The 118,521-nt window shown below is 42.8% G+C and overlaps 5 protein-coding genes, 5 non-coding genes and 2 pseudogenes across 11 annotated transcripts; 7 read left to right on the top strand and 5 right to left on the bottom strand.

Annotated features, from left to right (window-relative positions):
* The first annotated feature begins 27,182 nt into the window (after positions 1–27,182).
* On the top strand, positions 27,183–31,588 carry wu:fc46h12 (uncharacterized protein LOC568958 homolog). The gene is made up of 5 exons (XM_041896939.1): positions 27,183–27,351; positions 28,075–28,183; positions 29,150–29,269; positions 31,042–31,120; positions 31,393–31,588. The coding sequence occupies exons 1-5, from the start codon at positions 27,248–27,250 to the stop codon at positions 31,506–31,508; spliced, it is 528 nt and encodes a 175-aa protein (XP_041752873.1). The 5' UTR covers positions 27,183–27,247; the 3' UTR covers positions 31,509–31,588.
* Positions 31,589–35,876: 4,288 nt separating this feature from the next.
* Positions 35,877–51,599, bottom strand: ccdc39 (coiled-coil domain containing 39). Its single transcript, XM_041895689.2, has 20 exons — positions 50,980–51,599; positions 50,638–50,757; positions 50,242–50,388; positions 49,759–49,917; positions 49,462–49,554; positions 49,111–49,239; positions 48,489–48,680; positions 47,970–48,073; positions 47,654–47,786; positions 46,960–47,154; positions 46,228–46,392; positions 45,785–45,922; positions 45,400–45,608; positions 42,381–42,504; positions 42,029–42,188; positions 41,490–41,596; positions 40,718–40,858; positions 40,273–40,452; positions 39,627–39,715; positions 35,877–36,649 (listed from the first exon to the last, which is right to left on the bottom strand). Exons 1-20 carry the CDS (start codon positions 51,067–51,069, stop codon positions 36,457–36,459), a joined length of 2,868 nt encoding a protein of 955 aa, XP_041751623.2. The 5' UTR covers positions 51,070–51,599; the 3' UTR covers positions 35,877–36,456.
* An 85-nt stretch (positions 51,600–51,684) lies between these two features.
* LOC121580701 (DCN1-like protein 1) lies at positions 51,685–55,184 on the bottom strand. 2 transcript variants are annotated; one of them, XM_041895692.1, is made up of 7 exons: positions 55,111–55,184; positions 54,038–54,251; positions 53,418–53,586; positions 53,037–53,167; positions 52,863–52,945; positions 52,601–52,697; positions 51,685–52,341 (listed from the first exon to the last, which is right to left on the bottom strand). In XM_041895692.1, the coding sequence occupies exons 1-7, from the start codon at positions 55,111–55,113 to the stop codon at positions 52,265–52,267; spliced, it is 774 nt and encodes a 257-aa protein (XP_041751626.1). In that variant the 5' UTR covers positions 55,114–55,184; the 3' UTR covers positions 51,685–52,264. The 2 variants fall into 2 exon arrangements, with proteins under 2 accessions (XP_041751626.1, XP_041751625.1); XM_041895691.1 differs by having other exon boundaries at positions 51,685–52,697.
* Positions 55,185–57,264: 2,080 nt separating this feature from the next.
* Positions 57,265–63,378, top strand: LOC121580699 (annotated as a pseudogene).
* Positions 58,411–58,481, top strand: LOC121581741. Its single transcript, XR_006003274.1, has one exon. It is a non-coding gene; the product is annotated as a small nucleolar RNA SNORD2 (small nucleolar RNA).
* On the top strand, positions 59,441–59,518 carry LOC121581739. The gene has a single exon (XR_006003272.1). It is a non-coding gene; the product is annotated as a small nucleolar RNA SNORD2 (small nucleolar RNA).
* LOC121581740 lies at positions 59,995–60,065 on the top strand. The gene has a single exon (XR_006003273.1). It is a non-coding gene; the product is annotated as a small nucleolar RNA SNORD2 (small nucleolar RNA).
* On the top strand, positions 60,839–61,018 carry LOC121581736. Its single transcript, XR_006003270.1, has one exon. It is a non-coding gene; the product is annotated as a small nucleolar RNA SNORA81 (small nucleolar RNA).
* On the top strand, positions 61,452–61,625 carry LOC121581737. Its single transcript, XR_006003271.1, has one exon. It is a non-coding gene; the product is annotated as a small nucleolar RNA SNORA81 (small nucleolar RNA).
* Positions 63,379–88,392: 25,014 nt separating the features above from the next.
* LOC121581442 (lactosylceramide 1,3-N-acetyl-beta-D-glucosaminyltransferase A-like) lies at positions 88,393–90,332 on the bottom strand. Its single transcript, XM_045224881.1, is given in 2 exon segments — positions 88,393–89,916; positions 89,919–90,332. Coding segments are annotated over 2 exon segments (1,158 nt in total). The 5' UTR covers positions 90,321–90,332; the 3' UTR covers positions 88,393–89,160.
* Positions 90,333–94,702: 4,370 nt separating this feature from the next.
* Positions 94,703–97,031, bottom strand: LOC121581441 (annotated as a pseudogene).
* Positions 97,032–101,750: 4,719 nt separating this feature from the next.
* On the bottom strand, positions 101,751–114,930 carry LOC121581440 (lactosylceramide 1,3-N-acetyl-beta-D-glucosaminyltransferase A). Its single transcript, XM_041896937.2, has 2 exons — positions 114,680–114,930; positions 101,751–103,230 (listed from the first exon to the last, which is right to left on the bottom strand). Exon 2 carries the CDS (start codon positions 103,083–103,085, stop codon positions 101,808–101,810), a length of 1,278 nt encoding a protein of 425 aa, XP_041752871.2. The 5' UTR covers positions 103,086–103,230; positions 114,680–114,930; the 3' UTR covers positions 101,751–101,807.
* Positions 114,931–118,521: the final 3,591 nt, after the last annotated feature.

Genomic DNA, 118,521 nt, shown 5'->3' with positions numbered 1-118,521 from the left:
GTGTATTCTGGTTGTTACATCGGCTGTTGTTTGACGATGAAACTGTTTTCTTGAGACATATTGAATTGATAAATGAGAGAGATATGTTGACGGATTAAAAATAAAAATAATTAAATAAATAAATAAAATAAAAATGTTATTGAGCTATTTATGCGATTCCTGAGTTAATTCTTAGCGCAAATGTGACTGGAGGAATATTGAATGGTTGAAGTAACTCAGTGACTGCATAAACTACTAAATTCTTGTCTGTTTCTTTGTTCTTTTGTCATATGAGAGACGATGGGACGAGAGGAGAGAGAGAGAAAGAGAGGAGGTGCTGACGTGTACATCACGCGACAGGTGTGACGCGACAGAGGATCTCGTCAAATATCAGGCTAGTGCTGTTCTGTTTACAAAGTCTTCCCCTACAGGATATTTGATGTTATGACAATTTGACAAAGACTTGGCAAAAGACTGATCAATTGATTAAAATAAAAATTGCGTATTGGAGTTTTTGTGAATGAGTGGGTTTGATTAGAGTTGTGTTGGGAATCGAGTACTGACATTATTCTGTAAAATTAAGATAATTGGGTGCTTACTAAGCAATGGGGTTTATGAGTACTGTAGTGTTGCGGGATTATAGGTATTTTCTTTTTGGATTGCTCTGAAGTTGTCTACTTTCCTGTACTTATCCTGATTGAAGGGGGTAAGATAGCCACTAATTGATAAATTAGTAAAATAGGAAATAGAAATAAAGAATTATGTTTGATTATTCATATTTTTATTGATTAATTTTTGTTATTTAGAAGAAGAAAAAAAAATTAAAGGGAGGACACTATATTAAAAATTAAAGGGAGGACACTATAAGCTATATATTCTAAAATAATAATAAAATAATTCACAATAAAGGAATATAAAAGAGTTGTTACAATGGGGAAAAAGGATATCAGGACTATGAAGGTAATTACACCTGTTGATATAGTACAAAATAGCAATACCACTAACTAAAGTATTGCAAGGTTATCCGGCAAATGGAACAAACGTTGGCCTGACATTGAACAACCATGGCCAGTGGAAGGGACTCTTAACCCTGACGTAATCAACATAATGAAAGTGCTTCTGTCAATTCATAAAGCAGAAACGACCATAAAAAATGAATCCAAACTCCAGAAGTAAGAAAAACCGAGATGTCTGGAAACTAAGAGAAGAAGAAGAAGAAGAAGAAGAAGAAGAAGAAGAAGAAGAAGAAGAAGAAGAAGAAGAAGAAGAAGAAGAAGGAGAAGAAACAAGCTTTGGTTATGAAGAATCAGAGTGAATCAAATCAACAATCACTGCCACAGCTTCAACAGGACCAGTTCCAATCGCAATTGTATCAGCCACCAATAGCGGTTCCAGTTGTTCCATATCCACAGCCAGTTTCTGGACAGACACAGAATTGGAGAGGAAGAGGACGAGAAGGCTTAGAAGGAGGAGGAAGGTTTCAGCTACACTTCCAGCAACTTTCAGAAGCGTGTTATAATTGTGGACAGGTTGGTCACTTTACCTGTGAGTGCAATGCGCCAGGAGGAAACAACAGAGGGAATTTCAGAGGAAGATAAAGGAGCAAGTGAAGATCATCTGGAGGACAGCTGAACCCTTAAAGGAGCAAGGATTCTAGAGTGCCTAGAAGATCCGAAGGGGGGTGTCAGCTGATAGCACCGATTAGGGAGAAGAGGAAAAATATCCAACAATTGAAGTAAAAATAAAAAGGACTAGGAGAAGGAATAGAGGAAAAGCTTTTATCTGTGTTGAGCCTAAAAGAGGTTAAACATCTCACTATGTAAAATTAACTAATTAAGATAGGGATTTGAGGGAGTAAAACAGCTGATTACTCTTAAGGAACCAATTGAGATCTGCTATAAAAGTCAAAGAGAAATTAAAATACACATACTGGTATTAGAACATATACCTATTGCATTGTTGGGAAGAGATGCATTGTGTAAATTGAACTGTACAATAAGATGTACACTAGACGGCTGTCTGGTAGAAGATTTTAAAAGAGTAGGGTTTTTGGGAATCTATTAGACTGCCTATTAGACAATCTGTCTGAAAAATAAAGTTAAAAGGGGTGACTGTTATTCTTGGTTACATTCCTACACCAGGAGATTTCAAACTAGGCTAAAAGATGTTCGATCGTTTGCCAAGTCTGTGTGTAAAGAAGTCTAGACAGGGGATTACCCGATCACATATTCTAAAAATTGGTGGTAAAAGGATTTTGTGAATAAATCAGTGGGAAGAGGTTTTTTAAAAGTTAGGAGAAAAGATTAGATTAAAAAAGTTATGAGAACTAGGGTTGAAGGAACTCTAGGATTAATGTTAGTTAGTAGGAAGAGAGAGAGAACTAGTGGTGATGGATGGAAATACAAGTAAAGAGTTCAGACTCTTAGGGAGAATGGATGAAGTGACAACAAGGACATTAACACTTCAGCATATTAAAACAACAGTGAGAAGCAATTCAACTCTTTCAACATTGATAGTTAAAGCCATAAATATATCGCATTTGATTACAAGGGAGCAGATAGCTCCAGCACCAATTTTAGGGGAATTTCATAGTCTGGGAAGCCTATCATTGGAGGATAAGTCTAAGAGAGAAGTGGGGATTTTTCCATGGTATGGTGTAAAATTTGGGAAGATCATATTGATAATATTACCTATACTTTGATTCCAGATAGTTCAGATAATATCACTAGTGTTATAGATGCATTGAAGAATATAAGGGATGCATTTGGTAGATCTGAAGGAGCTGGATGGTCAGTGAAGTCTTGGTTGCAAGATCAGTTAGGCCCAGTGGGAGCAGTGATGGTTCAGATTTTAATAGCAGCTGTGATAGCGCTGTGTGTGATGTTTTGCTTTTGTACTTTGTTAGTGACCTTTGCGAAAGCTATGATATTGAGATGGGTTGGAGTAGTGATGCCTGGAGACAACACTCAGATGCCGTTGTTGACTGTTCCTGATCTGGATGAAGATGGACAAGTGGGACTGGATGGAGTATTGATGGATAAATATCCTTTTTGATTATTTGATCATTTTTCAAATGTTTTTCAATATTAGTGTGATTTTAGTATGTTGTTATGAATCAAAGGGGGGAAATAGGATAATGTGATTCATATATCATTTTATATCATTTTTTATATTCTTAGTTGATATTGATGTTTTAATTTGAAAGTGTTGTTTTGCAAAAGATACTGTTTGGTCTTTTCTTTTCTTCCAGAAGCATTTGGGGGAATATGTAGAGATTGAAATACTCAAACAAGGACAATATGAAGGGACAATATGAAAGGAGAATATGAAGGGACTGGAGGAGATGGAACAAGGAAGGTGTGGAAATGTTCCAATTCCATCATCGAAGATGCATTGGAAGTCGACACTGCTGAGGAGATGAAGTGTAGTGGACTACATTCCGGTGTCTGCAATGAAATATAGACATATTTGCATGTGTAATACATAATTTGTGTCATATTCTTAGGTATTAATTTTTGTAGAATGATATTTGATGTTATTGAATACATGTGGGGATCTTAGATGTTTTTGTTTATTTCGTGAATGCTTAGGGACATGAAGTCTAGGAAGGGATAGAGATCCACGGTAGGGTCCGATGGGTCGACCAGCCTTAGTGTGGACATTTTTTGGATGGTATTTTGTTTGCTGGAGCTTTCATGTGTATTTAATGGCATCATAGTTTCAAATGCATTGATAAAGATTTATGAATTGATCTGGAGTACCTAGGTGGTTGCCTGGGGCAGAGGGGCCGTGAGAGAATTTTACTGTCTTGATTGATGGATGGATATTTGGAAAGTTGGCTGCCAGACAGGTTTTTCACTCTCACACTTCATAAAGATTTGTTCATATTTCATAGTAATGTATTCACACTTCATAAAGATTTGTTCATATTTCATAGTAATGTATTCACACTTCATAAAGATTTGTTCATATTTCATAGAAAGGTATTTACACTCCAGAGAAAAGTGTTTTGGGTTTATTGTTAAAGATACTCAATAAGAGAAATTGTTACTTGTCATAATCCTATTCTGTTTGTTTTCGAGACTTTTAGTTAGTCTCGAAGGGGGGAATGTAGTATATGAAGAATTATGAGTTTGCTAATGTTTTCAAGTGGAACCTGAGAGGATGTTTATTTAGTGTCAGAGGGAATTGTTTTGTAGTGACACCCCTGTTCGTTGGAGACAGGTGATTGGACAGTAGAGGGAGCCACCCATATTTTTGTATATCTTATAAGTATAGGCTAGAGACAGAGAACGTTAGAGCAGACATTGCAAATTGGGAAACACTGCTCTCCGGATGATATATACATCTGTACACTTATGCTGAAATCTTGTGATATGAATAAAACTTATGATCAAAGTTCAGTATAAGCGGACTCCTTTGTTTAACAGCAATGATTAGCAATATTGACTCGACACTACATGTGCAAACCTGGTGGCCAACTACAAGAAACGTCTGACCTCTGTGATTGCCAACAAGGGTTTTGCCACCAAGTACTAAGTCATGTTTTGCAGAGGGGTCAAATACTTATTTCCCTCATTAAAATGCAAATCAATTTATAACATTTTTGACATGCGTTTTTCTGTATTTTTTGTTGTTGTTATTCTGTCTCTCACTGTTCAAATAAACCTACCATTAAAATTATAGACTGATAATTTATTTGTCAGTGGACAAACGTACACAATCAGCAGGGGATCAAATACTTATTTCCCTCACTGTATATACAGACAGTACCAGTCAATATTTTGGACACACCTACTCATTCCAGGGTTTTTCTTTATTTTTACTATTTTCTACATTCTAGAATAATAGTGAAGACATCAAAACTATGGAATAACACATATGGAATCATGTAGTAACCAAAAAAGTGTTAAATCAAAATAAATGCAGCAAAACAAGAAACGTCCTCTCATTGTCAACTGTGTTTATTTTCAGCAAACTTAACATGTGTAAATATTTGTATGAACATAACAAGATTCAACAACTGAGACATAAACTGAACAAGTTCCACAGACATGTGACTAACAGAAATTGAATAATGTGTCCCTGAACAAAGGGGGGGTCAAAAGTAACAGTCAGTATCTGGTGTGGCCACCAGCTGCATTAAGTACTGCAGTGCATCTCCTCCTCATGGACTGCACCAGATTAGCCAGTTCTTGTTGTGAGATGTTACCCCACTCTTCCACCAAAGCACCTGCAAGTTCCCGGACATTTCTGGGGGGAATGGCCCTAGCCCTCACCCTCCGATCCAACAGGTCCCAGACGTGCTCAATGGGATTGAGATCCGGGCTCTTTGCTGGCCATGGCAGAACACTGACATTCCTGTCTTGCAGGAAATCACGCACAGAACGAGCAGTATTGCTGGTGGCATTGTCATGCTGGAGGGTAATGTCAGGATGAGCCTGCAGGAAGGGTACCACATGAGGGAGGAGGATGTCTTCCCTGTAACGCACAGCGTTGAGATTGGCTGCAATGACAACAAGCTCAGTCCGATGATGCTGTGACACACCGCCCCAGACCATGACGGACCCTCTACCTCCAAATCGAACCCACTCCAGAGTACAGGCCTCGGTGTAACGCTCATTCCTTCGATGATAAATGCGAATCCGACCATCACCCCTGGTGAGACAAAACCGCGACTCGTCAGTGAAGAGCACTTTTTGCCAGTCCTGTCTGGTCCAGCGACAGTGGGTTTGTGCCCATAGGCGACGTTGTTGCCGGTGATGTCTGGTGAGGACCTGCCTTACAACAGGCCTACAAGCCCTTAGTCCAGCCTCTCTCAGCCTATTGCGGACAGTCTGAGCACTGATGGAGGGATTGTGCGTTCATGTTGTAACTCGGGCAGTTGTTGTTGCCATCCTGTACCTGTCCCGCAGGTGTGATGTTCGGATGTACCGATCCTGTGCAGGTGTTGTTACACGTGGTCTGCCACTGCGAGGGCGATCAGCTGTCCGTCCTGTCTCCCTGTAGCTCTGTCTTAGGCGTCTCACAGTACGGACATTGTAATTTATTGCCCTGGTCACATCTGCAGTCCTCATGCCTCCTTGCAGCATGCCTAAGGCACGTTCACGCAGATGAGCAGGGACCCTGGGCATCTTTCTTTTGATGTTTTTCAGTCAGTAGAAAGGCCTCTTTAGTGTCCTAAGTTTTCATAACTGTGACCTTAATTGCCTACCGTCTGTAATAATAATAATAATATGCCATTTAGCAGACGCTTTTATCCAAAGCGACTTACAGTCGTGCGTGCATACATTTTTGTGTATGGGTGGTCCCGGGGATCGAACCCACTACCTTGGCGTTACAAGCGCTGTGCTCTACCAGCTGAGCTACAGAGGACCACGTAAGCTGTTAGTGTCTTAACGACCGTTCCACAGGTGCATGTTCATTAATTGTTTATGGTTCATTGAACAAGCATGGAAAACAGTGTTTAAACCCTTTACAATGAAGATCTGTGAAGTTATTTGGATTTTTACAAATTATCTTTGAAAGACAGGGTCCTGAAAAAGGGACATTTCTTTTTTTGCCGAGTTTATATGTTTTATTGGAGATTCTTCAAAGTAGCCACCCTTTGCCTTGATGACAGCTTTGCAAACTCTTGGCATTATATCAACCAGCTTCATGAGGTAGTCACCTGGAATGCATTTCAATTAACAGGTGTGCCTTCTTAAAAGTTAATTTGTGGAATTTCTTTCCTTCTTAATGCGTTTGAGACAATCAGTTGTGTTGTGACAAGGTAAGGAGTGGTATACAGAAGATAGCCCTATTTGGTAAAAGACCAAGTCCATATTATGTCAAGAACAGCTCAAATAAGCAAAGAGAAACGACAGTCCATCATTACTTTAAGACATGAAGGTCAGTCAATCAGGAAAATGTCAAGAACTTTGAAAGTTTTTTCAAGTGCAGTCGCAAAAACCATCAAGCGCTATGATGAAACCCTTTGCTGTCATCAAACAACAAACTCAAGCGCCTACAGTTTGCCAAACGTTACTGGAACTTTCAATGGGACCGGGTTCTATGGTCAGATGAGACCAAAATAAAGCTTTTTGGAAACAAACACCACTGTGAAGTATGATGGTGGATCTTTGATGTTGTGGGGCTGTTTTTCTTCCAAAGGCCCTGGACAACTTGTTAGGATACATGGTACAAGTACCAGCAGATATAAAATCAAAACCTGACTGCCACTGCTAGGAACCTTAAACTGGGTCGTGGTTGGATCTTCCAGCAGGACAATGATCCAAAGCACACCTCAAAATGAACACAAAAATGGTTCACTGACTACAGAATCAAGGTTTTGCCATGGCCATCCCAGTCCCCTGACCTAAACCCCATAGAAAACCTGTGAGATGAGCTGAAGAGGAGAGTTTTCTTCAATTTTCTGCAATGTTGCAAACTAGCATATGGAACATCTCTCTGCAAAATGTGTCCTTCCCGGTCTGGAAACAGTGACGTAGCACTAAAGAGCACGTGGGGGAGGGTTCTTGAAATGTAACATCCAATCAAAATCTTCCAGCGGACCATACAAAACATTTTTGCACTACAAAATTCTCCAGACCTCCAAGGGAGGCATGACAGCAAAGTGATTTTGGTGGTATGGCAACACGGGATTTACAAACATATAGCCTATTAGGTATACAATTGTAAAAGACCCCTGAAAGGAGGGAAATATGAGAAATGATTCATACTGACGCATAGCATCAGTGACTGTTTAGTCAGTTGTAATGATGAATTGCATAAAATCAATTGTGTACCTTTATTTAACTAGGCAAGTCAGTTAAGAACAATTTCTTATTTACAATGACGGCCTACACCGGACGACGCTGTGCCAATTGTGCACCACCCTATGGGACTCCCAATCACGGCCGGTTGTGATACAGCCTGGAATCGTACCAGGGGGTCTGTAGTGACGCCTCAAGCACTGAGATACAGTGCCTTAGACCGCTGTGCCACTCGGGAGCCATAGATACATAGATATCTCTTTTCTCAATTACATAGCATTCACATTCCTAGGCATTACTAATCAAGCTCCGCACAAACAGACATAAATGGAGCACACAGATGATCGTATTATCACATTCACATGAAATATTATGATTCTGTATTAACATCAGTGATGTAGTGGTGATAAAAGGTGGGTAATGGATAAACAAACAACTACTGATATAAATGAAAACGTATACATTTTTATAACTGTATTGTTTGCATTTTGATTGCATATTAATGTAGGCCTATAGGGAAAATAGTAAATGTGGAGATGTTCATAATGAAACATATTGTCACGACTTCCGCCGAGGCTGCCCCCCCTCCTGGTTCGGGCAGGCTTCGGCGTTTGTCGTCACCGGAGTACTAGCTACTGCTGATCCCATGCTCATCACTCCACTTGTCATGTCTTGTCAATCACACACACCTGGTGCTCAATCCCCTAATTAGTATGTGTATAAGTGTTCCCTCTGTTCCCCTTGTCTTTGTGAGTGATTGTTTTGTCGTGAGAGCGGTTAGCTCGGTTGAGCTACATTTCACTGTGTTATTGCCAAGGTGGATGTTATCCCTTGTACAGTTTCGTTTGACGCTTGGGGCGTTTGATTTATGCAAACGGAATAAACTCTGGACTTCGGTATTTTACCTCCTGTGCCTGACTCCTTCTTTCACACCATGTCACACATATCTTATTTTTTAAGTTCCTAACTTGTTTGATAAGATTAGTACAGATTTTCTCAGGGGACCCCACATGGGGCCAAGAACCCAAGTTTGGTAACCACTGTACTAACATCTCTCTCTGCTTGCTTTGTTTTCTCTCTCTCTCTCTCCCTCTCTTTCTCTCTCCCCCTCTCTTTCTCTCTCCCCTGCTTCCTCTTGCATGCATTGCAGCCTGCCAGCCTCACCCCTGAGTGCCACATCACTGTCTAAGTAGCCTACTCTCTGTAAAGCAAAGTTATGAGAACTTGATTGTTTATTTCTTTGACAAGACAACCATAAGAACTGAGGACAATATACATGACAATACTCAAACAAACATACAGACACGATACATCACATTTGGACCAGACAGTTATCAGCAATGCCATGGTGTAGTCTTATACAAAAAATATTTTTTGCCGTCCATTCCATGGCATATGGAGCATTTTTCCCTTATAATAACATATATTTGCTTTAATTGATATTATTCAATAGAACTCTGGTCGACTTTGTCAAAGAAATATGCCTAAAGAGTTTCCCAACACTCCCCCTTGCTTAGCATCTCCCACTTTCTTTGATGCTGTTGAATTTTCTGCTTTCTAGTTCAATTGTACTTTCAAGGATGAATTGGTGTCCAACAAATTGTTTAAAAAGGTTGGGTGTTAGAGATGTAGAATTTTGTATTTTGAATATTAATATTTTACCTTGCAAAAGTATTGTGTTATTAATTGGAGGATTATGGACATTGAGGTCACCAAAGATGATAAGCTTTAGTGCTTCCTGTAGCACTAACTCCAAAAAGTTTTGGGACACTGTAAAGTCCATGGAGAATAAGAGCACTTCCTCCCAGCTGCCCACTGCACTGAGGCTAGGAAACACTATCACCACCGATAAATCTACAATAATCGAGAATTTCAACAAGCATTTTGCTACAGCTGGCCATGCTTTCCATCTGGCTACCACTAACCCGGCCACCAACTCTGCACCCTCTGCTGCAACTTGCCCATGCCCCCCCCCCGCTTCTCCTTCACACAAATTCAGACAGCTGATGTTTTGAAAGCGCTGCAAAATCTGGACCCCTACAAATCAGCTGGGCTAGACAATCTGGACCCTTTCTTTCTAAAACTAGCCGCGAAATTGTCGCAACCCCTATTACTAGTCTGTTCAACCTCTCTTTCATAACGTCTGAGATCCCCAGAGATTGGAAAGCTGCCGCGGTCATCCCCCCTCTTCAAAGGGGGTGACACTCTAGATCCAAACTGCTACAGACCTATATCCATCCTGCCCTGCCTTTCGAAAGTATTCGAAAGCCAAGTTAACAAACAGATCATCGACCATTTCGAATACCACCGTACCTTCTCCGCTATGCAATCCGGTTTCCGAGCTGGTCACGGGTGCACTTCAGCCACGCTCAAGGTCCTAAACGATATTATAACCGCGATTGATAATAGACAGTACTGTGCAGCCGTCTTCATCGACCTGGCCAAGGCTTTCGACTCTGTCAACCACCGCATTCTTATTGGCAGACTAAATAGCCTTGGTTTCTCAAATGACTGCCTCGCCTGGTTCACCAACTACTTCTCAGATAGAGTTCAGTGTGTCAAATCGGAGGGCCTGTTGTCTGGACCTATGGCAGTCTCTATGGGGGTGCCACAGGGTTCAATTCTTGGGCCGACACTTTTCTCCGTGTATATCAATGATGTCGCTCTTGCTGCTGGTGACTCTCAGATCCACCTCTACGCAGACGACACCATTTTGTATACATCTGGCCCTTCATTGGACACTGTGTTAACAAACCTCCAAACGAGCTTCAATGCCATACAACAATCCTTCAGTAGCCTTCAACTGCTCTTAAACACTAGTAAAACTAAATGCATGCTTTTCAATCGAACGCTGCTAGCACCCGCCCACCCGACTAGAATCACCACTCTCGACGGGTCTGACCTAGAGTATGTGGACAACTACAAATATCTAGGTGTCTGGTTAGACTGTAAACTCAACTTCCAGACTCACATAAATAATCTCCAATCCAAAGTTAAATCTAGAATCGGCTTCCTATTTCGCAACAAAGCCTCCTTCACTCATGCTGCCAAACATGCCCTCGTAAAACTGACTATCCTACCGATCCTTGACTTCGGCGATGTCATTTACAAAATAGCCTCCAACACTCTACTCAGCAAATTGGATGTAGTCTATCACAGTGCCATCCGTTTTGTCTCCAAAGCCCCATACACTACCCACCACTGTGACCTGTACGCTCTTGTTGGCTGGTCCTCACTACATGTTCGTCGTCAAACCCACTGGCTCCAGGCCATCTATAAATCACTGCTAGGCAAATCCCCGCCTTATCTTAGCTCATTGGTCACCATAGCAGCACCCACCCGTAGTCTGCGCTCCAGCAGGTATATCTCTCTGGTCATTCCCAAAGCCAACACCTCCTTTGGCCGCCATTCCTTCCAGTTCTCTGCTGCCAATGACTGGAACGAATTGCAAAATCTCTGAAGCTGGAGACTCTTATCTCCCTCAATAACTTTAAGCATCAGTTGTCAGAGCACCTTACCGATCACTGCACCTGTACACAGCCCATCTGAAATTAGCCCACCCAACTACCTCATCCCTATATTGTTATTTATTTTGCTCTTTTGCACCCCAGTATCTCTATTTGCACATAATCTCTTGCACATCTAGCATTCCAGTGTTAATACTATTGTAATTATTCTGCACTATAGCCTATTTATTGCCTTACCTCCATAACTTGCTACATTTGCACACACTGTATATATATTTTCTGTTGTATTTCTGACTTTATGTTTTTTTTTTTTTTTTTTTTACCCCATATGTAACTCTGTGTTGTTTTTATTGCACTACTTTGCTTTATCTTGGCCAGGTCGCAGTTGTAAATGAGAACCTGTTCTCAACTGGCTTACCTGGTTAAATAAAGGTGAAATAAAATAAAAATAAAAAAGCTGAGGGTTAATATGTACAGTGGGGGAAAAAAGTATTTAGTCAGCCACCAATTGTGCACGTTCTCCCACTTAAAAAGATGAGAGAGGCTTTGATTCCCCCCGTGGGAATCAAAGCCACAACCCTGGAGTTGCAAGTGCCATGCTCTACCAATTGAGCTACAGGGGACCCGTAGCTATAGGGGACATAGGTCCCGTGTAGCTCAGTTGGTAGAGCATGGCACTTGCAATGCCAGGGTTGTGGGTTCGATTCCCACGGGGGGCCAGTATGGAAAATGTATGCACTCACTAACTGTAAGTCGCTCTGGATAAGAGCGTCTGCTAATGTAATAAGAGTGTCTGCTAAATGACGTAAATGTTTCAAAATCAAACAATTTGCTGTCCTTGTCCACAATGTCATTTAGAAAATAAATGTGTCTTTCAATAAAAGATTACCAACAAAGAGGTTGTCCATCAATTTCAATATTTTTGTTGTACCAAATAAGTTGCTGAAGAATTTCCACTGGGTTTTTGGGTGGATGGAGGAATGGAGATGCATTGCTAAAAATACATTGTGTTGTTTTGGTAGAGAAATGTTGAAGAAAAGGGAATGAATGTCTAATTTAGTTAATTTAGCTGAAATCCAGTTTGGATTGGAATATAGTTTCTGTATCCAGGACAGCTTCAAGGTCACATCCAGGGCCTTTAAATTAGTCAATCTTAGCCCATCCACTTGAAATGAGTTATACATATATTTTCGTACAATTTTTCTCAGGTTTATTGTTCCATATACAGTGGGGAAAAAAAGTATTTAGTCAGCCACCAATTGTGCAAGTTCTCCCACTTAAAAAGATGAGAGAGGCCTGTAATTTTCATCATAGGTACACGTCAACTATGACAGACAAAATGAGAAAAGAAAATCCTGAAAATCACATTGTAGGATTTTTAATGAATTTATTTGCAAATTATGGTGGAAAATAAGTATTTGGTCACCTACAAACAAGCAAGATTTCTGGCTCTCACAGACCTGTAACTTCTTCTTTAAGAGGCTCCTCTGTCCTCCACTCGTTACCTGTATTAATGGCACCTGTTTGAACTGGTTATCAGTATAAAAGACACCTGTCCACAACCTCAAACAGTCACACTCCAAACTCCACTATGGCCAAGACCAAAGAGCTGTCAAAGGACACCAGAAACAAAATTGTAGACCTGCACCAGGCTGGGAAGACTGAATCTGCAATAGGTAAGCAGCTTGGTTTGAAGAAATCAACTGTGGGAGCAATTATTATTGGGAAATGGAAGACATACAAGACCACTGATAATCTCCCTTGATCTGGGGCTCCACGAAGATCTCACCCTGTGGGTCAAAATGATCACAAGAACGGTGAGCAAAATCCCAGAACCACAGGGGGACCTAGTGAATGACCTGGAGGAGAGCTGGGACCAAAGTAACAAAGCCTTACCATCAGTAACACACTACGCTGCCAGGGACTCAAATCCTGCAGTACCAGACGTATCCCCTGTTTAAGCCAGTACATGTCCAGGCCCGTCTGAAGAGTGCATTTGGATGATCCAGAAGAGGATTGGGGAGAATGTCATATGGTCAGATGAAACCAAAATAGAACTTTTTGGTAAAACTCAACTATCGTGTTTGGAGGACAAAGAATGCTGAGTTGCATCCAAAGAACACATACCTACTGTGAAGCATGGGGTGGGAAACATCATGCTTTGGGGCTGTTTTTTCTGCAAAGGGACCAGGGCCGACTGATCCGTGAAGGAAAGAATGAATGGGGCCAGTATCATGAGATTTTAGTGAAAACCTCCTTACATCAGCAAGGGCATTGAAGATGAAACGTGGCTGGGTCTTTCAGCATGACAATGATCCCTAACACACCGCCGGGCAACGAAGGAGTGGCCGTAAGAAGCAGCAGTCCTGGAGTGGCTAGCCAGTCTCCAGATCTCAACCCCATAGAAAATCTTTGGCGGGAGTTGAAAGTCCGTATTGCCCTGCGACAGCCCCAAAACATCACTGCTCTAGAGGAGATCTGCATGGAGGAATGGGCCAAAATACCAGCAACAGTGTGTGAAAACCTTGTGAAGACTTACAGAAAACGTTTGACCTGTGTCATTGCCAACAAAGGGTATATAACAAAGTATTGAGAAACTTTTGTTATTGACCAAATACTTATTTTCCACCATAATTTGCAAATAAATTCATTAAAAAAATCCACAATGTGATTTTCGGGATTTTTTTCCTCATTTCTCTGTCATAGTTGACGTGTACCTATGATGAAAATTACAGGCCTCTCTCATATTTTTAAGTGGGAGAACTTGCACAATTGGTGGCTGACTAAATACTTTTTTTCCCCACTGTAAATGTAAATATTTTCTGTTCATAACGTTTGAAAAAAGTATTATCTGGCAAAGAAAGAGATGTAAGAAGATAATTGAATTGAGAGACTGCTAAATAATTTATTAATGTGACTTTTCCCATGGATGGAAAGATGATTGCCTTTCCATGGTTGCAATATTTTGTCAATCTTTATACATTTTGCTTGAAAATGTAATTTAACGAGGTCGTTCATGTTTTCAGGTATATGTATTCCAAGAACATTTACTAGCCCGTCTGGCCACGTAATTGGTACACTACATTGTAATACAAAGTTGGGGTTTCTTAAAGAACCCAGTCTAAGTAGTGAGCACTTGTCATAATTTGGTTTCGGACCGGATAGATAGGCAAAATCATCTCAATCTTTGGTGAGGGCACTTATGGAGGCCGCTCGAGGACGGAGATGGAAGGTGCACTGGTAGACATCTTGCTCATAAAACCATACATGCCTAATCCTTCGATCTCTATATTATTTCTCACCTTTATAGCTAGTATTTCAATTCCAATTAAAAAAAGATATGGTGAGAGCGAGCAACCCTGTCTCACTGCACTCGATAGTTTTAAACTATCAGAGCTGTATCCATTATTTATGATTTTGCTTGCAGAGTCCTGGTATAATACCTTTACCTATTTTATGAGGGACTTGCCAAAGTTAAAGTATTTCAGACATTCATATAAGAAGTCCCATCTGATCTTATCAAATGCCTTTTCAAAATCTGCAATAAATATAAGGCCTGGTTTATTTGCCTCAATAATTTCAAGAAGCCTTCTGATACTGTCTCCTATGAATCTCCCTGCCAAGAAACTGGTTTGATCATGGTGGATTATATCTTTTGCGTTTTTTTCCAGGCATCACGCAAACACACTGTCAGCAGCCAGGCTGCATCTCTAATTTTGCCTAATTCACTAGTGAGCCGACTCCGAGCTAGGGTAGGTCTGTGCCTCAGGCAGAGTTAGCCGTTTGAGAGAGTGGTGAATGTGCTGCTAAAAAGGCAAATCAGGGAGGCAAATCCGGGGGACGCGGGTGAACATAACGAACAAACCACTGTTTATGATTCCACTGCTTCGCAAAGAGGCAGGCGTGATTAGACCTCAGTCAGATCAAGAATATATAAAGCGTTCTGAGCTTTAATCAACGCTGGGAGCAATATTTAGATGTTGACCCAGAATCGATTTTCTTTGTGTACAAAATACATATTTTTATTAATATTACAAGTCCGGACCTTGATGTCCTCATATGTACAGTGAGGGAAAAACGTATTTGATCCCCTGCTGATTTTGTACGTTTGCCCATGTAGTGTCTGAGGGTTTAGGATTGTGCTGACGTTTACAAAATTGTGTAACAGATGAACTTTGCTCTACTTTGTTGAAACATCTGGAAAGCATTACTAAATTCCTGGAAAAGAGGATATGTAATGGCCAGGGATTGGATGTTAGAATCACGCCATGCTCTGGCCATGTATGATATAAATGCCATGTCTTGAACAGAGAGGGAGAATAGCTAATCAGATTGGCTCGGCTGTTCTCTAGATATCTGCAGGTATCGGTAAATTGGACACTGTAAACTCTTTGTTATAATAAACCTTTATAATCAAAGTACAGTGTCGGCGGACTTCTTATCATCACAGCATGGATCAGCAAAGGTGTGTATTTTAGACACTACATAATGGCGACGAGTGGGGCGTCTACATCTTCTCTCGCGTTCCATTCATGGGCTACGAAGTGACTCCCGCTCAAGAGGCATGCAAATAAGGTGAGCTTCTCACAAACTTTGGGCGCTGGTCGGTTCGTGTGGCTGTGTGTGTGTGCCGCTGGGGGATGTACCGTCAAAGAACTTGTGTGTGCGTTTTGCTCTTTTTGCTGTGTGATAGGAATTCCGTTCTAAATTTTCTGATTAGTTTGCGTTGAGAACAACGCAAACAGTGGGGAGTGTCTATAGGGCACACCGATAGGACACACATATTTTGCCTTGGAAAAAGTGTGAGAGAGTGTCCAAGGAAAAGCATGATGGAATAAGGTCAGGAAATAAGTAAATGAGTATACTTTTAGGGGCGCCGTTAATTTAAGCAAGCCCTTGGATACCAAGGCATCAATATGATGGCCATAAATCCTAGGAGAGTTATTACATTGACTCTCGGGTCTGTTCTGGGAACAGTGAGTTTGTACGAGATATGTTAAATTGTATGTTACCTCTTGGAATATGGTTGACGAATTATATGTCCAAAGTGACCTCTCATTTAATGTCTGCAACTCAAGGTAGCAGAAATTTAGCAAAAGGAATACAAAAGAAAATAGGAACGGCGATAAATGGATCCTCTGTGTGTGTGTGAGAGAACGACAGCCAATTTCTCTCTGTGTGTGTGTGAAACAGAGAGGGGGGGGGGCTGCGTCTCTGATTACTTCCAGCTGTGTGTCGAATACAGGGCTTTACTCTTTTGTAAGGAAATATGTTAGTTAAGGTCAAACCTTATGATTCTCCATAGAAGGAGAATGTTCATTAACTATTAGAATAGCATGACCCTACAGGGAGGACTTTTTAAGAGTGTATAGAGATGTTTTGTAATTGATAACAGCATAACTATCAATCTGCAAACTAGGATAAGTGAAAGATAACATAACTTGGAAGTGGGATTTGTGTTCTGTGTGTTTCGTGTTTGTTTGTATGTTCTGCAGAGTCTTGTTATTGTCTGTGGGAGCGGAGAACGGAGCAACAGCGGGTCTGTTTATAGCTCCTTCCACTCTGAAATCACATTGGTGACTGAACTGCGCACGCGTAGGATTGTATGAGTTTAGCCACTCCCCTGCACTGAACTGATTGGGAGAGTCATTTTCAGTGCAGACAAAAAAAAGAAAAAGGGAGGGGAATTTTGCACACAAGTGAAATGTTCTCTTGAATTAACTATTGCTTGACTGTAAACCTGTTTGGTTGATAATCGGTTGAGTTGGTGAATGAGAGATATATTGACGGATAAAAAAAAATAATAATAAAATAAATGAATAAAATAAAATGTTATTGAGCTATTTATAATATTCCTGAGTTAAGCTGTTTGCTTATTTCTTAGCGTGAATGTGAAAAGAAAATATATATATATATATAAATAATGATGAACTAAATTCTTGCTTGTTCTTTTGTCCTTCTGTCATACGAGAGACGAGAAGGAGGAGACAGAGAGAGAGAGAGAGGAGGTGCTAACATCAGCTGGCATCGATGACAACCACCCAGCCAAATTAAGGCCAGTACTGTACTTATCCACAAAACCTACTTTCCCTTACAGGATTTAATTGATACATTGTGTCTACATAGAATTTTTCATGTTCTGACCATTTCGCAGGAACTTGGCAACAGACTGATGAATTGATGTAATTGATAATTGCACATTAGAGTTTTTGTCAATGACTTGTTTTGATTAGAGTTGTGTTGGAAATCCAGCATTGACATTATTCTGTAAAATTAAGGTAATTAATTGCTTATTAATCAATTGGGTAGTGCTGCTGGTACAGGTATTTTATTTTTTAATTGCTCTGGAGTTGACTACTTTCCTTTACTCTTCCTCATCGGATGTGATAAGATTGGCACTAATCAATAATTTGGTAAAATAAAATTCACAGAATAATTAGTAATTGATTGATGTGATTAGTTGATTGATTGATTAATTGATTGATTGATTAGTTGATTGGTTGATTTGATTGATTAGTTGATTGATTGGATTAGTTAATTGGTTGATTGATTTGATTGATTAGTTGATTGATTGGATTAGTTGATTGGTTGATTGATTTGATTGATTAGTTGATTGATTGATTATTTGATTGATTCATTTGATTAGTAATTGATTGATTGACTTGATTGGATTAGTTAATTGGTTGATTGATTTGATTGATTAGTTGATTTGTTGATTGATTTGATTGATTAGTTGATTGATTGGATTAGTTGATTGATTGATTTCATTAGTAATTGATTGATTGATTGATTAGTAATTCATTGATTGATTTGATTAATAATTGATTGATTGATTGATTGATTAGTAATTCATTGATTGATTTGATTAATAATTGATTGATTGATTGATTGATTTAGTTAGTTGATTGATTGGATTGATTGATTGGTTGATTCGATTGATTGATTTGATTGGTTGAATTTATTGATTGATTGAATTAGTTGATTGATATATTGATTTGAATTGGTTAATTGATTGATTGGATTAATTGATTAATTATTTTTAAAAAAAAAAAAAAAAAAAAGAGGGAAACAAGAGGGAAACACATAACATAGTCATTACAATGGGGAAAAAGGACATCAAAACTACAAAAGCAATTACTCCTCTTCATGTAGTACAGAATAGTAATCCACTAGTTAATGGTATAGCAAAATTATCTGAAAAAATGGAATAAACGTTGGCCTGACATTGAACAACCATGGCCATTGGAAGGCACTCTTAACCCAGACGTCATCAAGATAATGCAAGTGCTTGTATCCACGTATAAGGCAGATCAAAAAGAAGGGGAAGAAAGGAAAACTTCGTAAAGAAAAAAGACAAAGAGAGCTGGGTGTTCTTAAGCTTTTTTGAAAATGAAGGACAAAAACTGATAAAAGATACAAAAGATAAGAGAGACAGAGGTACAGAGAAAATGGCCAAAGAGGTGAAGGTGACAGAAAAACTAATGGCAGAAGTCAATACACCTTTCTCATATATGGATTCAGTAAAAACACCCCCACCTTATGAGAAAGAAGCCAAGTTTAAGGACGTTTATCCTCAGCTTCCAGTGATCATTCAGGAAGGTGATTATTGCATCAGAGATGAGGATGAACGAATAATAGAGAGAGGACAAGCAGAAACGACCATAAAGATGAATCCAACTCCAAAGGCAGGAAGACAACGAGATGTCTGGAGACTAAGGGTAGAGTGAGATCAAGGAGGATGGAACTTGACGATGATGATGATGATGATGATGATCAGAGTGATTCAGAAGAGATCATGGGTGGATATGACCCTGTCATCAGACAGAGGTTGGCCAGAGCGGAAAGAAGGGGTGATGGAAGTTGGAAGAAGAAGAATACAAGCGATTCGAGCTCTGATGAAAACGAAGATGGAGACAACGGTGAAGATTTGGAGACTAAAGGCGCTTCATATTCAAGAGGATTTTATCCTCCAATGACTAACACAGAAGAAATAGAAAGAGATATAGACCGATGCGTATCATTCCTGTATAAGGCCAATAATTTAGAAGAAGTAAAAGAACTGGAAGAACGACTCAAGAAGCTGAAGACGAAGGAAAAGAAGCTGCTGAGAAAAGAATCCCAAGAATCTGAGAAGAGATATACATTGAGGCCAAGGAAAGATGGCACTAGTAAGAAATTATGCCGGTAATCATTCGAGGACAAAACCTTGAATATAAGCCTTTGCAGAATACCGATATGTCAGATATACTTGAGAAGCTGCCTACTCTTCAAGATGGAGCATATCCTTGGATTTCAAAGTTGGAAGAAATTACGGTGGGAACACAGTCTGCCATAGGAGACATTAAGAGACTTTTGGCTAATCTCCTTGGGATTCCAGGCATGGAAGAAATTTTTTCAGAGAGCTGGACTTCATAGATATGTGGGAACTGCTGTGAATGATCCTGAATTGTTGGCTGCAAGCAGGAATCGGCTGTGGAGAGCACTGAAAGATACGTTTCCAACAAATGTGCATCCTGACAACATTCTGATTGACCCACTAGGACAACAAGAAAATCCGAGAGCCTACGTGTCAAGAGTTCATCAAGTGTGGAGAAATATTACCGGAAATGATCCAGATGTGAGTCAAATTGAGCAGTCAATCTTGAGAGCTAAACTACAGATGGGACTGCCCTTACCGGTAAGGAGCAAACTGGCAGAAGTGGTTGGACTTGGGAGCATGACAAAAGGTGTCTATACAGATCATATAGCCCATCAAGTGGATCTGTACCGGAAAAAGGAACACAACCAGAAAGAACAGGACCAAGAAACTCTCCGAAAACTCAATCAAATACAACTGGTTGAGAAGAAGAAGGAGAAGAGAAGCTTTGGTTATGCAGAATCAGTGTGAACCAAATCAACAATCACTGCTACAGTTTCAACTGAACAAGATCAAATGCAACTGTACCAGCCACAACTAGTGGTACAAGTTGTTTCATATCCATAGATAGTGTCTGGAAAGAAATAATTTCAGAGGAAGATACAGGAGCAAGTGAAGATCATCTGGAGGACAGGTGAATCCTTTAGAGGAAAGGAGCAAGAATTCTAGAGGTGCCCAGAAGATCCGAAAAGGAGGAGTTTCAACTGATAGCTCCGATTAGAGAAGAAGAGAAAAAGATCCAACAATTGAAGTGAAAATAAACAATGGACTATGGGAAGTGATGATGGATAGCAGAAAGGCGTTTATCTGTGTTCAGCCTGAAGAGGTTACACATCTCACTATGTCAAATCAATTAATTATGAGAAGAACTTGGAGTGAAGATCAGCGATTTCTGAAAATGATGATTTTGGCTCAAGGACAAGGAGAGTCATAAGCTGTACGGAAGACAAATGAATCTGTTTGAAGTGTGAAGATGAATTGAGAATCTATGGAAGAAGAGATGTTGAAAAAGGTTCAAGAATGTTTGAGATATTAAAGTAGGACTGATATTGGATTTGTGAAATCAGCTCAATTGAGGTGAAAGTTGAGGAGGCAGACCTCCTTGGAAGAATCAGTATCCATTGAAAGATGAAGCAATCCAAGGGATTGAACCAGAAATTTAAGGACTTTCGAAAGCAAGTGTTTTGAAGACAATAGAAAAATCGTTAGAGTAGCAATCAAATATTGTTTTGGAGAAACCATGATGATTTAGTAAGCTATGGGTTAGCTTATGTTGTAAATGGGAGATTAGGATAAAAATCACAAAGGAGTAGAGTTTTTGGGAACCATATTTTCTTGAATAGATTGACTATGTCATAGGCAGATGCACAATCTGTTTGAAAAATAATGTGTGACTGTTATTCTTGGTTACATTCATATACCAAGAGGTTCATAAGATGTTCAACTAAGCTAAAATATGCTCAGTCGGTTGCAAAGTTGTTGTGTAAAAAAGTCATAAGCAGGTGGGAATTTCCCGATTTAATATCCTCAGAAAATGGGAAAGAGTTTTGTGAATAAATCAGTGAAATGGGTTTTTGAAAAATTAGAGAAAAATCAAAATTTGAAAAAGTCAGACTAAAATGTTATGAAAACTAGGGTTGAAATAACTCTAGGAAATTTGGAATATCTGATTGTGGGACGATTATATTATTGTGATGAATCAAAGGGGGGAAATGGAATGTCATTCATTTTATATCTAATTTTATATATCATTTTTAGTTGACATTGATGTTTTAATTTGCATGTGTTGTTTTGCAAAAGATACTGTTTGGTATTTTCTTTTCTTCCAGAAGCATATGGGGGGAATATGTAGAGGGACTCAAATACTCAAACATGGACAATATGAATGGACTGGAGGAAGTGGAACAAGGAAGGAGTGGAAATGTTCCGATTCCATCATCGACGTCGCATTGAAAGTCGACACTGTGGAGGAGATGAAGTGTAGTGGACTACATTCCAGTGTTATATTCTTTCTGCATTAATTTTTGAACAATTATGTTTTCTGTTGTTGGGTACATGTGGGGACCTCAGATGTTTTTGTTTATTTCGTTGAAGTTTAGGGATATGGGGTCTAGGCAAGGACAGAGAGAATCCACAGGAGGGTCCGATGGGTCGACCAGCCTGAATGTGGACATTTTGATTGTATTTTGTTTGCTGGGGTTTTTATATGTATTCAATTGCATCATAGCTTAAAATGTATTGATAAAGATGTATAAATTGATCTGGAGTACTTAGGTGGTCGCCTAGGGCAGAGGGGCCGTGAGAGAATTTTCCTGTCTTGACTGACTGATGGATATTTGGAATGAAAGCTGCCAGACAGGTTTTTCGCTCTTACACTCCATGATAATTCAATTACACTCCATGACAATTCATTTACACTCCATGACAATTTATTTACACTCCATGACAATTTATTTACACTCCATAACAATTTATTTACACTACATAACAATGTACTTACACTCCATAATAATGTATTTACACTACATACAAAAATGTGTCTATATAAACATGTGTTTACTCTCCATAAATGTTGGCTTATTGTTAAAGTTACTCAAGAACAAAATTTGTTATTTGTCATAATTCTATTCTTTTTGTTTTCGAGACTTAATTAGTCTCGAAGGGGGGAAATATGTAGTGTCTGAGGGTTTAGGATTGTGCTGACGTTTACAAAATTGTGTAACAGATGAACTTTGCTCTACTTTGTTGAAACATCTGGAAAGCATTACTAAATTCCTGGAAAAGAGGATATGTAATGGCCAGGGATTGGATGTTAGAATCACGCCATGCTCTGGCCATGTATGATATAAATGCCATGTCTTGAACAGAGAGGGAGAATAGCTAATCAGATTGGCTCCGGCTGTTCTCTAGATATCTGCAGGTATCGGTAAATTGGACACTGTAAACTCTTTGTTATAATAAACCTTTATAATCAAAGTACAGTGTCGGCGGACTTCTTATCATCACAGCATGGATCAGCAAAGGTGTGTCTTTTAGACACTACACCCACTGACAAACAAATGATCAGTCTATAATTTTAATGGTAGGTTTATTTGAACAGTGAGAGACAGAATAACAACAACAAAAAATCCAGAAAAACCCATGTCAAAAATGTTATAAATTGATTTGCATTTTAATGAGGGAAATAAGTATTTGACCCCTCTCAATCAGGTGTCTTTTATACAGGTAACGAGCTGAGATTAGGAGCACACTCTTAAAGGGAGTGCTCCTAATCTCAGTTTGTTACCTGTATAAAAGACACCTGTCCACAGAAGCAATCAATCAATCAGATTCCAAACTCTCCACCATGGCCAAGACCAAAGAGCTCTCCAAGGATGTCAGGGACAAGATTGTAGACCTACACAAGGCTGGAATGGGCTACAAGACCATCGCCAAGCAGCTTGGTGAGAAGGTGACAACAGTTGGTGTGATTATTCGGAAATGGAAGAAACACAAAATAACTGTCAATCTCCCTCGGCCTGGGGCTCCATGCAAGATCTCACCTCGTGGAGTTGCAATGATCATGAGAACGGTGAGGAATCTGCCCAGAACTACACAGGAGGATCTTGTCAATGATCTCAAGGCAGCTGGGACCATAGTCACCAAGAAAACAATTGGTAACACACTACGCCGTGAAGGACTGAAATCCTGCAGCGCCCGCAAGGTCCCCCTGCTCAAGAAAGCACATATACAGGCCCGTCTGAAGTTTGCCAATGAACATCTGAATGATTCAGAGGAGAACTGGGTGAAAGTGTTGTGGTCAGATGAGACCAAAATCGAGCTCTTTGGCATCAACTCAACTCGCCGTGTTTGGAGGAGGAGGAATGCTGCCTATGACCCCAAGAACACCATCCCCACCGTCAAACATGGAGGTGGAAACATTATGCTTTGGGGGTGTTTTTCTGCTAAGGGGACAGGACAACTTCACCGCATCAAAGGGACGATGGACGGGGCCATGTACCGTCAAATCTTGGGTGAGAACCTCCTTCCCTCAGCCAGGGCATTGAACATGGGTCGTGGATGGGTATTCCAGCATGACAATGACCCAAAACACACGGCCAAGGCAACAAAGGAGTGGCTCAAGAAGAAGCACATTAAGGTCCTGGAGTGGCCTAGCCAGTCTCCAGACCTTTATCCCATACAAAATCCGTGGAGGGAGCTGAAGGTTCGAGTTGCCAAACGTCAGCCTCGAAACCTTAATGACTTGGAGAAGATCTGCAAAGAGGAGTGGGACAAAATCCCTCCTGAGATGTGTGCAAACCTGGTGGCCAACTACAAGAAACGTCCGACCTCTGTGATTGCCAACAAGGGTTTTGCCACCAAGTACTAAGTCATGTTTTGCAGAGGGGTCAAATACTTATTTCCCTCATTAAAATGCAAATCAATTTATAACATTTTTGACATGCGTTTTTCTGGATTTTTGTTGTTGTTATTCTGTCTCTCACTGTTCAAATAAACCTACCATTAAAATTATAGACTGATCATGTCTTTGTCAGTGGGCAAACGTACAAAATCAGCAGGGGATCAAATACTTTTTTCCCTCACTGTAGATTTTGTCATGACTCAGCCAATGCAAAAAAAATCTTTAGCTTAAACAGAAAGATTTTAATGGGGATTTTTATTTGAGTTATTATAACTTGAGCAAAGAAATTATTTGAATATTATTTTTTTTATATACATTTAGCAGACGCTCTTATCCAGAGCGACTTACAGGAGCAATTAGGGTTAAGTGCCTTGCTTAAGGGCACATCGACAGATTTTTCACCTAGTCGGCTCGGGGATTAGAACCAGCGACCTTTCGGTTACTGGCACAATGCTCTTACCCACTAAGCTACCGGCCGCCCAATATGTTTTTATATATATATACAGTGGGGAAAAAAAGTATTTAGTCAGCCACCAATTGTGCAAGTTCTCCCACTTAAAAAGATGAGAGAGGCCTGTAATTTTCATCATAGGTACACGTCAACTATGACAGACAAAAGGAGAATTTTTTTTCCAGAAAATCACATTTTAGGATTTTTTATGAATTTATTTGCAAATTATGGTGGAAAATAAGTATTTGGTCAATAACAAAAGTTTCTCAATACTTTGTTATATACCCTTTGTTGGCAATGACACAGGTCAAACGTTTTCTGTAAGTCTTCACAAGGTTTTCACACACTGTTGCTGGTATTTTGGCCCATTCCTCCATGCAGATCTCCTCTAGAGCAGTGATGTTTTGGGGCTGTCGCTGGGCAACACAGACTTTCAACTCCCTCCAAAGATTTTCTATGGGGTTGAGATCTGGAGACTGGCTAGGCCACTCCAGGACCTTGAAATGCTTCTTACGAAGCCACTCCTTCGTTGCCCGGGCGGTGTGTTTGGGATCATTGTCATGCTGAAAGACCCAGCCACGTTTCATCTTCAATGCTGATGGAAGGAGGTTTTCACTCAAAATCTCACGATACATGGCCCCATTCATTCTTTCCTTTACACAGATCAGTTGTCCTGGTCCCTTTGCTGAAAAACAGCCCCAAAGCATGATGTTTCCACCCCCATGCTTCACAGTAGGTATGGTGTTCTTTGGATGCAACTCAGCATTCTTTGTCCTCCAAACACGACGAGTTGAGTTTTTACCAAAAAGTTATATTTTGGTTTCATCTGACCATATGACATTCTCCCAATCCTCTTCTGGATCATCCAAATGCACTCTAGCAAACTTCAGACGGGCCTGGACATGTACTGGCTTAAGCAGGGGGGACACGTCTGGCACTGCAGGATTTGAGTCCATGGCGGCGTAGTGTGTTACTGATGGTAGGCTTTGTTACTTTGGTCCCAGCTCTCTGCAGGTCATTCACTAGGTCCCCCCGTGTGGTTCTGGGATTTTTGCTCACCGTTCTTGTGATCATTTTGACCCCACGGGGTGAGATCTTGCGTGGAGGCCCAGATCGAGGGAGATTATCAGTGGTCTTGTATGTCTTCCATTTCCTAATAATTGCTCCCACAGTTGATTTCTTCAAACCAAGCTGCTTACCTATTGCAGATTCAGTCTTCCCAGCCTGGTGCAGGTCTACAATTTTGTTTCTGGTGTCCTTTGACAGCTCTTTGGTCTTGGCCATAGTGGAGTTTGGAGTGTGACTGTTTGAGGTTGTGGACAGGTGTCTTTATACTGATAACAAGTTCAAACAGGTGCCATTAATACAGGTAACGAGTGGAGGACAGAGGAGCCTCTTAAAGAATAAGTTACAGGTCTGTGAGAGCCAGAAATCTTGCTTGTTTGTAGATGACCAAATACTTATTTTCCACCATAATTTGCAAATAAATTCATAAAAAATCCTACAATGTGATTTTCTGGATTTTTTTTTCTCAATTTGTCTGTCATAGTTGACGTGTACCTATGATGAAAATTACAGGCCTCTCTCATCTTTTTAAGTGGGAGAACTTGCACAATTGGTGGCTGACTAAATAGTTTTTTTCCCCACTGTATATATATATTTTTTTTATGTATGCCCAGCTCATTAGGCCCCTTGATGATGTGAGGCCTGAGGCAATTGCCTCTTCTGTCTGATGGTAAGTCTGCCAGCCCAGTGCATTAACCCAGCTCGTGAGGGGGCTTCAAGGGTATTATCCTTAATTGCTATCGCTCATGCTATGACAAAATCTCTAGTTACACGTTATGCTCAGGTCAATTGGCGTGTTGTTTGAGGTTGTTGTTCTGAACATGTGAGGGGACAGTGTAGCCGAGACCATTACAGAGCATCGTTATGGGAGATGGATGAAGCTAGGCCCAAAATCCATTACATGTTCTTTTAGACCCCTAGTCTTCTTTGTTGTGATTGTGAAACAACACATACACAGACAGAAAGGTAACATGTGGCTCAGTTGGTAGAGCTTGCAACGCCAGGGTTGTGGGTTTGATTCCCATGGGAGACCCGTATGAATTAATATGTATGCACTCACTACTGTAAATTGCTCTGGATAAGTCTCTGCAAAATGACTAGAATGTAACATTTGTTTGACAATTTTCACAATTGTGTTGTTAGCCTATTACTATAATTAGGCTACCATTGCACTCCAATGGAGAAATGTTTACCAGTGTGTAATGTGAATCATGTCTGAATGGTGTTTCCCACTGATTGAATAATGTCTTCGCGCTTATATGAAATGGCAAGTTGCCACGTTTTATTTACTAACACACTATGCCCTAAGGTGATCCAGTTTAGAATCTGCCTGGAGTGATTGGCTTTAGCTCAGAGGGCTAACAAAGGCAGTCATGAACCTGGTTATGACTTGTCAATGTTCAGTGTATGTATCACATAACATCTGAGGTAATAATCTAGATAAGAAGAGGACAACAGTAACAATGCCCTCAGTGACATCTCAAGAGGGAGTTCAACTCTCTCCATGTACTGTGCTTCTCACATGCTAATTGATATCCCACACTTATGCTTTTCAACAGCGCACATGACCTGTCTGTGGCAGGGTATTTGGCAGTGCGGCCCTTTAAAAAGCCCATGTAGCCTCCTAGAGGCATACAGTCAAAGGAGATCCACCCAGCCACCAGCAGGTCTCCTATAGCCTTCAGAGGACAGATCTACCTATCTATTTACACCATGCATATTAACACCCTGCTCATAGCGTCAGCTCTCCTTTTGGGGGTCACCGTTGTTGCCATTTGGCCTGCGGACCATCTCCACATGCAGTGCAAAGTAATATGGTATGGAACTCAAGTTTATTGATGTTGGAATTTATTTGTGATCATTTATTAGAAACAATGAGGGACAAGTTTGATATTGAAGACTGGTAGCATCTTAGTATTATTTTTAACTAGTTTGAGTTTGCCTCTTGGGTGTAGTTAGATAATTTAGTAACCTACAAGTATAATAGATTGTCATTATGTCAAAAAAGTTTATAATTTAGACTGCTGGATTTGTGATGTACTGTATGTTCTATTGAAATAATTTGATGTAAACAGCAAAGCATGTTTTTCATACACTCTTTTATACCATTTGGCAGCAGATGTGTTGAAGATGTTGGACTTCTACTTTTAAAACATGTTTGAAAATGTGTTTTAAATCCTTTAATGGCAATGCAGTGTGTTTTGATACAGTAGGCTACTAACTGACCTGGTTGGGTGATGCCTAACTCCTGGAACTGGCAGAGTTTGGGACTAGCTAGCTAGACAGAGATAACATTTCTGTGTGGTAATCAGACTATGTGAGAGATCCAATATAATCAGTGTGAAAGGGGGTGAAATTCACAATAGGCAAGGTCCATTTTTCTTACCTGTTATACATGTAAAGCATCTCTGCATTGGCACTGTCCAGTAGGGGGTGAATGGAGACAGAAGGGTTCAACTTGACTGTGAGATACATATTTCTTTAATGTTAATGTGTCACCGGCTGGGGTTCGAATCCCGGGGCTCTCCTTTGGTTTATAGGCTTATTGCTGCCCCGTGCGAAGATGTCTACATAGCTGTGGTGAACCAGATCAAGGCCTGGAGAGGAAGGGAAAGCTGTGAACATGGAGGAAAGAACTGTCTGTATGAGGTAGGAGCCCACTAACATTACATTCCCCATACAGAATAGTTCATTTTTCCCCACTAACACTACATTCCCCATATTGAATAGTACATTTTTCACACAAGTACTACATTCCCCATTCTGAACAGTCTCGGAAATTCCAGACCTAGTGTATGCTGGAACATTGGTTACATTGTGGGAGGCAACCCGTCTGTCTAGAGAGACTACGTACAGAATAGTACCTCTTTGTCCATCGTGAAATTAACATTTGTCTATTGCGGTCTTGTTTAAAATTCATAACCCCTTGAACACCAAACACATACACATCAGTGGAGGCTCCTCAGAGGAGGAAGATCCTCAGTGAATTTCATAAAATTATATTATCATTTTTAGATAAAACTATACTAAATATTATCACGTCACCAAATAATTGATTAAAACACACTGTTTTGCAAAGAAGGTCTACAGTAGCCTCAACAGCACTCTGTAGGGTAGCACCATGGTGTAGCCAGAGGACAGCTAGCTTCCGTCCTCCTCTGGGTACATTGACTTCAATACAAAACCAAGGAGGCTCATGGTTCTCACCCCCTTCCATAGACTTACACAGTAATTATGACAACTTCCGGAGTGACTGTCTGTCACCTCAAATTTGTCTCTCGACCTATGTGCACCTACGTTGTAAACTGTCATTCATAGGCTAAGTTGTAGCAACCTCATGATGGGTATAGGGAAAATTAGAAATAAGGCCATGCTCATGAAAAAAACTTGGTCCTCCCTCATCTTAAATGGCACTGACCGCCACTGAACACCAAACACATACACATGCCCTGACCACCAAACACATATCCATGCCTGCAGTATAGGAGTTTGATTACAGTATTTATTTCATTAAATTCCATGTCCTTTAACACTATCTGTATAAGGTTGTTCATTGTTTTGAGATCCGTTTGCTGGTTTTGTGTATTCAATGAAATCTGCACTTTGATTCCTCAGTTGGTTTCTGTGACCCCTTATGAGATCAAAGCCAAGAAAATGTATCCCAGCACCAGAAATGTGAACGACCTCACCTTCAACCTCTATCGAACCGAGGAGTCTTCCACATGCCGCATGTCGGTAAGCTAGAAAAAAGGTCCCCAAAGGTCACATCAAAGGTCACCAGGAGCACAGTTGGTCAAAGTGACATACAGTGCCTTCGGAAAGTATTCAGACCCCTTCACTTTTTCAAAGTTTTGTTACGCTACAGCCTTATTCTAAAATGCATTAAATTGTTTTTTTCCCCTCATCAATCAACACACAATACCCCATAATGACAAAGCAAATACAGGTTTTTAGAAATATGACATTTACATAAGTATTCAGACCTTTACTCAGTACTTTGTTGAAGCGCCTTCGGCAGCGATTACAGCATCGAGTCTTCTTGGGTATGACGCTACAAGCTTGGCACACCTGTATTTGGAGAGTTTCTCCCATTCTTCTCTGTAGATCCTCTCAAGCTCTGTCAGGTTGGATGGGGAGCGTTGTTGCGCAGCTATTTTCAGGTCTCTCCAGAGATGTTCGATCGGGTTCAAGTCCGGACTCTGGCTGGGCCCCTCAAGGACATTTAGAGACTTGTCCCGAAGCCACTCATGCGTTGTCTTGGCTGTGTGCATAGGGTCATTGTCCTGTTGGAAGGTGAACCTTCGCCCCAGTCTGAGGTCCTGCGCGCTCTGGAGCAGGTTTTCATCAAGGATCTCGCTGTACTTTGCTCCGTTCATCTTTCCCTCGATCCTGACTAGTCTCCCAGTCCCTGCCGCTGAAAAACATCCCCACAGCATGATGCTGCCACCACCATGCTTCACCGTAGGGATGGTGCCAGGTTTCCTCCAGATGTGACGCTTGGCATTCAGGCCAAAAAGTTCAATCTTGGTTTCATCAGACCAGAGAATCTTGTTTCTCATGGTCTGAAAGTCTTTAGGTGCCTTTTGGCAAACTCCAAGCGGGCTGTCATGTGCCTTTTACTGAGGAGTGGCTTCCGTCTGGCCACTACCATAAAGGCCTGATTGGTGGAGTGCTGAAGAGATGGTTGTCCTTCTGGAAGGTTCTCCCATCTCCACAGAGGAACTCTAGAGCTCTGTCAGAGTGACCATCAGGTTCTTGGTCACCTCCCTGACAATGGACCTTCTCCCCCGATTGGTCAGTTTGGCCGGGCGGCCAGCTCTAGGAAGAGTCTTGGTGGTTCCAAACTTCTTCCATTTAAGAATGATGGAGGCCACTGTGTTCTTGGGTACCTTCAATGCTGCAGAAATGTTTTGGTACCGTTCCCCAGATCTGTGCCTCGACACAATCCTGTCTCGGAGCTCTACGGACAATTCCTTCGACCTCATGGCTTGGTTTTTGCTCTGACATGCACTGTCAACTGTGGGACCTTATATAGACAGGTGTGTGCCTTTCCAAATCATGTCCAATTAATTGAATTTACCACAGGTGGACTCCAATCAAGGTGTAGAAACATCTCAAGTATGATCAATGGAAACAGGATGCACCTGAGCACAATTTCGAGTCTCATAGCAAAGGGTCTGAATACTTATGTATATAAGATATTTCTGTTTTTAATTTTTTATACATTTGCTAAAATAAAAAAATAAAAATGTTTTCGCTTTGTCATTATGGGGTAATGTGTGTAGATTGCTGAGGATTTTTTATTTATTTAATCTATTTTAGAATAAGGCTGTAACATAACACAATTTGGAAAAAGTCAAAGGGTCTGAATACTTTCCGAAGGCACTGTATGGTGAAGATTTAGGTCATTTTGTCTCCATCACAAAGCAATCCATCAATCATTCTTCCCTTCCACACAGACAGTGGCCTCTCGCGTGTTCTCAAGTGACACTTCTGTTATTTACCAGGGTGATGCTATCTCAGAGTCTTGGATAAGCCTGATGGATAATTGCGCCAACTACTGCAGCCTCAAAGACCTGCTAGTCGGTAAGAGTATATCCCTACGACTTTATCCAGTAACGTCCCCTATTCTACTGCCATTTACTTTACGTTCGTATTCTTATCTTTTACTATTTCTCATTATTGTTGCATTGTCAAGAAGGAACCTGCAAGGAAATATTTCGTTGGACGATATATACCATGCGTATCCCGTACATGTGACTAGTAAAACTTGAAACAAAGTCCCCACTAAACGACAATACAATGTCAACCATACTCAACAATCTGATTCTGGCCTTGCCTGTCTCATACCTTTGCAGGAAGTGGGCTCAGTAAGATTCAAGGATTCCAGGAGTACACCAACGACTGGATTTGCCATGCGTACGAATCAGCCAACTGTACAGTTAAGCGTTTCAGCAGAAGGATTGGGGAATGAATACAGATCATGTATAGCAGGGTTCTTCAATTCCGGTCCTGGAGGGCCGAAACACTTCTGTTTTTTATTTCTACCTGGTAGTTAATTGCACTCACCTGGTGTCCCAGGTCTGAATTAGCCCCTGATAAGAAGGAGAGGATGAAAAACAGAGGTGTTTCGGCCCTCCAGGACCGGAATAGGCTACACTCTCTGGAGCCCTCTGGTTCTGTATGTTCATAATAACATAGGATAATAACATAGGCCTACGTGACTTAGTTTCAAACGTAATTCTAAAATGTACAGGGTACATTTTTTACGTTGATATTTGTGTATACTCAATTAAAAACTCTTAACAATATTTGATTTATGTTTATGATGTAAATTCATACACCAATTGGTTTTCGCTTTGGAGTGAAACCCCTTGCTTGCACAAAAATGTGGCTAGTAGTTATCAAGGTTTAGCTTAATTTGTACACATAACATTGTTCATTATCTTTTTATTTTTTTATGAATGAAGAAAGTGTCAATTTACAATTTTGGGGTGGGTTAGATTGTTCTTTTCAGGGAAGAGTCACCTTATGTTTGCCAAATTTCATTAATCTCTGTTTGATATAATAAAGATTGGAGTCACTGGATCCGTAGAATTTACATCAGTGTGAGAACAGTTGCAGTATTTGTAACATGTTGATAGCCAAAAGAAGATTACAGTAGTCAGGACTATTCAGTCCAACATCAAAACCATCTGAAAACACGGGAAGCAGAAGATGACAAGATCGGGGTTTTCCATGCTAAGCCGCATTCTGCATACCAACAATGTGACACACCACACAACCCAACCACGGTATGGACACCTGCATATAGCCATTTATAATACATCATGTTCATTCTCACTTTAAGGAAATGTCATTTTGTTTAACAAGTTATGTAATGTCTCCTTAATCAAAATGATCACAATTTCTAAATATTGTATCTTTAGTCATATTGTGATCCATTTATAGGATATACATTTACATTTTAGTCATTTAGCAGACGCTCTTATCCAGAGCGACGTACAGTTAGTGCATACATGTTTTATTTTTTTCATACAGGCCCCCCGTGGGAATCGAACCCACAACCCTGGCGTTGCAAACGCCATGCTCTACCAACTGAGCTAAATCTTGAAAACAAAGAATGGATACAGAGATAAGTCTTAGCATACAATTCCATTATAGGAAGATAATGTATTTCATCCTATGGAGATATACTTGTGGGCTTTTCATACAGTAGGAAATCAGGTTAAAGAGATTCTATGAAAGTGGGTAGAGTTGTGACATAACTCTTGAATTACAAGTCCTCCTCCAGATGATATTTGGAATGTGCAGCAAGTCAATTATATTATACATTCAAATATATTATTAACATGAATAAAAATGACTGTCATGAAACATCATTTTAATGATTGAAAATACAGTATAGTATAATAGTTCACATCTGCATACTGTATAAGGTGCAGAACATGATGTACCATTAGAACTTAAACCTGCTATGTCTTTGATCATAATCAAACTTTCTGGACAGTTTTTACAGTCAGTCGAATGTTCAGATCAGGTTGCTGCGCCCGAATGATATGGTAGAGCTAGAAGAGAGAATATTTATCAATATTTACTTCAACTCAAGCTCATCTAATCCATATCTTATTTTCCAATATAAATAATTGTATAATAGATCAATCATATGCAGTGGAACTTTATATAAAATATATACATACATTGCTACCAGGGATATAGATTTTTTTTTTAAACAAGCAAACCACCATAATTGAATGAGGAAATGTTACCTGACTCAAGACTGGATCAACTGTGGTCTAAATGTTACCTGACTCAAGACTGGATCAACTGTGGTCTAAATGTTACCTGACTCAAGACTGGATCAACTGTGGTCTAAATGTTACCTGACTCAAGACTGGATCAACTGTGGTCTAAATGTCACCTGACTCAAGACTGGATCAACTTCAGTCTAAATGCTACCTGACTCAAGACTGGATCAACTGTGGTCTAAATGCTACCTGACTCAAGACTGGATCAACTGTGGTCTAAATGTTACCTGACTCAAGACTGGATCAACTGTGGTCTAAATGTCACCTGACTCAAGACTGGATCAACTTCAGTCTAAATGTTACCTGACTCAAGACTGGATCAACTGTAGTCTAAATGTTACCTGACTCAAGACTGGATCAACTTCAGTCTAAATGTTACCTGACTCAAGACTGGATCAACTGTGGTCTAAATGTTACCGGACTCAAGACTGGATTAACTGTAGTCTAAATGTCACCTGACTCAAGACTGGATCAACTGCAGTCTAAATGTTACCTGACTCAAGACTGAAACAACTGTAGGCTAAATGTTACCTGACTCAAGACTGAAACTGTAGGCTGAATGTTACTTGTCTCAAGACTGGATCAACTGTGGTCTAAATGTTACCTGACTCAAAACTGGATCAACTGTGGTCTAAATGTCACCTGACTCAAGACTGGATCAACTTCAGTCTAAATGCTACCTGACTCAAGACTGGATCAACTGTGGTCTAAATGCTACCTGACTCAAGACTGGATCAACTGTGGTCTAAATGTTACCTGACTCAAGACTGGATCAACTGTGGTCTAAATGTCACCTGACTCAAGACTGGATCAACTTCAGTCTAAATGTTACCTGACTCAAGACTGGATCAACTGTAGTCTAAATGTTACCTGACTCAAGACTGGATCAACTTCAGTCTAAATGTTACCTGACTCAAGACTGGATCAACTGTGGTCTAAATGTTACCGGACTCAAGACTGGATTAACTGTAGTCTAAATGTCACCTGACTCAAGACTGGATCAACTGCAGTCTAAATGTTACCTGACTCAAGACTGAAACTGTAGGCTGAATGTTACTTGTCTCAAGACTGGATCAACTGTGGTCTAAATGTTACCTGACTCAAAACTGGATCAACTGTGGTCTAAATGTTACCTGACTCAAGACTGGATCAACTGTAGTCTCATTTAGCTCCTGATAAGATTGGACAGCAGTCTGAAGAATTGCAAATCCTATATTTGGGCAAGAGTATTCCAATTATGTCAGTATATAAAGACAATTAGCAGAGTATCATAATTCAATGTATGTACTTTATGCTTAAATACCCACCACTTTTCGGTGCTTTAGTACCAAAAGGTGGGTCCACATATGGGGTAGTAAAAGTTGGAGGTGTTGTCACCTGTGTTGTGGTAGGCATTGGTTCCATTGAAGGTGTTGGAGCTGATGGGGGAAAATATTGACATGAAGCTATCTTTCATTAGCCTGAAATCCAGACCTGTTTTATGTTAATCATTCCACTCCCTGTACTCCGTCATATACAAAACATTACAAGGAGTGGAATGATAGCCCAAAGAGACTGGTACCCAGTCTAGTCACGACCAGCAATAAAAATACAAATAAAGTAGTTTTACATTTACATTTACGTCATTTAGCGACTTACAAATTGGTGCATTCAACTTAGGATAGCCAGTGGGACAACCACCCTTTTTATTTTTTTATTTTTATGGGGGAGGGGGGTAGAAGGATTACTGTCTTCACAGTAGTCATCACACTTCTCTACTTCCTACTATATTTGAAATATCACCCCCCCCCCAAGAAATTCCACATTCAATAATCTGATTTGTTCAATTGTATTGTTCTATTCTTTTCCACACATTCTTTTTATTTTTTTTACTTACTCATGCTCGCTACTCATAACTGGAAGACACACATTCATTCACTGATATCTGGGGTTGGTCATGTTTCAACAGTCATTGTTTTCTGGACTAAATCAGACATAATTGTATTTTTAAATCATGAACATTAAAAACATGTTAAATGGATAACTTACCAAAGGATTGCCCTGCAGACAAAGCAACACATCCAACACAAAATAATAGGAACAGCATGATGTTGTTTCAGAAGACAGAGCAAGAGCACCGACTGAGCTCTGATGTGGGAAGATTATGTTCAGTGAGTCCGTCTGACAATCTTTGTTCAGCATGAGGAAGTTGTCTCCTCTATTCATTGTGGTAGGGAGTTGCCTTTTGAATAATGCCCTGGTTTTCAAAGAATTCCTTTGAGGCACAAGTGATTTCAGAAAAAGGTCAGACGTCTCCTCTTGAACCCATTTTAATAGCTATTAGGAAGTTGTTCCATATGTCTCACAAGATTTTATGTCAAGACCTCAACCAGTATTTTTTAAAGGTCCAATGAAGCCGTTTTTATCTCAATATCAAATCGTTTCTGGGTAACAATTAAGCACCTTACTGTGGTTGCTTTCAATGAAAACAGTAAAAAAAGAAACAAAAATAGCTTCTTAACAAAGAGCAATTTCTCAAGCAAGACTTTTGTCACCAGGCAGGCCAAAACGCAATCCCACCAAAACAGGCTGAAATTTCAGGTGGTATTTTCAAACAGCTCTTATAATAAAAAGGGCATTAATATCCTTTTCATAATTTCATAGTACTATTCCAAACTCATAGTGTGGAAATATATATAAAACACAGGAAAATCACGTTTTTGTTTGCATTGGGCCTTTAAACAAATTAATTGTATTATCAACTAATTGATCATTCTGACAAGCAACCATATATTCTATTGGGATATATCCAGAAACACATTGCCAGGAGTAAAAAATTAATAAAAACATTACAGATTTTTTTAATGCACATTTACAATACAATTCTATAAAGGTTAGCTGACAAATGGAAAATATGTGCCTTTCAAAGAATAGGTCAATAATCTATTATTTAAGTGTATTTCTCATATCACTGCAAGTTGTTCCAGTTCATTCAAAAATAACATGCAAATCAATCAACTCACCAAACGGTTGTTCAGTACATTGAACAGTGACACACATTCTCTTTCCTAATGCCACTACAGTCTTATTAGCCATCTGGTGCTGTAAGTGAGGCTGCCCTACTGTGGGGTTTCTCTAGGGGCTCTGGCGCTTGCTGCGGCTGCTGCTGCTGCTGCTGCTGGTGGAGCTGGGTGGATGGGAGTCCCGTGGAGAGGTGATGAGAGGAAGGGACGTCACGGACAACCCCAGGCCCAGCTCCAGAGTCTTAACAGGGGGAGACTGCACTGACGACGCCCTTGGGCTGCTGCTTGCTGAAGACCCAGCTGACCTGCAGTGAAAAAATACAAAATACATTTAAGAAGCTATATTTTACAAGAACATATTGACATACAATGAGTGTACAAATCATGCTCTTTCCATGACATAGACTGACCAGGTGAATCCAGGTGAAAGCTATGATCCCTTATTGATGTCACCTGTTAAATCCACTTAAAATCATTAGACAGGATAAGGAAGGATTTTTAAGCCTTGAGACAATTGAGACATGGATTGTATACAGTGCCTTCGGAAAGTATTCAGACCCCTTGACTTTTTCCACATTTTGTTACATTACAGCCTTATTCTAAAATTGATTAAATTGTTTTTTCCCTCATCAATCTAAACACAATACCCCATAATGTTTTTAGAAATGTTTGCAAATGTATTTTAAAAAATGTTAGATCGGGTTCAAGTCCAGGCTCTGGCTGGGCCACTCAAGGATATTCAGAGATTTGTCCCGAAGCCACTCCTGCGTTGTCTTAGCTGTCTGCTTAGGGTCGTTGTCCTGTTGGAAGGTGAACCTTCTCCCCAGTCTGAGGACCTGAGCTCTCTGGAGCAGGTTTTCCTCAAGGATCTCTCTGTACTTTGCACCGTTCATCTTTCCCTCGATCCTGACTAGTCTCCCAGTCCCTGCCGCTGAAAAACATCCCCACAGCATGATGCTGCCACCACCATGCTTCACCGTAGGGATGGTGCCAGGTTTCATCCAGACGTGATGCTTGGCATTCAGGCCAAAGAGTTCAATCTTGGTTTCATCAGACCAGAAAATCTTGTTTCTCATGGTCAGAGTCCTTTAGGTGCCTTTTGGCAAACTCCAGGCGGGCTGTCATGTGCCTTTTATTGAGGAGTGGCTTCCATCTGGCCACTCTACCATAAAGGCCTGACTGGTGGAGTGCTGCAGAGATGGTTGTTGTTCTGGAAGGTTCTCCCATCTCCACAGAGGAACTCTGGAGCTCTGTCAGAGTGACCATCGGGTTCTTGGTCACCTCTCTGACTAAGGGTGCATTCGTAAATTCACTCTGGCCATCTACTCCGATTTCAGAGCACTCTCATCTGAGTGTGCCAGGGCACAGAATAACTGATGAATTTACGAACGCTCAACACCCGTTGAATATGACCGGTGTCAGTAAACGTCGGCAAAAAAGCATAATTAAATTGTTGCCAGCAGCACAGTTAGTCACCAACGCTCTGGATAACATGACAACAGCCTAACTCTGCAAGGGCGAGTAAAATTGACAGAGTGAAGTGTTCTCTCATTTGTGTCTGGAAATAGCTAGCAAGCTAGCCAACGTTAGCCAGTTAGCTTGGGTGCTTGACTGCCGTTGTGACGTCAAAACACTCGGATCAACCCTACTCCTCAGCCAGAGCGTCCAGTGTGTGCTCTGAACGCTCCGAAAACGGACAATCTGACAACATTTTGAATTTACTAACACCCAGAGCGCACTCTGGCACTCCGGATTGAATTTACGAACACACCCCAAGGCCTTTCTCCCCCGATTGCTCAGTTTGGCTGGGCGGCCAGCTCTAGGAAGAGTCTTGGTGGTTCCAAACTTCTTCTATTTAAAAATGATGGAGGCCACTGTGTTCTTGGGGACCTTCAATGCTGCAGAATTTTTTTGGTACCGTTCCCCAGATCTGTGCCTCGACACAATCCTGTCTCGGAGCTCTACGGACAATTCCTTCGACCTCATGGCTTGGTTTTTGCTCTAACATGCACTGTCAACTGTGGGACCTTATATAGACAGGTGTGTGCCTTTCCAAATCATGTCCAAACAATTGAATTTACCACAGGTGGACTCCAATCAAGTTGTAGAAACATCTCAAGGATGATCAATGGAAACAGAATGCACCTGAGCTCAATTTTGAGTCTCATTGCAAAGGGTCTGAATACTTATGTAAATAAGGTATCTGTTTTTTATTTTTAATACATTTGCAAACATTTCTAAAAACGTTACTTTCGCTTTGTCATTATGGGGTATTGTGTGTAGATTGAAGAGGAAAAAAATTCATTTAATCCAATTTAGAATAAGACTGTAACGTAACACAATGTGGAAAAAGGGAAGGGGTCTGAATACTTTCCGAATGCACTGTATGTGTGCCATTCAAAGGGTGAATGGGCAAGACAAAATATTTAAGTGCCTTTGAATGGGTTATGGTAGTAGGTGCCAGGCGCACCGGTTTGTGTCAAAAACTGCAATGCTGCTGGGTTTTTCACACTCAACAGTTTCCCATGTGTATCAAGAATGGTCCACCACCCAAAGGAAATCCAGCCAACTTGACACAACTGTGGGAAGCATTGGAGTCAACATGGGCCAGCATTCCTGTGGAACGCTTTCAACACCTTGTAGAGTCCATGCCCTGACGAATTGAGGCTGTTCTGAGTGCAAAAGGGGGTGTAACTCAATATTAGGAAGGTGTTCCTAATGTTTTGTACACTCTGTGTAAATTATCAGTAGATATTATTGGAAACTTTGAGATTCTGAAAATCTTTATCGTCACATACTGGACAATTCCGTTGTAGCAGTCTAAAAACAAGTCATACAAAAAACAGCTAAACAGGAAAAACCTTTGTGGTTGTAAAATGTGTCAGGGAGAAAACCCTGGGAGAAGACCCATGGGGCGGCACACAATTGGCCCAGCGTCGTCCAGGGTAGGGGAGGGAATGGCTGGCAGGGATGTAGCTCAGTTAGGAGAGTATGGCGTTTGCAACGCCAGGGTTGTGGGTTCGATTCCCACGGGGGGCCAGCATGAAAAATAAAATAAAATAATGTATGCACTCACTAACTGTAAGTCGCTCTGGATAAGAGCGTCTGCTAAATGACTAAAATGTAAAAAATGTAAAAGGAATGTAGCTTTGAGATAGACTCACAGTTAGGAACATCTTTCGTTTTTTTACCCATTGGCCCAAAATAATTGGCTCTAGCAGGTATTTGGCTACGGACTGTACCCCTGAGCTAGATTGACTGTGTAAAATAGTTGTGACGTACCTGAGAGAGACAGAGCTGCGAGCAGAGTTAGTCTTTGAGCTCTGTCGGCTGGCAGGGGTGGAGGCAGGAGACGGCAGGGGCAAGTTGGCCTGAGACACATAAACACAAATTAAATTGGACCTTATTAGTCCTGAGTAAAAGGCCATCCAAAATTAGACTTAATGGGATGGGTCAACTTCTTGATTGCTTTTAGAGTAAGTTGCCAGAAATTGATTAGTTTAGTTTTATTAGATTGGTTTGAAACCTAGCTGTCCTTAAAACCTTACATTTAGCATTTCCTTGAATCAACTAACAGCAGGGCAATTTGCTGTCAAGATTTCAGAATGGAGTCATTGCCTTGCCCAACTCTACAAGGCTGAAAAGGTATAATTTGCACACACCTACACTTTTAGAAAAAAAAGGTTATTCGTTTCTCCCCATAGGATAATATTTTAGTGGTGAAAGGTTTCACGTAGAACCTCGTATTAGTGAAAAGATTCCACTTGAAACCAAAAATAGTTATTTTCAGAGGGTTCTTCTACGGTGACAATTTAAGAACCCTTTTTGGTTCTAGGTGGCACCTTTTTTTCCCAGAAGAGTGTATAGTATTATCAGGTGCATGGAGAAAAACGTCATACTTTTTCTAGTAAAAAGAAAAGAAGGCTACCTGGACAAAGTACATGTGTAGAGCTGATCTGAGGTCAGGCTGCTCCTCCATGGCAACAAGCAGCATCTTGTTGATATTCTTATTGAAGTCCTTCAGCTCCCTCAGCTCAATGTCCCTCTCCTCAAATGTCTCCTCCTTGGCCTTCTTGGCTGACCGGATCTCTTTGGTCAGTTTGGAGCACTGTCATGGAGGATAGCAGGGGATGAAGACAGAGCAGTGATTAATATGGACAGGATTTGTTTCCTGACCCTATGACCGACCAATGTTTATGACTGCCTATGACAGACGTTATGTCTTGTGTAGCTGTTATAAAGGCTTTATGAATGCATACATAAGGCGGGCTACAGTAAAGTGTATTTCGTATTTAATGTTTTATTTTGTCATTGAAGAATGGTTGCTATGGTGTGAATTGTTCTGTGACGGTTGTTGGGTGGTGGTATCAAACCTGCTTAGTGACCCTATCGAGTTTCTCCTGCTGGGATACCAGTTCTCTGTTCATAGACATGATACGTGACTGGGTCTCTTCAGTCCTCTCGTTCTGAACGGCCTCCTCTTGAAGCAGGCTGTCAAGTGTATTGTTCATGCCCTACCGATGGAATCATCACACACACACACAGATTTGCAAACACACACACACACATAGTTATGATTGCACTGTCTGGTAGTTAAGAGGGAGTTGTCAGACAAGTCTATTTTGGACCTGTTGTTCTTGGACACAAGGGAATGTATAGAATACAAGCAGCCAATGTAAGGCATGTGATGAAGAGATCATGATAGGGCTTAGAACATATCTAACACACTGCACATGGGAAAGGCAGAGACAGAGAGAGAGAGAGAGAGAGAGAGAGAGAGAGAGAGAGAGAGAGAGAGAGAGAGAGAGAGAGAGAGAGAGAGAGAGAGAGAGAGAGAGAGAGAGAGAGAGAGAGAGAGACAGAGAGAGAGAGAGACAGAGAGAGAGAGAGAGAGAGAGAGAGAGAGAGAGAGAGAGACAGAGAGAGAGACAGAGAGAGAGGGACAGAGAGAGAGACAGAGAGAGAGAGAGAGGTAAAGTAACAACATGGAAATTAAGTACACAAAAGATGATTCTACTCCAGTTTCATAAACGTGTGAGAAGATGATGGGGTGGTGGAAAACCCACGCTCACTTCAAGGCTAGGACCAGGAGTATTCTTGATCAGGTTTACGTAGTCCAGTAAAACTGGTTTGGTGGAGAAGTACCTGAATGTCCTCCTGCAGTTCTCGGATCTGCCTCCTCTTGTACTTGTACTTCTCCTCAGCGGCTCTCTTCTGCTCATCCAGCTTCAGCTTCTCCTGATACTCCTCACCTTCAGAGTTTTGGGTTCATTATTTACATTAAAGTTGGCTTCTTAGTTCAAATGAAGTCAAATTCACTTTAAAAAGTGCATTTCACAAGGGTTGTACCAACACACTTTACAACATGAAGCAAGAAATAAAAACAAAGAGTATAAAAGGATCTAAACAGAACAACACCACAAAACAACCAATACGTTATAAAATTGTATAAAAGTCAAGACGGTGATGAATCTAACATATCCTCTCTTATCTGCTTCTGTTGTGTTTTCCCTTCATATATGTAGAACACTGATAACATTGATGTGTGTGTTACCATTGTGATGGCATAGAATCAATATTTATTGCTGGCATATTTGTGTGTCATCTTGTTTGGGGGCATAGAGGCCTAGGCTTTGTCGGAATCAGTTTCTCTCACTAGGAACCTTTGCTCATACTGTACGTACTGGACTCAGTCACTTTGTTGAAGGATTTGCGATAGGTTGTGTTGCGGCTGTTGATGACGTGGAGCGTGTTCTCCAGTGCTCGGATCTCCTTCTCCATCTTGCGGATCTTGCCGTCCAAATCGTCTCCCTCGCGTTGGAGCTCCTCTTTCTCTTGGGCAGCCTTATGAAAAGCACATCACCCATGGTAGAACGTCAAATGTCAGAAAGTTTTTTGTAAACAAAGTTCCATGTTATCAAAACAATTAACACAACTGTCAAAACTATCCATTTTTTCACAATAAGCCAAATCAATTGGTAACTGAAGCAATAGTTGGCTGGTGAATTTTTTTGGGGTGTCTGAAGGAATTCTCACCTTGATCACGTAATAAGCCTGTGATTTTTCCTCTTCTCCCTCGGGAGCAGCCATTGAGACAGTCATAATCTCATAGCGTTTCCTCATCTTGTCGACCTTGGACAATCTCTCGTGCACCTCTGCACTGAAATGAACCAATCAATGTACGCATAGAATAATTCGAGAGTACTTTTCTCGACCATTGATGGCCTGAAATCCTACCCCCGTAAACCTATGTGAACTTTCCTCCACATCTAAATGTGATGAGTTTGTGGCATATTTCAGAGATAAGATAACAAACATTGAGCTGGGTATCAGTCAAGCAAGACCTGATGAGAAGTATGATGATATGTGCCCTAGTCTACCACGCAAAGGCACTATGGATTTATTTTCCACCATAGCACCTCCTCCTCCATGCTTTACGGTGAGAACTACACATGCGGAGATCATCCGTTCACCCACACCGCGTCTCACAAAGACACGACGCTTGTAACCAAAAATCTCCAATTTGGACTCCAGACCAAAGGACAAATTTCCACCGGTCTAATATCCATTGCTCGTGTTTCTTGGCCCAAGCAGGTCTCTTCTTCTTATTGGTGTCCTTTAGTAGTGGTTTCTTTGCAGCAATTCGACCATGAAGGCCTGATTCACACAGTCCCCTCTGAACAGTTGATATTGAGATGTGTCTGTGACTTGAAATCTTTGAAGCATTTATTTGGGCTGCAATTTCTGCGGCTGGTAACTCTAATGAACTTATCCTCTGCAGCAGGTAACTCTGGGTCTTCCATTCCTGTGGCGGTCCTCATGAGAGCCAGTTTCATCATAGCGCTTGATGGTTTTTGCGACTGCACTTGAAGAAACTTTCAAAGTTCTTGAAATGTTCCATATTGACTGACCTTCATGTCTTAAAGTAATGATGGACTGTCGTTTCTCTTTGCTTATTTGAGCTGTTCTTGCCATAATATGGTCTTGGTCTTTTACCAAATAGGGCTATCTTCTGTATCCCCCCTACGTTGTCACAACACAACTGATTGGCTCAAAATAATTAAGAAGGAAAGAAATTCCACAAATTTTAAGAAGGCACACCTGTTAATTGAAATGCATTCCAGGTGACTACCTCATGAAGCTGGTTGTAGAAAATAGTAAAAATAAAGAAAAACCCTTGAATGAGTAGGTGTGTCCAAACTTTTGATTGGTACTGTATATATATGTTACCCGTTGGCAGCATTATCAGAAAGCACAGCATTGATTTTCACTGCTATGCAGACGATACACAACCATGTCTGTGTCACCAGAGGATTTTAGCTCTATGGATAAATGATTAGACTGTATTAGTGATTTAAATACTTGGATGGCTCACAACGTCCTCCAGCTAAATCAAGACAAGACTGAGGTACTTATTGTTAGAGCCAAAGCACAGAGAGAGAATCTGGCCGCACATTTTAATTCACGGGCAATAAAGATAAAACACCAGGCACAAAAACGTGTTATTTTACATTCTGAACAACATTTTGAATCACACATTAGGAATGTGACCAAAATAGCTTTTACCACCTGAGGAACATTGCCAAGGTGCGGCAGTTTCTCTCTCAAGCTGATACAGAGAGACTCATCCTTGCTTTTATTACAAGCAGGCTTGACTACTGTAATGCTCTCCTGTCTGATCTACCCAAGAAAGCCATTGGTCAACTGCAAAACATACAGAATGCTGCAGCACGGGTACTGTCCAAGACCAGACGGAGAGCACACATTACACCGGTTTTAAGGTCTCTGCACTGGCTGCCTGTGAGTTTTAGAATTAATTTTAAGATTCTTCTATTGGGTTTTAAATCAATCCACGATTGTGCACCCCAATACATGTCAGACATGCTTTTAAGTTATGTACCAAGTAGGTCCCTCAGGTCCTCTGGCACTGGCCTTTTAACTATCCCAAAGCCTAGGACCAAGAGGTATGGAGAGGCAGCCTTTAGTTATTATACCAGCCTCTGGAATAGCCTGCCAGAGAACCTGAGGGGGGCCGAAACTGTGGACATATTTAAAAGAGACCTTAAAAACACACCTTTTTAGCTTTACTTGTCCATAGTGTGCTTTTTAGTCATTCCGTTTTTATTGTTATTCTTGTGTGGTAAATATATTTTTCAATGTTTTTATTAGTTGTTTTTTTCCTGTGAAGCACATTGCGTTGCATTCCATATCTGAAATGTACTGTATAACTAAAGCTTGATTTGATTTGACATAAAGAGTATACACAATGAATCAAAACACCAAGTGGCTAGCTATCCTATGTTCAATTCATTTGAAAGCTTTCTTTTCAAGTGCTGCATTACCACTTTCTATGAGCCATGGGAAAAACAAACACAACCCCCTCATATGGCACTGGATCATCAAGCCCTGTATTCAAAGAGCGTCTCAGAGTAGGAGTGCAGATCTGGAATCAGTTCCCCCCCGTCCATACAATCTTATTCATTATGATCTAAAAGGAAAAACGGATCTTATATCAACACTCCTACTCTGAGACTATGTGAATACGGGCCCAGGTATGTTAGCACTGGGACGGGAAAAAAGCCTGCACAGGTTCAGGGTTTAAAGGGATAATTAGGGATTTTGACAATGAGGCCCTTTATCTACTTCCCCAGAGTCAGATGAACTCGTAGATACCATTTTTATGTCTTTGTGTGCAGTTTGAAGGGAGTTGCTAACAAGCGCTTCCAGTCATTGCGCTAACGCTAGTTAGCATTGGCTCGCGAAACTACCTCTAACTTATCCAGAGCGACTTACAGTTAGTGAGTGCATACATTTTCATACTGGCCCCCCGTGGGAAACGAACCCACAACCCTGGCGTTGCAAGCGCCATGCTCTACCAACTGAGCTACAGGGGACTAACTGGACACAGAGACATAAAATTGGTAACCACGAGTTCATCTGACTCTGGGGAAGTAGATAAATGGCCTCTGTCAAAGCCCCTAAGTATCCCTCTAAGAACACTTCACTATACTGTCTGGGTAATGGGGTATATTTTGAGAGCCAGTCTTAGACATACCTGAGTCCTTGGCGCTCCTGGTCAGTGATCTTGACCTGCTTGTTGAGCATCTCCCGGTGCGCCTTAATCTCCTCCTCCCGCTCCCTCATGGCCGCCTGCAGCTGCAGCCGCCGCTTCTCCAGCGAGAGCACGCTGTCCGCCTTGTTGTACAGCAGGTCACGCAGACGCTTGATCTCCAGCTTCAGGATGTTGTCCTCCACCATGGTGTCCTGAAGGTCAAAGGTCAGAGGCAATGTGTGTCAATGAGTGGCTGTGTAAGAGTACGAGTTTCTCATTTTCAAATACAATAAAGACATTCATCGTTTTATTTAATCATATCGATAAAGACAAGGTTGGCTGAGTAAAACTGCAGTGACTGTGCATGCGTGCCTGTCTGTGTTCTCACCTGCTTCTTGAGCCTGAGCTTCTTCAGTTCCTTGTCTGAGATGTGGTTGAACAGGTGCAGCTCCTCGATCTTGGTGGTCAGGTCTCTCTTCTCAGCTCCTGTCTTCTCTGCCTCTTTCCTCACACAGCGAATATCATCCTGTCAGATGACAGAAACAGTCAAATCACAGAATGTATATCTAAAAATGTTTTTTAAAAAGCATGTCTCAAAATAACAATTTAGGATTATTTAGTTAAAATGTAATTATATGGTAACTGTAAACAGAGACTCATTTGAAAACATAGAAAATCAGAGAAAAACACCAACGATTTTCAATGATAAGATAGGGTTGCAAGAAATAGTCTTCCTACTTTGCTGAGGTGACAAAAACAACAGAAATACCAGAATCATCAGGAAAAATAATATCTAGAACATTCTACAGTACGAGAGTACGGTCTGTCCACCTGGAGCTTCTTCAGTTGGGTGGTGAGCATGGTGGCCGTCCTCTTCTTCTCCTCCAGCCTCTGTGCCAGCTCCTGGGCCTTCTTCTCCAGGACCTGCTTCTCCTCCGTGTTCACCTCGCCACGCAGACGCAACATCTTCCTCTCCAGCAGCTGGATCTGGAAGTCCTGGAGTAGCAAAGTTTGAGGTTAGTGAGGTACCAACTACACCATACATACACTATAAGACTAGCTGTATACCCCAATGGTAGAGGGAGATGTGATGACATTAGGGTGAACGCTAGCTATAATGGTCATGGTGGTGGAAATAGATAATGATCAAATGACAGTGGTAGTGGTCTAGCCCTATCTGTTGAATGACCATACTGTTATTACTATTCAAATAAAATAAAATAAAATACAATTGTATTTGTCACACGCGCCGAATACAACAGGTGTAGACCTTACCGTGAAATGCTTACTTACAAGCCCTTAACCAACAATGCAGTTTTAAGAAAAATAAGAGTTAAGAAAAAAAGATTTACTAAATAAAATAAAAGAGCAACAATAAAATAACAATAACGAGGCTATATACAGAGGGTACAGGTTAGTCGAGGTAATTGAGTTAATATGTACATGTAGGTAGGGGTAAAGTGACTATGCATAGATAATGGATAATAAACAATGTGGATATTCCATATTGTTAGTGATAGGAAAATAACAACAAGAGAAAGACTATTGTTTCTGCTGTCTAGCCTGGTTGTAGATGATCTCCTGCTGCTTGAGGGAGTTCTGGTCCAGTTTACTGAGGCGGCCGTCCAGGTTGGAGAGGGACACCCGGCTCCCAGAGAGCACAGCCATGGAGTCCTTCTCCTTCACCCTCAGGGCCTGTAGCTCCTGGGTCTCACGGAACAGCACCTCGCGGTGGCGGTGCAGCTGAGCGTCGATGTCCTGCAACCCAACACAGACGCAGAATGAGACAGTTCACCAGAACATGGTCATGAGTACATTAACCAACACAATGTGTCACTGAAGTCAACACATGGTTCAAAGGCTCCACAGAATGACATCCGAGAGCAGTACACAGTCGCATCAGAGACTGTTCCCCAGATGGCAAAAATGACGAAACAGAACACAATGCTACACTACATTCCTCATGGGAGTGAATAGAATGACATCAGAGCATCACAAAATCAAAGAAACAACTAAATGTGAGAATACAGTCAGTCAGAATGGGATTTTATGTATCAGTTTGATCGATACAATGTTCATATACTTCGATCTAGCAATATCCAGTTCGTATTGTGACCATGTGAATTGCTAGGTAAAGTGCACAAGTTAGCTCAATGCAACTGCAGCCAGCCATCCCAGTCCCATGCAGACACGCTTTCCGATAAACATACTGGTAATATGACAAAAACATTATTTTCTCATGCGGAATGACACTCACTTTAATAGTTTGCTCCTCTTCCTTCAGTACTTGCTCCATCTGAGTGGCCCTCTCCTCCACGCTGAGGGTCGTCTCCGTCACTGTCTTCAGCTTCTCCTCCAGGGCTGTGTTATGAAGCTTGGCCCCCTTTACCCTGGACCAGGTTCACACACACACACAGATCAGAACTAATGAGAGGGTGGGTATTTCATAGAATTACATATAGAATCCCTGTGAGGGAATTCATTTAAACGTAAAGGGTCGGTTCCCCCCAAAACGATGCCATCAATTATTCCTATTTGATTGGCACTGAGGCCTCCAGATCTCTATGTCTCACTTGTTGTTTTTGTCCTGGATGTCCTTTTTCATGTTGGCTAGCTGGGACCTCATGGACTGGACATCAGTAGCTGCTCTGTCCACTGTCCCTTTCAGACTCTCCAACTAGAAAGAGATACGTGATAATAACAGATAAGACAAACCATCATTCCCATAGAACGAAGTCATACAGAAAAAAAAACCTGTCTGCAGAAAGCATTGACTAAAATGATTGGGTTACACTTTTTAATCACTTTCTTGAATAAGCCATTATAAATGTAATTACATGCTTATGAATTGCAACGTTATAATGCATATAAATGTTTGCAAATTATGAAATACTTATTTGTTAATGTTTTGTCCTGAGAAGAAGGCTATGGACAGACAGACAGACACACACACACACAGCAGACAGACAGACACACAGCAGACACACAGCAGACAGACAGACACACACAGCATACAGACAAACAGCAGACAGACACACAACAGACAGACAGACACACAACAGACAGACAGACAGACAGACAGACAGACTCACCTGGTCCTGTAGTCTGGTGCGGTTACTCTCCTGCTCCTGGAACTCCTGTCTCAGCTTGGCCGCCTGCCGGTCGGCCATGGCTGTCTTCTTCTCGTACTCCTTGTTGTTCTCCGTCTCGCTCTCCAGGAAGGTCTTCTTCTCCTTGATCACTCCATTCCTCTCTCTGATGTCCTGGTTGACTTGGGTGAGGAGCTGGAAATACATGGCAAAATCCATTGTTTACATTATCAGTCCATTGTTTTAGAAACTTCACAGTTGCTTGCCATCAGTCACTTTCATGGAGCCTTTTTTATATGATTCTGATAAACTAATCTTAAGTAGGTGTCGCAATATGAAAAGGGGTGTTGAAACAGTGTTGTTTCAACTATAAAATAACTACAACTATAAAATACATGTTATAGTTTCTGGACCAAGTGTGTGAATAGTAAACTAGAGTATTTACAATAGTTTTGAACTGGTATAATATTCCTAGCCTGGTTGAACCTGACTGAACGATAGTGAAGCAATAGTGAGTGTAGCATTCAATCTGGTTTAACCAGGCTATGATATCCCATCATCATCTCAAATATTGTATGACTGACTGACTGACTGTAATGACTGCAGGCTACCATCTATTGGTTACCATTGAACACTGCTGCATCTCTGTGTCTCTCTTCTTCATCTGCTCGATGGTGTTCTCCCACTGGTGGATCAGCTCCTGTCTCTCTAGGTGGGCCTGGCGGAAGTTCTCTGCCGTCTTATCCAGACCAATCTGTTGGCAGAGCACAACTACAATACATGAGACACACTCTGATGGATATCAACAAGGAAGAATAAATGCTTTCTGTTTGATGTGTGATGTGTAAATCTCAAGGGAAATGTAACTGTCAACAATGGACACAAAGTAGCTTAAATGTCAACAAAATATTCTCAGTTGTGGGTGATTGAACATTGACTGATATTCCTGTGTTTGTAAGATAGCTGGTGTTTTGACCTGTGCTGAAACGGTCTCAGTCAGTTCGTTGTCCAGTGCCTTGTGCTTTTGGTTGGCCTTAAGTGTCATCTTCTCTATCAACAAGGTGAGCTCCTGTAAAACAAAGAAAGTTAACAGTAGTTTAGAAAATGGATTGTACTGTTCATTAAGTATATCCCATTGTCAGCATACTGTTCATTCTTGAGGATCCTGAAAGGACTGTACTTGCTTGCCACTGTAACAGAGATCCAAGACCACACAGGTTACCCGGGTTTTTGTACCCCCAGCTGTCGGTCACTCACACCACCAATGACGTACCCGTATCCTGCTCTCGTCCTGCTGGGCATACTTGATGATGGCCATGGTGTCCTCGTCCTTGTGTGCCGACTCCTCAAGCCAGGCGTCCAGGGTCTGCTGGTCCCAATTCAGCTGGCTCTTCAGCTCCTCCAGCTTCTGGGTGGCTTTGAAGATGTTGTTCTGAGGAAACAGATTGCTAGACATTTATCTAACACAGTGGAACATACACTGAATACGTTGTATGTTCAGGTGAATACTAGCAGTTGGAAATATAACTAACTACAGTAGGCTACAACCCAGAGAATTCTCAGTCACACACACACACACACACACAGAGAGAGAGAGAGAGAGAGAGAGAGAGACAGAGAGAGAGAGAGACAGAGAGAGAGAGAGAGAGAGACAGAGAGAGAGAGAGAGAGAGAGACCCATGTTGTTTTGAGGAAAGACCTCTGATTTAGTGATTTAGAACTGAAAGACTATGATGTTGATGGCACGTAGAATAACCTCCTGTGCATTCTTCTTCTCCCTCAGAGCTCCAAGCTCGTTGTCCAGCTGTGCAATCTCCTGACGCAGGCGGCCCACCTCTCTCTCTGCCAGGGCCTTGAAATGCATCTCCGACTCAGTCTCTTTCTCCCTGGCTTTGCACAGAGCCTGACACAGTGCAAATCAAAATAAACTAGTTAGAGGACAGCATTTCAAAGTTGTTGCAAAACGATTACTGTCATACCTGTGTTTGCATGGCATTATTCATTAATCCTTGCATAAACATAATTACTTAGCAATATAACTACTACTTATAAAGTAAGGTGTGTAGATCTATGCATGAGCGAAATAGTTTTCAGTCAGAACCTCAGTCGTCGTCTCTTTTCATGGAATTCCAAAATAGGCAAGTAGCTTTACCTGAGTTTGAGATAACTCCTGCCTAACATTTTGCAGGTGTTCAGCCATGGCTTGTATTCTATCCTTGTATCCACCAAGTTTGTTCTCCAGTTGTAACTTCTCATTTTGTTTCCTTTGAAGCTGTGGAGAGGCAGGAAGAGCAAATGACAGTCATATTTCACCTTGGACTGATGTTCATGCCAGCTGTTTCGTTTTAGCTAGCGTTAGTTAGCTAGCTACCTACTGTCAGCTATGTGAGGCATAAACATTTCAATTTATATAAAATACAGACGAAACAAATAAAATGTCAGATATTCTGGTACAGATAAGCTAATAAACTGTTAGCTAACGTTAGACACTTACCTCATCTTCCAAACCCTTATTTTCTGCATTGGCAACTGGGATGGCAAAGCCCTCATCCCAGCCTACCTCGGATAAAAGTATGTTCGACATTTGTTCTGTAAGACTAAATTCCAAGTTTAAGAACTGAATATCAAACCAACACAATATGCCAAATAATTATTTACAATAAGTAAGAAATTGCTACTTTGTTCTATTTTTACAACTTGTTAGGGACATGACATGCTACAAAACCGCCGTATGTTTTCAATGCTGGCCCCTAGCAACCGTGACAGGTGGCTAGTAACCACATCTTCCGGTTGTCACAAGAGGGCAACACTACCACCACTTGGCAATGTATGCAACCGGAGTCAGCGGTCTCAGTTTATCCACTAAAAACTTTGTGAATCACACCAAAAGTTTATCATTTAACTCCTATTTTACAATAAACCATCCTGCCTATTTTCTATCCAACTAACATACTTAACCACATTAAAGAATAGTTAATTCACACTCAGGCCAGTGGAGTGTACATAGGCCATCACTATTTGAGAAACATCTGTAGTAAAATTAACAATTGGAAGAATAGTACATCCTTTTATCATATGACATACAAGTTCATAAGCAGGTTTCAGGTATCAGCTTTGGCAGAGAGAAATATGACAGACAAGAGTGCATCAGCATTATAAACACACAAAGATCCTGACAAAGCGCCTTGGACACATTAAAGAAATACCAAATTGAAACATTTATTACCTTATACATCTGTAATTGAATAGCATTATGCTTAAAACAAACAAAAATTACAATCAAATGTTTTTGTACTGTTCTGTCACACAAGTCTCATAAAACAAAATTCATATTCATAGCAGGAACGCACACAAAGTATTAAAATTAAATTTAATATTTAAAGAATGACATTCCCTCACGGACCCTCGTGTTTAGAATACGATACAATTGTATTTGTCTTTTCGGGGTGTCGGTTTGCTTCACGCGAACCTCGACTGTGTCAACTAAACACTGGGACAGGAACTGTAAGGTCCAGGATGGCGACTGCTCTCCAGTTTGCTAGAGTTGACACAAAAAAAGCCCCATACTAAAGATAAAATCCCAAACCACCACAAGACGACCGACGAGGAGATATGCCTTTTATATAGTCTTTGTTGTGTAAAACATCTCAGTCCTGAGGGTTGGAAAAGGCAACATAGATCTCAGCTCAGTGCAGTCCCCTGTGCTCCGTTTCTCCGCCTCGGTTGTGTGTTTTTTGTATAAACAAACGTATAGACGTTCCTACGAGTTTGGGCAGCCCCTAGACAGCGGTGCTTTTGGTCCCGATGTGCAGTCGTGCAAACTCCACAAAATCGTCAATGAGGACCGGCCATGCCCCTTGGAGGAAAGAGATAAAGAAATGACAGATGTTTCATGCATTATATTCAACTTGCTTTATCTAAAAGGAACCACAACAGATGCAGGGTTAAGCAAGAAAACATAACTTTTCAACTCTGGTGGTTGTTGGGAGAGGCAACAAGTGGGCTGGCTCCATATTGTTCTATTCACAACTGATTCATTCCATTATCATGCACCTGACCTGACCTGTGGCAATGGGCTGCTATAGTTTTCAGCCTTATGACACAAAAACACAAACCTTCCTCATCGTAATTGGACATGTCATCAGTTATCATTGTGCTGAAGTCTAACAAGAGGTTCCAGGTGTCTTTAGGGATTGATCGTTTATGGTGCTCCTGCAGGGAAAGTGGAGGAAAACATCAAAATTAGCATCAAGAGAAACTACTAGCCTTCATTTATCGCCCTACATGTTTGTTGAAGCCTTCAACTGAAGCAAACCCATCCAATTTCCTTTCTGTGTGGATCAATAAAGCCTATTCGATTAAGAGAAAATAACTTACCACTAAAAATTTGTTCCACAGGTCCAGGAATTTGAATCTTCCAGCCAGTACTAAATTCCAATACGCAATTGCCATTTCTAAGTCTAGAAAATGCACAACAATGAGGACATGTCTGAGAGAAATCCAAGTCCAGACTATGAAAATAGATCAGGAATGTCAAAATTGATTGCTTACCCAAACCTTTCTGGCCAGGATTCTTTGCAAAGTTAAATGTAAACTGGTAAAAGTCCTTAAATTTCCCATGGTCCTTTAACTCTTGCTCCATTTTTGGTAGTTGGGCTTTTAGTTTCTCTATACTGTCACACCTGAGGAGAACAAAATAAGCTTTAGCACCAAGTACAAGTTTAAGGGTTAGCCTATCTGATGTGGAGAAAGAAGAGCTTAGCCTACATTCTGTTACACAACTCAGTGGCTGAAGGACGACAATAAACCATTTCCTCTATAATTACATTATGAAATGAATGAACACAACACACACAGATGCACAGTCACTTGTTGTCAGTAAATTGGCCCCAGAAATTAAGTAAAACCTCTCTCCTCAGAGGCCCTCCTCACCCTTGTTCTGCCATCCCATCCATGAACTCCTGTCTGGAGAACTCGCACTGTGTTGCAGCCCGGAACTTCCAGGCGATGAAGAGCACACTAATACTAGCCGGGTCCAGGCCCAGGTCATCACAGAACTGCTGGATGCCATCTATACCAATCTTGTTGTCATCTTGTGGGTCTGAGTGAAGGATAAGGCAAAAATAAGGTGTTCAATTAATACTTTCACCACTGTAAGTAACTTGACTGACAAAGGCGTAAATTGACTGACAAATATATGTATTTATTTGATATCAATTTTATTTCATTTTGGTGGTAAAAGGTGAGTTGTGTGTTTCGACATCATACATGGCCTATGGCAATTTTTATTTTTACAGTCAGTTATACTGCTGTTGTTTTTACTTACAGTACCATAGTACTGTCTTGTGCCCTTGACAAGCCCTCTGTAGCTCAGTTGGTAGAGCCTGGTGCTTGCAACACCAGGATAGTGGGTTAGATTCCCTGGACTACCCATATTTAAAAATGTATGCACGCATGACTAAGTCGTGTTGGATAAAACGTCTGCTAAATAGCATATATTATTATAGTACAACCAGCATAGACAGAGATGTGAAAAAAAAGATAACACTTACCTCTGTATCTGTTGTAGAGCTGTTCTAACCTTTTCTTGTCCAACACTCCCTTTAGATTTGAATGGTAGAGGTCTGGATTTTGGAAAAAGTTGTCTGTGGAGACATCTAGTTTCCAGTCATTCTGTGACAGACAGGTCAATGCAGTCTTCTCATTCGATTGTGTGAAGATCATGAACTGTCGAACTTTATCCTTCTGTGAGGACTTCAGCTTGTTCTGTGGAACAACACAGACATTTACAGGACAAACACAATATACTATGACTGAAATATAGCTCTACTCATGCTCAGAATTGTGAGCTTTCAAAACTGTATAGTCTTGCGTAGAAATGCCATCCCTGGCAGCACTCTTGAGTCTGCACACCTGACAATACATGCATTGCACACTTCTTCTGATGTTATCTTACCAAGCAATAAGCATAATCTTGGATGCATGTTATAATAGCTTACTTATAGCCACGGAGGTCGTTTTGGAAAGCTACTTAGCTGCCTAATGACGTTCCTCTAGGTATCAAGACAACACAATGCAAAACTGCTTAATCGACTATACATGAAGGTTTGGGTGCAGAAAGGTATTGGCATGACATACGGGGGGCTGAGCACAACAATGAAGTTGTTGTGGCATTCACACATCCTATCCAATACCCACTCTTAACTTAGCCACGGCGTTCATAGGCAAAACAAACAGGCCTAGTCAAAGCTATGATCCGCGACGGCGCATAATGTTCATTAGAACGACCAGCTAGCCGAGATTGGCCGGCTTCTTTAGCAAGGTTTAATGTTTAGATAGCTAAACTGACTGTCTAATATCTGTTGTTGACTATGACTGTCTGACAACCTAGCTATGCAGTATTGACAAGCTAGCTAGGTTGTTCAATGACAATGAACCGAAATCCAGTCGAGTTGCTGAAAAGCTAGCTAGCTAACAGCTAGCTAACGTTACCTTTGCAATGCTAACAGATAACCGTTGACGCAAGTTTGTTTAAATTCAGTGTTTAGAGTGTTAATTTCATCAAATATGTATGGGATAACTACAAATAAACACAAAAAACGAGATAAACAAACGTATTCTTCACCATGTTTGTAATTGCCCGACTCCCTTTTTCCCATACAGCTGCCTCGCTCTCGTCCACCTTTTTCCGATCATGCGCAGTTGGACACAACAGATGGCTGTCAAGTTGATGTAGCTACATATTTGTCGCTTTTCCAGGTCGCCAGATAGTCAGACATTGTCTACGGACTACGGTTGACAGACTGTAGCATAGTGTATCTTATTAGACATAATGGTTGATTAGTGTATCTTAATCATTGACATAATGGTTGGTTGGTTGGTGGACACACTTTTTGAGTGGGGCAGAAATGGTATGCTAGTATGCCAGACATTATAGAATTTACTAGATCAGATACCACCCGAAACCAGTAATCGCTGAAAATTTGGACACCAGATACTTATGTCTCCTGCCTGGATACCATATTCTCATGTTTCAAACTGAACAGATAGACAGACACACAATACCTCTTTACCAGACCCAACCATAAGAATACAATACAGAGTATGTAAATGACAATATTACAAAATCTCTCAACTGTATTATTAATATAGCTACTATTACATTTACATCATTTAGCAGACGCTCTTATCCAGAGCGACTTACAAATTGGTGCATTCAATTTATGATAGCCAGTTGGACAACCACCTTTTTTTTCTCTTTTTTTTTTTATGTATGGGGGGTGGGGGAAGAAGGATTACTTTATACTATTCCAGGTATTCCTTAAAGAGGTAGGGTTTCAAGTGTCCGGAAGGTGGTCGGTGACTCCGCTGTCCTGATGTCGTGGGGGAGCTTGTTCCACCATTGGGGTGCCAGAGGAGCGAATAGCTTTGACTGGGCTGTGCGGGAACTGTGCTTCCGTAGAGGTAGGGGAGCTAGCAGGCCAGAGGTGGATGAACGTAGTGCCCTCTTTTGGGTGTAGGGTCTGATCAGAGCCTGAAGGTAAGGAGATGCCGTTCCCCTCACAGCTCCGTAGGCAAGCACCATGGTCTTGTAGTAGAGTGTGGAGTGTGCGGAGGAGCGGGGTGACATGAGAGAACTTGGGAAGGTTGAACACCAGACGGGCTGCAGCGTTCTGGATAAGTTGAAGGGGTTTAATGGCACAGGCAGGGCACAGGCAGGGAGCCCAGCCAACAGCTATTTAATTAGCATTCTGTTCCCATGATATTGCAGTGTGCTATCCCCAAAATATATATTGTATAATAATGCTCTATCTATACCACTCATTATACAAACACTGGAATTAATGTCCACCAATTACATATTTTCTGTAATGTACTGCATGTTCACCGTTGAATCTCATTGAAAGATGCAGCAATCTTCACAATGAACTGTAAACAGGGAGTTTGCTAGTGGTTATTACAGTTACATTTACGTCATTTAGCAGACGCTCTTATCCAGACCGATTTACAAATTATGTCCGTTTTGTTTTTACTTGTAGGATTTACACACCTGTACGTTTTTTATTTATGCACTTTCTTGCAATATGATTTTTTGGGCACCATGATGTTTTAATAAACATATTTATTTTGCATTCAAGCCTCAGTTTAGCATTTTTGACATGGGCATAGGGCCGGGACAGCTATATCTTTGATAATAATCTAAAACATTCCAAATGTATGATGGGTAAAACAGAGCGTTACTACACATGACATGAGAAAAAATAGGAGTCTGTGTGAGGTTAGAAATTATTTCATAAAGTTGATACAGTATGTTGTCTTGGCAAAGGTACTCCTGCATCCTTGCTATCTGGAATCCTTGGGACGTCCAAACCCCATTGAAGTTGACTTTTTAAATGGTTAAGGTAAGGGTTAGGGTTAGGTAAGGGTTAAGGTAAGAGTTAAGGTTAGGGTAAGGGTAGGGGTTAAGATTAGGATTTAAGGTAGGGACGTCCCAAGGATTCCATATAGCAATGACCATTGAATTTTCCATTCCCTGAAATTTGACATGATGAGGACGCCGTAGCAACCGAAGCACATCCAACTTGTACTGCAATATCATTCCGTTATAAAATATAGTCTAAATCTTTTTTTGTTTTATCTTTATAGAATGTAACTTCACAGTATTAACACATAAAAAATAAGTATTTGTATATTAAAAATATTGGGTTGTTGAGTTGAGAAAGTCTTGTCGAATAGATTGAGTTTTTACATATCAGTAAAAATAGTCCGGCTATATAAAATAGCTTGTCCTCCTCTACGTAGGTCTTTCCAGTCACATGTTGAAGTTGTAAACGGATCATGTCTAGCGAGTCTCCTGATTACAACAGGTAAAAAAAAAAAACTTGTTTCATTTACAATTATAGTAAAATTACAGGTATTAATAGGCATGGATTTTCCATACATCTTGCAGATATTCAGAGGAAACTAGCTGGTTTACGCCGGACCCATTGGCATTAGCTATCTAGTACCTAATGTTAGTTAGCTACTTTATAGCTCTGCCAAGATGGCAGTTCACGTCCGACTCATGTTTAGTTGCGTGTAACGTTAGTATGCAAAGAATATGCAGTAAAATATACAAATTAGTTATCAAGACCTCATTTGTACATCTTAACTGATAGGCATGTTATTTTACGTATGACTACTTAGTTAATGCTAATGTGTCATCCATGGCCTACTAGTTCCAGCTAACTCTGCTAAGCTAACGTTGGTTAACTTACCACGCACCGAGATGGCTGGCCGCAGGATTAAAATACACATTTATAAGGAAATAAAATGTTAGCTAGCGAATAATGTGAGCTTATCTTGTCGAATTTCGGGGGTTTGTCAGCCTTAACTGAGATTACCGAACGAGACACGTGCGCGCCCAACCAACAAAGTTGGTGAAATTGGACCACACAGGCTCAACTGGATAAGCAACATTATGTCATTTAGAATTTTTGGACGAAGTGTGAAATATTGCCATCCCATATTTCCGGACTGAAACTAGTAGCTATGTAGACACCTTTTTGTATTTTTACCGTATCACATTTTTCCCAACTTCCCACATGGCAGACTTGGGTTTTCCTGTAATTGATTAACCAACACTATAACCGCCCAATAACCATATTGAAGTTAATCTGATAAATGTTTTTGGTTGCTTAGTTAGGCCATGTCTGAAGCTGACCGTTATTTCTCCAATAGCTCAAGAGATCGTGAGCATGATGCTGGGCCAGAGGGAATGGAGCCTAACGGTGTCATCGAGGTACGTTTTCAACTAAACTCTTTTTGCTCAATTAATTCAGTTAAAATAAAAGATCTCTGAGGATTGGTGTGGTCTGAAAATGTACCTGACTCCTTGCATACCACTTGTTATAGTGGATTTCAGTTCATTTCTGTAGCGGGTGTTGAGTGAAATGATGGCATTTCATCTTTCGGGACAGACCTGATAATGGTGACAACTTTTTATACTGATCGCTCAAAAACCTCAAGCATAGGCCTGCAGTTAACTCACTGTCATCTAAACCACTTATGTAATCAAAACTATGTGTAAACTGAATACTCTTATTGTGCAGAGCAACTGGAAAGCGATTACGGACAACTTCGATGACATGGCCCTGAAGGAGACACCTTAGGGGTATCTATGCATATGGTTTTGAGAAGCCATCAGCCATTCAACAGAGGGCAATCATTCCTTGTATCAAAGGTATGCGAATCAATGGCTTGTTGATACAAATAAATATACTGACCAAAAATATAAACGTGACAATTTCAAAGATTTTACTGAGTTACAGTTCATAGAAGGAAATCAGTTAATTGAAATAAATTCATTAGGCCCTAATCTATGGATTTCGCATGGATAGGCCCACCCACATGGCAGCCCCCGCCCCCACTCCACTCTCAGATGATCCTGCAGGCAAAAAAGCCAGATGTGGAGGTCCTGGGCTAGCGTGGTTACACGTGGTCTGCGGTTGTGGGGCCGGTTGGACGTACTGCCATATTTTCTGAAACTACTTTGGGGTTAGCTTATGGTAGAAAAATTAACATTAAATTATCTGGCAACACCCCTGTTGGACATTCCTGCAGTCAGAATGTCAATTACACGCTCCCTCAACTTGACACATTTGTGGCATTGTGTCGTGTGACAAACCTGCACCTTTTAGTGGCATTTTATTGTCCACAGTACAAGGTGCACCTGTGTGATGATCATGCTGTTTAATCAGCTTTTTGATTTGCCACATGTCGGGTGGCTGTATTATCTTGGCAAAGTAGAAATGCTCACTAAAAGGGATATAAACAAAATGTGAGAAGCTTTTTGTGCATATGGACATTTTCTGAGATCTTTTATTTCAGCTCATGAAACATGGGACCAGCACTTTATATGTTGCGTTTATATTTTTGTTCAGTATAATTACAAGTTCAAAATTCTCTGATATATTGAGTGAAATGATGGCATACCATCTTTCGGGACTGACACAGCAATGGAGATAACTATTTTTTAGTATTACTGATCACTCAAGTCAATTGTCACTCGGCAAAGCAACGTTTTATTTATTTTTTATTCTGATCATGCAACCCCTTTTATCTTTCCCTTCCCAGGCTACGACGTCATTGCCCAAGCCCAGTCAGGCACGGGCAAGACTGCCACATTTGCTATCTCTATCCTGCAGCAGCTGGACATAGAGCAGAAAGGGACCCAGGCTCTGGTTCTGGCCCCCACCAGGGAGCTGGCTCAGCAGGTATGCTGTACCTGAGGACAGGATAAACTTAAGTGTGTATCAGACCGAGGCGGCATATTCGGACGATCTCAAACTAAAAAGGTCTTTATTTTTTTCGCCACTTTAATTTCTTTATGCAAAAATCAACTAATTGGGCTAAAGGAGGTGATGGCTCTCTTTTAGGATTGGTGTAGTCCGTCCATGACTGCATTGGTCTGAAAGTTGAGCTGACTGCTTGTTATAGGGGATTTCAGTTCCCTTCTGTAAGAAGTGTTGAGTGAAATGATGGCATTTCATCTTTCGGGACAGACCTGATAATGGTGACAACTTGTTTTACTGATCACTCAAAACCGTTGAGTCCAGTATAATACATTGATGCTGAGAGCAAATCGTCATGAAGCATTTGTATTTGTTTGATCTGTTTTCTTAGATCCAGAAGGTGATTCTGGCTTTGGGGGACTACATGGGTGCTGCCTGCCACGCCTGCATTGGGGGCACCAACGTCCGCAACGAGATGCAGAAGCTGCAGGCCGAGGCCCCCCCACATAGTGGTAGGAACTCCAGGCCGGGTGTTTGATATGCTTAACAGGAGATACCTGTGTAAGTAGTCATCAGTGTAAGTATCTGCCATCTGACTAACTCCTATTCAAATTGTATTTGTCACATGAGCTGAATACAACAGGTGTAGACCTTACTGTGAAATGCTTACTTACAAGCCTTTAACCAAAAATGCAAAGTTTTTAAGTAAGAAAGTGTGTATATATATATAATCTTGTCCATTGGCGTGCTTTAGAGGCCCTTCTAGTTTGGCTTGACCACGGTGCAGATTTTAAGTTGTGCCCTCTAACATCTACTCAAAGCTCCGAAATGCATCAAGATGTTTGTCCTGGACGAAGCTGATGAGATGCTGAGTCGTGGCTTCAAGGATCAGATATATGAGATCTTCCAGAAACTGAGCACACACATTCAAGTAGGTCTCATTTGTTGTATTTTGCACATTTTACTTGTAAATATGTATAGATTTCCAGATTAAATTCTTGAGCTTTACTGTAGAAAATAAAGTTAAATCTTGTTGTCACAAGGCAATCAGCATGGGCTTGTCTCTGCCCCAGTCACCCCACTTCCACATAAAAGAACTGTGCTAAAATTGCAGAATCCAGGTTCGCTTGGTTTATGCAATAATGCTAGCAGAGTATTGCGTGGAAGGAGAGCACTATGCACTGTGCCAGAAATGAGTTGTGGTCGAACCTCTTTCTTAATGTTCGTTGACCTCTTGTCTCAAGGCCCAGTGCAACAATTAATCAGCAACTATTAATGATGAGTGCATTTTTCCTCCAGTTGCAGTTTTAACAAGTGTTTCTCCTAACTCTCCGCAGGTGGTCCTCCTGTCTGCCACCATGCCTACGGATGTGCTGGAGGTGACAAAAGTTCATGCGAGAGCCCATTCGCATTCTGGTGAAAAAAGAAGAGCTTACACTAGAGGGTATTAAGCAGTTCTACATCAATGTAGAGCGAGAGGTGGGTAGTGTTCAGAAAAGACATGGCTCTACATGTGTTATGAAATGTAATGCCATGTAATATTTTGTATTGTGTGTATATAACTGCTTTGATGTTGCTGGACCCCAGGAAGAGTAGCTGCTGCCTTGGCAGCAGCTAAGGGCATCTGTAATAAATACAAATATATCCAGTTGCAAATATTGTGTTTTTGTAGTCCACAAAGTATATATAATTTCCCTTCTTTAAAGCACCCTGCTAAAATTGTGGGGGCGAGGCCTTCGGGCTTGGCTCTTGCGGGCATGTAAGCATGGGTACACCAAGGAAGGACAGTAAAAGCATTGTTGAAATGAGGCTAGGACGGACCGCTTAATGTCCAGTGTCCTTTGTCTCAACATTCTGTGCTACAATATTTATTGTAATGTTTCATCATTTAGAAGTGGGGTATGTTGTAAGGCTTGCCAGGTCTGGTCGGTGAAATAAGTTGTTTCCCTCGCGGTTCTTCCAGGAGTGGAAGTTGGACACGTTGTGCGACCTGTACGAGACGCTGACAATCACTCAGGCAGTCATCTTCCTCAACACCAGGAGGAAGGTCGACTGGCTGACCGAGAAGATGCACTTAAGGGACTTCACTGTCTCTGCTCTGGTAAGACCACCAGAAACATTGCTACCTGAATTATAATGTCGCCTAAAATTACTGTCATATTGGACATGGGGTTGTATTTTAGAATGCAGGTTGAATGAACGTGGTTTGTGTTTTCCAGCATGGAGACATGGACCAGACGGAGAGGGAGTTCAGGTCTGGCTCCAGCAGAGGACTCATCACAACTGACTTACTGGTGCGGCTGGAGTCTCGCTCTTATCTAACTGTCATGAATGATTACTTGACATGGTTACATGTTATTGTTATCCCAAATGCAACCCAAAAGCTTTTTCTCTGCGACTGCCCTTTTTATGGCTTAGCAGTAACACCTTTTGGGAGATTAAATGTTTGTTCTCCACCACGGGTTTCTCTCACTGTAGGAATCTGTTACTTAATGTCAGACTACATTTACAATCAAATGCATTGTAAATCTGATGGCGCTTCAACTTGAATTTAGTTTAACTCGTGTTTTTTTTAAATATTCAGGCTCGAGGAATTGATGTGCAGCAGGTTTCCCTGGTCATAAACTATGACCTTCCTACAAACCGAGATAATTATATTCACAGGTATGTACAGTCCCTGACTAAATGGAAGACGTGGTCCTCTGTAGCTCAGCTGGTAGAGCACGGCGCTTGTAACGCCAAGGTAGTGGGTTCGATCCCCGGGACCACCCATACACAAATGTATGTACGCATGACTGTGTCGCTTTGGATAAAAGCGTCTGCTAAATGGCATATTATATTATTACGTGCTGAGACTGAATCTATTGTAATTGGAAAGTGGACCTGTACCTAAAGATTGTTCCTCCTCCCCCATTTCTCCAGAATTGGTCGTGGTGGCCGTTTTGGCAGAAAAGGCGTGGCTATAAACTTTGTGACCGAGGAGGACAAGCGTATCCTTCGGGACATCGAGACGTTTTACAATACGACAGTGGACGAGATGCCTTTGAACGTGGCTGACCTGATTTGAACCTGGGAGATTTTAACGCAGTGCTAGCGGTCGTACTCTCATTGTGTTTATTTGAGGCAAACTTCTCTCAATGCTATCCTTGAATCAGACTTCCGATATTTGTAAGATAAGGTGACAATGGTGGTCTCTCGTGGACAGTTGTAGATTCTAACCTTGAGCTGGTTGAAACCACAAGCCATGGAGACAGTCAACATCATGGTTCTTATCAGTAGTTTCTTTCTGTATTCAATTAAGGTGTGTGTAGTGGATGTTGTTCACCATTTAATGATTTACTTTTGGACTAAAGGGTATAAGTGCGGTATTAAGTCTGCCAATTATGTTATGCTAACATATGTGCGGTGGAATGCGAGTCTAATGTTAGATTTAACTCACTTTTCTTTTTACTTAAGTGGAATGTGTTAATTTAAGTGTACCATATCACGCTTTGTCAAATCCTTGGTTTGACCATATTTTGCTCCATACGTTTTTCCTAACAGCTCGTTTTGAGCGTGTAGCCATTTTCCCTAAAACTGTATGAATGTCTTAATAAAACCAAACTTGCTGTACTAAATGATACCATGTATTATTATTTATGGAGTGGTTAAATATTTGTTGAGTTACTTACTTGTTAGGTAGCCTTTGACACAATGGCATGTTCTTTGAGCTGTCTAGACCAGTTTGTTTGATTTATTTAACTAGGCAAGTCAGTTAAGAACAAATTCTTAATTACAATGACGGCCAAACCTGGACGACGCTGGGCCAAATGTGTGCCGCCCTATGGGACTCACAATCACGTACGGTTGTGATACAGCCTGGAATTGAACCAGGGGGTCTGTAGTGACGCCTCAAGCACTGAGATGCTGTGCCACTCGGGAGCCCAGTGGTTCCAACAATTTCACTTGGCGCCCTCAACAGGTTAGGGCTGGCTCTGTATGGATGAGGGTATGCAGACCTGCTAGCCTCGGTCAGATTTTGTTGCCCCCACCCCATCAGTTGCCCATCCCTGGTGTAGTTGATACTGATCTTGTCCAATGAGAACATAAGTTCTTAGTTTGAAACGTTTCCTATGGTCACATCTGCAGCACTGTAAATCAGGGTTTCCCAAACTGTCCTAAGGTGACCCCTGGGTGCATGTTTTGGTTTTGCCCTAGCACTACAAAGCTGACGTAAAATAACCAACTCATCAAGCTTTGATTATTTGAATCTGCTGTGCAGTGCTAGGCCAAAAACCAAAACGTGCCCCCCAGGACTGAGTTTGGGAAACCCTTCTATAAATGATTGGCCTATCTCAGCCCAATATTGCCAGTGTCTTGAAGGCGGCATATGTTGTGGTGAAGCATAGGTGCATCCTATTACACAAAGGACAACCAGTACATTTCAATGCCACTGAGTATTAGGTTAATGTTGCAGACAACTGCTAGTGGAGTTGCAGGTTAATGACTTCCCAAATTGTGGCTCATGGTGATCATAGTTTCCAGTGGTGATTTTAGCATAAATGTTGGTGGGGCAAACCTTTTTTTAAAATGCATGCCATCAAATCATCACAAACAATACATTAATTGCAATATAACGGTGACAAACTGTTAGGGCCTACATAAAGCTGTCCCAACAGCAGAGCTTTCTTTTCAGCACCATGGAGTGAATCCTTACCACCGCTACACCTACCTATCAGTGGAGCCTTGTCTGGCAGCGACATGTTCATTCAGCCTCATTTACTGCCTTTTTAAAAACCATGGCTGACTTTTAACAAATGGTTTCTACTGACAATTGAGACGTACAAACTATGGCATAAGGGGACGACAAGCGGATAAGAGGCAATCCATAATTTTGACTAAGACATGAGCGAGCTAGGACGGCTGTAGTCAACTATGACTTAGTTCAGCACTTGATGTACAGCGACAGAATTCAGAATATGGCTGTTCTTACAGTATTCTGCCTGTACACCAAGTCAAAACCATAGGATAAATTTAGGGGGCATATAAGCAGACAATGAAAGCTTACTACACAACATAGTGGTGGCTGCATCATGTTATGGGTATGCTTGTAATCGTTAAGGACGGGAGTTTTTCAGGATAAAAAAAAAATTGAATGTAGCTAAGCACAGGCAAAATCATAGAGGAAAACCTGGTTCAGTCTGCTTTCCACCAGACACTGGGACATGAATTCACCTTTCAGCAGGACAATAACCTAAAGCACAAGGCCAAATCTACACTGGCATTGCTTACCATGAAGACCGTGAATGTTCCTGAGTGGCCGAGTTACAGTTTTGGCTTAAATCTGTTTAAATCTATGGAAGGACCTGAAAATGGTTGTATAGCAATGATCAACAACCAATTTGACAGAGCTTGAAGAATTTTGAAAATAATAATGGCAAACGTTGCACAATCCAGGTGTGGAACGATAATGCACAATCCAATTTTGTGTAGATTGCTGACAAACGACAATTAAATCCATTTTAATCCCACTTTGTAACAACAAAATGTGGAAAAAGTCTAGGGGTGTGAATACTTTATGAAGGCACTGTGCAGATCATAATAGTACTGTTTCTGTTTGTAGCAATAAAGCAGGCAAGTTTGTATGGCCTCAATTTTAATCTCTGTTGTACACTGCTCAAAAAAATAAAGGGAACACTTAAACAACACAATGTAACTCCAAGTCAATCACACTTCTGTGAAATCAAACTGTCCATTTAGGAAGCAACACTGATTGACAATACATTTCACATGCTGTTGTGCAAATGGAATAGACAACAGGTGGAAATTATAGGCAATTAGCAAAACACCCCCAATAAAGGACTGGTTTTGCAGGTGGTGACCACAGACCACTTCTCAGTTCCTATGCTTCCTGGCTGATGTTTTGGTCACTTTTGAATGCTGGCGGTGCTTTCACTCTAGTGGTAGCATGAGACAGAGTCTACAACCCACACAAGTGGCTCAGGTAGTGCAGCTCATCCAGGATGGCACATCAATGCGAGCTGTGGCAAGAAGGTTTGCTGTGTCTGTCAGCGTAGTGTCCAGAGCATGGAGGCGCTACCAGGAGACAGGCCAGTACATCAGGAGAAGTGGAGGAGGCCGTAGGGAGGGCAACAACCCAGCAGCAGGACCGCTACCTCCGCCTTTGTGCAAGGAGGAGCAGGAGGAGCACTGCCAGAGCCCTGCAAAATGACCTCCAGCAGGCCACAAATGTGCATGTGTCTGCTCAAACGGTCAGAAACAGACTCCGTGAGGGTGGTATGAGGGCCCGACGTCCACAGGTGGGGGTTGTGCTTACAGCCCAACACCGTGCAGGACGTTTGGCATTTGCCAGAGAACACCAAGATTGGCAAATTCGCCACTGGCGCCCTGTGCTCTTCACAGATGAAAGCAGGTTCACACTGAGCACATGTGACAGTCTGGAGATGCCGTGGAGAACGTTCTGCTGCCTGCAACATCCTCCAGCATGACCGGTTTGGCGGTGGGTCAGTCATGGTGTGGGGTGGCATTTCTTTGGGGGCCGCACAGCCCTCCATGTGCTCGCCAGAGGTAGCCTGACTGCCATTAGGTACCGAGATGAGATCCTCAGACCCCTTGTGAGACCATATGCTGGTGCGGTTGGCCCTGGGTTCCTCCTAATGCAAGACAATGCTAGACCTCATGTGGCTGGAGTGTGTCAGCAGTTCCTGCAAGAGGAAGGCATTGATGCTATGGACTGGCCCGCGCGTTCCCCAGACCTGAATCCAATTGAGCACATCTGGGACATCATGTCTCGCTCCATCCACAATGCCACATTGCACCACAGACTGTCCAGGAGATGGCGGATGCTTTAGTCCAGGTCTGGGAGGAGATCCCTCAGGAGACCATCCGCCACCTCATCAGGAGCATGCCCAGGCGTTGTAGGGAGGTCATACAGGCACGTGGAGGCCACACACACTACTGAGCCTCATTTTGACTTGTTTTAAGGACATTACATCAAAGTTGGATCAGCCTGTAGTGTGGTTTTCCACTTTAATTTTGAGGGTGACTCCAAATCCAGACCTCCATGGGTTGATAAATTTGATTTCCATTGATAAATTTTGTGTGATTTTGTTGTCAGCACATTCAACTATGTAAAGAAAAAAGTGTTTAATAAGATTATTTCATTCATTCAGATCTATGATGTGTTATTTTAGTGTTCCCTTAATTTTTTTGAGCAGTGTATTTAGCTAGGCATGTTTGTATAAATTCTCCATATCTCTGTGCCTGTGTGTAGGTTGGAGGCAGGCAGGTTAGTTATAATTATAGTCTGCCTCAGGGGCACTGAGCACCTCAATGAATGTGTAATTGGCTATGATATGGTATATGCCTTTATTTTTAGCACATCAGCTTTGTTCTTTGAGTCCCACGTTCACAGAAGTCAATGCAATTATGCTGGCAGGGCCACATTGAGAGGGAAGAGAAGAAAAGTCAACTCATTGGACATTTGGATAGAGAGTGGCTGATTCCACCTGGACCAGTTCTCCTGCATTGTTAAATGTTTTTCGGATTGAAAAGCCGGTCTTCCAAAGGACTGGAGAAAAACTGGTTGATCATTGTGGGAACATGGGAGCCTCACTGCGGTGGCGTTCCGCCTGCGGACAGCGTATTTGGCCCAAGGAAGGAATCGGGCCCAGAGAGAGGGATGAAACGGTATGATTTAGAGAATCTGTCCAATATCACCAAAATGGTGGTAAAACCATCAGAAGAGGGGAGATCAGTGACAAAGTCAATGGACAGATGAGACCAGGGACGCTGAGGCACGGGAAGGGGAAGGAGTTTCCCTGCTGGAGCGTTCCCAGGGGGATTTGGATTGGGCACATACAGAACAGGAGTTGACATAGAGTGACGTCCTGCACCAAGGTGGGCCACCAGTACTTTCCAGAGATGGACTGAACGGTGTGAGTAATACCTGGATGTCCAGAGACGACAGCTGTGTGCTCCCAGGTCAATAGCCGATCCCTTATCATCATGGGAACGTAGGTGCGCTCAGGAGGGCAGGTGCGGGTTCACTCTCCAGGGCCTTGCGAATGTCCACATCTACGTCCCAGAGCACGGGGGCTACGACTCGAGAGGGCGGTATTATGGGTGCACTCAAGACAGGAACCTCTCCCGAATCGTAGAGACGGGACAGGGCATCGGCTTTGATATTTTTTTTACCTGGGCGATATGTCAGTGTGAAATCGAATCTGGTGAAGAAAAGGACCCACCTGGCTTGGAGCGTGTTCAGTCGCCTCGCTGTTCGTATGTACTCCTGGTTCCGATGGCCGGTGAGAATGAGAAATGGGTCCTTGGCGCCCTCCAGCCAGTGTCTCCACTCTTGTAATACCAACTTCACCGCCAGGAGCTCCCGATCTCAAACATCATAATTCCTCTCTGCAGGAGACAGCTTTTTTGAGTAATGTGCACATGGATACAATTACTGTGGATTACCTTGACATTGGGACAGGACAGCCCCCACACCTACTTTTCTGAAGGTTCCACCTCCACCACGAAGGGCAGCGTTGGATCTGGATGTTCAAGCAACAGGGCTGAGGTGAAACGACCCTTCAGTAGGCGGAAGGCTTCATCAGCTGCAGAATTCCATCCCAACTTCCGGGGACCCCGCTTGAGGAGAGAAGTGAGAGGAGAGGTGATCGAGCTAAAGTTCTTAATGAATCAGCGGTAGAAGTTGGCAAATCCCAAAAAAAACTTTATGGTGGTTGGGACTGGCTATGACCTGACAGCATCCACCTTCCTCTCAACCATCATGACTCCTTATGGGCCGATCTGGTAACCCAAAAAGGATACCTCCTCCTGATGAAATTGGCACTTCTCTGCCTTGATGTACAGGTGGTTGGCCAGGAGGCGTTCCAGGACTACTCGGACGTGAGCGATGTGCTCCAAGGTAGCCGAGTAGACCAGGATGTCGTCGATATACACAACCACCTGGCGTCCAAGCATGTCCCAGAACACCTCGTTGACGAATAACTGGAACACTGACGGAGCATTGGCTAATCCAAAAGGCATCACAAAGTACTCGTAGTGACCAGACATCGTGCTGAATGCCGTTTTCCAGTCATCCCCCTCCCAGATGCGGATCAAATTGTAGGCACTCCGCACCGCAGGTCTAATTTGGTGAAAAACCGGGCCCCGCGGAGTTGTTCAATCGCGGCCGGAACCAATGGGAGAGAATAGCGGTACTTTGTGGGGATGGAATTCAGGTTTCTGTCATTGATGCACGGGCGCAATCCTCCGTCCTTCTTGGCCACAAAAAAGAAGCCTGCAGAAGAGGTACTAATGAAACCCTGCTGGAGAGCCTCATGGATGTACTCCTCCATAGCTTTGGTTTCGGCCACCGACAGAGGGTAGATGCGGCCGCGCAGAGCCTGCAAGCAGGTCGATGGCACAGTCCCAGGGGTGATGAGGAGTGAGACAGGAAAAAAACTCCCGAAGATCTTGGTATACCTCCGGGATGTTGGGCTGAAGGGCAACCACAGGGAAAGGGTAAGCAGGTCTTCCGGCATTCGGGTGCCCAGTCAGTGATTTTCATTTTCGGCGTTATGACGTTGAAGCCATGGGAGGCAGAGGATGATCTTGTGTATGGGTGCACTGATGAGGAAGGGAAGGCTTTCTTGATGTATGGATTCCACAGTGAGGGTGAGTGGTGCTGTTATGTGTGTGATTGTCACGCGCTTGAACCGGACAAGGAGAGGAGAGCGGGTATGAGGTGATGTTAAGGGAGGAGGCGAGGGCCTGGTCAATAGAATTCCCTGCGGCACCGGAGTCCACTAGAACTGTATAAACAAAACATGAAAGCCAGCCAGTGAAATTGATACTAGGAAGGGGATGATGGAATACTCAAGCCAAACCCAGGAGACGGATGATCACATGGCGGTCCCTCTACTCTCGTGGACCTCCGGTTAGAACGTACCGGACACCGTTGAAGCTGATGCCCCTCCTGTCCCCAATAAGGACAGATCCCCAGCTGTCTACGATGGCGTCGCTCAGCCGTGGAGAGGCGTGAGGCCCCCACCTCCATGGGTTCAGGCTCTGACTCAGAACGATCAACGGAGGAGGGAGAGAGGCGATGAGGGTACCGACGCTCCCGAAGCAGGTTATCCAGACAGATGGCCACCGCAATGAGGGCGTCCAAGGATAGGTTGTCGTCTCGGCACGCCAACTCCGTCTGGACCTCTTCGCGCAATCCTCTTCTGAATAGGGAGCGGAGCGCCGGCTCATTCCATCCATTGGTTGCTGCCACTGTCTGAAAGGTGATTGCGTACTCCGCCGTGGTCTGGCCATCCTGCCGTAGTTGGAGTAGATGTTCATCCCCCTCTCTACCCTCTGGTGGATGGTCCAAGACCCCCCTGAACAGAGCCATGAACCCCTCATAGGAACCCAGCTCCTCATCTCCTCTCTCCCAGAGGGCCTTGGCCCACTCCAACGCCCGTCCGGTCAGCAGAGAAATAACCGTGGCAACCTTGGACCTCTCAGTGGTGAGGGCTCCCGTCTGATGGGCGAAATAGAGGGAGCACTGGAGTAGGAAGCCACAGCATTTCGATGGAGTCCCGTCATATTTGTCCGGGAGGGACAGTCGGGCATCGCTAACCATGACTGACTGCTGGATGGGCTGGGGTACTGGCTCACTGGGTCGACGTGTGGCAGAGAATCCTCTGCTGTTAAAAAATAATAATAATAATGTAACTGTAAGTCGCTCTGGATAAGAGCATCTGCTAAATGACTCAAATGTAAATGTAAATGACGCCCCTTGAGTAATGTCGAATCGTTGAAGAACGTGGAGGACCTCATCCATAGCCGTTCCCAAATGAGCCAGCTGTTCATGGTGTTGACGAAGTAGGTGTCCCTGTTCACCGACCAGCTGGGATGTCTTGATTAACTGCTGCATCCATTTGTTGAGGTAGTATTCTGTAACGTAGATGCAGGGAGTCAGGAAGCAGGTGCAGTTAGTGAGTTTAGTAACAACAAACATGGAACGATGCAAAACGAGAAGCGTCTGACATAGAAACAATACTACCTGCTGAGTGATAACAAAAGAGTGCTATATAAAGAGTAGGTAATCAAGAGAGAAATGAAGTCCAGGTGTGACTGATGATGAGACGCAGGTGTGCGTAAAGATCGTTGCCAGGACCGGTGGCTAGTAGACCGGCGACGTCGAGCGCCGGAGAGGGGGAGCGGGATAAGACGTGACAGGTTAAGGTTAGGGGTTAAGGTTAAGGATAGAGACGTCCCAAGGATCCCACATAGCAATCGTTTTGAACGATTCAACCTCTTCTTATCTTACTCATGCCACATATCAGAAATGCACTTCCTCAAAACTATTGGTGATGTCATTATGGAGACAGAAAAGTCCAAGTTTAAAGTCTTACATCAACAACAATATAGCTATAGTTTTGAGACTACTGTCTCTGAGGCATGCATGACATGGTTCAAGATGGCGTAGCAGTGAAGTCGTGTTTTTGTCGTGTGTCTGTAAATAGCCTGTAAATACCCTGTTTTTTTGTATTTTTCGTACGTATTTCCCTATCAGACTTTTCATCCTTCTACAAAATATAATTTTCTGCAACCCGCCTCACTCTAATGTGGAACGGATTCTATTATTGACTTACCTTTTATCTAGAATCTCCAGTTGAAACTAGCTAGCCAGCTAACTAGCTACTTGCTAATAGCCACAGTTAGCGGTATTTCACCCAGAACATTGGATTTTTCTGCCGGAATAATTTAATCACTGGACATTAATCACCGGATCGCAACTAGCTAGCCGCAACCGAATGGATGTTGCTGTTTGGCTAATCACCACTGCCCCCGATGCAAGCACCAGTTAGCCTCGAGCTAGCCTAGAGCCAGGCCCATATCCCGGCTATTTACCTCTCGGTCTACCGGACGGGAATAGCCAGCTAACTAGTTACTTGCTATTAGCTACCGTTAGCGTTTTTTCACCATTGTCCATGGCCTGCACCTCCTACCAGCCAGCTCTAGCCTGGACTATTATTCGGCCTGTCTGCACAGCGCGTTATCGACCCAGAACATATCGGTTTTTCTGCCGGAATCACTGAATCACTGGACCTTTAACACCGGATTCATCGCTACCAGCTAGCTGTAACAAAATGGCCGTTGTGGTTTGGCTAATCAGCCTGAGCTAGCTTTGAGCCAGGCCCATGAGATGAGCCAGGCCCATCTCCCGGCTATCTACCTCTCTGTCAACCGGACTGGACCACCTAGTGTTGACACGGAGCCCCGCCGATCCAACACGACTGGTCTGCCGACGAAATCGTCTGACGTGGTTACAACAGGCTTCCCGTTACGACGTCGACCACGAAGATTCCATCTGCTAGCCCCGGCCCGCTAGCACACGCTAGCCGTGGCCTCTTGCTCGCTAGTGCTTTAGCAGCCCCGAACTACCTCCGAACTATCCTATTGCTGTTCACCGGACCTTATGATAACTCAGCTATACAGCTGATGCCTGCTGGACTGTTCCTTTTACGGTACCGCATCCTGTTTATGTTTAGCCTCAGCCCAAACTGTGTCGCCATTACCAGCTGTTGTCTTAGCTCTCTCAAATTACACCTGTGATTGCTTTATGCCTCTCTCCCATGTCAATATGGTTTGCTTATTGCTGTTTCGGTTATTTCTTATTGTACTATTTCACTGTAGATCCCCCAGCCCAGCTAAACCTGCCTTAGATAGCTCCTTTGTTCCACCCCCTATACACGCGGAGACCGGCTCAATCGGTGCCTCCAGTGATGCTATCTCTTTCATTGTTACCCAACGCTTAGGTTTACCTCCACTGTACTCATATCCTTCCATATCCTTGTCTGTACATAATGCCCTGAATCTTTTCTACAACGCCCGGAAATCTGCCCCCTTTATTCTCTGTACCCAACACACTAGAAGACCAGTTCTTAAAGCCTTTAGCCGTATCCTTATTCTAGTCCTCCTCTGTTCCTCTGGTGATGTAGAGGCTAGCCCAGGCCCTGCAGCCCCCAGTATCACTCCTACTCCTCAGGCGCTATCATTTGTTGACTTCTGTAACTGTAAAAGCCTTGGTTTCTTGCATGTTAATATCAGAAGTCTCCTTCCTAAGTTTGAGTTATTCACTGCGTTAGCACACTCCGCCAATCCTGATGTTCTAGCAGTGTCTGAATCCTGGCTTAGGAAGGCCACTAAAAATTCTGAAATGTCCATCCCCAACTATAACATTTTTCGTCTAGATAGAACTGCCAAAGGGGGTGGAGTTGCAATCTACTGTAGAGATAGCCTGCAGAGCTCTATCATACTATCCAGGTCTGTGCCCAAACAGTTTGAGCTTCTACTTCTAAAAATCCACCTTTCCAGAAATAAGTCTCTCACTGTTGCCGCTTGCTACAGCCCCCCCTCAGCCCCCAGCTGTGCCCTGGACACCATATGTTAACTGATTGCCCCCCCAACTATCCTCAGAGTTCGTACTGCTTGGTGACCTAAACTGGGATATGCTTAACACCCCGGCCGTCCTACAATCTAAACTAGATGCCCTCAATCTCACACAAATTATCAACGAACCTACCAGGTACAACCCTAAATCCGTAAACATGGGTACCCTCATAGATATCATCCTGACTAACTTACCCTCTAAATACACCTCCGCTGTCTTCAACCAGGGTCTCAGCGATCACTGCCTTATTGCCTGCATCCGTAACGGGTCCGCGGTCAAACGACCACCCCTCATCACTGTCAAACGCTCCCTAAAACACTTTAGCGAGCAGGCCTTCCTAATTGACCTGGCCCAGGTATCCTGGATGGATATAGATCTCATTCCGTCAGTAGAGGATGCCTGGTTGTTCTTTAAAAGTAATTTCCTCTCAATCTTAACTAAACATACCCCATTCAAAAAAGACAGAACTAAGAACAGATATAGCCCCTGGTTCTCCTCAGACTTGACTGCCCTTGACCAGCACAAAAACATCCTGTGGCGTACTGCATTTGCATCAAATAGCCCCCGCGATATGCAACTTTTCAGGGAAGTTAGGAACCAATATACACAAGCAGTTAGGAAAGCAAAGGCTAACTTTTTCAAACAGAAATTTGCATCCTGTAGCACTAACTCCAAAAAGTTTTGGGACACTGTAAAGTCCATGGAGAATAAGAGCACTTCCTCCCAGCTGCCCACTGCACTGAGGCTAGGAAACACTATCACCACCGATAAATCTACAATAATCGAGAATTTCAACAATTATTTTGCTACGGCTGGCCATGCGTTCCACCTGACTACCACTACCCCGGCCACCAGCTCTGCACCCTCCGCTGCAACTTGCCCATGCCCCCCCCGCTTCTCCTTCACACAAATTCAGACAGCTGATGTTCTGAAAGAGCTGCACAATCTGGACCCCTACAAATCAGCTGGGCTAGACAATCTGGACCCTTTCTTTCTAAAACTAGCCGCCGAAATAGTCGCAATCCCTATTACTAGCCTGTTCAACCTCTCTTTCGTAACGTCTGAGATCCCCAGAGATTGGAAAGCTGCCGCGGTCATCCCCCTCTTCAAAGGGGGTGACACTCTAGATCCAAACTGTTACAGACCTATATCCATCCTGCCCTGCCTTTCGAAAGTTTTTGAAAGCCAAGTTAACAAACAGATCACCGACCATTTCGAATCCCACCGTACCTTCTCCGCTATGCAATCCGGTTTCCGAGCTGGTCATGGGTGAACTTCAGCCACGCTCAAGGTCCTAAACGATATTATAACCGCGATCGATAAGAGACAGTACTGTGCAGCCGTCTTCATCGACCTGGCCAAGGCTTTCGACTTTGTCAACCACCGCATTCTTATTGGCAGACTAAATAGCCTTGGTTTCTCAAATGACTGCCTCGCCTGGTTCACCAACTACTTCTCAGATAGTTCAATGTGTCAAATCGGAGGGCCTGTTGTCTGGACCTATGGCAGTCTCTATGGGGGTGCCACAGGGTTCAATTCTTGGGCCGACTCTTTTCTCCGTGTATATCAATGATGTCGCTCTTGCTGCTGGTGACTCTCAGATCCACCTCTACGCAGACGACACCATTTTGTATACATCTGGCCCTTCATTGGACACTGTGTTAACAAACCTCCAAACGAGCTTCAATGCCATACAACACTCCTTCAGTAGCCTCCAACTGCTCTTAAACACTAGTAAAACTAAATGCATGCTCTTCAATCGAACGCTGCTGGCACCCGCCCACCCGACTAGAATCACTACTCTCGGCGGGTCTGACCTAGAGTATGTGGGCAACTACAAATACCTAGGTGTCTGGTTAGACCGTAAACTCTCCTTCCAGACTCACATTAAGAATCTCCAATCCAAAGTTAAATCCAGAATCGGCTTCCTATTTCGCAACAAAGCCTCCTTCACTCATGCTGCCAAACATGCCCTCGTAAAACGGACTATCCTACCGGTCCTTGACTTCGGCGATGTCATTTACAAAAAAAGCCCCATACACTACTGTCACGGATGCCGCCGAGGCTGCTCCTCCTCCTTGCTCGGGCAGGCTTCGGCGTTCGTCGTTCCCGGAGTACTAGCTACTACCGCTTGATGTTTTCGATGTTTGTTTTGTCATGTCTAGTGGGTACACCTGTTGCGTATTCTGTATTGATTATGTCACGTATAAGTTCACCTGTTTTATGTTTTGTCTTTGTATGTTATTGTCCGCGTGTCTTGGATGCCTTGTGTTGGTCGGTGTTATACTCATTGTGTCATTTTACGCATATGGTGTTTTTTCCCTCCAGTGTTGGAGACGTTTATTTTCGTGCATATTTCGTGTTCTAGTAAAGTCGTCTTTACTTATCCTCTGTGTCCTGCGCCTGACTCCACCACCGCATACACATCAGCCTTTGACAGAATAACATACAGTGGGGAAAAAAAGTATTTAGTCAGCCACCAATTGTGCAAGTTCTCCCACTTAAAAAGATGAGAGAGGCCTGTAATTTTCATCATAGGTACACGTCAACTATGACAGACAAAATGAGGAAAAAAAATCCAGAAAATCACATTGTAGGATTTTTAATGAATTTATTTGCAAATTATGGTGGAAAATAAGTATTTGGTCAATAACAAAAGTTTCTCAATACTTTGTTATATACCCTTTGTTAGCAATGACACAGGTCAAACGTTTTCTGTAAGTCTTCACAAGGTTTCCACACACTGTTGCTGGTATTTTGGCCCATTCCTCCATGCAGATCTCCTCTAGAGCAGTGATGTTTTGGGGCTGTCGCTGGGCAACACGGACTTTCAACTCCCTCCAAAGATTTTCTATGGGGGTTGAGATCTGGAGACTCCAGGACCTTGAAATGCTTCTTACGAAGCCACTCCTTCGTTGCCCGGGCGGTGTGTTTGGGATCATTGTCATGCTGAAAGACCCAGCCACGTTTCATCTTCAATGCCCTTGCTGATGGAAGGAGGTTTTCACTCAAAATCTCACGATACATGGCCCCATTCATTCTTTCCTTTACACGGATCAGTCGTCCTGGTCCCTTTGCAGAAAAAACAGCCCCAAAGTATGATGTTTTCACTCCAATGCTTCACAGTAGGTATGGTGTTCTTTGGATGCAACTCAGCATTCTTTGTCCTCCAAACACGACGAGTTGAGTTTTTACCAAAAAGTTATATTTTGGTTTCATCTGACCATATGACATTCTCCCAATCCTCTTCTGGATGCACTCTAGCAAACTTCAGACGGGCCTGGACATGTACTGGCTTAAGCAGGGGGGACACGTCTAGCACTGCAGGATTTGAGTCCCTGGCGGCGTAGTGTGTTACTGATGGTAGGCTTTGTTACTTTGGTCCCAGCTCTCTGCAGGTCATTCACTAGGTCCCCCCCGTGTGGTTCTGGGATTTTTGCTCACCGTTCTTGTGATCATTTTGACCCCACGGGGTGAGATCTTGCATGGAGCCCCAGATCGAGGGAGATTATCAGTGGTCTTGTATGTCTTCCATTTCCTAATAATTGCTCCCACAGTTGATTTCTTCAAACCAAGCTGCTTACCTATTGCAGATTCAGTCTTCCCAGCCTGGTGCAGGTCTACAATTTTGTTTCTGGTGTCCTTTGACAGCTCTTTGGTCTTGGCCATAGTGGAGTTTGGAGTGTGACTGTTTGAGGTTGTGGACAGGTGTCTTTTATACTGATAACAAGTTCAAACAGGTGCCATTAATACAGGTAACGAGTGGAGGACAGAGGAGCCTCTTAAAGAAGAAGTTACAGGTCTGTGAGAGCCAGAAATCTTGCTTGTTTGTATGTGACCAAATACTTATTTTCCACCATAATCTGCAAATAAATTCATAAAAAATCCTACAATGTGATTTTCTGGATTTTCTTTTCTCAATTTGTCTGTCATAGTTGACGTGTACCTATGATGAAAATTACAGGCCTCTCTCATCTTTTTAAGTGGGAGAACTTGCACAATTGGTGGCTGACTAAATACTTTTTTTCCCCACTGTACCAACCAATGGAGTCAGCAGGAGCAGCGGCGGTGCCCGAGTCACTGGAGGATCGGGTCAGCAGCCAGGACGCCATGATCCATCGACTCGGCTCCGCCATGCAAGACGTGATGGACACCCTGCGCCGATGGGAAAGAGGAGGTTTGCCCACACCTCCTCCTACATTACCACCACCATCGGCCAGCCCCATCATACCATCTCCGGAGTCCAGTGGGATTCGGCTCTCGCTCCCGAGGGCATATGATGGCACCGCAGCCGGGTGTCAGGGGTTCCTACTTCAAGTGGAACTCTACCTGGCCACCATACACCCGGCGCCCTCGGGATACGAGAGCGTTTCCGCCCTCATCTCCTGTCTATCCGGCAAGGCTTTGGAGTGGGCCAATGCCGAATGGAGGGGAATAGACGCCGCCACCATCAGCTACGCGGAGTTCTCCCGCCGCTTCAGGGCTGTTTTCGATCATCCCCCAGAGGGTAAAGCGGCGGGGGAGCGTCTGTTCCACCTCCGACAGGGGAAGAGGAGCGCACCAGGAGTTCGCCCTGGACTTCCGGACTCTAGCAGCGGATGCGGGGTGGAATGAGAGGGCCCTCATCGACCACTATCGGTGCAGCCTGCGAGAGGACGTTCGACGAGAGTTGGCCTGCAGGGACACCAATCTAAACTTCGATCAGTTGGTGGACATGTCAATCCGTCTGGATACCCTGCTGGCTACCCGCGGACGTCCGGAGTTGGGGCCGTCCATTCCATCCCCCAGCACCTCCGAGCCGAGCCCAATGGAGCTCGGGGGTGCTGGCGCTAGAGAGAGGAGGAGAGAGATCCGGAGGCAGGCCGTCCTCTGCACCAACTGTGGCCGTGGAGGACACACTGCGGTTAGGTGCTGGGGAGGGCCTCCAGGGGATCGAGGCAACAGGTCACGCACTGGGGAGTCATTCCAGGTGAGTAGGCGCCCATCTCACCCAGAGCTCTCTGTTGTTCACCTGTGTATACCAGTAGTGTTTCCCCAGGTTGCATCTCATTCCCAGCATAAGGCGCTAGTCGATTCAGGCGCAGCTGGGAATTTTATTGATCGTAATTTTTGTGTTAAGTTAGGGATTCCCCTCCTACCAGTAGATGTGCCCTTTCCTATCCATGCCCTAGATAGCCGTCCGTTGGGATCTGGGTTGATTAGGGAGGTCACAGCGCCACTAAAGATGAAGACGCAGGGGGGTCATGAGGAGATCATTCAGTTGTATCTGATCAACTCTCCTGCGTATCCCGTGGTGCTGGGGCTTCCTTGGTTAATCGCCCATGACCCCACCATTTCGTGGCAACAGAGGGCTCTCAAGGAGTGGTCTGACCAGTGTGTCGGGCGGTGTCTAGGTGTTTCCGTAGGGGCGACCACGGTGGAAAGTCCGAACCAAGTGCCCGCACTGCACATTCCTCCTGAGTATGATGATTTGGCACTCGTGTTCAGCAAGACTAGGGCGACACGATTGCCACCTCATCGACAGGGGGATTGTGCGATAGACCTCCAGGCAGGTGCTGCACTTCCGCGTAGTCATGTGTATCCTCTGTCTCAAGAGGAGACGGCGGCTATGGAGACATACATAGCCGAGTCTCTGAGACAGGGATACATACCGCCCTCCACTTCTCCTGCGTCCTCGAGTTTCTTTTTTGTGAAGAAGAAGGATGGAGGGTTGCGCCCGTAAATTGATTACCGTAGTCTCAATCAGATCACTGTTAAATACAGTTATCCTCTCCCTCTGATTGCGAGTATGACGGAATCATTACACGGAGCGCGGTTCTTCACAAAACTGGATCTCAGGTGCGCCTACAACTTGGTGCGCATTAGGGAAGGAGATGAATGGAAGACAGCATTTAGTACCACCTCGGGTCACTATGAGTATCTCGTCATGCCATACGGGTTAATGAATGCTCCTTCAGTCTTCCAATCCTTTGTGGATGAGATCTTCCGGGATTTGCATGGGCAGGGTGTAGTGGTGTATATTGACAACATTCTAGTTTACTCTTCTACACGAGCCGAGCATGTAGCCCTGGTGCGTCGAGTGTTGGGTAGGCTGTTGGAGCATGACTTGTATGTCAAGGCAGAGAAATGTCTGTTTTTCCAGGAGTCCATCTCCTTCCTGGGCCATCGACTGTCCGCGTCAGGGGTGGAGATGGAGATTGACCGCGTTTCAGCCGTACGAAATTGGCAGACTCCAACCACGGTTAAGGAAGTGCAGCGGTTTTGGGGTTTTGCCAATTACTACCGGAGATTAATCCGGGGTTTTGGACAGGTAGCAGCTCCCATCACCTCCCTGCTGAAGGGGGGCCCGGTGCGTTTGCAGTGGTCGGCTGAGGCGGACAGGGCGTTTGGTAAACTGAAGGACCTGTTCACCTCAGCTCCGGTGCTGGCGCATCCGGACCCCGCTTTAGCGTTCCAGGTGGAGATGGACGCGTCAGAGGCCGGTATTGGGGCTGTACTGTCTCAACGCTCAGGCACGCCTCCTAAACTCCGGCCCTGCGCTTTTTACTCTAAGAAGCTCAGCCCGGCGGAACGTAATTATGACGTGGGGGACAGGGAGCTGCTAGCCGTGGTTCAAGCCCTAAAGGTGTGGAGGCATTGGCTTGAGGGGGCTCAACACCCTTTTCTCATTCTGACTGACCATCGTAACCTGGAGGACATCCGGGCAGCTAGGAGACTGAACCCTCGTCAGGCTAGGTGGACCATGTTTCTGGCCCGGTTTGTTGTTAAGCTCACTTACATCCCAGGGTCTCAGAACGGTAAGGCAGACACCCTGTCCCGGCGATATGACACAGAGGAGAGGTCCATTGAGCCCACTCCCATACTGCCGGAGTCTTGTCTGGTGGCACCGGTGGTGTGGGAGGTCGATGCGGAAATCGAGCGGGCGTTACGCACCGACCCTACTCCTCCAGAGTGTCCAGTGGGGCGGGCGTAAGTTCCGCTCGAGATTCGTGATCGTCTCATATATTGGGCTCATACGTCACCCTCCTCTGGACATCCTGGTATTGGCCGGACAGTGCACTGCCTTAGTGAAAAGTACTGGTGGCCAACATTGGCTAAGGACGTGAGGGTTTATGTCTCCTCCTGCTCGGTGTGCGCTCAGTGTAAGGCTCCTAGACACCTGCCCAAGGGGAAGTTACAACCCCTACCCGTTCCACAACGGCCGTGGTCTCACCTCTCGGTAGACTTTGTCACGGACCTTCCCCCTTCCCAGGGGAATACCACTATTCTGGTCGTTGTGGATCGGTTCTCTAAGGCCTGTCGTCTCATCCCAATGCCGGGTCTCCCTACTGCCCTACAGACTGCTGAGGCTTTGTTTACACACGTTTTCCGGCACTACGGGGTACCCGAGGATATAGTGTCTGATCGGGGTCCCCAATTCACCTCTAGAGTCTGGAGGGCGTTCATGGAACGCTTGGGGGTCTCGATTTGCCTTACATCGGGTTTCCACCCTAAGAGTAATGGGCAGGTGGAGAGAGTGAACCAGGATGTGGGTAGGTTTCTGAGATCTTATTGCCAGGACTGGCAGGAGGAGTGGTCAGGGTATATCCCCTGGGCAGAGATTGCCCAGAACTCTCTACGCCATTCCTCTACGAATCTGACCCCTTTCCAGTGTGTGTTGGGGTATCAGCCGGTTCTGGCACCATGGCATCAGAGCCAGATCGAGGCTCCTGCGGTGGATGAGTGGTTTCGGCGCTCGGAGGAGACATGGAACGCTGCGCATGTACATCTGCAGCAGGCTATCCGTAGGCAGAAGGCGAGCGCCGATCTCCACCGCAGTGAGGGTCCAGTGTACGCACCTGGAGATCGAGTCTGGCTCTCGACTCGAAACCTGCCCCTTCGCCTGCCCTGCCGGAAGCTGGGTCGGCGGTTTGTGGGGCCATTTAAAGTCCTGAGGAGATTGAACGAGGTATGTTACAGGTTACAACTGCCTAATGATTATCACATTAACCCCTCGTTCCATGTGTCTCTCCTCAGGCCGGTGGTAGCTGGTCCACTCCAGGACAATGAGATACGGGAGACTCCTCCGCCCCCACTGGACATTGAGGGGGCTCCGGCGTACTCAGTCCGGTCCATCGTGGACTCGAGACGTCGGATGGGGGGTCTGCAGTATCTCGTGGAGTGGGAGGGGTACGGTCCGGAGGAACGGTGCTGGGTGCCTAGGTGGGACATTTTAGATCCCTCCCTCCTGACGGAGTTCCACCGGAGTCACCCCACGCGCCCTGCTCCGCATCCTCCTGGCCGTCCCCGAGGCCGGGGTCGGCGCACGGCTGGAGCCGCGCGTCAAGGGGGGGGTACTGTCACGGATGCCGCCGAGGCTGCTCCTCCTCCTTGCTCGGGCAGGCTTCGGCGTTCGTCGTCCCCGGAGTACTAGCTACTACCGCTTGATGTTTTCGATGTTTGTTTTGTCATGTCTAGTGGGTACACCTGTTGCGTATTCTGTATTGATTATGTCACGTATAAGTTCACCTGTTTTATGTTTTGTCTTTGTATGTTATTGTCGGTGTTATACTCATTGTATGCCTTGTGTCGGTGTTATACTCATTGTGTCATTTTACGCATATGGTGTTTTTTCCCTCCAGTGTTGGAGACGTTTATTTTCGTGCGTATTTCGTGTTCTAGTAAAGTCGTCTTTACTTATCCTCTGTGTCCTGCGCCTGACTCCACCACCGCATACACATCAGCCTTTGACAACTACCCACCACTGTGACCTGTACGCTCTTGTTGGCTGGTCCTCATTACATGTTCGTCGTCAAACCCACTGGCTCCAGGCCATCTATAATTCACTGCTAGGCAAATCCCCGCCTTATCTTAGCTCATTGGTCACCATAGCAACACCCACCCGTAGTATGCGCTCCAGCAGGTATATCTCACTGGTCATCCCCAAAGCCAACACCTCCTTTGGCCGCCATTCCTTCCAGTTCTCTGCTGCCAATGACTGGAACGAATTGCAAAAATCTCTGAAGCTGGAGACTCTTATCTCCCTCACTAACTTTAAGCATCAGTTGTCAGAGCACCTTACCGATCACTGCACCTGTACACAGCCCATCTGAAATTAGCCCACCCAACTACCTCATCCCTATATTGTTATTTATTTTGCTCATTTGCACCCCAGTATCTCTATTTGCACATAATCTCTTGCACATCTATCATTCCAGTGTTAATACTAATTGTAATTATTTTGCACTGTAGCCTATTTATTGCCTTACCTCCATAACTTGCTACATTTGCACACACTGTATATATATTTTCTGTTGTATTTTTTGACTTTATGTTTTGTTTTACCCCATATGTAACTCTGTGTTGTTGTTTTTATCGCACTGCTTTGCTTTATCTTGGCCAGGTCGCAGTTGTAAATGAGAACTTGTTCTCAACTGGCTTACCTGGTTAAATAAAGGTTAAATAAACAAATTAATAAAAAATGACATCATGCTGTAGCAATGGGCTAGATGCCTCTTCAACTCTTGCCAATCACAATTTAGGATATTTTACCACTCACCCCACAAGCCTTTGAGTCAGCCTGATCTGGAAAGACAAAAACATTTGAAGCTGATACACTACATTACAAAAAGTATGTGGACACCTGCTCGTCGAACATCTCATTCCAAAATCATGGGCATTAATATGGAGTTGGTCCCCCCTTTGCTGCTATAACAGCCTCCACTCTTCTGGGAAGGCTTTCCACTAGATGTTGGAACATTGCTGCGGGGACTTGCTTCCATTCAGCCACGAGCATTAGTGAGGTTGGGCACTGATTTTGGGCGATTAGGCCTGGCTCGTAGTCGGTGTTCCAATTCATCCCAAAGGTGTTCGATGGGGTTGAGGTCAGGGTTCTGTGCAGGCCAGTCAAGTTTTTCCACACCAATCTCGACAAACCATTTCTGTATGGACCTTGCTTTGTGCACGGGGGCATTGTTATGCTGAAACAGGAAAGGGCCTTCCCCAAACTGTTGCCACAAAGTTGGAAGCACAGAATTGTCTAGAATGTCATTGTATGCTGTAGCGTTAAGATTTTCCTTCACTGGAACTAAGGGGCCTAGCCCAAACCATGAAAAACAGCCCCAGACCATTATTCCTGCTCCACCAAACTTTACAGTTGGCACTATGCATTGGGGCAGGTAGCCTTCTCCTGGCATCCCCCTGTGGTGTCGAGACAACGATGCTGATATGCTGTGATGACAAGAAATCCGCTGACACTGTCCTTAATTATAATGGTTTATTACATCAAAGATTACAGTATCAATTTACAGACTCCTGCAGACATCTGGAGAACAACTGACCCAATCTCTAATATGTTATTCCTCCCCGTCCTTTGTTCCAACCATGGTATTTATAATATGTAACATAATATGGGTGGTTTTTTATAGACCAATCCCTGGCCTTTACACATCCGAATCTCCTCTGTCTTAGGGGTCCCCTATAGTAATGTTTTCCAGATGTTTCCGCAAGCAGAGCCAAATTCTGGAATGTTCAGATACTACATATTTCCCCCCTTCGAGACTAATTAAGTCTTGAAAACAAAAAGAATAGGATTATGACAAATCTTGTGTAACTTTAACAATAAAACAAGATTTATGTAGTGTGAACACATTTTTATGAAGTGTAAACAAATCGTTATGGAGTGTAAGAGCGAAAAACCTGTCTGGCAGCTTTCTTTCCAAATATCCATCAATCAATCAAGACAGTAACATTCTCTCACGGCCCCTCTGCCCCAGGCGACCACCTAAGTACTCCAGATCAATTTATAAATCTTTATCAATGCATTTTAAACTATGATGCAATTGAATACACATGAAAGCCTGGTCCTGATAACAACACTTCTTCTCCATAATTATCTCTCCACGTGGGAGGAATGTCACCACCCACACTCCGTCTCTCACATCTACAAGGAAGATGAGCTGTACCACCCATCCTAACCCTAATGACAGTCTTTTCTTCTAAAATTGGTGTTGGAGCGATTTTCTGAGGCTCCATTGTAATCAAATGTGATACATTTATAGCTTTAATTACTGTCAATGTTGAAAGAGTTGAATTGCTTCTCACTGTTGTTGTATTAGGCTGAAGTGTTGATGTCATTGTTGTTGATTCATCTATTTTCCCTACAGCTTGGAGCTCTTTACTTGTATTTCCATCTATCACCACTAGTGTAACTACATTAACTCTCAGTTCCAACTCTAATCCCTCACTTTCAAACTGTGGATTATAAGAAATACATTTATAATCACCTTGATCCTCCTGCTGGGAATTGTACACATAGAGACTACAATCACCCTCAATCTTCAGTCTTCTCTTATCATTCAGCAACGCATACTTTCTCAATGCAACTGCTCCTAACAGATCTAAACTCCTGCCATAGCTATCTTCCCACTGAACTCTAAATTTCCCTTCACCACTGTTTTCTCTCGTGCACTGACATGGAAGCTGAGCTGACTTTCCTAGAGTTACTTCAACCCTAGTTTTCGTAACGTTTTGGTCTGACTTTTCTCCTAACTGGTCTGGGCCTACTTTGTTTAACCGAATCACCAGCTTCTCCTGTAACAGAGTTGCCCTTGGTGATCTCCGCTGTTTCACATTCCACTGAAATATTCCCTGTTGTTTCTGGGACGTATTGAAAATCAATGTCCCCAAATCTCCTTTCCTTTCCATCCATTGCAGAGTCATCTCTGGCATCATCAGAAGTGTAAACATTATCATCAACGTTGTCCACAACATGGACAATCTCTCCTTCTGGGTTTTGACTCTGGATATTGTCATGCATCCCTCCTTCTGCCTGTTCTCCCCTATCTTCATCCTGCTCTCTTGAGCCTTCAACATCTTGTCTCTCTGCGCGTGGCACCTCTTCTCCAGGCGCTTTAACACAATGTGACAAATGATACCACGTTGGAGACCCTTTAACCTGGACAGCTGTTCCAGTACTACGAACAACTTCAAATGGTCCTTCACAACGTTCGTTATACCACTTCCTTCTAAATACCTTCACGAACACCTTGTCCCCAGGTTGCACTGTACTCCTTTTTTGCTCATCAAGCTTCTCCTGCACCTCTTCTTTTCTTTGCCTGTCAGAAACATATGTGGACAACTTTTTATGAAAATTGGCCATATATGTAACGTACGCTCTCATTTCATCTTCCAAAAGAGCCAAGCTTGGACCCTTTCCGCTTGTTCGCAAACAAGGCGTAGGCATCCTTCTTCCTGTGACCAGTTCATGGGGTGTCATATGTAGATCACGCAACTCACTTGAGCAACACACCATTAATGCTAAAGGAAGTGCTGCTATCCAGTTTAGACCCGTATGCTGACAAATTTTGACAATGCGATTTTTCAAGACACCGTTCATTTTTTCACAAATCCCTTGACTTTGTGGGTGATAAACTGCTCCAAGACGTTGCTTAATTCCCAATTTTTGCAACATCATTTTCACTGATTTAACCACAAATTCCTTCCCATTATCTGAGGATATTCGATCGGGAAGTCCCCACCAGCTTATGACTTCTTTACACAAGAACTTGGCAACCGATTGAGCATATTTTCGCTTAGTTGGACATATTAGGACCTCTTGGTGTAGGAATGTGACCAGGAAGAACAGTCACACCCCTGCGAACATTATTTTTCAGACAGATTGTGCACCTGCCTATGACATAGTCAACCTGTTCAAGCAAATATGGTTCCCAAAAACCATACTCCTTTGTGATCATTCTCCTAACCTCCACCCTTGCAACATGAGCTAACCCATGTGCTTCCTGAATCATCAGACCTAATAGGTCTAGAGGCGCTACTATCAACCCCTCATGGTTTCTCCAAAGACAACAAAGGATTGTTACTCTGAGGATTTTTTATTGTCTTCAAAACACCTGCTTTCGAAAGTCCTTCAATTTGTGGTTAAATCCTTTGGATTGCTTCATCTTTCAATGGATACTGATTCTTCCAAGGAGGTCTTGCTCCTGGTCGAAGTTCAACTTTCACCGGTTGGGCTGATTTCACAAGTCCAATATCGGTACTGTGTTGAGACCACAAACATTCTGGAACTTGTTGCAACATCTCCTCTTTCATAGGGTCTGAATCCATCTTCACACTGCAAATAGATTCATGTGTCATCCGTACACTCTTCTCAATCTCAAATTCTTTATCCAGATAATCGTCTGTGTTTATCTTCATAGCTGCTCCTTGTGGTCCTAAAATTATGCAACATGAGCTGAGTTGAACTTGCTTTGGTTGATGACTCAACCATTCCTCTGAGTTCGCAAAATTGACTGCTCAATTTGACTCACATCTGGATCATTTCCGGTAATATTTCTCCACACTTGATGAACTCTTGACACATAGGCTCTCGGATTTTCTTGTTGTCCTAGTGGGTCAATCAGAATGTTGTCAGGATGCACATTTGTTGGAAAAGTATCTTTCAGTGCTCTCCACAGCCGATTTCTACTTGCAGCCAACAATTCAGGATCATTCACCGCAGTCCCCACATATCGATGAAGTCCAGCTCTCTGAAAAATGTCTTCCATACCTGGAATCCCAAGGAGATTAGCCAAACGTCTCTTAATGTCTCCTATGGCAGACTGTGTTCCCACCGTAATTTCTTCCAACTTTGAAATCCAATGATATGCTCCATCTTGAAGAGTAGGCAGCTTCTCAAGTATATCTGACATATCGGTATTCTGCAAAGGCTTATACTCCAGGTTCTGTCCTCGAACCTGGAGTATCTTCACTTTCATCAGAACTCGAATCTCTTGTATTCTTCTTTTTCCAACTTCCATCACCCCTTCTTTTCCGCTCTGGCCAACCTCCGTCTGATCACAGGGTCATATCCCTTATCCTGAATCACTCTGATCATCATCATCATCATCTTCAAGTTCCATCCTCCTGAACCTCACTCCACCCTTAGTTTCCAGACATCTCGTTTTCTTCTTATTTTTGGAGTTTGGATTCATCTTTATGGTCGTTTCTGCTTGTCCTCTCTCTATTATTCGTTCATCTTCATCTCTGATGCAATAATCACCCTCCTGAATGACCACTGGAAGCTGAGGATAGACGTCCTTAAACTCTACTTCTTCCTCGTAAGGTGGGGGTCTTTTTGCTGAATCCGTATGTGAGAAAGGTGTATTGACTTCTGCCATTAGTTTTTCTGTCACCTTCACCTCTTTTGCCATTTTCTCTATACCTCTGTCTCTTTGATCTTTTGTATCTTTTATCAGTTTTTGTCCTTCATTTTCAAACAGCTTAAGAACACCCAGCTCTCTTTATCTCTTTTCTTTACGATGTTCCCCTTTTTTCCCCTTCTTTTGATCTGCCTTATACATTGCCACAAGCACTTTCATTATCTTGATGACGTCTGGGTTAAGAGTCCCTTCCACTGGCCATGGTTGTTCAATGTCAGGCCAACGTTTATTCCATTTTCCAGATAACCTTGCAATACCATTAACTAGAGGATTACTATTTTGTACTACATCAACAGGAGTAATTACTTTCATAGTTTTTATGTCCTTTTTCCCCATTGTAACAACTCTTTTATATTCCTTTATTGTGAATTATTTTATTATTATTATTTTAAACCAATTAATTTGTAAACCCAAAAATACTTTAGACTATGTAGCTTATGTTTCCCTCCTTTTTTTTAATTTTTAAAAAAAAATAATTAATTAATTAATCAATTAATTAATCAATACATATATTTTTTTAATTTATTTTTTATTTTACCAGTCATCATGCAGAACGTCCACAGGAACACAACCCAGAGCTTTGTGATGAGGCTTGTGTGTCAATCTCATCTCACCCACTCCCCCACCTGCTGCTCAACATGCAGTTGCTATGGTGGAGGGAAAACCCATGAAAGGGGTTGGAGATGTCCTGTGGTACAACAACCTTTCTCTAAGATGAATTTGTTTCACAGTTATTCTATATCACCTCATCTTCATTTACCGGTAAGCCCATTATTTGTTTCTTGTTTGCTTTGCGACAGGTTGAAAAGGCTGCCTATATGCTTTGGTTAGAGTTTCCAAATGAAATACAAAGAAGTTGCTTGAAAGCAGCTGTATATTTCCCACCTCCTTTAATTTACAGAACAATTAATTCATGATAAGAGATCAGCTGATATGCAGAATACTTTGAATTTCTATGTGGAATTGTCCACCTCGTAACAGAAACACTTTTGGCACTCGCGCATGATAGCTTATACAGTGTGTCACTAATCACCACTAGTAACACAAACAGGCTACATATTAATGTACTGCTACACCCCAGACAGTTTACACCTTATGGCTGCAGAGTTTGTAAGACTTCTTTAACCATGAACACCCATTTGAAATGCTTGCTGTCAGTTTCAAATGCTTCCTTGACATATGGACTATTAGGTACTTTTGAAAGTATTATTTAAAAAAAAATCTTCCTTCTAACTTTAGCTAAACTTACCGTGAAACGACTGACAATGAGCCAATTGTGTCCGTCCACAGTTAGTTTTAAACCACAGCAGCATAACCAACAGAAGAACAGAATTCAATGCCAGAGAAACATTTTCTCAATTAGTTTAATGGAAGGAGATGAGGGAGCGGAAATTCACTTTGGATCCCATTTGTCAACATTATGTCTGGATAACATCTCCTTATTCATCACATTCAGTCTCTGTTCTCAAAGGGGCGGGGTGGGACTCTTCAATACATCATAAAGAGATCAAGAACTGGACCACTGCCGGCCATATAGATAGATGTCCAATGTAAAACCATTTAGATAGACGGTCACTGTAAAACCCCACATTTACAGCAATAGATAACACTCATGGGCATCTTCCTCCATCAACACAAAATACAGGCCTTCCCTCCTTCAGCCTTCTCAAATGACGGGAGACCGATGAAAGAAAAATGTCGTATAAAATGATCCCTCACTCCATTTTGGACCAAAGACAGTAAATAGGTTTACTGTCCTACAACAAGGCTGCCTTGCAGGGGTAGCTGTTGAAGAAATAAGGTCTACAGAGGAGGGTGAGTTTCACCGCCGTGCAATACAACCTCCCAAAGAGTCCTGACGTGACCCGTTTGACCTCAGGATTCGTTGCAGCTTTCCAGAGTTCGTAAATGTCGGCCACGTGGCCGTGCGACGTCATCATCTTGTCGTAGATGCACAGGTGGTAGGGCGCCTTGCCCTCACCTGAGAAGTACACATGCTCCTGCGGCAACACACCCATGGCTTTGGCGCAGATGCCCATGAAGACATCGTCGATGTACAGCGAGGCGTTGAGGGTCAACGAAGCCTGGTAGATTTTGTTCGCCACGTCTCTCGAGACGACGTAACCTGCCCCTGCCGTGTAGTCCGGGTATGTCAACCACGGGTACATCTCGTATGGGACGTAGTACTTGCTTTCCTTCCGGCGGATGGGTGATGCGCCTCTGTGCACGCGACCGATCCAGAAGTCCGTCACGCCCTTCCTGTCCATGTCATGCAGGTAGCGCACCAGATTGGGCATGTGCACAAAGATGTCGTCGTCAGAGGTCATGAGGAAGCGGGCGCGGGGGCAGTAGGCGTGCGCCCACCGAAACTGTAGCAGAAGCTTGAGGGTTAGGTTGTGGAACGAGTCCACAAAGTCCTGCTGGACCAAGTCGCCATTCAAGCGGTCCTCATGGACAAGGTTGTCCTGAATGCCCCCTCTGCTCCTCCGAATCTGGGCAGCTTCGTGCTGCTTGGGAGGCCCAGCACAAACACCACCTTCACCGTCACCCCCAGGGTCTGGCGGATATAGGTCTCGTTGCCCCACGTCGACCGTATGGCTCGCCGTCTCTCGAAGTTCTCCGGGGAGGACTTGACTAGCAGCAGCAGTAAAACGTTCTTCTCTCCTGAGCACTTGTACGGGTGGTTGAGCAGGTAGTGGTGGTTGCTGAACATGTGGGCCTCCTGGCGCGGGATGGTGAAGCTCTTGTTGATGAAGGTGTAGCGGTTGACCAGGTAGCGGTAGGAGTAGGACTTGACGTGGCTCACCACACTGCCGCCCAGGTGCTCCCAGTACACCATCATCACCGACAGCACCAGGCACGTGGTCATTAGCTGCACCAACTGGCACTTGCGGATCCGCCGGAAATTCACAAACATCACGGTAATTTTGGGAAAATTCCGGGGTTCTTCCTCTGTCAGGTCTGAGTGGTGGAGTGTGTGAAAGAGCGGCTGCAGAGGCAGTTGTTCCAGTGACTGTGCATAGTGGTGTGTGTGTTCCATATTAGGTTTCCCACATGGAGCAGGAGGCGTGGGTGTGTCGGGGAGAATCACAGTTACTGACTCACACACAGCTGTCCTCATAGTGGCTCAGACTCATCCAGCGTCCCCAGGGTGCCGACCATTGCTCTGAAATGGAACAGAGAGTACACATTTTACTCTAATGGTCCAATGTGGTAAGAGTTAAGTGCAATAAAATCCTCCTTAGAGAAAAGCAGATAAACAGATCAATCAACTAGTCTGAAACTGAATATTACAATTTTGCCTTTGGGTGTGAGAGAGTTCTTTAACATTTTGGTAACTGTTTACATTAGGCTGCTCTTATACCTCTGTACTTACTCTGTAATTACTATAGTAACTAGAATGTATTAAGTTCTTAATACAATGTTACTTAAAGATGCAAGATGCCATATTTACTCTTATTTAGCATATATTTTGCTTCTATAATCTCCATGCTTTTTAAAGCTAATCAGGGTAATTAAGTGTCATAATGATGAATTGTGGGGGCTTTTAGTCATGCAGGCACACAGATACATGTTTCAATGTCCAAGCATTGAACACCTGTTAATTGAGTGTGCAAGAGTGTGCAAAGCTGTCATCAAGGCAAAGGGTGGCTATTTTAAGAATTTGTTTAACACTTTTTTGGTTACTACATGATTCCATATGTGTTATTTAATAGTTTTGATGTCTTCACTATTATTCTACAATGTAAAAAATAGTCAAAAATAAAGAAAAACCCTTGAATGAGTAGGTGTGTCCAAACTTTTGACTGGTAGTGTATGTATATACTATACTATATTCGGAAAGTATTCAGACCTCTTAACTTTTTCCACATTTTGTTACGTTACAGCCTTATTCTAAAATTGATCAAATCAAATCCTCAGCAATCTATACACAATACCCCATAATGACAAAGCGAAAACAGGTTTTTAGAAATCAGGCGCCTCACAGGTCCTCAACTGGCAGCTTCATTAAATAGTACCGCAAAACACCAGTCTCAACGTCAACAGTGAAGAGGCAACTCCGGGATGCTGACCTTCTAGGCAGAGTTGCAAAGAAAAGCCATATCTCAGACTGCCCATCTTAATATTTTATTTTTATTGGCCAGTCTGAGATATGGCATTTTCTTTGTCGCCTCTTCACTGTTGACGTTGAGACTGGTGTTTTGCGGGTACTATTTAATGAAGCTGCCAGTTGAGGACCCTGTGAGGCGTCTGCTTCTCAAACTAGAGACTCTAATGTATTTGTCCTCTTGCTCAGTTGTGCACCGGGGCCTCCCACTCCTCTTTCTATTCTGGTTAGAGCCAGTTTACGCTGTTCTGTGAAGGGAGTAGTACACAGCGTTGTACGAGATCTTCAGTTTCTTGGCAATTTCTCGCATGGAATAGCCTTCATTTCTCAGAACAAGAATAGACTGACGAGTTTCAGAAGAAAGTTCTTTGTTTCTGGCCATTTTGAGCCTGTAATCGAACTCACAATTGCTGATGCTCCAGATACTCAACTAGTCTCAAGAAGGCCAGTTTTATTGCTTCTTTAATCAGCACAACAGTTTTCAGCTATGCTAACATAATTGCAAAAGGGTTTTCTAATGATCAATTAGCCTTTTAAAATGATAAACTTGGATTAGCAAACACAACGTGCCATTGGAACACAGGACTGATGGTTGCTGATAATGGGCCTCTGTACGCCTATGTAGATATTCCATAAAAAATCAGCCGTTTCCAGCTACAATAGCCATTTACAACATTAACAATGTCAACACTGTATTTCTGATAAATTTGATGTTATTTTAATGGACAAAAAAAAAAAATCTTTCGAAAACACTGACATTTCTAAGTGACCCCAAACTTTTGAACAGTAGTGTATAAATTTGCTAAAATGTATAAAAACCTGTTTTTCCTTTGTCTTTATGGGGTATTGTGTGTAGATTGATGAGGGAAAAAACAAGTTAATACATTTTAGAATAAGCCTGTAACCTAACAAAATGTGGATAAAGTCAAGGGGTCTGAATACTTTCCGAAGGCACTTTATACTATATTTGTACCCGTGAATGTTTTTTTTGTAACAGTACAAAACATACACATACAAACGACAACATACAGACGCACACAAACATCCACAACATCACTCCCAGATCCCCCATCTCCAGCGCCCGCATCACTCTCCACCACATGGCCTCAAACTGCACCATTTTGTTTCTCTGTCTCCCACGCACTTTCAACATTTAGATAATAAAGCATTTGTCCTTTCCATTGTGTTAACGATGGAGGATTAGTTGATTTCCAGTTTTTACCAATACTGATACCTGTTTCGTTTGGGTCCTGTCTAGTTATTTCTGCAAGCGGTTCTGTCTTGTGCTGTTTCTAAAGCAATTTCATCAGATGTGTATATTTTTGCTTTAGGATATTTATATAATATTTTTATTTAATGTATTATTTCAGCTGGAAAGTTGAAAGCTTCCAAGGTTTTGAATAGAAAAGGCCATTCAAGACGGTCAAAAGCATTTTAGGCATCAACAGCCATTATTGATAAATCTATATCTAGTTTTTTAGCATTTAAGTAATAGTAACAGTAATAAACTGAAACATGTTCTTGTATTTGTAAGTGTCTATTTTTAATAAACCCTGTTTTATCGATATGTATCAAGTCTGGTAAGACTTTTGCCATTCTATTGCTTATGAGCTTTGTTATCCTTCTGCCTGTTCTCCCCTATCTTCATCCTGCTCTCTTGAGCCTTCAACATCCTGTCTCTCTGCGCGTGGCACCTCTTCTCCAGGCGCTTTAACACAATGTGACAAATGATACCACGTTGGAGACCCTTTAACCTGGACAGCTGTTCCAGTACTACGAACAACTTCAAATGGTCCTTCACGACGTTCGTTATACCACTTCCTTCTAAATACCTTCACGAACACCTTGTCCCCAGGTTGCACTGTACTCCTTTTTTGCTCATCAAGCTTCTCCTGCACCTCTTCTTTTCTTTGCCTGTCAGAAATATATGTGGACAATTTTTTATGAAAATTGGCCATATATGTAACGTACGCTCTCATTTCATCTTCCAAAAGAGCCAAGCTTGGACCCTTTCCGCTTGTTCGCAAACAAGGCGTAGGCATCCTTCTTCCTGTGACAAGTTCATGGGGTGTCATATGTAGATCACGCAACTCACTTGAGCAACACACCATTAATGCTAAAGGAAGTGCTGCTATCCAGTTTAGACCCGTATGCTGACAAATTTTGACAATGCGATTTTTCAAGACACCGTTCATTTTTTCACAAATCCCTTGACTTTGTGGGTGATAAACTGCTCCAAGACGTTGCTTAATTCCCAATTTTTGCAACATAAATTTCACTGATTTATCCACAAATTCCTTCCCATTATCTGAGGATATTCGATCGGGAAGTCCCCACCAGCTTATATAATATAATAATAATATATGCCATTTAGCAGACGCTTTTATCCAAAGCGACTTACAGTCATGCGTGCATACATTTTTATTTTTTGTGTATGGGCCAACGTTTATTCCATTTTCCAGATAACCTTGCAATACCATTAACTAGAGGATTACTATTTTGTACTACATCAACAGGAGTAATTACTTTCATAGTTTTGATGTCCTTTTTCCCCATTGTAACAACTCTTTTATATTCCTTTATTGTGAATTATTTTATTATTATTATTTTAAACCAATTAATTTGTAAACCAAAAAATACTTTAGACTATGTAGCTTATGTTTCCCTCCTTTTTTAAATAATTAATTAATTAATCAATTAATTAATCAATATATAATTTATTTTATTTTATTTTATTTTGTATTTTACCAGTCATCATGCAGAACGTCCACAGGAACACAACCCAGAGCTTTGTGATGAGGCTTGTGTGTCAATCTCATCTCACCCACTCCCCCACCCGCTGCTCAACATGCAGTTGCTATGGTGGAGAGAAAACCCATGAAAGGGGTTGGAGATGTCCTGTGGTACAACAACCTTTCTCTAAGATGAATTTGTTTCACAGTTATTCTATATCACCTCATCTTCATTTACCGGTAAGCCCATTATTTGTTTCTTGTTTGCTTTGCGACAGGTTGAAAAGGCTGCCTATATGCTTTGGTTAGAGTTTCCAAATGAAATACAAAGAAGTTGCTTGAAAGCAGCTGTATATTTCCCACCTCCTTTAATTTACAGAACAATTAATTCATGATAAGAGATCAGCTGATATGCAGAATACTTTGAATTTCTATGTGGAATTGTCCACCTCGTAACAGAAACACTTTTGGCACTCGCGCATGATAGCTTATACAGTGTGTCACTAATCACCACTAGTAACACAAACAGGCTACATATTAATGTACTGCTACACCCCAGACAGTTTACACCTTATGGCTGCAGAGTTTGTAAGACTTCTTTAACCATGAACACCCATTTGAAATGCTTGCTGTCAGTTTCAAATGCTTCCTTGACATATGGACTATTAGGTACTTTTGAAAGTATTATTTAAAAAAAAATCTTCCTTCTAACTTTAGCTAAACTTACCGTGAAACGACTGACAATGAGCCAATTGTGTCCGTCCACAGTTAGTTTTAAACCACAGCAGCATAACCAACAGAAGAACAGAATTCAATGCCAGAGAAACATTTTCTCAATTAGTTTAATGGAAGGAGATGAGGGAGCGGAAATTCACTTTGGATCCCATTTGTCAACATTATGTCTGGATAACATCTCCTTATTCATCACATTCAGTCTCTGTTCTCAAAGGGGCGGGGTGGGACTCTTCAATACATCATAAAGAGATCAAGAACTGGACCACTGCCGGCCATATAGATAGATGTCCAATGTAAAACCATTTAGATAGACGGTCACTGTAAAACCCCACATTTACAGCAATAGATAACACTCATGGGCATCTTCCTCCATCAACACAAAATACAGGCCTTCCCTCCTTCAGCCTTCTCAAATGACGGGAGACCGATGAAAGAAAAATGTCGTATAAAATGATCCCTCACTCCATTTTGGACCAAAGACAGTAAATAGGTTTACTGTCCTACAACAAGGCTGCCTTGCAGGGGTAGCTGTTGAAGAAATAAGGTCTACAGAGGAGGGTGAGTTTCACCGCCGTGCAATACAACCTCCCAAAGAGTCCTGACGTGACCCGTTTGACCTCAGGATTCGTTGCAGCTTTCAGAGTTCGTAAATGTCAGCCACGTGGCCGTGCGACGTCATCATCTTGTCGTAGATGCACAGGTGGTAGGGGCGCCTTGCCCTCACCTGAGAAGTACACATGCTCCTGCGGCAACACACCCATGGCTTTGGCGCAGATGCCCATGAAGACATCGTCGATGTACAGCGAGGCGTTGAGGGTCAACGAAGCCTGGTAGATTTTGTTCGCCACGTCTCTCGAGACGACGTAACCTGCCCCTGCCGTGTAGTCCGGGTATGTCAACCACGGGTACATCTCGTATGGGACGTAGTACTTGCTTTCCTTCCGGCGGATGGGTGGCGCGCCTCTGTGCACGCGACCGATCCAGAAGTCCGTCACGCCCTTCCTGTCCATGTCATGCAGGTAGCGCACCAGATTGGGCATGTGCACAAAGATGTCGTCGTCAGAGGTCATGAGGAAGCGGGCGCGGGGGCAGTAGGCGTGCGCCCACCGAAACTGTAGCAGAAGCTTGAGGGTTAGGTTGTGGAACGAGTCCACAAAGTCCTGCTGGACCAAGTCGCCATTCAAGCGGTCCTCATGGACAAGGTTGTCCTGAATGCCCCCTCTGCTCCTCCGAATCTGGGCAGCTTCGTGCTGCTTGGGGAGGCCCAGCACAAACACCACCTTCACCGTCACCCCCAGGGTCTGGCGGATATAGGTCTCGTTGCCCCACGTCGACCGTATGGCTCGCCGTCTCTCGAAGTTCTCCGGGGAGGACTTGACTAGCAGCAGCAGTAAAACGTTCTTCTCTCCTGAGCACTTGTACGGGTGGTTGAGCAGGTAGTGGTGGTTGCTGAACATGTGGGCCTCCTGGCGCGGGATGGTGAAGCTCTTGTTGATGAAGGTGTAGTGGTTGACCAGGTAGCGGTAGGAGTAGGACTTGACGTGGCTCACCACACTGCCGCCCAGGTGCTCCCAGTACACCATCATCACCGACAGCACCAGGCACGTGGTCATTAGCTGCACCAACTGGCACTTGCGGATCCGCCGTAAATTCACAAACATCACGGTAATTTTGGGAAAATTCCAGGGTTCTTCCTCTGTCAGGTCTGAGTGGTGGTGGTGTGTGTCAGAGTGTGTGAAAGAGCGGCTGCAGAGGCAGTTGTTCCAGTGACTGTGCATAGTGGTGTGTGTGTTCCATCTTAGGTTTCCCACATGGAGCAGGAGGCGTGGGTGTGTCGGGGAGAATCACAGTTACTGACTCACACACAGCTGTCCTCATAGTGGCTCAGACTCATCCAGCGTCCCCAGGGTGCCGACCATTGCTCTGAAATGGAACAGAGAGTACACATTTTACTCTAATGGTCCAATGTGGTAAGAGTTAAGTGCAATAAAATCCTCCTTAGAGAAAAGCAGATAAACAGATCAATCAACTAGTCTGAAACTGAATATTACAATTTTGCCTTTGGGTGTGAGAGAGTTCTTTAACATTTTGGTAACTGTTTACATTAGGCTGCTCTTATACCTCTGTACTTACTCTGTAATTACTCTAGTAACTAGAATGTATTAAGTTCTTAATACAATGTTGTTACTTAAAGATGCAAGATGCTATATTTACTCTTATTTAGCATATATTTTGCTTCTATAATCTCCATGCTTTTTAAAGCTAATCAGGGTAATTAAGTGTCATAATGATGAATTGTGGGGCCTTTTAGTCATGCAGGCACACAGATATATGTTTCAATGTCCAAGCATTGAACACCTGTTAATTGAGTGTGCAAAGCTGTCATCAAGGCAAAGGGTGGCTATTTGAAGAATTTGTTTAACGCTTTTTTGGTTACTACATAATTCCATATGTGTTATTTCATAGATTTTATGTCTTCACTATTATTCTACAATGTAAAAAATAAAGAAAAACCCTTGAATGAGTAGGTGTGTCCAAACTTTTGACTGGTAGTGTATGTATATACTATACTATATTCGGAAAGTATTCAGACCTCTTAACTTTTTCCACATTTTGTTACGTTACAGCCTTATTCTAAAATTGATCAAATCAAATCCTCAGCAATCTATACACAATACCCCATAATGACAAAGCGAAAACAGGTTTTTAGAAATCAGGCGCCTCACAGGTCCTCAACTGGCAGCTTCATTAAATAGTACCCGCAAAACACCAGTCTCAACGTCAACAGTGAAGAGGCAACTCCGGGATGCTGACCTTCTAGGCAGAGTTGCAAAGAAAAAGCCATATCTCAGACTGCCCATCTTAATATTTTATTTTTATTGGCCAGTCTGAGATATGGCATTTTCTTTGTCGCCTCTTCACTGTTGACGTTGAGACTGGTGTTTTGCGGGTACTATTTAATGAAGCTGCCAGTTGAGGACCTGTGAGGCGTCTGCTTCTCAAACTAGAGACTCTAATGTATTTGTCCTCTTGCTCAGTTGTGCACCGGGGCCTCCCACTCCTCTTTCTATTCTGGTTAGAGCCAGTTTACGCTGTTCTGTGAAGGGAGTACTACACAGCGTTGTACGAGATCTTCAGTTTCTTGGCAATTTCTCGCATGGAATAGCCTTCATTTCTCAGAACAAGAATAGACTGACGAGTTTCAGAAGAAAGTTCTTTGTTTCTGGCCATTTTGAGCCTGTAATCGAACTCACAATTGCTGATGCTCCAGATACTCAACTAGTCTCAAGAAGGCCAGTTTTATTGCTTCTTTAATCAGCACAACAGTTTTCAGCTATGCTAACATAATTGGAAAAGGGTTTTCTAATGATCAATTAGCCTTTTAAAATGATAAACTTGGATTAGCAAACACAACGTGCCATTGGAACACAGGACTGATAGTTGCTGATAATGGGCCTCTGTACGCCTATGTAGATATTCCATAAAAAATCAGCAGTTTCCAGCTACAATAGCCATTTACAACATTAACAATGTCAACACTGTATTTCTGATACATTTGATGTTATTTTAATGGACAAAAAAAAAAAAAATCTTACGAAAACTCTGACATTTCTAAGTGACCCCAAACTTTTGAACAGTAGTGTATAAATTTGCTAAAATGTATAAAAACCTGTTTTTCCTTTGTCTTTATGGGGTATTGTGTGTAGATTGATGAGGGAAAAAAACAAGTTAATAAATTTTAGAATAAGCCTGTAACCTAACAAAATGTGGATAAAGTCAAGGGGTCTGAATACTTTCCGAAGGCACTTTATACTATATTTGTACCCGTGAATGTTTTTTTTGTAACAGTACAAAACATACACATACAAACGACAACATACAGACGCACACAAACATCCACAACATCACTCCTACCCAGATCCCCCATCTCCAGCGCCCGCATCACTCTCCACCACATGGCCTCAAACTGCACCATTTTGTTTCTCTGTCTCCCACGCACTTTCAACATTTAGATAATAAAGCATTTGTCCTTTCCATTGTGTTAACGATGGAGGATTAGTTGATTTCCAGTTTTTACCAATACTGATACCTGTTTCGTTTGGGTCCTGTCTAGTTATTTCTGCAAGCGGTTCTGTCTTGTGCTGTTTCTAAAGCAATTTCATCAGATGTGTATATTTTTGCTTTAGGATATTTATATAATATTTTTATTTAATGTATTATTTCAGCTGGAAAGTTGAAAGCTTCCAAGGTTTTGAATAGAAAAGGCCATTCAAGACGGTCAAAAGCATTTTAGGCATCAACAGCCATTATTGATAAATCTATATCTTGTTTTTTAGCATATAAGTAATAGTAACAGTAATAAACTGAAACATGTTCTTGTATTTGTAAGTGTCTATTTTTAATAAACCCTGTTTTATCGATATGTATCAAGTCTGGTAAGACTTTTGCCATTCTATTGCTTATGAGCTTTGTTATCCTTCTGCCTGTTCTCCCCTATCTTCATCCTGCTCTCTTGAGCCTTCAACATCCTGTCTCTCTGCGCGTGGCACCTCTTCTCCAGGCGCTTTAACACAATGTGACAAATGATACCACGTTGGAGACCCTTTAACCTGGACAGCTGTTCCAGTACTACGAACAACTTCAAATGGTCCTTCACGACGTTCGTTATACCACTTCCTTCTAAATACCTTCACGAACACCTTGTCCCCAGGTTGCACTGTACTCCTTTTTTGCTCATCAAGCTTCTCCTGCACCTCTTCTTTTCTTTGCCTGTCAGAAATATATGTGGACAATTTTTTATGAAAATTGGCCATATATGTAACGTACGCTCTCATTTCATCTTCCAAAAGAGCCAAGCTTGGACCCTTTCCGCTTGTTCGCAAACAAGGCGTAGGCATCCTTCTTCCTGTGACAAGTTCATGGGGTGTCATATGTAGATCACGCAACTCACTTGAGCAACACACCATTAATGCTAAAGGAAGTGCTGCTATCCAGTTTAGACCCGTATGCTGACAAATTTTGACAATGCGATTTTTCAAGACACCGTTCATTTTTTCACAAATCCCTTGACTTTGTGGGTGATAAACTGCTCCAAGACGTTGCTTAATTCCCAATTTTTGCAACATAAATTTCACTGATTTATCCACAAATTCCTTCCCATTATCTGAGGATATTCGATCGGGAAGTCCCCACCAGCTTATATAATATAATAATAATATATGCCATTTAGCAGACGCTTTTATCCAAAGCGACTTACAGTCATGCGTGCATACATTTTTATTTTTTGTGTATGGGCCAACGTTTATTCAATTTTCCAGATAACCTTGCAATACCATTAACTAGAGGATTACTATTTTGTACTACATCAACAGGAGTAATTACTTTCATAGTTTTGATGTCCTTTTTCCCCATTGTAACAACTCTTTTATATTCCTTTATTGTGAATTATTTTATTATTATTATTTTAAACCAATTAATTTGTAAACCAAAAAATACTTTAGACTATGTAGCTTATGTTTCCCTCCTTTTTTAAATAATTAATTAATTAATCAATTAATTAATCAATATATAATTTATTTTATTTTATTTTATTTTATTTTGTATTTTACCAGTCATCATGCAGAACGTCCACAGGAACACAACCCAGAGCTTTGTGATGAGGCTTGTGTGTCAATCTCATCTCACCCACTCCCCCACCCGCTGCTCAACATGCAGTTGCTATGGTGGAGAGAAAACCCATGAAAGGGGTTGGAGATGTCCTGTGGTACAACAACCTTTCTCTAAGATGAATTTGTTTCACAGTTATTCTATATCACCTCATCTTCATTTACCGGTAAGCCCATTATTTGTTTCTTGTTTGCTTTGCGACAGGTTGAAAAGGCTGCCTATATGCTTTGGTTAGAGTTTCCAAATGAAATACAAAGAAGTTGCTTGAAAGCAGCTGTATATTTCCCACCTCCTTTAATTTACAGAACAATTAATTCATGATAAGAGATCAGCTGATATGCAGAATACTTTGAATTTCTATGTGGAATTTTCCACCTCGTAACAGAAACACTTTTGGCACTCGCGCATGATAGCTTATACAGTGTGTCACTAATCACCACTAGTAACACAAAAAGGCTACATATTAATGTACTGCTACACCCCAGACAGTTTACACCTTATGGCTGCAGAGTTTGTAAGACTTCTTTAACCATGAACACCCATTTGAAATGCTTGCTGTCAGTTTCAAATGCTTCCTTGACATATGGACTATTAGGTACTTTTGAAAGTATTATTTAAAAAAAAATCTTCCTTCTAACTTTAGCTAAACTTACCGTGAAACGACTGACAATGAGCCAATTGTGTCCGTCCACAGTTAGTTTTAAACCACAGCAGCATAACCAACAGAAGAACAGAATTCAATGCCAGAGAAACATTTTCTCAATTAGTTTAATGGAAGGAGATGAGGGAGCGGAAATTCACTTTGGATCCCATTTGTCAACATTATGTCTGGATAACATCTCCTTATTCATCACATTCAGTCTCTGTTCTCAAAGGGGCGGGGTGGGACTCTTCAATACATCATAAAGAGATCAAGAACTGGACCACTGCCGGCCATATAGATAGATGTCCAATGTAAAACCATTTAGATAGATGGTCACTGTAAAACCCCACATTTACAGCAATAGATAACACTCATGGGCATCTTCCTCCATCAACACAAAATACAGGCCTTCCCTCCTTCAGCCTTCTCAAATGACGGGAGACCGATGAAAGAAAAAATGTCGTATAAAATGATCCCTCACTCCATTTTGGACCAAAGACAGTAAATAGGTTTACTGTCCTACAACAAGGCTGCCTTGCAGGGGTAGCTGTTGAAGAAATAAGGTCTACAGAGGAGGGTGAGTTTCACCGCCGTGCAATACAACCTCCCAAAGAGTCCTGACGTGACCCGTTTGACCTCAGGATTCGTTGCAGCTTTCCAGAGTTCGTAAATGTCAGCCACGTGGCCGTGCGACGTCATCATCTTGTCGTAGATGCACAGGTGGTAGGGCGCCTTGCCCTCACCTGAGAAGTACACATGCTCCTGCGGCAACACACCCATGGCTTTGGCGCAGATGCCCATGAAGACATCGTCGATGTACAGCGAGGCGTTGAGGGTCAACGAAGCCTGGTAGATTTTGTTCGCCACGTCTCTCGAGACGACGTAACCTGCCCCTGCCGTGTAGTCCGGGTATGTCAACCACGGGTACATCTCGTATGGGACGTAGTACTTGCTTTCCTTCCGGCGGATGGGTGGTGCGCCTCTGTGCACGCGACCGATCCAGAAGTCCGTCACGCCCTTCCTGTCCATGTCATGCAGGTAGCGCACCAGATTGGGCATGTGCACAAAGATGTCGTCGTCAGAGGTCATGAGGAAGCGGGCGCGGGGGCAGTAGGCGTGCGCCCACCGAAACTGTAGCAGAAGCTTGAGGGTTAGGTTGTGGAACGAGTCCACAAAGTCCTGCTGGACCAAGTCGCCATTCAAGCGGTCCTCATGGACAAGGTTGTCCTGAATGCCCCCTCTGCTCCTACGAATCTGGGCAGCTTCGTGCTGCTTGGGGAGGCCCAGCACAAACACCACCTTCACCGTCACCCCCAGGGTCTGGCGGATATAGGTCTCGTTGCCCCACGTCGACCGTATGGCTCGCCGTCTCTCGAAGTTCTCCGGGGAGGACTTGACTAGCAGCAGCAGTAAAACGTTCTTCTCTCCTGAGCACTTGTACGGGTGGTTGAGCAGGTAGTGGTGGTTGCTGAACATGTGGGCCTCCTGGCGCGGGATGGTGAAGCTCTTGTTGATGAAGGTGTAGTGGTTGACCAGGTAGCGGTAGGAGTAGGACTTGACGTGGCTCACCACACTGCCGCCCAGGTGCTCCCAGTACACCATCATCACCGACAGCACCAGGCACGTGGTCATTAGCTGCACCAACTGGCACTTGCGGATCCGCCGTAAATTCACAAACATCACGGTAATTTTGGGAAAATTCCAGGGTTCTTCCTCTGTCAGGTCTGAGTGGTGGTGGTGTGTGTCAGAGTGTGTGAAAGAGCGGCTGCAGGGGCAGTTGTTCCAGTGACTGTGCATAGTGGTGTGTGTGTTCCATCTTAGGTTTCCCACATGGAGCAGGAGGCGTGGGTGTGTCGGGGAGAATCACAGTTACTGACTCACACACAGCTGTCCTCATAGTGGCTCAGACTCATCCAGCGTCCCCAGGGTGCCGACCATTGCTCTGAAATGGAACAGAGAGTACACATTTTACTCTAATGGTCCAATGTGGTAAGAGTTAAGTGCAATAAAATCCTCCTTAGAGAAAAGCAGATAAACAGATCAATCAACTAGTCTGAAACTGAATATTACAATTTTGCCTTTGGGTGTGAGAGAGTTCTTTAACATTTTGGTAACTGTTTACATTAGGCTGCTCTTATACCTCTGTACTTACTCTGTAATTACTCTAGTAACTAGAATGTATTAAGTTCTTAATACAATGTTGTTACTTAAAGATGCAAGATGCTATATTTACTCTTATTTAGCATATATTTTGCTTCTATAATCTCCATGCTTTTTAAAGCTAATCAGGGTAATTAAGTGTCATAATGATGAATTGTGGGGCCTTTTAGTCATGCAGGCACACAGATACATGTTTCAATGTCCAAGCATTGAACACCTGTTAATTGAGTGTGCAAAGCTGTCATCAAGGCAAAGGGTGGCTATTTGAAGAATGTGTTTAACACTTTTTTGGTTACTACATAATTCCATATGTGTTATTTCATAGATTTTATGTCTTCACTATTATTCTACAATGTAAAAAATAAAGAAAAACCCTTGAATGAGTAGGTGTGTCAAAACCTTTGACTGGTAGTGTATGTATATACTATACTATATTCGGAAAGTATTCAGACCTCTTAACTTTTTCCACATTTTGTTACGTTACAGCCTTATTCTAAAATTGATCAAATCAAATCCTCAGCAATCTATACACAATACCCCATAATGACAAAGCGAAAACAGGTTTTAGAAATCAGAGCGCTCACAGGTCCTCAACTGGCAGCTTCATTTAGTCCCAGAAAACACCAGTCTCAACGTCAACAGTGAAGAGGCAACTCCGGGATGCTGACCTTCTAGGCAGAGTTGCAAAGAAAAAGCCATATCTCAGACTGCCCATCTTAATATTTTATTTTTATTGGCCAGTCTGAGATATGGCATTTTCTTTGTCGCCTCTTCACTGTTGACGTTGAGACTGGTGTTTTGCGGGTACTATTTAATGAAGCTGCCAGTTGAGGACCTGTGAGGCGTCTGCTTCTCAAACTAGAGACTCTAATGTATTTGTCCTCTTGCTCAGTTGTGCACCGGGGCCTCCCACTCCTCTTTCTATTCTGGTTAGAGCCAGTTTACGCTGTTCTGTGAAGGGAGTACTACACAGCGTTGTACGAGATCTTCAGTTTCTTGGCAATTTCTCGCATGGAATAGCCTTCATTTCTCAGAACAAGAATAGACTGACGAGTTTCAGAAGAAAGTTCTTTGTTTCTGGCCATTTTGAGCCTGTAATCGAACTCACAATTGCTGATGCTCCAGATACTCAACTAGTCTCAAGAAGGCCAGTTTTATTGCTTCTTTAATCAGCACAACAGTTTTCAGCTATGCTAACATAATTGCAAAAGGGTTTTCTAATGATCAAGTAGCCTTTTAAAATGATAAACTTGGATTAGCAAACACAACGTGCCATTGGAACACAGGACTGATGGTTGCTGATAATGGGCCTCTGTACGCCTATGTAGATATTCCATAAAAAATCAGCCGTTTCCAGCTACAATAGCCATTTACAACATTAACAATGTCAACACTGTATTTCTGATACATTTGATGTTATTTTTAATGGACCAAAAAAATTATTTTCTTTCGAAAACACTGACATTTCTAAGTGACCCCAAACTTTTGAACAGTAGTGTATAAATTTGCTAAAATGTATAAAAACCTGTTTTTCCTTTGTCTTTATGGGGTATTGTGTGTAGATTGATGAGGGAAAAAAACAATTTAATCAATTTTAGAATAAGCCTGTAACCTAACAAAATGTGGATAAAGTCAAGGGGTCTGAATACTTTCCGAAGGCACTTTATACTATATTTGTACCCGTGAATGTTTTTTTTGTAACAGTACAAAACATACACATACAAACGACAACATACAGACGCACACAAACATCCACAACATCACTCCTACCCAGATCCCCCATCTCCAGCGCCCGCATCACTCTCCACCACATGGCCTCAAACTGCACCATTTTGTTTCTCTGTCTCCCACGCACTTTCAACATTTAGATAATAAAGCATTTGTCCTTTCCATTGTGTTAACGATGGAGGATTAGTTGATTTCCAGTTTTTAAGTATATGTTTTTTTTCAGGATGATTGCCGAGAAAAGTTTCGTCCAACCCATCAGGTATCTCACTGCACACTCATATGCCATGTCTTGAAATCTGCAGACAGACGGATTAAAAGTACATTTACATTGTAATTTTTCTGACAGCCAACTATCTATCTCCGCACATAACTTTTGGACTTCATAGCATTCCCAGAAGGCGTGGATTATTGAGTCATTGTTAGTTTTCCACTTAAGACATGACTCTGCTGTGAATTTTGTCTCTTGTGTAATACATTCTATACATTAGTTTATACTGGATTAAGCGTAAATGTTCGTTAACTGTCATTTCTTTAGTTATGTTACAACGTTCCCTCCATCTTGTGGCAATATCAGTTATTTTTAAGTCTTGGTTCCAATAGTTTATATTCTTTTCTTAGAGATTGTCAGCTGGATAGGCTCTCTTTAAGGTTTTTAATATCTTACCTATCATTTGAATATCCTTTTCTGACTCAAATAGGATTCCCTCAAGATTGCTCTGATGTCCAAAATATTTCAAATAAAAACGTATTGATATGAAACTTTTAAGTTGCATGTATCTGAAAATATCTACATTTGGTCAGTCCAAAATTGCTTTTTAATTCTGCCATGGAAATAAATGTATTTCCTATTACCAAGTCATTTACGGTTTCTATACCTTTAGTGTTCCATGTGGACCAATTTATCAGTCAATTCTGAAACGCTATGATCCAAGGATTGTTCCAAAGGGTTGTGTTTTTAGGGAGTGATATTGGTTCTTGTAGAATACGTTACATTTTCTTCCATATTGTTATAGTGTTCTTAACTATGAAGTTTTTCATGTTCTTAGCTTTATCCTTTGAAACTTAACACGTGAAAAGTTTCTGGGGATGAGCGTGCACATCTTCAATATGTACCCATTGTCCTCTTTAGTGCATTTAACTAGCCTATATATCCCAAGTAAAAGCCCTGGGTGGCGAGTTGATACAATTCCAAGTCTGGAACGTTAAAACCACTGTTACAAGTATTGTTTTTTTCCATTTATATTTAGTACGTAGGGTGTGCCGATTGGTGTCGCCTTGTTAGTCAGTATGTATTACACCTGTGCTGGCTTGTCCATCTCGTTAGTCGGAAGGTATTTCACCTGTGCTGGCACTGAGGATATTTAAAAGCGGCTGGCCTAGTGCTCCAGTTGTGTTGAGAGATGTGTTCAAGAAAAACATTCCTTTGTCTGATCTTTTCATTTTGCTAAACTTTTTGGTTTGCTTCCTGTCTTTAAGTTTGGTGTGCGTTTTTCTTTTGTTTGCCTCTTAGTGGGCAAATTCAGTGGGCATTCATGGTGGGTGTTTTTTTAGGTCCCAGTTGTTGCTATGCAACTTTCAATGGACACCCCCATGAGTGTCTTTTAGAACCCCTTCTAAAATCCCACCTGTTTTGTTTGGTTGTTGTCAGTGACTTTGTTAGTTCCCTATTCTGTTTGAGCAACATTTTTGTTTTCTTGCTGGGGAACGTAACACCACCCTCAGACTTAAGAAGATGTAAAACTTCTCTTTTTATTCTATTCGTTGTATTTGCCCAGATAAAGTCTGTTATGACCAAGTATACTTCGGTTGGGTAATTGGTATTACCAAGAATAAATATTAAACTTTGGGAGCCATGCCATTCTGAAGAGGAAATATTCTACCTGTAAGATTTATGGGAAGATTGTTCCATTTAATTACACCTGCTTTCATATTGTTGAGTAATGGGACACATTTCTTTATATATTTGTTTGTTGTCACTTTTCAGCATCCTAAGTACTTGACATTTTTTGTGGTCAACTAAAGGATTGCTGTAGATCATTAGTTATTGTTTTTCCTATTGCCATTATTTCATGGTTTTTCACATTAACTTTATATCCTGAAATCTTTGAGTATTCTGAAAATATTTTTTGCAAGAGAGGCGTTGAGTTTTCAATATTGGTCAGGTATATCAGCAGATCATCTGCATATAAGTTTAGTGTATATTCATGTTTACCAATACTGATACCTGTTTCGTTTGGGTCCTGTCTAGTTATTTCTGCAAGCGGTTCTGTCTTGTGCTGTTTCTAAAGCAATTTCATCAGATGTATTATTCGTGTATATTTTTGCTTTAGGATATTTATATAATATTTTTTATTTAATGTATTATTTCAGCTGGAAAGTTGAAAGCTTCCAAGGTTTTGAATAGAAAAGGCCATTCAAGACGGTCAAAAGCATTTTAGGCATCAACAGCCATTATTGATAAATCTATATCTTGTTTTTTAGCATATAAGTAATAGTAACAGTAATAAACTGAAACATGTTCTTGTATTTGTGTCTATTTTTAATAAACCCTGTTTTATTGATATGTATCAAGTCTGGTAAGACTTTTGCCATTCTATTGCTTATGAGCTTTGTTATTTTTTATTGTCAATTTATTAAAGTTATGGGTCTGTAATCAGCAGGGGACACTCCAGAGAATGCCAAGAGTGTGCAAAGCTGTCATCAAGGCAAAGGGTGACTACTTTGAAGAATCTAAAATCTAAAATATATTTTTATTTGGTTACTACATGATTCCATATGTGTTATTTCATAGTTTTGATGTCTTCACTATTATTCTACAATGTAGAAAATAGTACAAATAAAGAAAAACCCTTGAATGAGTAGGTGTGTCCACATTTTTGACTGGTACTGTATAGAGCGTGTGGGCATGTGGGCTGAGCAATCATTTAACAGAGAACACAAAAACAATCTAGCAATTATTTGTACTTTGAGGCGATTTTAAGCTCCAACTCCTCTCCTAATGTACCAAAAGTCTGTGGATTATGTCATTGTACATACATAGGAGGAAGACTGTCAGTTAAGGGTGCGTTCGTAAATTCACTCTGGCTATCTACTCCGATTTCAGAGCACTCTCGTCTGGGCGCGTTCGTAAATTCACTCTGGCTATCTACTCTGATTTCAGAGCACTCTCGTCTGGGCGCGTTCGTAAATTCACTCTGGCTATCTACTCTGATTTCAGAGCACTCTCGTCTGAGTGTGCCAGAGCGCAGAATAACTGATTCATTTACAAATGCTCAACCCCCGTTTTTATATGACCGGTGTCGGTAAACGTCGGCAAAAAAGCAAAACATTTAAATTGTCGGCAACATCACAGTTATAGTCACCAACGCTCTGGATAACATGAAAAACCAGCTCTGCTAGAGCGAGTAAAATGGTCAGAGTGAGGTGTTCTCTCATTTATGTCTGGAAGTAGTTAGCAAGCTAGCCAGCGTTAGCCAGTTAGCTTGGGTACTTGACTGCCGTTGTGAGGTCAGAACGCTTGGATCAACCCTACTCCTAGGCCAGAGCATCCAGTGTGCGCTCTGAACGCTCCAAGAGCGAAACGCTCTGAATTTACAAACGGGCAATCTGACAACACTCCGAATTTTGAATTTACGAACACTCTCTAAGTATTGTGGTCAGGTAGCCTAGCGGTTAAGAGCGTTGGACTAGTAACTAAAAGGTCGCTTGTTCGAATCCCCGACCTGACTAGGTGAAAAATATGTTGATGTGCCCTTGAGCAAGGCACTTAACCCTAATTGCTCCTGTAAGTCACTCTGGATAAGAGTGTCTGCTAAATGACTAATGTAAATTAAAATATAGTGACTGGTGCGGGTCTACTTGGGGAAAGTGAAGTGAGATGAGTGGAGGCCCCACACACACCTCAGAGAAGTTGCCCTCCCAATCCCTCTGTACCTGTTTTAAATATGTAGGCTTATGATTTAAACTTAAGCAGTTTCATATCATAAAAACAAGTACTTCTGCTGTGTGCTTCTTCTCTGATTTCCTAGTGTGTGTTTGTGTGACAGCGCGCTAAAACCGCAAACATTAGCTGAGAAGTCAAAAGTGTGGCCGGTGAATGGTAAAAGCCAGCGCAGCAAATGTGGTGCTGGAGGTTCTCTCATAATGGAGGGGTTCATGGCGACGACCCATCGAAACTCCTGAGAGCTGCGGAAAGCGTTCGGCACACAATGGAGGGCATCAGAATAGCTCTGGGAGCACAATGACAGTGAGAGCGGGGATTAGAATAGGCTGCTTCCGCCCGTTTGGCCTGGGTAAAAACCAAGGGGGGATCATGGATGGGCCTGGGACTCCCAGCACATCACCACACTGCTGCCCCCCGAGAGCTTTTATCATTAGCTACCCACTGCCTAATAGGGTCACTCACTCAGAATCTCTATCTTTCTTTCTCTCTCTCCTCTCACCCTCTCTATCTCTCCCTCTCTCTATCCATATCTCTTCCTATGTCTCCCTCTTTGCCTGAGAAATTAGTCAGGCTACTAATAAGTAAGATGAGGAGGCATTGCTGTCTTGTCTAACCTCAGCCTCCCCAACCCCAAAAAGCTTTCAAAGGAACGATGGACGGGGCCATGTACCGTCAAATCTTGAGTGAGAACCTCCTTCCCTCAGCCAGGGTATTGGAAATGGGTCGTGGATGGGTATTCCAGCATGACAATGACCTAAAACACACAGCAAGGGCAACAAAGGAGTGGCTCAAGAAGAAGCACATTAAGGTCCTGGAGTGGCCTAGCCAGTCTCCAGACCTTAATCCCATAGAAAATCTGTGGAGGGAGCTGAAGGTTCGAGTAGCCAAACGTCAGCCTCGAAACCTTAATGACTTGGAGAAGATCTGCAAAGAGGAGTGGGACAAAATCCCTCCTGAGATGTGTGCAAACTTGGTGGCCAACTACAAGAAACGTCTGACCTCTGTGATTGCCAACAAGGGTTTTGCCATCAAGTACTAAATCATGTTTTGCAGAGGGGTCAAATACTTATTTCCCTCATTAAAATGCAAATCAATTTATAACATCTTTGACATGCGTTTTTTTGTTGTTATTCTGTCTCTTACTGTTCAAATAAACCTACCATTAAAATTATAGACTGATCATGTCTTTGTCAGTGGGCAAACGTACAAAATCAGCAGGGGATCAAATACTTTTTTCCCTCACTGTACATAAGCATACATGATACATGATGAATGTATTGATGAAAAAGTACTGTATGTCAACTAGGCAAATCAGAAAGCAAAAATAATGTCAACAAAACAAAAATAATACAAAGCTAGACTATACTGTGAGGTCGAAGGGAGTGGAGTAGGTAGTCAGTGTGTTGGTTGGTACAGAACCCTAGTTTGGGACACAGCTTAACAAGAAAGCATTTACTATGGCTGAGCACCTGAGGTAGTCTGGATCTTAAGGCAGCCTCTCTACCCACCTAGCAGTTCCCTCATCCGCATTCTGTTGACAGTACTTCCAGGATTAGTTAGCAGACACTTTATTATTGGCTTTCCTGCCGATGATGTCGTGGCCATGAGACCATGTCCATCTAACAAAGACAAAGGTGTGTCTCGCCTCTTAAGTTTCATCATTGACATCAGCCGGTAAAACCGTTTATTTGTTCTGCAAATTTTCTTTGCCAACTGTTGAAAGTCAAATATGCTTTGCCTCACAGGTGTGTTTGGTTTGTAATATGTGTTGTGTCTTATTCGCTTACTTAGGCTACGTTCCAGTCATGTTTAACCTTTCAAGTATTTTATTTTATTTTTACATTTTATTCATTCAGTCTTACAGTTACTGCATTCATCTTAAGATACAGAAGCTAGGTGGGACAACCACATATCACAGTCATAGTAAGTCCATTTTTCCTCAAGAAAGTAGCTATCAGCAAAGTCACAGCTAGTAAGGGAGGGAAAAAGTTGGGCAGATGGATCCTGATCATTCAAACACATTACTCAGCAAATGTCATGATTGCCGTGGGTTTAAAGTCATGTTGTACCCTAGAAGGTACTGCTAAATATCAAGCTAAGTGCGTCACTAAATATATACACTACCAGTCAAAAGTTTGGACACACATACTCATTAATGTGTTATTTTCTTAATTTTTTACATTGTAGAATAATAGTGAAGAAATCAAAACGATGAAATAACACATATGGAATCATGTAGTAACCCAAAAAAGTGTTAAACAAATGAAAATATATTTTATATTTGAGATTCTTCAAACAGCCACCCTTTGCCTTGAAGACAGCTTTGCATTCTCTCAACCAGCTTCATGAGGTAGTCACTGGAATGCATTTTAATTAACAGGTTTTCCTTCTTAATGCATTTGAGCCAATCAGTTGTGTTGTGATAAGGTAGGGTGGGTATACAGAAGATAGCCCTATTTGGTAAAAGACCAAGTCCATTTTATGGCAAGAACAGCTCAAATAAGCAAAGAGAAACAACAGTCCATCATTACTTTAAGACATGAAGGTCAGTCAATACGGAACATTTCAATAGCTTGGAAAGTTTCTTCAAGTGCAGTCACAAAAACCACAAGCGCTATGATGAAACTAGCTCTCATGAGGACCGCCACAGGAATGGAAGACCCAGAGTTCTCTGCTGCAGAGGTTCATAAGTTCATTAGAGTTACCAGCCTCATAAATTGCAGCCCAAATAAATGATTCACAGAGTTCAAGTCACAGACACATCTCAACATCAACTGTTCAGAGGGGACTGTGTGAAGCAGGCCTTCATGGTCAAATTGCTACAAAGAAACCACTACTAAAGGACACCAATAAGAAGAAGAGACCTGCTTGATTGATTGATTGCTTCTGTGGACAGGTGTCTTTTATACAGGTAACAGAGTGTGCTCCTAATCTTTTGGATTTTTGGTTCCAACTGCCGTGTCTTTGTGAGACATGGTGTGGGTGAATGGATGATCTCCGCATTTGTAGTTCCCACCGTAAAGCATGGAGGAGGAGGTGTTATGGTGTGGGGGTGCTTTGCTGGTGACACTGTCTGTGATTTATTTAGAATTCAAGGCACACTTAACCAGCATGGCTACTACAGCATTCTGCAGCGATACGCCATCCCATCTGGTTTGGGCTTAGTGGGACTATCATGTTTTTCAACAGGAAAATGACCCAACACACCTCCAGGCTGTATAAGGGATATTTTACCAAGAAGGAGAGTGATGGAGTGCTGCATCAGATGACCTGGCCTCCACAATCCCCCGACCTCAACCCAATTGAGATGGTTTGGGATGAGTCGGACGGCAGAGTGAAGGAAAAGCAGCCAACAAGTGCCCAGCATATGTGGGAACTCCTTCAAGACTGTTGGAAAAGCATTCCAGGTGAAGCTGGTTGAGAGAATGCCAAGAGTGTGCAAAGCTGTCTTCAAGGCAAAGGGTGGCTATTTGAAGAATCTCAAATATAACATATATTTTGATTTGTTTAACACTTTTTTTGGTTACTACATGATTCCATATGTGTTATTTCATAGTTTTGATGTCTTCCCTATTATTCTACAATGTAGAAAATAGTAAAAATCAAGAAAAACACTTGAATGAGTAGGTGTGTCCAAACTTTTGACTGTTACAGTACTAGGCTATATATTTTTTATGACTCGTTATCTGCGTCCCTAAATACCCCCTGGTCATGAGACCTGTCTGAGAGAGAGATAGCGTCACTATGGTGCTTTATATCCACTGACAACAATGTGTCAATTGTTCACTGTTTTCAAAAATTGTTAGACTGCACTAAAGCACTACATTTAAAACACTAAAGCTTTTTTTTTTTGTCATTTAGCAGACACTCTTACATGAGCAATTAGGGTTAAGTGCCTTGCTTAAGGGCACATCGACAGATTGTTCACCTATTTGGTTCGTGGATTAGAACCAGCGACCTTTCGGTTACTGGCACAACGTTCTCACCCACTAAGCTACCTGCCCTTCTGTTACAGTTGCTCACGAAAACCAACTTCAAATCAACTTATTCACCATTACAAGCGTTTACTCCATTTTGAGTGAAATAGAATGAACCTGACATAGTTTGTTTGGCGTCTTTCAAGGGTGTCACCATCCTCAGTGTACACTCTGAAACCATTGAAAATAGGTTTGTCAACATTTTGCTAATATTAGCATGCCTTCAACACATGGGAAAGTATATTTTTCACGACACTTCGGTAATGGCTTTTTCGTAGAAGGTTAGGAATACTTATGCAGCAGGTTATGAGACTGAGGTTAAGTTTGGGAAAAGGGATAGGGTTAGCGAAAATGCTCTCCTAACCTGCTACATAAATCACTTTGTATCGAAGTGCCGTGAAAAGTGTGTGTCCCTTCAACACATACACCCACACACACTGACAAACCTGCACTTGAAACTCTTCATGGGAGCGCAAATTGAAAAAGCCTCCCCATGGGTTCCCAACTCTCAGTCTAAATCCAGCTTGTGTGAAAGCAGGACGTAGGGGCAATAAGGGTGCTGCAGCACCCTCTGAAATTAAAAAAAATTATAAAAATAAATAAATATATATATTTATTTTAAAAAATGAAAATGTCTTCACAAAAGTAGTGCACAAAGTAGTGCACTGGGGCTTTACTAGTCCGTATTAGGGACCTGATAAAGCCATCTGTAGTGCAGGCAAAAACCCACATGATGCATAAGAAAACCACATTTTCCAAGCTTGTCTTAGAGAGTTACTCAGAATTTTTCTAAACCACCCTTTCATACAAGTGGGATATAAATAATCCCCTGTGATATCACAGATGTATATACAAGAAATGTCTTCACAAAAGTAGTGCACTGGGCCTTTACTAGTCCTGTATTAGCAGACCGGATATAGTCGTCTGTAGCGCAGGCTACATCGTTAGGGCAGAAAGACACGTATCTTGTCAGTGTATCCATAATCTTTGCTCCAGCTAAACTCGAAGAGGACAGTAGGCTTAACTACTTACAAAAATGTTTAAAAAATATAAATATTTTATTGTCACCAGATAGGTGCAGTGTAATGTGTTGTTCTGATGAAAAGTAAGTAAATGGCAGTATTAGACTGAAAGTTAAGGTAATTTCGTCAAACTTGTGAGCCTCTCCATGCTTATAGTTGCTCATTCAACATATTTTCTGCTACTTCACTCATACCTGTTTTAACAGTTTCCCTTCCTAAGTGTGTTACATTCCCTGAGGTCAACCAGAAATATGTTTCCTTGGCCAAATATTCCAAGATTTTCATCAAAATGCCACACATGTGGAGGCAAAACGAGTTGGGTAGGTGCGCTTCGGTGCAGCGGACAGCATTGGTCCAGAGCGCAGAGTTTCGCTTAGTCACTTCTCATAATGGTGCTCCTTTAATAGTTAGATCAAAGCTGAATCAATGTCTTGGAAGATCACATAATGATTTATTAGTATTCTACATAAAATAACTAAACATCTTCCCGCGGCTATGGTCACAGGTCGTATAAATAGATCTCAAACTGGAAAGAATCACGCGCCACAACCCGGCACTTACTGCTGCTATGTAGGCTTTCCAAATGACCAGTTGTAAGAAGTAGTCCAAGTAGCCTCCTGTTGAGTAGAGCGAGTTGAGCTCTCCCTCCCCTCCTGTACAGATTCTCTCCTTGTATAGCTCTGGAAGTGTTCCTGTTTACCTCTCCCTGGAGTGATTGGAGTGGAGTCACACACACACTGCACTTTTTAGAAGCAGCGGCAGCAGCTTCCAGTTAAGCGGAGTGTGTGAGCCTCACTCTGTCTAGAGCGTGTGAACTGTACTGTTCTTGTGTGTGTATGTTGCCTTGGTTCTACTACCTCTCTGCTCACTCCCCGCCCTCACACACTGTGGGGGGTGGGCAGAGAATGAGGTGGGAGAGAGAGTTCCCAGCAGTGGCGGCTGGTGAAAAATATTCTCGGTGGGGCTGTGCCATGCTTTTTTTTCCCTGTAACCATCGCGATATATTTTAACACAAACTGCAGGACAGCAGTGCTCAGTGAAACATTCAGTAATTATTTAATGCCAATATTAAAAAGTTGAGGCATTCTTACACAAAAACATATTACACAAACCCAAGCCTTTCATTTGCATTTAAAGTGAACTTTTCACCATTGGTAGTAAACAGGCAACGCAACAGGCATGCTGTCAGAACAGAGTGGAAAGTGGACAATAACATGAAATTATTATAAAGTTTATAGGAAATCTTACACTGTATAAAAGGATGTATAATATAGAAATGGATATCAAGTGGATGAACTCAAACCTTTGACTGGAAGAATAGCATACAGTATTTTATGATCATACTAAATGTGACTAATTGTTAATGTGCTCCAGAACTGCAACAATTAATTGATACAAAACAACATATATACAGTAATATTAGCAAAGACACTATTAAGACTTTCTAGAGTACCATATATAACTGGATTTTTTATGCTAAGGTCAACTATATACAAAGAAACATGCGGCCAGAGCTGCTCTGTGTGTGTGTGTCTGTCATCTTATTTGTACAGGAATTTTGCCCGTCTGTCCTTCTGAGTGGCAAACCTCTCAATGACCCTTTGATTAAAGTCAGGAATGTCCCTGACAAGTTTCTTCTCCATGTGTCACGATCGTCTATAACAGGAGACCAAGGCGCAGCGTTGCGAGTGAACATGATGACTTTTAATTAGACAAGCACGTCAATACAAAACAAAAGACGAAAGTGAAGTCCAACAGTAACAAAGACTAAACTTGGAACAAAAACCCACAAAATACAAGGTGAAACCACACAGTTTAAATATGGCTCCCAATCAGAGATAACGAGCCGACAGCTGTCACTCGTTACCTCCGATTGGGAGTCACATGAATACAAACAAGGAAGACAACCACCTAGACACCCCAACCAAACAGCACACAACAAAACGAACACACCCTATCTCCAACCTAACCCACACAACACCCAACAATACAAACACACCCTGGTTCAATAACAACGTCCCGGAACCAGAGCGTGACAGTACCCCCCCCTAAAGGTGCGAACCCCGGGCGCACCAACATAAGGACTAGGGGAGGGTCTGGGTGGGCGTCTGTCCACGGTGGCGGCTCTGGCCCCCGGTCGTGATCCCCACCCCACCACAGTCACAACCTGCTTCAGTAGCCTCCTCCCAATGACCACCCTCCAACTAACCCCACCTGGACTAAGGGGCAACACCGGACTAAGGGGCAGCACCGGACTAAGGGGCAGCACCGGGATAAGGGGCAGCACCGGGATAAGGGCAGCACCGGGCTAAGGGGCAGCACCGACTAAGGGGCAGCACCGGGCTAAGGGACAGTACCTGACTAAATGGCGGATCCTGGCTGGCTGGCTCTGGCGGATCCTGGCTGGCTGGCGGATCCGGGCTGGACGGCTCTGGCGGATCCTGGCTGGACGGCTCTGGCGGATCCTGGCTGGACGGCTCATGGCTGGCTGACGGATCTGGCTGCTCATGGCTGGCTGACGGATCTGGCTGCTCGTGGCTGGCTGACGGATCTGGCTGCTCATGGCTGGCTGACGGATCTGGCTGCTCATGGCTGGCGGAAGGCTCTGGCTGATCCTGTCTGGCGGACGGCTCTGGCTGATCCTGTCTGGCGGAAGGCTCTGGCTGATCCTGTCTGGCGGAAGGCTCTGGCTGATCCTGTCTGGCGGAAGGCTCTGGCTGATCCTGTCTGGCGGAAGGCTCTGGCTGCTCCTGTCTGGCGGAAGGCTCTGGCTGCTCCTGTCTGGCGAAAGGCTCTAGCGGCTCCTGTCTGGCGGAAGGCTCTAGCGGCTCCGGTCTGGCGGACGGCTCTGAAGGCTCATGGCAGACGGGGCGGCTTTGCAGGCTCAGTACAGACGGGCGGCTTATGCAACGCTTGGCAGACGGGCAGTTCAGGCGCCATAGGGCAGACGGGCAGTTCAGGCGCCGTTGGGCAGACGGGCAGTTCAGGCGCCGTTGGGAAGACGGGCAGTTCAGACGGCGTTGGGCAGACGGACAGTTCAGGCGCCGTTGGGCAGACGGGCAGTTCAGACGGGCGTTGGGCAGACGGACAGTTCAGGCCCCGTTGGGCAGACGGCAGACTCTGGCCGTCTGAGGCGCACCGTAGGCCTGGTGCGTGGTGCCGGAACTGGAGGTACCGGGCTGAGGACACGCATCTCAGGGCTAGTGCGGGGAGAAGCAACAGGGCATGCTTGGCCCTGGGGACGCACCGTAGGCCTGATGCGTGGTGCCGAACTGGAGGTACCGGGCTGAGGACACGCATCTCAGGGCTAGTGCGGGAAGCAGGAACAGGACGCACAGGACTCGGGGAACACACAGGAGGCTTAGTGCGTGGTGTAGGCACTGGTGGTACTGGACTGGAGACAGGAGGTGGTGCCGGAAATACCGGACCGTGCAGGCGTACTGGCTCCCTTGAGCACTGAGCCTGACCAACCTTACCTGGTTGTATGCTCCCCGTCGCCTGACCAGTACAGGGAGGTGGAATAACCCGCACCGGGCTATGTAGGCGAACCGGGGACACCATGCGTAAGGCTGGTGCCATGTAAGCCGGCCCGAGGAGACGCACTGGTGACCGGATGCGTGGGGCCGGCCTCATGACATCTGGCTCAATGCTCAGTCTAGCCCGGCCGATACGTGGGAGCCGGAATGTACCGAACCGGGCTATGCCTGCGTACAGGAGACACCATGCGCTCTACTGCGTAACACGGTGTCTGCCCGTACTCTCGCTCTCCACGGTCAGTCCAGGAGTAGGCGCAGGTCTCCTACCTGACTTCGCCACACTCCCTTCTAGCCCCCCCCCAAGAAATTTTTGGGTAATACTCTCGGGCTTCCAGCCTTGCCTCCGTGCTGCCTCCTCATATCGCCGCCTCTCGGCTTTAGCTGCCTCCCGCTCTTCCCGAGGACGGCGATATTCTCCCGGTTGATCCCAAGGCCCCTCACCATCCAGAATCTCCTCCCATGTCCATGAATCCTTTATGGGAGTCCATAAATCCTGTGTAGGTAGGTCCTGTTGCCGCTTGACACGCTGCTTGGTCTTTTTGTGGTGGGTTTTTCTGTCACGATCGTCTATAACAGGAGACCAAGGCGCAGCGTTGCGAGTGAACATGATGACTTTTAATTAGACAAGCACGTCAATACAAAACAAAAGACGAAAGTGAAGTCCAACAGTAACAAAGACTAAACTTGGAACAAAAACCCACAAAATACAAGGTGAAACCACACAGTTTAAATATGGCTCCCAATCAGAGATAACGAGCCGACAGCTGTCACTCGTTACCTCCGATTGGGAGTCACATGAATACAAACAAGGAAGACAACCACCTAGACACCCCAACCAAACAGCACACAACAAAACGAACACACCCT

The sequence above is a fragment of the Coregonus clupeaformis genome, chromosome 14, assembly GCF_020615455.1.
Source record: "Coregonus clupeaformis isolate EN_2021a chromosome 14, ASM2061545v1, whole genome shotgun sequence".
Taxonomy (NCBI): Eukaryota; Metazoa; Chordata; class Actinopteri; order Salmoniformes; family Salmonidae; genus Coregonus; species Coregonus clupeaformis.
This window is presented reverse-complemented; position numbering and strand designations above follow the sequence as displayed.

What these genes read in the sequence shown, in the direction of transcription:
- wu:fc46h12 (XM_041896939.1), top strand. Translation starts at nt 27,248, where the DNA reads ATGCATATTAACACCCTGCTCATAGCGTCAGCTCTCCTTTTGGGGGTC. An exon ending in GAAAGAACTGTCTGTATGAG is followed by an intron (nt 28,184 to 29,149) that starts GTAGGAGCCCAC and finishes TTGATTCCTCAG; the next exon opens with TTGGTTTCTGTGACCCCTTA. An exon ending in CCTCAAAGACCTGCTAGTCG is followed by an intron (nt 31,121 to 31,392) that starts GTAAGAGTATAT and finishes ATACCTTTGCAG; the next exon opens with GAAGTGGGCTCAGTAAGATT.
- LOC121581440 (XM_041896937.2), bottom strand. Translation starts at nt 103,085, where the DNA reads ATGCACAGTCACTGGAACAACTGCCCCTGCAGCCGCTCTTTCACACAC.
- LOC121580701 (XM_041895691.1), bottom strand. An exon ending in TCCTGGCCAGAAAGGTTTGG is followed by an intron (nt 52,946 to 53,036) that starts GTAAGCAATCAA and finishes TGCATTTTCTAG; the next exon opens with ACTTAGAAATGGCAATTGCG. An exon ending in TGTGGAACAAATTTTTAGTG is followed by an intron (nt 52,698 to 52,862) that starts GTAAGTTATTTT and finishes CTTTCCCTGCAG; the next exon opens with GAGCACCATAAACGATCAAT.
- ccdc39 (XM_041895689.2), bottom strand. Translation starts at nt 51,069, where the DNA reads ATGTCGAACATACTTTTATCCGAGGTAGGCTGGGATGAGGGCTTTGCC. An exon ending in AGATGCAGCAGTGTTCAATG is followed by an intron (nt 48,681 to 49,110) that starts GTAACCAATAGA and finishes ATGTATTTCCAG; the next exon opens with CTCCTCACCCAAGTCAACCA. An exon ending in AACTGCAGGAGGACATTCAG is followed by an intron (nt 40,859 to 41,489) that starts GTACTTCTCCAC and finishes TTCCATCGGTAG; the next exon opens with GGCATGAACAATACACTTGA.